The sequence below is a fragment of the Anomaloglossus baeobatrachus genome, chromosome 5 (genome assembly GCF_048569485.1).
Source record: "Anomaloglossus baeobatrachus isolate aAnoBae1 chromosome 5, aAnoBae1.hap1, whole genome shotgun sequence".
NCBI classification, from domain to species: Eukaryota; Metazoa; Chordata; class Amphibia; order Anura; family Aromobatidae; genus Anomaloglossus; species Anomaloglossus baeobatrachus.
This window is the reverse complement of record NC_134357.1, coordinates 243,463,908-243,592,846: the sequence shown is the minus strand read 5'-3', so window position 1 is coordinate 243,592,846 and position 128,939 is coordinate 243,463,908. Positions and strand designations below refer to the sequence as shown.

General features: G+C 50.1%; 1 protein-coding gene across 5 annotated transcripts; it reads left to right on the top strand.

Annotated features, from left to right (window-relative positions):
- The first annotated feature begins 27,654 nt into the window (after window positions 1-27,654).
- Window positions 27,655-98,367, top strand: LOC142311142 (uncharacterized). 5 transcript variants are annotated; one of them, XM_075349296.1, is made up of 6 exons: window positions 43,067-43,191; window positions 43,839-43,912; window positions 43,990-44,146; window positions 70,727-70,909; window positions 72,634-72,733; window positions 96,470-98,367. In XM_075349296.1, exons 3-6 carry the CDS (start codon window positions 44,069-44,071, stop codon window positions 97,459-97,461), a joined length of 1,353 nt encoding a protein of 450 aa, XP_075205411.1. In that variant the 5' UTR covers window positions 43,067-43,191; window positions 43,839-43,912; window positions 43,990-44,068; the 3' UTR covers window positions 97,462-98,367. The 5 variants fall into 5 exon arrangements, with proteins under 5 accessions (XP_075205410.1, XP_075205409.1, XP_075205411.1 ...); XM_075349295.1 differs by lacking the exon at window positions 43,067-43,191 and adding an exon at window positions 27,655-27,811 and having other exon boundaries at window positions 43,839-44,146; XM_075349294.1 differs by lacking the exon at window positions 43,067-43,191 and adding an exon at window positions 27,824-28,113 and having other exon boundaries at window positions 43,839-44,146.
- Window positions 98,368-128,939: the final 30,572 nt, after the last annotated feature.

Genomic DNA, 128,939 nt, shown 5'->3' with positions numbered 1-128,939 from the left:
TATGCAGGAGGGGACTGCAGGGAGAGGAGAGATGTGCCCTTACATGGGACTGTATGCAGGAGGGGACTGCAGGGAGAGGAGTGATGTGCCCTTACATGGGACTGTATGCAGGAGGGGACTGTATGCAGGAGGGGACTGATGTGCACTTACATGAGACTGTATGCAGGAGGGGACTGCAGGGAGAGGAGTAATGTGCTCTTACATGGGACTGTATGCAGGAGGGGACTGCAGGGAGAGGAGTGATGTGCCCTTACATGGGACTGTATGCAGGAGGGGACTGCAGGGACAGGAGTGATGTGCACTTACATGGGACTGTATGCAGGAGGGGACTGCAGGGAAAGGAGTGATGTGCTCTTACATGGGACTGTATGCAGGAGGGGACTGCAGGGAGAGCAGTGATGTGCCCTTACATGGGACTGTATGCAGGAGGGGACTGCAGGGAGAGCAGTGATGTGCCCTTACATGGGACTTTATGCAGGAGGGGACCGCAGGGAGAGCAGTGATGTGCCCTTACATAGGACTGTATGCAGGAGGGGACTGCAGGGAGAGCAGTGATGTGCCCTTACATGGGACTTTATGCAGGAGGGGACTGCAGGGAGGGGAGTGATGTGCTCTTACATGGGACTGTGTGCACATGTGTTGCTTGACGCCTGTGACTGACACGTTGTACAACGGATGACAAGAATTGGAATTCATTGTCATGATGAAGCGGATTCTATTGTAAAACGAGAGAGAACGATCAGCTGATTGTTCTCAAAAGCCGGTGGCCGGGAGATCAGCTGATCGCTCACAGAAGCCGGTCGCTGGGTGACCACCTGATCGCTCACAGAAGACGGCCGCCAGGAGATCAGCTGATCGCTCACAGAAGCCGGCGGCCAGGAGATCAGCTGATTGCTCACAGAAGGCGGCCGCCGGGTAATCAGCTGATCGCTCACAGAAGGCGGCCGCCAGGAGATCAGCTGATCACTCACAGAAGCAGGCCGCTGGGTAATCAGCTGATCGCTCACAGGAGCCGGACGCCGAGAGATCAGCTGATCGCTCACAGGAGCCGGCCGCCGGGAGATCAGCTGATCGCTCACAGAAGCCGGTTGCCGGGAGATCAGCTGATCGCTCACAGAAGCCGGTTGCCGGGAGATCAGCTGATTGCTCACAGAAGCCGGTTGCCGGGAGATCAGCTGATCGCTCACAGAAGCCGGTTGCCGGGAGATCAGCTGATTGCTTACAGAAGCCGGTTGCCGGGAGATCAGCTGATCGCTCACAGAAGCCGGTTGCCGGGAGATCAGCTGATCGCTCACAGAAGCCGGTTGCCGGGAGATCAGCTGATTGCTCACAGAAGCCGGTTGCCGGGAGATCAGCTGATCGCTCACAGAAGCCGGTTGCCGGGAGATCAGCTGATTGCTCACAGAAGCCGGTTGCCGGGAGATCAGCTGATCGCTCACAGAAGCCGGTTGCCGGGAGATCAGCTGACCGTTCGGCTGCAAAGAAAGAGACATTCATTTGAATGATTCAACACAAGATTTGAGCCTGCACAGTGAAAACATAAGGATTCCGTTGCTCAAAAAATGTTACATGCTGCGTTCCTGCCGCCTGGCGGTCAGTCGTTTCATGACTGATCAGTCGGGAGGCGGATGCAACGCAAGGGCATCAGTCGCAATCCGCTGCTCATACAAGTCTATGGGAACAACGGAATCAGCCAAACGGATTGCGTTGTTTATCAGAGCGGCGGATTGTGACTGATCATAAACAACGGAAATGTGAGCCTTAGGTGAATATGCTCCCAGGAAAAAATAAGAGTAAAGCCCCCAATATATGGGCTTGCAGAATGTCCCGCGCTCCTCCACCTGAGTCATCACTTCCTCCACCAACGCAGGCCATTCTGCAGACTTATCAGCAAGTAGTCTAGAAAGACATTCATTACTTCTCTTGGTACATAAAAAAATTGTTCCTAGTTCACATAAACCTATGTCCTTGAAGAAGACCCACTAGGGTCGAAAACGTTGGACTATTCACAAATATTCAATACATTTTTTTGAAGCACCATATTGGACTCTTTCATCATTCTGTTTTAGTGTGCTGGAGTTTTTTTCTCATTTGGACTTTATTCCTCCAGAGCACCTATAGTTCTGATAGTCGAGGCAGGTTTATCCTATTACTAGTATGTAGGAGGTGACTACAGGGAGAGGAGTAACGTGCACTTACATGGGACTGTATGCAGGAGGGGACTGCAGGGAGAGGAGTGATGTGCTCTTACATGGGACTGTATGCAGGAGGGGACTGCAGGGAGAGGAGTGATGTGCACTTACATGGGACTGTATGCAGGAGGGAACTGCAGGGAGAAGAGTGATGTGCTCTTACATGGGACTGTATGCAGGAGGGGGCTGCAGGGAGGGGAGTGATGTGGAAACAAATGACTATTTTACTCCCTGTGATAGGTGGGGAATGAACATGGAATATATGTAGATAATAGGGAAATATACACATATCTCATATAACCAGGTGTATATTATATTCCCTGTACTTCTTAGATGGAGAATGAACATTGAATATACAGTGTGTCCACCCATATCCTGTCCACCGCCATTAACTTGAGAACGGCGGCAGCTATAGGCATTGAAGTGATGTCTAGGTATAGCAAAGTAGCCACGTGCTACGCAATGAAACCACCTATAGCGCGCCACCTGGTGGAAAACAACGGAGTTAACATTTTTATCTCGAAAACGGAACGAGATAGAGAAAAAAAAATGAATTACAAAGTTGTAGGGCATCATCAATTCAATATGAATCGACACCTTGCATACAGAAATGCTATGATTAGGACGTGTAAAACTCACAAGGCTGCAGACGTGAAGCGATACCTCAGGAGACCTTCCTACAAGTCATTGGGTATGGTGGCTGTATAGAGTGGCCTCCACGCTCACCTGACCTGACCCCATTGGACTTCTTTCTGTGAGGTCACATCAAACAGCAGGTATATGCGACCCCTCCACCATCATTGCAGGACCTACGACGACGTATCACAGATGCTTGTGCAAACGTGTCATCTACCATATTGCACAACGTGCAGCAAGATACAGTATGCTGTACAGAGTCCAATTGTGAAGTTGAACGAAATTTATTGCTTATTTTAAACTTTTATTAAAAATAATAAACTGAAAATTGGGGCTTGCAATATCAGCCATCCCTAGTCTGTTAATACTTTGTAGTACCACCTTTTGCTGCGATTACAGCTGCAAGTCTCTTGGGGTATGTGTCTATCAGTTTTGCACATCGAGAGACTGAAATTCTCGCCCATTTTTCCTTTGTAAACAGCTGGAGCTGAGTGAGGTTGGATGGAGAGTGTTTCTGAACAGCAATTTTCAGCTCTTTCCACAGATTCTCGATTGGATTCAGGTCTGGACTTTGACTTGGCAATTCTTACACCCAGATACATTTATTTGTGAACCATTCCATTGTAGATTTGGCTTTATGTTTTGGATCATTGTTTTATTGAAAGACAAATCTCCGTCCCAGTCTCAGATCTTTTACAGACTCCAACAGTTTTTCTTGAAGAATGGTCCTGTATTTGGCTCCATCCATCTTCCCATCAATTTTAACCATCTTCCCTGTCCTGCTGAAGAAAAGCAGGCCCAAGCCCAAGCCATGATGCTGCCACCACCATGTTTGACAGTGGGGATGGTGTGTTCAGAGTGATGAGCTGTGTTGCTTTTACGCCAAACATATCGTTTGGCATTGTGCCCAAAAAGTTTGATTTTGGTTTCATCTGACCAGAGCACCTTCTTTCACATGTTTGGTGTGTCTCCCAGGTGGCTTGTGGCAAACTTTAAACAGCACTTTTTATGGATATCTTTGAGAAATGGCTTTCTCCTTGCCACTCTTCCATAAAGGCCAGATTTGTGCAGTGTGCGACTGATTGTTGTCCTATGGATAGACTCTCCCACCTCAGCTGTAGATCAGTCTTCTCCTTGTTTGAGATGATAGTTTGGATGGATGGCCGGGTCTTGGTAGATTTGCAGTGGTATGATACTCCTTCCATTTCAATATGATCACTTGCACAGTGCTTCCTGGGGTGTTTAAAGCTGTGGAAATCTTTTTGTAACCAAAGCCGCCTTTAAATTTCTCCACAACAGTATCACGGACCTGCCTGTTGTGTTCCTTGGTCTTCATGATCTTATCTGTGCTTTAAACAGAACCCTGAGACTATCACAGAGCAGGGGCATTTATACAGAGACTAGATTACACACAGGTGGCTTATATTTATCATCACCAGTCATTTAGGACAACATTGGATCATTCAGAGATCCTCAATGAACTTCTGGAGTGAGTTTGCTGCACTGACAGTAAAGGGGATGAATAATATTGCACGCCCCAATTTTCAGTTTATTTTTTTTTACAAAAGTTTAAAATAAGCAATAAATTTCGTTCAACTTCACAATTGTGTCCACTTGTTGATTCTTCACCATAAAATTTATGTATAATCTTTGTTTATTAAGAAATATACAATACAAATGACAAGAACAAAAGCATAGGATCAAATATTGCATACAAATTTGACTTACAAATCAATTCCTTAGTAATACAAAAAAGAGTCATGTAGACATATATCCTTCTTGAAAGTAGCAAAAGGCAATAGCAGAGGGAAGGGAAGAAAGGAAGGGGACATGCATATCTCGAGATCTTTAAATTACGAATGTTATCTGCCCCTCTCCCCCCCTCCACATTTGTTTGACTCTGCTCCCTCTGTTTACTTTGGATAGGGTATTATTTCAAAACCAAAGTAAGATGAGAGGGAGTCTACATACCCACTTGACTCGTATACCAGAACATTAGGCACTAAGAATGCAACTTAAGGTCAGGAAACAGGGTGGTAAGAAAGGAAAAAAAAAAAGGGAAGAAATGAGCTAGCAGTGAGAATAGTAAAGACATAGAGAGGGAAAGAAGGTGATGGGGGAGGGTGGGTAAGTCCGAGGGGAAGGGATGTCCATGTTCTCCTAGGTGCGGCTGTTGAAGCAACCAGGCCCGGCCAGTATTCCCCTTCTATTCAAGGACCAAACAGTTCTCTATACGCATTTGTCCCTTTGAAAAGGATCCATGGTTGCCAAATCTTTAAGAATTTCCCGCTGTCCTCTGTCACCTCCGCGGAAAGCTCCTCCATATAACATATGGAGGAGAGTTCCTACTGCCATTCTTGCATAGAAGGAGACGTTGTCTTCCGCCAGTGTCTAGGTACCACCGAACGGGCAGCCGAAAGGCAGAATCTAAGTAAGTCTCCTTTTTGTGTCTTAATTGAGCCGGGCAACATGGACAGCAGAGAGATCTGTGGGGAGGGCAGCACCTTCTCTCCAGAGATATTGGTATATGTCCGAAACACCTCTAGCCAGAAGGGTTTAATTAGCGGGCAGTCCCACCATATATGCAGCATTGTCCCCGGGGAACCTCCACACCGCCAACACAGCCCAGACACAGAGGGGAAAATCCTATGCAGCTTCACTGGGTATAGGTACCATCTTGATAAAATTTTGTAATTCTTTTCTTTCGCATAGCCTGCCGTGGCCAGCTTATGGGTAAACAGATATGCTTTCCGTTTTTCTTCTTCAGAAAAGGTGGTGCCCAATTCTATCTCCCATTGTGACATGAAGTGGGGATCCGTATCTGCCTCAGGAGCTGCCTGACTCAACAATTTATAAATTAATGATATTAAGTGAGAAGGTGGGGACTTCTGCATGAACAACCCTTCAAATGGGGTCAAGGAAGGGTTGGGTAGATGTTTCCATTTTCTCAATCTATTGCTTACAAATGAGTACAACTGTCTGTACTCTATCCATGATAATGAACAAGGGGGATCCAGACCCTGCAGATCCCCAAAGGACATGATGTCATGTCCTTTTAATACATGATGAATCCTAACATCATCATCTTTTCCCCAGCGCAAGAAAGTGGAACGGTCAGCTCCCGGAGCAAATTCCGGATTAGAAAGGATCTGTTACGGTTGCTGCGAGCGCTGGAGACTAAGTCCAGATTTCTTGCTACTGCACATGTGCGAGCGCTGGAGACTAAGTCCAGATTTCTTGCTACTGCACATGTGCAAGCGCTGGAGACTAAGTCCAGATTTCTTGCTACTGCACATGTGCGAGCGCCGGAGACTAAGTCCAATCTTGGAGCCATTGCACATGTGCGGGTGACATCATCGCTGACACGAGGTCACATGTCTCTGACACCTTCTATGCCGATTGGTCGCTGGTCATGTGCTTGTGACGTCTTGCTCGGTGATAGGCCAGCATGACGTCACTCCTGTCGTTCTGGACGCGGATTGGCTCTGGTGTCCTCCATCTTGGATGAGGCACAGAGTCTATATAAGACCCTGACACACGCCGCATGGTGCTCAGTCCTCTTGGTTCATGCATATGAGTAGACGCTCTGTGCGCGTTCCTCTAGGCATTCCTCTGTCTATGCTAGGTGAGCGCTACCGGCAGGGTAGCGTTCTTATACCTTACCGCTTCGGCTGCTGTCCGTATCCTTACCTCTTAGGGGAGCGGACATAGGCAGGTGCCTGAGGCACATGGTCTGGCTGGGCCTTGTGATTGTACTCGTAGGTGGACGTTGCCGCTAGGGTAACGTTCCTTATACTGCGTCTGGCAGTTGTTCGTATCCTCGCACACTAGGGGAGCGAACAGAGGTAGGAGCTTTGTGCGGCTTACGCTGCTGTTCGTCTCTTTTGCACCACTAGAAGAGCGGACCTAGGCAGGTGCCATATCTAGTGGTTCGTGTCCTCGCACACTAGTGGAGCGAACGCAGGTAGGAGCTTTGTGCGGCTTACGCTGCTGTTCGTCTCTTTTGCACCACTAGAAGAGCGGACCTAGGTAGGTGCCATTTCGCACACATTGCCTTTGTCTCTGTGATTATTAACAGAGATCATTCCACACACCCTCTAAGTAAGGGAGGAATTGCTTTACTTTCTTATTATATCCTTCTGTGAGTTAACAGAGGTATTGCACTCTGCCATAGTCTACAGCAAAGTCTTTGCACGGTGGACCCTGACTGTCTGATACTCCTTTCGGTTATTATCAGACAGCCCCCCGTAACATTAGGACTGAGCCAAGGGTCTGGCAGTTATGGCAGAATATCAGCAGTTACACCGTTACATACAAGTACTTGAGTCACGGCTCAAGAGTATAGAGGATAAACCTCAGACCATGGTGACATCTGCACATGATCCTCGACTTGCTCTACCAAACAGATATTCTGGCGATGCCAGATCATGTCGTGGTTTCATTAGTCAGTGTCAGATACACCTAGAGGTTAACTCTTCTCGCTTCTCTACGGAGAGGTCCAGAGTAGGCTTTATCATCTCCTTACTTCAGGACAAAGCCTTAGAATGGGCGACTCCCCTATGGGAGCGCTCTGATGTGGTTACTCTGAGACATCAAGACTTTCTTGATGCTCTTAAGGCGGTATTCATGGGTCCGCAGGTTACCCATGATGCGGCCCTGAGACTGTTAGATCTATCTCAGGGTTCGTTATCCACTAGTTCTTATGCCATTGCTTTTAGAACTCTGGTGGCAGAACTAGATTGGCCAGAGAAGGTGTTGATTCCTATCTTCTGGAGAGGGTTGGCTGGCTATGTCAAGGATGCCCTTGCTACTCGTGAAGTCCCTGCTTCTCTGGAGGACTTGATCACAGTAGCAACGAGGATCGATGTACGCCATAAGGAACGTAGACTCGAGGTCTCTTCCTCACGCCCTAAGCATCGGGCTATTCCAGTTGTTGAGGGTCCACTACCATCTTCCTCAGCATCTGAAACATCTCCCACTCCTATGGAGTTAGGTCATACGTTCTCCAGACTACGCAAGTCTGGTCCTCCTATATGTTACGTATGTCGTCAGGCTGGGCACTATGCCAACAAGTGTCCTAGTCGTCAGGGAAACTCCCTGGCCTAGTAACCATTAGAGGGGGGTTACTAGAGACGTCTTCTGCACCCTCTAAGTGTTGTATCCCAGGTCAGCTCTCGTTATCTGAGAATACATGGCCTATTATGGCTTTTGTGGATTCCGGAGCTGACGGGATTTTTGTGTCCTCAGGATTTGTAAAGGGACACAATATTCCCTCTATCATGTTAGAGGCGCCTATTCCTGTCCGTGTTGTTAATGGAACTATGTTGTCTGACTCCATTACATTGAGGACAGTTCCCTTGCGCCTTTCCCTGTCTCAGGGTCACATAGAGGAGATTTCTTTTCTTGTTTTGCCTGAGGGTATAGACGACGTCCTTCTGGGTCTTCCATGGCTTCGGACTCATGCTCCTCACATTGACTGGGAGTCTGACAGCATTATTAGTTGGGGTTCGAAATGTCAGTCCCGATGTCTTCCCTTACCACCTAAGGTCGTTGCAGTTGCATCAACTGATCTCTCTCCCATACCTACACCCTATTTGGATTTCGCTGACGTGTTCTCCAAACAGGGTGCTGAGGTTCTTCCACCCCATAGGCCGTATGACTGTGCCATAGACCTTATCCCAGGTTCGGTTCCACCTAAAGGCAGGGTTTACCCCCTGTCGATACCTGAGTCGGAGGCCATGTCGACCTATATAAGAGAGAGCTTAGAGAAGGGGTTCATTCGTAAGTCTGTCTCTCCCGCGGGAGCTGGGTTTTTCTTTGTTCGGAAGAAAGAGGGTGATTTGCGTCCCTGCATAGATTACAGGGGTCTCAACGCAATCACAATAAAGAACAAATACCCATTACCTTTAATTTCGGAGCTCTTTGACAGACTGAGAGGAGCTCAAGTTTTTACGAAGTTGGATCTGCGGGGTGCGTATAACTTGGTACGAATTCGAAAGGGTGACGAATGGAAGACCGCTTTTAACACCCGAGACGGTCACTATGAATACCTCGTCATGCCTTTTGGGTTATGTAATGCACCCGCAGTATTTCAGGACTTCGTAAATGATGTGTTCAGGGATTTACTGTTATCCTCAGTAGTGGTGTATCTGGACGACATCCTGATTTTTTCTCCTGATCTGGAAACTCATCGTCAGGATGTCGTTCGTGTCCTTTCCCGTTTAAGGGAGCACTCATTGTTTGCTAAACTCGAGAAATGTGTATTCGAGCAGTCCTCATTGCCTTTTTTGGGTTACATTATCTCACAAGAGGGTCTGGCTATGGATCCTGCGAAGCTCTCTGCTGTCCTGCAATGGTCCGAACCTCATTCCTTGAAGGCGGTGCAACGCTTCTTAGGATTTATAAATTATTACAGGCAGTTCATACCCCATTTTTCTACTTTGGTGGCCCCTTTGGTGGCCTTGACTAAGAAAGGTGCTAATCCCAAAGCCTGGTCTACTGAGACATCTCAGGCTTTTGAGGCAGTAAAAAGACACTTTTCAACTGCTCCCGTTCTTCAAAGACCCGATGAGAGTAAGCCCTTCCTCTTAGAGGTTGATGCCTCTTCAGTGGGTGCTGGTGCGGTCTTGTATCAAAAGAACGGTGCAGGTAGAAAAAGGCCGTGTTTCTTCTTTGCTAAAACCTTTTCACCGGCAGAGAAAACTATACCATTGGGGATAGGGAACTGCTCGCCTTGAGATTAGCCTTGGAGGAGTGGCGTCACTTGCTGGAAGGAGCGAAACATCCTTTCCAGGTCTATACAGACCATAAGAATCTGACGTACTTACAAACCGCTCAGCGTCTGAATCCTCGCCAAGCCCGCTGGTCCTTGTTTTTCTCCCGCTTTCACTTCTCCATCAACTATTTGTCTGGGAGTAAGAATAACAAGGCAGACGCCCTGTCTCGCTCTATGCTTTCTACCCAGGAAGAGATTGACGAACCTCGTCTTATCCTTCCCTCCAGGGTTTTTCATACGCTCTCTCCTGTGACGTTAGACCAAATCCCACCGGGCAAGACATTTGTTCCGCCTGATCGACAGAATGATATACTGTCATGGGCCCACACCTCAAAGGTGGGTGGGCATTTTGGTATTAGGCGGACACGAGAGTTACTGGAGAGGTGGTATTGGTGGCCACACTTAGCCAGCCACGTCAAGAGATATGTCGGTTCCTGCTACTCGTGTGCTCGCAACCGTCCATTACGGCAGAGACCGGCTGGGCTCTTGCATCCTTTACCAGTGCCAGATAGACCATGGGAGGTGGTAGGCATGGACTTTGTGGGTGATCTTCCATGTTCACAGGGACATAGATTTGTATGGGTCATTACGGACCATTTCTCCCGGATGGTTCATCTCGTACCGTTATCGAGAATCCCATCTTCCAGGGTACTAGCCAAACTATTCCTCAAGCATGTCTTTAGGCTTCACGGGATGCCAGATCGTATCATTTGTGATAGAGGCCCGCAATTTACTTCCCGTTTCTGGCGAGATCTTTGTAGCCTTCTGCAAATTGAGTTGAATCTCTCTTCGGCATACCATCCGGAGACTAATGGTTTGGTTGAACGTACCAATCAATCTATGATTATATACCTTCGACACTTTGTTGCTGAGAACCACGATAACTGGTCCTCCCTCCTACCCTGGGCAGAATTTGCCCTTAACAATTCGCTGGCTGAGGCCACTGGGCAGACACCGTTCGTACTCAATAATGGGCAACACCCTAGGGTACCGGTACCGTTTCCCGCTGCTGCACCTCCTCCTCTTGTGGCCGACTGGGCAACTAATGCCAGAGAGGTTTGGGATCGGACTCAAGAGTCGATCCAAGCAGCTAAGGACCGTATGAAGACGGTGTCCGATCGGTTTCGTCGCCCGGCTCCTGTCTTTTCTCCAGGGGACTTTGTGTGGCTCTCTGCAAAACACGTGAGACTTAGAGTGAGCTCTGTCAAATTTGCTCCTCGCTTCCTGGGTCCTTATGAGGTTCTTCGACAGGTAAATCCTGTAGTCTATCAATTGAAGTTACCTGTCCATCTTAGGATTCATGACAAATTCCATGTCTCACTGCTAAAGCCGGCTATTTTACCTCACGCTCGTGAAGTGCACTCTCCTGCCTCTGATTCCTCTCGCTCTAGCTATGAGGTACGAGCCATAGTTGGTTCTAAGATGGTTAGAGGGCGCAGGTTCTTCTTGATAGATTGGGAGGGCTATGGCCCGGAACATCGCTCTTGGGAGCCTGAGGAGGCTGTCCATGCTCCCGACTTAGTTGCCGATTATCTGCGTCGCCGGGAGGGGGGCCCTTGAGGGGGAGGTACTGTTACGGTTGCTGCGAGCGCTGGAGACTAAGTCCAGATTTCTTGCTACTGCACATGTGCGAGCGCTGGAGACTAAGTCCAGATTTCTTGCTACTGCACATGTGCAAGCGCTGGAGACTAAGTCCAGATTTCTTGCTACTGCACATGTGCGAGCGCCGGAGACTAAGTCCAATCTTGGAGCCATTGCACATGTGCGGGTGACATCATCGCTGACACGAGGTCACATGTCTCTGACACCTTCTATGCCGATTGGTCGCTGGTCATGTGCTTGTGACGTCTTGCTCGGTGATAGGCCAGCATGACGTCACTCCTGTCGTTCTGGAAGCGGATTGGCTCTGGTGTCCTCCATCTTGGATGAGGCACAGAGTCTATATAAGACCCTGACACACGCCGCATGGTGCTCAGTCCTCTTGGTTCATGCATATGAGTAGACGCTCTGTGCGCGTTCCTCTAGGCATTCCTCTGTCTATGCTAGGTGAGCGCTACCGGCAGGGTAGCGTTCTTATACCTTACAGCTTCGGCTGCTGTCCGTATCCTTACCTCTTAGGGGAGCGGACATAGGCAGGTGCCTGAGGCACATGGTCTGGCTGGGCCTTGTGATTGTACTCGTAGGTGGACGTTGCCGCTAGGGTAACGTTCCTTATACTGCGTCTGGCAGTTGTTCGTATCCTCGCACACTAGGGGAGCGAACAGAGGTAGGAGCTTTGTGCGGCTTACGCTGCTGTTCGTCTCTTTTGCACCACTAGAAGAGCGGACCTAGGCAGGTGCCATATCTAGTGGTTCGTGTCCTCGCACACTAGTGGAGCGAACGCAGGTAGGAGCTTTGTGCGGCTTACGCTGCTGTTCGTCTCTTTTGCACCACTAGAAGAGCGGACCTAGGTAGGTGCCATTTCGCACACATTGCCTTTGTCTCTGTGATTATTAACAGAGATCATTCCACACACCCTCCAAGTAAGGGAGGAATTGCTTTACTTTCTTATTATATCCTTCTGTGAGTTAACAGAGGTATTGCACTCTGCCATAGTCTGCAGCAAAGTCTTTGCACGGTGGACCCTGACTGTCTGATACTCCTTTCGGTTATTATCAGACAGCCCCCCGTAACAGGATCGGTGTGAGCAGGAGTGGAGGACCAGACAACGAACTTTTTTGTCGGGTCCGATCCCATTCTTTTAGTGTGGCCTTTGCCAAGAAGTCAGCCGTAGGCAACTTTACTCCCTCTCGTGACTCCAACCAAGGTAGATACCGCAAGGGTACATGCGCTCCCCCTTGCTCTAATGCTACCCATTTCTTATGTTCCGCAAAAAAGTGCCAGTCAAACATGCGCATTAATAGAGTAGCCTGGTGGTATCTACGGAGGTCTGGCAGTCCAGCCCCTCCCCTGTCCGTCGGTCTGGTTAAAGTATGATATTTTATTCTCGCCCTCGAGTGTCCCCATACAAACTTGATCAACGCCGATTTGAGTGTGCGGAAAAAGCTAGCGGGTGGAGATATGGGGACCGCTTGAAAAACATATAGAAACCGTGGGAGTACGTCCATTTTGAAAGAATTGATACGTCCAAACCACGAAATAGGTTTTTTGTGATATGATAGGAGATCTTTGAGTGTGCGTGTCAATAGGGTTTGATAATTTAACGCGTAGAGGAGAGAGAGGTCAGCCGGGATCTGTATGGCCAAATATTTAATTGCTTTAGTTTGCCACCTGAATGGGAAATTCTGTTTAGCCAATGCCACTTCGTAGGATCTTAGGGTGACATTCAGTGCTTCCGTTTTTGAGTAGTTTACTTTGAAATTGATTACCTCTCCGAATCTCTCAAACTCCTTCATCAAAGAGGGTAGTGTAATATGGGGTTGAGAAACATAAATCAATAGGTCATCAGCATACAGGGAAGTCTTATAAGTCTCCTCATCCACCCGTAGACCATGTACACTGGGGTTCCTCCTTATAGCGTTAGCGAGGTGCTCCATCACTACCACATACAGCAATGGCGAGAGAGGGCACCCCTGCCTCGTGCCATTCCTTATCGCAATGGGTCGAGACAATGCTCCATTGACCTTGATCCGTGCCGAGGGACACGTATACAACGCCAATATTTTTTGTAAAAAGAGCGGGCCCAAGCCAATCTTTTGTAACGCAGTTCGGAGGAAATCCCAATGCACTCGGTCGAATGCCTTCTCCGCATCCACAGACAAAAGGCCAACCGGTGAAGAAGAAGAGATCGCATTAGCCATGAGTAATAATGTCTTATTCACATTATCGCGGGCCTCCCTACCTTGAACAAATCCGACCTGATCTGAGTTAACAATTGAGGGGAGGAGAGGGGCCAGTCTATTGGCCAGTGTTTTAGAAAACAGTTTCACATCCACATTTAATAAAGATATCGGCCTATAATTGGTAACCAGAGATGGGTCCTTCCCGGGCTTCGGCAAGACTGTAATGAACGCCTCCAGGGACTGCGCCGCAAATGGAGTCGTGTCTGAGACCGAATTGAAAACCCTTGTGAGGAATGGGACTATCAATTCTCTAAATGTCTTGTAAAATGCCGGGGAGAACCCATCCGGGCCCGGGCTCTTTCCTGCAGGAGAGCTTTTAATCACCAGCCCCACCTCCTCCTCCGTAAACTGTTCTTCTAATTGAGACCTCCTCCTCCCTCAACGGTGTGGATGCCGTGTCTGTGATGTACTCATTGATCCGCTCCATCAGTTTACTCTGCTCCATATCCGCCAGGCGTCCCCTAATGTTATATAGGTCAGAGTAAAATGTCCTCATTTCCTCCATGATCTCTGCAGGGTTACTCGTGTCAGCGCCGCCACGCCGCTGTATTCTCGATATGAATGATGTGTTGTTGCGGGGGTGAAGAAGGCGTGACAGGGGCCTACCACATTTGTCCGAGTGTTGATATAGGAAACGTTGGTAATGAGAGCGGTATTTAAGGTATTTTTCATTAAGAAGCGTCTTCAGGTCCTCTCTATTTTTAACGAGGTCTGCTAAAACCCCAGCTGATCTGTTTCTTTTATGTGTGGTTTCCAGCCTGTGTATCGCATCAAGTAGTGTGCTAATTTGCAAAGTCTTCAACTTCTTAATACGTGCCCCATGTTTTATTAAAACTCCCCGAATTACGCACTTAAATGCTTCCCACTGAAAAGGTAGGGAGGTGGAGTCCCCGGCGTGTGTTGCCAAAAAGACCTCTATTGATTCCTTGACATCATTTGCGCACAGTGTATCCTTCAATAGATTGTCGTTAAGTTTCCATGTCCACTCACGCGTCTGACCCCCCGGGGGCGAAACTGTTAGGAAAATAGGTGCATGATCGGACCAAACAACGCTTCCGATCTCAGCCACTGGGTGCCATGTGAGGACGTGCTGACTTACTAAAAAAAAATCAATACGGCTATATGAGCCGTGTGGGTTTGAGTAAAAGGTATAATCCCTTCCCGAGGGGTTTAAGACCCGCCACACATCCGTCAATTGAACCTGATGCACCTCCCGTTTAAAGGACCGTAAGTGGGATAAGGGGATCGCGCTTCGGCCAGTTGAAGTATCCACCTGTGGGTCTAGGGGCATATTAAAGTCTCCCCCCAAGATGACCACTCCCTCTGAGAATTCTGTAAGGGTTCTGAGAAATCCCCGTCCCGCTCTTGACTGATCTACATTGGGCGAATACCAACCCGCAACCGTGAACACATTACCTGAGATTCTCAATTTAACCATAACGTATCTGCCTTCTGGGTCCAACTTCATGTCTATCAAGGAGTGACTCAATGATTTATGCAAGGCAACAGACACCCCCCTGGATCTAGAGTCTGCGTTAGTGCCATGGTACCAGGTCGGGTAGTAACGATTTTTCATGTTGGGGACACAACCAGTTTTATAATGAGTTTCTTGGAGAAGAAGAATGTGCACCCTCTGCTTGTGCATATCATAAAGAATTTGGGTCCTTTTTTGGGGAGTATTAAGTCCCTTCACATTCAATGAGCCAAATTTTAGTTCCGCCATGGTTCCGCACCTAGGGTCCAATCAATCACCTGTAGTTGGAGAAAGGATAAGAGGGAAATTGGGGAAGGAGGTAGGAAAAAACAGAGAAAAAAGAAAAAAGGTAGAGAAGAAAAAAAAAAAAAAAAAAAGGGGGGGGGAAGGGTGAAGAGGAGAAAGAAAAAGAGGAAGAAGAAGAGTTAGAAGAAAAAGAATTAAAAGAAGAGGGAAAAGAAGAGGAAGTAGAATAAGAAGAGTTAGAAGGAGAATTAGAACAATTAGAACAGAAAATACTTCAGCACCAAGAAAGGGCTAAAGTGTACCGTCAAGCCTAACGGATTTAATGGGGTAGAACTATATAAAGCTGCACCTAGGCCAGCCAAGTGCAACAACCCCAATAGAGAAGCGGACTGCACACGGAAGGCAGCTCCGCCTGACCCAGAGCATTATTTTAACAACTTATATCAGCAACCTTAATTTTAAAGTTACGCCGCCCTTCAGCCTTTAACTTTAGCACCGAGTGTGTTCCTCGCGGGGGCTTGGCGGCCAACTAAGATGGTCTCACCGTCCCCACGACGACGCAGACTCAGGCCCCAACCTTTAGGCAAAAGGCAAAAGGAGGCCCCTCCAGCACATCCTTGGTAATGCAATACAACATTAACTATCAGTAGCGTGTTAACCTGTAATGAGAAAAATCAAACCACATCTCTGCAGTAATATGACTTATACGCCTTATAAACCTTCATAAATCTTCGCCTCCTTGTAAATGTCCAACCTCAGCCACGATCTTCGGGCGCTTCTTCCTGGTTTCTCCTCCTCTCCCGAACCGCCGCAGGGTGGACGCCCCCTGGTCCCCCGGGGGGCAAACACGGCCAGTCCGTGATGGTCACCTCCGGAATCCGTAAGGCCGCTGCAAACGCTGGAACCCCCACGGGGTGGCTCAATACGTGCACCCTGCCCGCTTGCCGTACCCGCAGGCGAAAAGGGAACCCCCACGTGTATGGGATATTCCGTTGGCGCAGCGAGTCCAGGAGCGGGCGTAATGCCCTCCTTTTCTGGAGTGTCCATCTGGAGAGATCAGGCAAAAGTTGTATCCTCCGTCCCTGGTGTCTTAGATTCTCTGCCGAGCGAGCCCGCCCCATTATGGCGTCTTTGAGTTGGTATCTGTGTACCTTGCAAATGACATCCCTAGGACGGTCCGGGTCCTGATTACGGGGACCCAAAGCTCTATGTGATCGGTCCAGCTCCAGGGGAGAGTCTAGTGGGACTTGTAACAGAGCATTAAAAATGTGGCGTAGGGTTTTGTCCAAATCCACAGATTCAATCGATTCCGGCAAGCCACGGACCCTTATATTGTTCCGTCGGTTACGATTTTCAATGTCGTCAATGAGGTCAGTCAGATACTGAAAGTGAGCATTGTGGGAAGAAAGGCGGGAATCCTGCTCTGTTGTTTTAAGTGATAGGGATTGTGCTGCAGCTTCAACAGCCCCCACTCTTTCCCCCATCTGCTGTACTTCGTCTCTCAGGCCTGATAGCTCTGCGCGATAGGAGCTTTCCAGTCTAGTTACATATGAGTCCATATCAGCTTTTGTAGGGATATTTTTGATGTGACTACTGAGGCCCTCCAACACCTTCCACATCTGGAGCAAAGGCTGATGATCTGTGTGGCCTATTCCCCCGCTGGTGCCAGGGTGCCCGGCCTCTTGAGCAGCACTATTAAATGTAGCAGCTGAGAAACACAGGCTTGCAGGGGGGCTCCCTCCAAAGAACACAGTCCCAGCGGTTCCCATCTGCACAGGGAAGACGCACAGCTCCGTGCCAGCGGCAGCACAGTGGTCGGGTGAGGCAGCCCTCCTTCCCTCCCCCCTCCGATTCTCCAGGCCCAGAGTAGCTGGCAATCCTCCGGTGGAAGTGGGGCCAGATGAAGCCTCCACCATCAGGGACCCCCCCGCACCACTGCCCTCCTCTCCCGCTCCAGTCATGGTAAGTGCCGCCTGGGTGCAGACTGAGTTTTCCGTCACTGTCCCGCCGGCGTTCTGGGCCTCGGCGCCATTTTGCCTTCCCGCCTGAGGAGCCGCTCGAGGTGCCGCTCCGGCCTGTGCCTCACTGACCTGTGCCCGCTCTTCATTGCCGCCTGTGTCCGCAGCCGGAGCCCGGGCGTCAGCTGCATCCTTCGGGTCCTCAGCCGCCACTGCCGCCGCCGCGGTTGCGCCCAGTGAGCGGCCGCTTCTCGTATGTCTCGCTGCGTTCGCCATCTTGTGCTCAGGGGCTGCCCGCTCCGGATCCCTCAGATAGCTCCTGATATCCTGCGTTGTGGTGGCCGGTGTTTTAAAAGTATGTCGGGGGCCTCCTCCCCTCCTCCTGTTGCCCATTCGCTGCTCAAATCTCCGTTTTTTTGTTGCCCTGATGCTATAAATGCCCGGGTCAGGGCAGGAGCAAAGACACTTCACGACTCTATCCCTCCATGTCCAGGCCACGCCCCCCACCATAAAATTTAAATTTTTTATCTTTATGTTTGCAGCCTGAAATGTGGGGAAAGGTTGAAAAATTCAAAGGGGCCAAATACTTTCGCAAGGCACTGTATTCTAAGAAAATCTCTGCTCCACAAATCAAATGGCGCTCCTGCCATCCCGAGCCCTTTGGTGCGGCCAAACAGTACTGTACAGTCACATATGGGGTATTGCCATGTTCAGGAGAAATTGTGTAACACATTATGGGGCCTGTTTTTTACCTATTCCCCTTGATCTGTGGTAAAAACGTTAGTGATAAAAATATAATTACCGTATTTTTTGTTCACCGCCCAATGGTATAAAATTTTGTGACACCCCTGTAGAGTCAATATGCTCACTGCACCTCTAAATGAACTAATTGATGGGTGCAGTTTGTAAAATAGGGTCACTTGTAGTGGGGACGTTCTGCTGTTATGGCACCTCAGGGGTCTGCTAATGTGACATGGAACTCGCAAACCATTCCAACTAAATTTGCACACTAATATGGCGCCCCTTCCCTTCTTCACTTTGTACTGTGCCTCAAAAGTAGTTTTCGACCACACATGGAGTATTTGCATACTCTGGAGAAAATGCAGCATAAAATTTGTTGTGCGATTTCTTCTGTTATCCTATTGTCTCTTCAGGGAGGAAGGAGACGAACTCTAGCGCCACCTATTGAAAGTAGAAATCCTAAAAGTCAAAAGTGGCCCTTTAACGAGCCTTTTCTTATGACCTAGGATTTATACAAGATCAGAACCTCAATTTGCAGACACAGTGTTTTGAGATGATTGTCCCTCGTGCAAAGTATGAGGTCTGATCTGGCTGTATGAGAAGCTCAACTGGGGTCTAAGGGGAAAACGTTTCTCCTTGCGGAGACTGACAAACCCATCTGGCTGTCAGGGGCGAGGAGTCTTATAGCTGCAATGCTCCTCTGGGTAATATTCAAATACTGTAGTTTCTTCAGGAAAGAAAAGTTAAAGCAACATTTTTGAGGTTAAAAATGTATTTTGTTCATTTTCACGGCTCAGCGTTATAAAATTCCATGAAACACCTGGGGGTTAAAGCTGCTCACCAAACATCTAGATAAATTCCTAGAGGGATCTAGTTTCCAAAATGGGCTCACTTGTGGGGAGCTTCACTGTTAAGGCTCCTCAGGGGCTCTGCCAACGTGACATGGCATTGTTAACGATTCCAGCTAATTCTGCGTTTTAAAATTCAAATGGCGCTACTTTCCTTCCGAGCCCTGCCGTGTGCCCAAACAGTAGACTTCAAACACATATGAGGTATCAGCGTACTCAGGAGAAACGTCACAATAAATTGTATGGTGCATTTTTTCCTGTTACTTTTGTGAAAAAAAAGCTATCTGATTGAATTAACAATTTTGGGGTAAAAATTTATTTTTTTATTTTCACGGCTCAACATTATAAAATTCTGTGAAGCACCTGGGCGTTCAGTGTTCTCACCAAACATCTAGATAAATTCCTTGAGGGGTCTAGTTTCCAAAATGGGGTCACTTGAGGGGGTGTTCCACTGTTTAGGCATCAAAGGAACTCAATGCTAACAGGTACAAAGCTGTTCGCATGCGCGACTTTGTGTCGCGTTGCCATGACGCTGGGCATTGTAAAGCATGTTAGCATGCCCATAGGGGTGTGTTAACATGCTAAGTGGGCCGACTAGCCAGAGAACTAATGTCCCTGTGACTAGCTGTAACCCTCATTAGCATATCATAAATGATGTTTAGAAATACTTTTTCTAAAGATCTGTTTATGTATACTAGTAAATGTTGGAACAATTAGGCAGGAATTCTAGATATGCCCCCAGAACTGCTTGTGGTTCTGGGTTCCATTTAACACGAGTGCTCTATACAGAAAAGCTGTTTCACTTAATTCATTTTTTTCCAGGAGATATTCCACATTATGTACTTAACCTTTACACGACATTGGATGTACTGGGTGCGTCATGAAAGTCAGTGCCAATGTGAACAATGACATACCCAGTACATCATGGTGATTGCGGGGGTTCCTGCATTGTACCCCAGCGATCGCTGCTGGGTCTCCAGATTATCTTGTAGCCGGGATCCAGCTCTCACTGCCAGGAGCGGTCCCTGTGCTGCTCCCGGCACTGTAACTCCCTAAATACTGAGGTCAATGTGATCGCAGCATTCAGGAGGCAGGGTCGGCCAGCTGGCTGCCTCACTGTGCGGATGCTCTGGCTTCAAATGATGGCAATGATTGTACTTTTTAACACCCACTCCACCATCATAGTATAACCTATTTACGCATTATTGTGAAGCCCCGCCGGTGTTGTGTCGGTGCACCACCTTCAGGGACTCCACTCGGCTGGATCTGGTCACAGGTAGGGAATCTTCGGTTTTGATCGTGACGCCACTCTCAGTATTGCGGTCAGTGGGGACCGCCACTGCAGGTTAGGGGACGCCTGGGGCTGATGGTGGGTGCAGTCGGATGTAGTAGCCTCCTGAGAGTGAGGCAAGCCCCAGGGCCCTGTGTAGGTTTGTAGTACCACAAGTCGCAGAATGACTCACACAGGCAGAACTGTCTTTCAAGGGCTTTACTCACATTTGATGGCAGGGTGAGTAGCCCGGGCGTAGCTGGGATGAACCAGATGGGAACCGGGTATCCTTCAGGCTGACTTTATGAGGGTGACTACTGACTCGCCTTCCTTAGCCCTTGGTGGTTTGGGGTGACCCCGACTTTGAGTCCCTATGGGGGTCACCCAGGGAAGATGCTGCAGCCTCTCTCCCCCTTTTGTTTGCCGTTTGCTTGTTCCCCGGACCAGGCCACTCCAGCTGCTTGCCTCCTGTGACCTATGGGCCCTCACTGCGGTTACGTGGCTGCGGCTTTTGTGGTGTTGTGGTGTGGGCTTTGAGAGCCCCACACCGGCAGGTTTAGCAGAAGAAAGCTGGATCTATCTTCGCTTCGGGATCTGCCGCCCGGTTGGGCCTGGTGCTCTCTAGCAGTCTCCTTACTTCCCACTCCGTGCTTTCTCTCTAGCTGAAGCTGGCTTTCAGGTAGCACTCCTAGTTGACCGTTCTCCCCCGTCAGTAGCCACTACGCGGGCGCTGTTAGACAGCATCAACCCCACAGGTCTGCTCCTCACTGAGCCCTCTGGAGTTCTCTGCTCTAACTGACTCACTGCCCCTCCTATCCTGTTCGTGACGCCAGATGTGAAGCCCCACAGGTGTAGTGTCGGTGCATTACCTTCAGGGACTCCACTCGGCTGGATCCTGTCACAGGTAGGAGATCTTCTATTTGTCGTGACGCCACTCTCAGTATTGCGGTCAGTGGGGACCGCCACTGCAGGTTGAGGGACGCCTGGGGCTGATGGTGAGTGCAGTTAGTTGGAATAGCCTCCTGAGAGTGAGGCAAGCCCCAGGGCCCTGTGTAGGTGCGTAGTACCACAAGGCGCAGAATGACTCAACACAGGCAGGATGTCTTTCAGGGTTTTTACTCACAGTTGATAGGGTGAGTAACCCGGGCGTAGCTGGGATGAACCAAGTGGGAACCAGGTGTCCTTCAGGCTGACTTGTGAGGGTGACTACTAACTCGCCTTCCTTAGCCCTTGGTGGTTTGGGGTAACCCCGACTTTGAGTCCCTATGGGGGTCACCCAGGGAAGATGCTGAAGCCTCTCTCCCCTTCGTTTGCCGTGTGCTTGTCGCCTGGGCCAGGCCACTCCAGCTGCTTGCCTCCTGTGACCTATGGGCCCTAACTGTGGCTACGTGGCTGCGGCTTTTGTGGTGTTGTGGCGTGGGCTTTGAGAGCCCCACACCGGCAGGTTTAGCAAAAGAAAGCTGGATCTATCTCCGCTTCGGGATCTGCCGCCCGTTTGGGCCTGGTTCTCCCTAGCAGTCTCCTTACTTCCCACTCTGTGCTTTCTCTCTAGCTGGAGATGGGTTTCGGGTAGCACTCCTAGGTGACCGTTCTCCCCCGTCGGTAGCCACTGCGCGGACGCTGTCAGACTACAGCAGCCCCACAGGTCTGCTCCTCACTGAGCCCTATGGAGTTCTGCTCTAACTGACTCACTGCCCCTCCTCTCCTGTTCTTGCCTACGCCACCTAGCAACCAGACTCTCTTACCACACCCCTTGAGAGGAGATGGAGGCTTTTGGCCCCCTCCACTATTCCAGTGAAGGTCAAGGCTTTTCCCCCTCCTGGGATCCCCAGGGGTCCTCTCATGGGTACATGTGTGAGAGCTGATTACTATGCGCCTGTGTTCCACACCCCGGTCAGCCTTCTGGATTACCTGTATTGTACTGTCCCCAGCATGGGTGCAGTACTCAGTGGTGCCTGACCAGGTCAGGGGCGCCACATTATCATAATATAATTGGTGTGTGGTACATAGGGACCGTGGATAAATCGCACAACGTGCAACACAACAAGGAAAAGAGGCGATCAAACATCCAATGCAAAAAAATATGTATTTATTAATTAGCAAGTGCAAGGTATGGAGACAAGCATACACAGAGGGGCATACAACCGGTGGTGTCCACCAATACACAGTAATAATGATAATAATGGAGAGTGTATGGAGACACCAATCAGACAATAGTTTCAATCACTATGTTAATTCTCCTACCATAAGGTATGATCCACATATCACTGTCTGAAAGGAATCCACAGAGGCCCTCCACCATCGAGGCGGCCTACCAGATCATAGTGCCAGTGGCACAATATATGCAGCTCACCATGGAACACCTCACCACACTCACCGGAGCCCCCCCACCCGACGGACGTCAGTTTCGGCGGATGCCTGCGTCAGGGTGGTGCCATACAAAGGAAATGTCGTAGTATAAAAAGAAGCCCGGAGCCAATCAATCCAGAGTAACCAGTGATGACGCGTGAGCGTCCCCAGCAACAGATCCTCCCACTCCCTGCCGCGCCAGGAGCCCGACACCGCCCACCCGATCACGCGGACATCACATGACCAGGAGGACGCCGCCGCCCCCAAGACACAGCAAGGAAAGCCAGGGAAACGTCACTGCCGACGCGCACGCGTACAACGCTGCCACTGACACTTAGGACAATTCCATCTCTTGTATCATACGCATATATGTATGGTAATGTTGCTGCAGGATATTTCCACATGAAACATATTAACGCACAGTACAGATGTCAATCGTGTTGAACATAAAATATCATGCACTGTGAGAATATAGGGATCGGACTATATCAATAAGCTGATGATAACTAACTGTGACGCGTAAGCGTCCCGGGCAACAGACACCCACACTCCCCCCCCGCGCCCGGAGCCCGACACCGCCCACACGACCATGCGGACACCACATGACCGGGAGGACGATGCCGCCCCCAGGACACAGCCAAGGGAAGCAAGGGGGGCGTCACCGCCGACGCACACGCGCACAGCACTGTTTTTGATACTTCAACACAAATCCATCCCCTGCATCACCCACAATACATATAATACAGCAACAAGATATCATTTTCATCATCATGAAACACATGTGCACATACCATAGATGCCTACCCATGATTGATTAGTTAACACCATAAAGTACCACATACCATAAAAGGATGATAGATAGACATCTAACTGTGCCAATAAATCAAATGGTGACAATTAACGACGCATGAGCGTCCACAGCGACGGACCCCCCATCCCCCACCGCGTCAGGAGCCCGACCCCGTCCACCCGAACATGGTAGGAGAATTAACATAGTGATTGAAACTATTGTCTGATTGGTGTCTCCATACACTCTCCATTATTATCATTATTACTGTGTATTGGTGGACACCACCGGTTGTATGCCCCTCTGTGTATGCTTGTCTCCATAGGAATAGATCCCTGTGTGTAATGACTCTATATAATATATAGGAATAGATCACTGTGTGTAATGACGGTATATAATATATAGGAATAGATCCCTCTGTGTGTAATGACTCTATAGAATATATAGGAATAGATCCCTCTGTGTGTAATGACTCTATAGAATACAGTCATATGAAAAAGTTTGGGCACCCCTTTTAATGTTAACCTTTTTTCTTCATAACAATTTGGGTTTTTTGCAACAGCTATTTCAGTTTCATATATCTAATAAGTGATGTACTGAGTAATATTTCTGGATTGGAATGTTTATTGTACTAACAGAAAATGTGCAATCCGCATTTAAACAAAATTTGACCGGTGCAAAAGTATGGGCACCTCAACATAAAAGTGACATTAATATTTTGTAGATCCTCCTTTTGCAAAAATCACAGCCTCTAGTCGCTTCCTGTAGCTTTTAATGAGTTCCTGGATCCTGGATGAAGGTATATTTGACCATTCCTGTATACAAAACAATTCCAGTTCAGTTAAGTTTGATGGTCGCCGAGCATGGACAGCACGCTTCAAATCATCCCACAGATTTTCAATGATATTCAGGTCTGGGGACTGGGATGGCCATTCCAGAACATTGTAATCGTTCCTCTGCATGAATGCTTGAGTAGATTTGGAGCGGTGTTTTGGATCATTGTCTTGCTGAAATATCCATCCCCTGCGTAACTTCAACTTCCTCACTGATTCTTGCACATTATTGTCAAGAATCTGCTGATACTGAGTTGAATCCATGCGACCCTCAACTTTAACAGGATTCCTGGTGCTGGCATTGGCCACACAGCCCCAAAGCATGATGGAACCTCCACCAAAGTTTACTGTGGGTAGCAAGTGCTTTTCTTGGAAAGCCGTGTTTTTTTGCCTCCATATATAACGCCTTTTTGTATGACCAAACAACTGAATCTTTGTTTCATCAGTCCACAGGATCTTCTTCCAAAATGTACCTGGCTTGTCCAAATGTGCTTTTGCATACCTCAGGCGACTCTGTTTGTGGCGTGCTTGCAGAAACGGCTTCTTTCGCATCACTCTCCCATACAGCTTCTCCTTGTGCAATGTGCGCTGTATTGTTGACCGATGCACATTGACACCATCTGCAGCAAGATGATGCTGCAGGTCTTTGGAGGTGGTCTGTGGATTGTCCTTGACTGTTCTCACCATTCTTCTTCTCTGCCTTTCTGATATTTTTCTTGGTCTGCCACTTCTGGGCTTAACAAGAACTGTACCTGTGTTCTTCCATTTCCTTACTATATTCCTCACAGTGGAAACTGACAGTTTAAATCTCTGAGACAACTTTTTGTACCTTCCCCTGAACAACTATGTTGAATAATCTTTGTTTTCAGATCATTTGAGAGTTGTTTTGAGGAGCCCATGATGCCACTCTGCATAGGAGATTCAAATAGTAGAACAACTTGCAAGTGGCCATCGTAAATACCTTTTCTCGTGATTGGATACACCTGCCTATGAAGTTCAAAGCTCAATGAGGTTACAAAACCAATTTAGTGGTTTAGTAAGTCAGTAAAAAGTAGTTAGGAGTGTTCAAATCAAGAAATTGATACGGGTGCCCATACTTTTGCACCGGTCAAATTTTGTTTAAATGCGGATTGCACATTTTCTGTTAGTACAATAAACCTCATTTCAATCCAGAAATATTACTCAGTCCATCATTTATTAGATATATGAAATGAAATAGCTGTTGCAAAAACCCAAATTGTTATAAAGAAAAAAAGGTTAACATTAATAGGAGTGCCCAAACTTTTTCATATGACTGTATATGCGTTTCCCTTTTTGTATTGAATTACTTAAGTAAATTAACTTTTTGATGATATTCTAATTTGAGAAGCACGTGTACATCTGACTGCTGATGCACTGTGATCACTTAGCTTTGTGAATACCACACATGGTGAGCGAGTGTATATTGGCGCATGCGCAGTACATTTGTTTGACTGCTGTACTCCAGCCGCTTTAGTGTGTGGTGCATACTTGTAGGCGACATGGGGATCACACACTTGCTGCACACAGGTACTATGTTCATTCATTACTTTATTTTGTATATATGTTTAGTGTGTTTTGTGTATAAACACTTTTACACCCCTGAAGCTCCAGTAGCAACATGCGTCGGGTTGGGTGATTGCTCCATCATGCTTATTGTCTATGTATTCTGTCAGGGGTACTTCTCACATAAGGCCTAAGCCACACGGCGAGAAAAACAGTGCGAGTGGAGTGCTATAAAACATCGCATTCCCCTCGGACCAATTCTAGCCTGTGTGTCAGCACACATGAGCGATTATTTTCTCGGCCCTAATCGGACTGAGAAAACCAATCGCAGCATGCTGCAACTGTAATGCGAGACTCTTTCTCTCGCACTCCATTCAAGTGAATGGGGCGAGAGAAAAATCGCACTGCACTCACGGTACACCGGTGTACCGCTAGTGCAGTGCGAGAATGGCAATAGCCGACTACGCAGGAGAGAGGGAGATAAATCCCTCCCTCCCCTCCTGAGTGCCGGCCCGCCCCCTGCAGCTGAGGTCTGCTCACATGATCGGACCTCAGTTGCAAGGACACCACGCATGACACTCGGCTCTGCTGTACTGCCAGCACGAGCCGAGTGTCATGCAAGGGGATCGCAGTAGTCCCCGTGTGGCCCCAGCCTAACGAGATCGCTAGTGAGATCGCTGCTGAGTCACGGTTTTTGTGATGCAGCAGTGACCTCATTAGCGATCTCGCGGTGTGTGACACTGAGCAGCGATCTGGCCCCTGCTGTGAGATCGCTGCTCGTTACACACAGTGCTGGTTCATTTTTTGCTCGTTGCTCTCCCGCTGTGAAGCGCACATTGCTGTGTTTGACAGCGAGAGAGCAACGATCTGAATGTGCAGGCAGCAGGGAGTCTGCAGATGCTGGTAACCAAGGTACACATTGGGTAACCAAGCTCTCAGGCTGCCAGTGCTGGCTCCCTGCACATGTAGCCAGAGTACACATCGAGTAACTATGCTTTGCTTAGTAACCTGATGTGTACCCTGGCTACGAGTTACAAGTGCAGGGAGCCAGCGCTAAGCAGTGTGCGCTGGTAACCAGGATAAATATTGGGTAACCAAGCAAAGCATTTTGCTTAGTTACCCGATATTTAGCTTGGTTACCAAGCGCAGCATTGTTTCCACGAGTTGCTGCTGGCTGGTCACTGGTGAAATCTACCTGATTTGACAGCTCACCAGTGACCATGTAGCGACGCAACCAGCGATCCTGACCAGGCCATATCGTGGTTGGAATCGCTGGTACGTCGTTTAGTGGGACGGTACCCTTAGGATGGATATATATTATGACTGATACTCTTTCTGCTGGGGTCACATTAGTGTACAGCACCCGATGTGGGAGAATCGGATGTGATTTGCTACTGACACTTGGCTCAGGCTCCGCTGAGAGCACGACGGAGTGTCAGTCACTGCGCTCAGATCCTCTCACATCTGGGAATTGGGGCCCAGCTGCCTGTGCTTCTCCGTGGCCGGTGCTTCTCCGTGGCCGGTGCTTTCTCCGTGGCCGGTGCTTCTCCGTGGCCGGTGCTTCTCCGTGGCCTGTGCTTCTCCGTGGCCTGTGCTTCTCCGTGGCCTGTGCTTCTCCGTGGCCTGTGCTTCTCCGTGGCCGGTGCTTCTCCGTGACCGGGGCTTCTCCGTGGCCGGGGCTTCTCCGTGGCCTGTGCTTCTCCGTGGCCGGTGCTTCTCCGTGGCCGGTGCTTCTCCGTGGCCGGTGCTTCTCCGTGGCCTGTGCTTCTCCGTGGCCTGTGCTTCTCCGTGGCCTGTGCTTCTCCGTGGCCTGTGCTTCTCGTGCCGGGGCTTCTCCGTGGCCGGGGCTTCTCCGTGGCCGGGGCTTCTCCGTGGCCGGGGCTTCTCCGTGGCCTATGCTTCTCCGTGGCCTATGCTTCTCCGTGGCCGGTGCTGGGGCACTTTATTCTTCCGTATTTACTGGTCACATATAGTGATGGTTCTTCCATGTTGGTGTTAGGCGATGTTAATGTTACACAATAAAGTGTGTATTTTCTGTGCCTATGCTATCCCGTGTTGTTCAGAATACAGAGGCCCTGCCGGCACCATGGAGAGGAGCACACGGCTCAGTGCACGGCCGTTCCCTTCTGTAGATGAGTGACAGCTCGGACTTTAGCAGCGCTAGTGCGGGCCGCGGGCTGAGCCGGTGTGGTCCTCTACATGGGTCACAGACTATGCCTGGCCGCCATACCTGGGACAGGAGTTTCTGCAGTAGGCACTCCCTACTCGCTCCCTATCACTGGCAGTCCGGCAGTGAAGCCGATGGCGGGGCCACCTCATTACCAGAGGCCGCTCAGGTTTCCCTGAGGTTTGGCTCTACCCCTAATGCGGCGGGGATGGTTACTGTGCGGCTCTGTGATCGCTCCCCCAGCTTCTCGCCACTCTCCTAGGACACATCATCCCGCGTGTTCACCCCCGGCCTCCATGATACACACGCCCCATGCCTGACAGACGCAGAACACCCGGCCCGGCATACTCTGCCTCTGCCGTAGATGGCTGTGCTGCATCTGAGAAGCGCCACAAGCAGGAAGTAGTGTAAAGTTTCCGGGTGGGGAGGAGGCAGGAGGGCGGCTGTCATAGTCTGCTCTACACAGCTCCAGTAAGTGCTGTAGGCTTCATTCAATCTATGGAGGTGCAGATGGTAGTGGCGGCCATATGGGGAAAGAATGCTCCTCTCCCCTCTGCGGGGGGCAGTATGTCAGGGAGTGGGCTCCTCTCCCCTCTGCGGGGGGCAGTATGTCAGGAGTGGGCTCCTCTCCCCTCTGCGGGGGGCAGTATGTCAGGGAGTGGGCTCCTCTCCCCTCTGCGGGGGGGCAGTATGTCAGGAGTGGGCTCCTCTCCCCTCTGCGGGGGGCAGTATGTCAGGGAGTGGGATCCTCTCCCCTCTGCGGGCGGGGCAGTATGTCAGGAGTGGGCTCCTCTCCCCTCTGCGGGGGGCAGTATGTCAGGAGTAGGCTCCTCTCTCCCTCTGCGGGGGGCAGTATGTCAGGAGTAGGCTCCTCTCCCCTCTGCGGGGGGCAGTATGTCAGGAGTGGGCTCCTCTCCCCTCAGCGGGGGGGCAGTATGTCAGGAGTGGGCTCCTCTCCCCTCTGCGGGGGGCAGTATGTCAGGAGCGGGCTCCTCTCCCCTCTGCGGGGGGCAGTATGTCAGGAGCGGGCTTCTCTCCCCTCAGCGGGGGCAGTATGTCAGGAGTGGGCTCCTCTCCCCTCTGCGGGGGGCAGTATGTCAGGAGTGGGCTCCTCTCCCCTCTGCGGGGGGCAGTATGTCAGGGAGTGGGATCCTCTCCCCTCTGCGGGGGGCAGTATGTCAGGAGTGGGCTCCTCTCCCCTCTGCGGGGGGCAGTATGTCAGGAGTAGGCTCCTCTCCCCTCTGCGGGGGGCAGTATGTCAGGAGTAGGCTCCTCTCCCCTCTGCGGGGGGCAGTATGTCAGGAGTGGGCTCCTCTCCCCTCAGCGGGGGGCAGTATGTCAGGAGTGGGCTCCTCTCCCCTCTGCGGGGGGCAGTATGTCAGGAGCGGGCTCCTCTCCCCTCTGCGGGGGGCAGTATGTCAGGAGCGGGCTTCTCTCCCCTCTGCGGGGGGCAGTATGTCAGGAGTGGGCTCCTCTCCCCTCAGCGGGGGGGCAGTATGTCAGGAGTGGGCTCCTCTCCCCTCTGCGGGGGGCAGTATGTCAGGAGCGGGCTCCTCTCCCCTCTGCGGGGGGGCAGTATGTCAGGAGCGGGCTTCTCTCCCCTCTGCGGGGGGGCAGTATGTCAGGAGCGGGCTCCTCTCCCCTCTGCGGGGGGCAGTATGTCAGGAGCGGGCTTCTCTCCCCTCTGCGGGGGGCAGTATGTCAGGGAGTGGGCTCCTCTCCCCTCTGCGGGGGGCAGTATGTCAGGAGCGGGCTCCTCTCCCCTCTGCGGGGGGGCAGTATGTCAGGAGCGGGCTCCTCTCCCCTCTGCGGGGGGCAGTATGTCAGGGAGTGGGCTCCTCTCCCTTCTGCGGGGGGCAGTATGTCAGGAGCGGGCTCCTCTCCCCTCTGCGGGGGGCAGTATGTCAGGAGCGGGCTCCTCTCCCCTCTGCGGGGGGCAGTATGTCAGGGAGTGGGCTCCTCTCCCCTCTGCGGGGGGCAGTATGTCAGGAGTGGGCTCCTCTCCCCTCTGCGGGGGGGCAGTATGTCAGGAGTGGGCTCCTCTCCCCTCTGCGGGGGGCAGTATGTCAGGAGTGGGCTCCTCTCCCCTCTGCGGGGGGCAGTATGTCAGGAGCGGGCTCCTCTCCCCTCTGCGGGGGGCAGTATGTCAGGAGCGGGCTCCTCTCCCCTCTGCGGGGGGCAGTATGTCAGGAGCGGGCTCCTCTCCCCTCTGCGGGGGGCAGTATGTCAGGAGCGGGCTCCTCTCCCCTCTGCGGGGGGCAGTATGTCAGGAGCGGGCTCCTCTCCCCTCTGCGGGGGGCAGTATGTCAGGAGCGGGCTCCTCTCCCCTCTGCGGGGGGCAGTATGTCAGGAGCGGGCCTCCTCTCCCCTCTGCGGGGGGCAGTATGTCAGGAGCGGGCTCCTCTCCCCTCTGCGGGGGGCAGTATGTCAGGAGCGGGCTCCTCTCCCCTCTGCGGGGGGCAGTATGTCAGGGAGTGGGCTCCTCTCCCCTCTGCGGGGGGCAGTATGTCAGGAGCGGGCTCCTCTCCCCTCTGCGGGGGGCAGTATGTCAGGAGCGGGCTCCTCTCCCCTCTGCGGGGGGCAGTATGTCAGGGAGTGGGCTCCTCTCCCCTCTGCGGGGGGGCAGTATGTCAGGAGTGGGCTCCTCTCCCCTCTGCGGGGGGCAGTATGTCAGGGAGTGGGATCCTCTCCCCTCTGCGGGGGGCAGTATGTCAGGAGTGGGCTCCTCTCCCCTCTGCGGGGGGGCAGTATGTCAGGAGTAGGCTCCTCTCCCCTCTGCGGGGGGCAGTATGTCAGGAGTAGGCTCCTCTCCCCTCTGCGGGGGGCAGTATGTCAGGAGTGGGCTCCTCTCCCCTCAGCGGGGGGCAGTATGTCAGGAGTGGGCTCCTCTCCCCTCTGCGGGGGGCAGTATGTCAGGAGCGGGCTCCTCTCCCCTCTGCGGGGGGCAGTATGTCAGGAGCGGGGCTTCTCTCCCCTCAGCGGGGGGCAGTATGTCAGGAGTGGGCTCCTCTCCCCTCTGCGGGGGGCAGTATGTCAGGAGTGGGCTCCTCTCCCCTCTGCGGGGGGCAGTATGTCAGGGAGTGGGATCCTCTCCCCTCTGCGGGGGGCAGTATGTCAGAGTGGGCTCCTCTCCCCTCTGCGGGGGGGCAGTATGTCAGGAGTAGGCTCCTCTCCCCTCTGCGGGGGGCAGTATGTCAGGAGTAGGCTCCTCTCCCCTCTGCGGGGGGGCAGTATGTCAGGAGTGGGCTCCTCTCCCCTCAGCGGGGGCAGTATGTCAGGAGTGGGGCTCCTCTCCCCTCTGCGGGGGGCAGTATGTCAGGAGCGGGCTCCTCTCCCCTCTGCGGGGGGCAGTATGTCAGGAGCGGGCTTCTCTCCCCTCTGCGGGGGGCAGTATGTCAGGAGTGGGCTCCTCTCCCCTCAGCGGGGGGCAGTATGTCAGGAGTGGGCTCCTCTCCCCTCTGCGGGGGGCAGTATGTCAGGAGCGGGCTCCTCTCCCCTCTGCGGGGGGCAGTATGTCAGGAGCGGGCTTCTCTCCCCCTCTGCGGGGGGCAGTATGTCAGGAGTGGCTCCTCTCCCCTCTGCGGGGGCAGTATGTCAGGAGCGGGCTCCTCTCCCCTCTGCGGGGGGCAGTATGTCAGGAGCGGGCTCCTCTCCCCTCTGCGGGGGGCAGTATGTCAGGGAGTGGGCTCCTCTCCCTTCTGCGGGGGGCAGTATGTCAGGAGCGGGCTCCTCTCCCCCTCTGCGGGGGGCAGTATGTCAGGAGCGGGCTCCTCTCCCCTCTGCGGGGGGCAGTATGTCAGGAGCGGGCTCCTCTCCCCTCTGCGGGGGGCAGTATGTCAGGAGCGGGCTCCTCTCCCCTCTGCGGGGGGCAGTATGTCAGGAGCGGGCTCCTCTCCCCCTCTGCGGGGGGCAGTATGTCAGGAGCGGGCTCCTCTCCCCTCTGCGGGGGGCAGTATGTCAGGAGCGGGCTCCTCTCCCCTCTGCGGGGGGGCAGTATGTCAGGAGCGGGCTCCTCTCCCCTCTGCGGGGGGCAGTATGTCAGGAGCGGGCTCCTCTCCCCTCTGCGAGGGGTAGTGTGTCAGGAGTGGGCTCCTCTCCCCTCTGCGGGGGGTAGTGTGTCAGGAGTGGGCTCCTCTCCCCTCTGCGGGGGGCAGTATGTCAGGAGTGTGCTCCTCTCCCCTCTGCGGGGGGGCAGTATGTCAGGAGCGGGCTCCTCTCCCCTCTGCGAGGGGTAGTGTGTCAGGAGTGGGCTCCTCTCCCCTCTGCGGGGGGCAGTATGTCAGGAGTGGGCTCCTCTCCCCTCTGCAGGGGGCAGTATGTCAGGGAGTGGGCTCCTCTCCCTCTGCGGGGGCAGTATGTCAGGAGCGGGCTTCTCTCCCCTCTGCGGGGGGTAGTGTGTCAGGGAGTGGGCTCCCTCTCCCCTCTGCGGGGGGGCAGTATGTCAGGAGTGTGCTCCTCTCCCCTCTGCGGGGGGGCAGTATGTCAGGAGCGGGCTCCTCTCCCCTCTGCGGGGGGCAGTATGTCAGGAGTGGGCTCCTCTCCCCTCTGCAGGGGGCAGTATGTCAGGGAGTGGGCTCCTCTCCCCTCTGCGGGGGGCAGTATGTCAGGAGCGGGCTCCTCTCCCCTCTGCGGGGGGCAGTATGTCAGGAGCGGGCTTTTCTCCCCTCTGCGGGTGGTAGTGTGTCATGAGTGGGCTCCTCTCCCCTCTGCGGGGGGCAGTATGTCAGGGAGCCGGCTCCTCTCCCCTCTGCGGGGGGCAGTATGTCAGGGAGTGGGCTCCTCTCCCCTCTGCGGGGGGCAGTATGTCAGGAGTGGCTCCTCTCCCCTCTGCGGGGGCAGTATGTCAGGAGTAGGGCTCCTCTCCCCTCTGCGGGGGGCAGTATGTCAGGAGTAGGCTCCTCTCCCCTCTGCGGGGGGCAGTATGTCAGGAGTGGGCTCCTCTCCCCTCAGCGGGGGGCAGTATGTCAGGAGCGGGCTCCTCTCCCCTCTGCGGGGGGCAGTATGTCAGGAGCGGGCTCCTCTCCCCTCTGCGGGGGGCAGTATGTCAGGGAGTGGGCTCCTCTCCCCTCTGCGGGGGGCAGTATGTCAGGAGCGGGCTCCTCTCCCCTCTGCGGGGGGCAGTATGTCAGGAGCGGGCTTCTCTCCCCTCTGCGGGGGGCAGTATGTCAGGGAGTGGGCTCCTCTCCCCTCTGCGGGGGGCAGTATGTCAGGAGCGGGCTCCTCTCCCCTCTGCGGGGGGCAGTATGTCAGGAGCGGGCTCCTCTCCCCTCTGCGGGGGGCAGTATGTCAGGAGCGGGCTCCTCTCCCCTCTGCGGGGGGCAGTATGTCAGGGAGTGGGCTCCTCTCCCCTCTGCGGGGGGGCAGTATGCCGGGAGTGGGCTCCTCTCCCTCTGCGGGGGGCAGTATGTCAGGAGTGGGCTCCTCTCCCCTCTGCGGGGGGCAGTATGTCAGGAGTGGGCTCCTCTCCCCTCTGCGGGGGGCAGTATGTCAGGAGCGGGCTCCTCTCCCCTCTGCGGGGGGCAGTATGTCAGGAGCGGGCTCCTCTCCCCTCTGCGGGGGGCAGTATGTCAGGAGCGGGCTCCTCTCCCCTCTGCGGGGGGCAGTATGTCAGGAGCGGGCTCCTCTCCCCTCTGCGGGGGGCAGTATGTCAGGAGCGGGCTCCTCTCCCCTCTGCGGGGGGCAGTATGTCAGGAGCGGGCTCCTCTCCCCTCTGCGGGGGGCAGTATGTCAGGAGCGGGCTCCTCTCCCCTCTGCGGGGGGCAGTATGTCAGGAGCGGGCTCCTCTCCCCTCTGCGGGGGGCAGTATGTCAGGAGCGGGCTCCTCTCCCCTCTGCGGGGGGCAGTATGTCAGGAGTGGGCTCCTCTCCCCTCTGCGGGGGGCAGTATGTCAGGAGCGGGCTCCTCTCCCCTCTGCGGGGGGCAGTATGTCAGGAGCGGGCTCCTCTCCCCTCTGCGGGGAGCGGGCTCCTCTCCCCTCTGCGGGGGGCAGTATGTCAGGGAGTGGGCTCCTCTCCCCTCTGCGGGGGGCAGTATGTCAGGAGTGGGCTCCTCTCCCCTCTGCGGGGGGCAGTATGTCAGGAGCGGGCTCCTCTCCCCTCTGCGGGGGGCAGTATGTCAGGAGCGGGCTCCTCTCCCCTCTGCGGGGGGGCAGTATGTCAGGAGCGGGCTCCCCTCCCCTCTGCGGGGGGTAGTGTGTCAGGAGCGGGCTCCTCTCCCCTCTGCGGGGGGCAGTATGTCAGGGAGTGGGCTCCTCTCCCCTCTGCGGGGGGCAGTATGTCAGGAGTGGGCTCCTCTCCCCTCTGCGGGGGGCAGTATGTCAGGAGCGGGCTCCTCTCCCCTCTGCGGGGGGCAGTATGTCAGGAGCGGGCTCCTCTCCCCTCTGCGGGGGGCAGTATGTCAGGGAGCCGGCTCCTCTCCCCTCTGCGGGGGGCAGTATGTCAGGGAGTGGGCTCCTCTCCCCTCTGCGGGGTGCAGTATGTCAGGAGCGGGCTCCTCTCCCCTCTGCGGGGGGCAGTATGTCAGGGAGTGGGCTCCTCTCCCCTCTGCGGGGGGCAGTATGTCAGGAGTGGGCTCCTCTCCCCTCTGCGGGGGGCAGTATGTCAGGAGCGGGCTCCTCTCCCCTCTGCGGGGGGCAGTATGTCAGGAGCGGGCTCCTCTCCCCTCTGCGGGGGGCAGTATGTCAGGGAGCCGGCTCCTCTCCCCTCTGCGGGGGGCAGTATGTCAGGGAGTGGGCTCCTCTCCCCTCTGCGGGGGGCAGTATGTCAGGAGCGGGCTCCTCTCCCCTCTGCGGGGGGCAGTATGTCAGGAGCGGGCTCCTCTCCCCTCTGCGGGGGGCAGTATGTCAGGGAGCCGGCTCCTCTCCCCTCTGCGGGGGGCAGTATGTCAGGGAGTGGGCTCCTCTCCCCTCTGCGGGGTGCAGTATGTCAGGAGCGGGCTCCTCTCCCCTCTGCGGGGGGCAGTATGTCAGGGAGTGGGCTCCTCTCCCCTCTGCGGGGGGCAGTATGTCAGGAGTGGGCTCCTCTCCCCTCTGCGGGGGGCAGTATGTCAGGAGCGGGCTCCTCTCCCCTCTGCGGGGGGCAGTATGTCAGGAGCGGGCTCCTCTCCCCTCTGCGGGGGGCAGTATGTCAGGGAGCCGGCTCCTCTCCCCTCTGCGGGGGGCAGTATGTCAGGGAGTGGGCTCCTCTCCCCTCTGCGGGGGGCAGTATGTCAGGAGTAGGCTCCTCTCCCCTCTGCGGGGGGCAGTATGTCAGGAGTAGGCTCCTCTCCCCTCTGCGGGGGGCAGTATGTCAGGAGTGGGCTCCTCTCCCCTCAGCGGGGGGCAGTATGTCAGGAGTGGGCTCCTCTCCCCTCTGCGGGGGGCAGTATGTCAGGAGCGGGCTCCTCTCCCCTCTGCGGGGGGCAGTATGTCAGGAGTGGGCTCCTCTCCCCTCTGCGGGGGAACAGTATGTCAGGGAGTGGGCTCCTCTCCCCTCTGCGGGGTGCAGTATGTCAGGAGCGGGCTCCTCTCCCCTCTGCGGGGGGCAGTATGTCAGGGAGTGGGCTCATCTCCCCTCTGCGGGGGGCAGTATGTCAGGAGCGGGCTCCTCTCCCCTCTGCGGGGGGCAGTATGTCAGGAGCGGGCTCCTCTCCCCTCTGCGGGGGGCAGTATGTCAGGGAGCGGGCTCCTCTCCCCTCTGCGGGGGGGCAGTATGTCAGGAGCGGGCTCCTCTCCCCTCTGCGGGGGGTAGTGTGTCAGGAGTGGGCTCCTCTCCCCTCTGCGGGGGGCAGTATGTCAGGGAGTGGGCTCCTCTCCCCTCTGCGGGGGGCAGTATGTCAGGAGTGTGCTCCTCTCCCCTCTGCGGGGGGGCAGTATGTCAGGAGCGGGCTCCTCTCCCCTCTGCGGGGGGTAGTGTGTCAGGAGTGGGCTCCTCTCCCCTCTGCGGGGGGCAGTATGTCAGGAGTGGGCTCCTCTCCCCTCTGCGGGGGGCAGTATGTCAGGAGTGGGCTCCTCTCCCCTCTGCGGGGGGCAGTATGTCAGGGAGTGGGCTCCTCTCCCCTCTGCGGGGGGCAGTATGTCAGGAGCGGGCTCCTCTCCCCTCTGCGGGGGGCAGTATGTCAGGAGCGGGCTTTTCTCCCCTCTGCGGGTGGTAGTGTGTCATGAGTGGGCTCCTCTCCCCTCTGCGGGGGGCAGTATGTCAGGGAGCCGGCTCCTCTCCCCTCTGCGGGGGGCAGTATGTCAGGGAGTGGGCTCCTCTCCCCTCTGCGGGGGGCAGTATGTCAGGAGTGGGCTCCTCTCCCCTCTGCGGGGGGCAGTATGTCAGGAGTAGGCTCCTTTCCCCTCTGCGGGGGGCAGTATGTCAGGAGTAGGCTCCTCTCCCCTCTGCGGGGGGCAGTATGTCAGGAGTGGGCTCCTCTCCCCTCAGCGGGGGGCAGTATGTCAGGAGTGGGCTCCTCTCCCCTCTGCGGGGGGCAGTATGTCAGGAGCGGGCTCCTCTCCCCTCTGCGGGGGGCAGTATGTCAGGAGTGGGCTCCTCTCCCCTCTGCGGGGAACAGTATGTCAGGGAGTGGGCTCCTCTCCCCTCTGCGGGGGGCAGTATGTCAGGAGCGGGCTCCTCTCCCCTCTGCGGGGGGCAGTATGTCAGGGAGTGGGCTCCTCTCCCCTCTGCGGGGGGCAGTATGTCAGGGAGTGGGCTCCTCTCCCCTCTGCGGGGGGCAGTATGTCAGGAGCGGGCTCCTCTCCCCTCTGCGGGGGGCAGTATGTCAGGAGCGGGCTCCTCTCCCCTCTGCGGGGGGCAGTATGTCAGGGAGTGGGCTCCTCTCCCCTCTGCGGGGGGCAGTATGTCAGGAGTGGGCTCCTCTCCCCTCTGCGGGGGGCAGTATGTCAGGAGCGGGCTCCTCTCCCCTCTGCGGGGGGCAGTATGTCAGGAGCGGGCTCCTCTCCCCTCTGCGGGGGGGCAGTATGTCAGGAGCGGGCTCCTCTCCCCTCTGCGGGGGGTAGTGTGTCAGGAGCGGGCTCCTCTCCCCTCTGCGGGGGGCAGTATGTCAGGGAGTGGGCTCATCTCCCCTCTGCGGGGGGCAGTATGTCAGGAGCGGGCTCCTCTCCCCTCTGCGGGGGGCAGTATGTCAGGAGCGGGCTCCTCTCCCCTCTGCGGGGGGCAGTATGTCAGGGAGCGGGCTCCTCTCCCCTCTGCGGGGGGGCAGTATGTCAGGAGCGGGCTCCTCTCCCCTCTGCGGGGGGCAGTATGTCAGGAGTGGGCTCCTCTCCCCTCTGCGGGGGGCAGTATGTCAGGAGCGGGCTCCTCTCCCCTCTGCGGGGGGCAGTATGTCAGGAGCGGGCTCCTCTCCCCTCTGCGGGGGGCAGTATGTCAGGAGCGGGCTCCTCTCCCCTCTGCGGGGGGCAGTATGTCAGGGAGCCGGCTCCTCTCCCCTCTGCGGGGGGCAGTATGTCAGGGAGTGGGCTCCTCTCCCCTCTGCGGGGGGCAGTATGTCAGGAGTAGGCTCCTCTCCCCTCTGCGGGGGGCAGTATGTCAGGAGTAGGCTCCTCTCCCCTCTGCGGGGGGCAGTATGTCAGGAGTGGGCTCCTCTCCCCTCAGCGGGGGGCAGTATGTCAGGAGTGGGCTCCTCTCCCCTCTGCGGGGGGCAGTATGTCAGGAGCGGGCTCCTCTCCCCTCTGCGGGGGGCAGTATGTCAGGAGTGGGCTCCTCTCCCCTCTGCGGGGAACAGTATGTCAGGGAGTGGGCTCCTCTCCCCTCTGCGGGGTGCAGTATGTCAGGAGCGGGCTCCTCTCCCCTCTGCGGGGGGCAGTATGTCAGGGAGTGGGCTCATCTCCCCTCTGCGGGGGGCAGTATGTCAGGAGCGGGCTCCTCTCCCCTCTGCGGGGGGCAGTATGTCAGGAGCGGGCTCCTCTCCCCTCTGCGGGGGGCAGTATGTCAGGGAGCGGGCTCCTCTCCCCTCTGCGGGGGGGCAGTATGTCAGGAGCGGGCTCCTCTCCCCTCTGCGGGGGGCAGTATGTCAGGAGTGGGCTCCTCTCCCCTCTGCGGGGAACAGTATGTCAGGGAGTGGGCTCCTCTCCCCTCTGCGGGGTGCAGTATGTCAGGAGCGGGCTCCTCTCCCCTCTGCGGGGGGCAGTATGTCAGGGAGTGGGCTCATCTCCCCTCTGCGGGGGGCAGTATGTCAGGAGCGGGCTCCTCTCCCCTCTGCGGGGGGCAGTATGTCAGGAGCGGGCTCCTCTCCCCTCTGCGGGGGGCAGTATGTCAGGGAGCGGGCTCCTCTCCCCTCTGCGGGGGGGCAGTATGTCAGGAGCGGGCTCCTCTCCCCTCTGCGGGGGGTAGTGTGTCAGGAGTGGGCTCCTCTCCCCTCTGCGGGGGGCAGTATGTCAGGGAGTGGGCTCCTCTCCCCTCTGCGGGGGGCAGTATGTCAGGAGTGTGCTCCTCTCCCCTCTGCGGGGGGGCAGTATGTCAGGAGCGGGCTCCTCTCCCCTCTGCGGGGGGTAGTGTGTCAGGAGTGGGCTCCTCTCCCCTCTGCGGGGGGCAGTATGTCAGGAGTGGGCTCCTCTCCCCTCTGCGGGGGGCAGTATGTCAGGGAGTGGGCTCCTCTCCCCTCTGCGGGGGGCAGTATGTCAGGGAGTGGGCTCCTCTCCCCTCTGCGGGGGGCAGTATGTCAGGAGCGGGCTCCTCTCCCCTCTGCGGGGGGCAGTATGTCAGGAGCGGGCTTTTCTCCCCTCTGCGGGTGGTAGTGTGTCATGAGTGGGCTCCTCTCCCCTCTGCGGGGGGCAGTATGTCAGGGAGCCGGCTCCTCTCCCCTCTGCGGGGGGCAGTATGTCAGGGAGTGGGCTCCTCTCCCCTCTGCGGGGGGCAGTATGTCAGGAGTGGGCTCCTCTCCCCTCTGCGGGGGGCAGTATGTCAGGAGTAGGCTCCTCTCCCCTCTGCGGGGGGCAGTATGTCAGGAGTAGGCTCCTCTCCCCTCAGCGGGGGGCAGTATGTCAGGAGTGGGCTCCTCTCCCCTCTGCGGGGGGCAGTATGTCAGGAGCGGGCTCCTCTCCCCTCTGCGGGGGGCAGTATGTCAGGAGTAGGCTCCTCTCCCCTCTGCGGGGGGCAGTATGTCAGGAGTGGGCTCCTCTCCCCTCAGCGGGGGGCAGTATGTCAGGAGTGGGCTCCTCTCCCCTCTGCGGGGGGCAGTATGTCAGGAGCGGGCTCCTCTCCCCTCTGCGGGGGGCAGTATGTCAGGAGTGGGCTCCTCTCCCCTCTGCGGGGAACAGTATGTCAGGGAGTGGGCTCCTCTCCCCTCTGCGGGGGGCAGTATGTCAGGAGCGGGCTCCTCTCCCCTCTGCGGGGGGCAGTATGTCAGGGAGTGGGCTCCTCTCCCCTCTGCGGGGGGCAGTATGTCAGGGAGTGGGCTCCTCTCCCCTCTGCGGGGGGCAGTATGTCAGGAGCGGGCTCCTCTCCCCTCTGCGGGGGGCAGTATGTCAGGAGCGGGCTCCTCTCCCCTCTGCGGGGGGCAGTATGTCAGGGAGTGGGCTCCTCTCCCCTCTGCGGGGGGCAGTATGTCAGGAGTGGGCTCCTCTCCCCTCTGCGGGGGGCAGTATGTCAGGAGTGGGCTCCTCTCCCCTCTGCGGGGGGCAGTATGTCAGGGAGTGGGCTCCTCTCCCCTCTGCGGGGGGCAGTATGTCAGGAGTGGGCTCCTCTCCCCTCTGCGGGGGGCAGTATGTCAGGAGTGGGCTCCTCTCCCCTCTGCGGGGAACAGTATGTCAGGGAGTGGGCTCCTCTCCCCTCTGCGGGGGGCAGTATGTCAGGAGTGGGCTCCTCTCCCCTCTGCGGGGGGCAGTATGTCAGGAGCGGGCTCCTCTCCCCTCTGCGGGGGGCAGTATGTCAGGAGTGGGCTCCTCTCCCCTCTGCGGGGAACAGTATGTCAGGGAGTGGGCTCCTCTCCCCTCTGCGGGGGGCAGTATGTCAGGAGTGGGCTCCTCTCCCCTCTGCGGGGGGCAGTATGTCAGGAGCGGGCTCCTCTCCCCTCTGCGGGGGGCAGTATGTCAGGAGCGGGCTCCTCTCCCCTCTGCGGGGGGCAGTATGTCAGGGAGTGGGCTCCTCTCCCCTCTGCGGGGGGCAGTATGTCAGGAGCGGGCTCCTCTCCCCTCTGCGGGGGGCAGTATGTCAGGAGCGGGCTTCTCTCCCCTCTGCGGGGGGCAGTATGTCAGGGAGTGGGCTCCTCTCCCCTCTGCGGGGGGCAGTATGTCAGGAGCGGGCTCCTCTCCCCTCTGCGGGGGGCAGTATGTCAGGAGCGGGCTCCTCTCCCCTCTGCGGGGGGCAGTATGTCAGGAGCGGGCTCCTCTCCCCTCTGCGGGGGGCAGTATGTCAGGAGCGGGCTCCTCTCCCCTCTGCGGGGGGCAGTATGTCAGGGAGTGGGCTCCTCTCCCTTCTGCGGGGGGCAGTATGTCAGGAGCGGGCTCCTCTCCCCTCTGCGGGGGGCAGTATGTCAGGAGCGGGCTCCTCTCCCCTCTGCGGGGGGCAGTATGTCAGGGAGTGGGCTCCTCTCCCCTCTGCGGGGGGCAGTATGTCAGGAGTGGGCTCCTCTCCCCTCTGCGGGGGGCAGTATGTCAGGAGCGGGCTCCTCTCCCCTCTGCGGGGGGCAGTATGTCAGGAGCGGGCTCCTCTCCCCTCTGCGGGGGGCAGTATGTCAGGAGCGGGCTCCTCTCCCCTCTGCGGGGGGGCAGTATGTCAGGAGCGGGCTCCTCTCCCCTCTGCGGGGGGTAGTGTGTCAGGAGTGGGCTCCTCTCCCCTCTGCGGGGGGCAGTATGTCAGGGAGTGGGCTCCTCTCCCCTCTGCGGGGGGCAGTATGTCAGGAGTGTGCTCCTCTCCCCTCTGCGGGGGGGCAGTATGTCAGGAGCGGGCTCCTCTCCCCTCTGCGGGGGGTAGTGTGTCAGGAGTGGGCTCCTCTCCCCTCTGCGGGGGGCAGTATGTCAGGAGTGGGCTCCTCTCCCCTCTGCGGGGGGCAGTATGTCAGGGAGTGGGCTCCTCTCCCCTCTGCGGGGGGCAGTATGTCATGAGTGGGCTCCTCTCTCCTCTGCGGGGGGCAGTATGTCAGGGAGCCGGCTCCTCTCCCCTCTGCGGGGGGCAGTATGTCAGGGAGTGGGCTCCTCTCCCCTCTGCGGGGGGCAGTATGTCAGGGAGTGGGCTCCTCTCCCCTCTGCGGGGGGCAGTATGTCAGGAGTGGGCTCCTCTCCCCTCTGCGGGGGGCAGTATGTCAGGAGTGGGCTCCTCTCCCCTCTGCGGGGGGCAGTATGTCAGGAGTGGGCTCCTCTCCCCTCTGCGGGGGGCAGTATGTCAGGAGTGGGCTCCTCTCCCCTCTGCGGGGGGCAGTATGTCAGGAGTGGGCTCCTCTCCCCTCTGCGGGGGGCAGTATGTCAGGAGCGGGCTCCTCTCCCCTTTTATTGATTAAAAGAAGCAGGGAGAAACACACACACACACAAACTAACTATACACACACACGCTAACTATACACACACACGCTAACTATACACACACACGCTAACTATACACACACACGCTAACTATACACACACACGCTAACTATACACACACACACACGCTAACTATACACACACACGCTAACTATACACACACACGCTAACTATACACACACACGCTAACTATACACACACACGCTAACTATACACACACACGCTAACTATACACACACACGCTAACTATACACACACACGCTAACTATACACACACACGCTAACTATACACACACACACACACACGCTAACTATACACACACACACACACGCTAACTATACACACACACACGCTAACTATACACACACACACGCTAACTATACACACACGCTAACTATACACACACGCTAACTATACACACACGCTAACTATACACACACACACGCTAACTATACACACACACACGCTAACTATACACACACACACGCTAACTATACACACACACACCCCATGTGGGCACATGGGATATTTTATTTTGTTTTTTTTGTGGGATGAGTTGAAATTTTTCTTAGTACCATATTGTGGGAAAAAAAATGTCATTGCCATATTTTAAGTGCATAACTGCTTTATTGTTCCAGCTACTATCATATGAGGACTTGATTTTTGTGAGATAAAATTATATTTCGATACCATTTTTCTTTACTTTTAAATTGCATTTTATTCAAGTTTTTATAGGTGGTGTGATTTAAAAAAGGTACAGCTACTGTAAGAAGGGGAAGGAAAATGGCTTGGTCCTGAAGGGGTTAAAGGGAATGTCATCACATTTGTGCTGTCCTGAGGACTGCATAAGATGGGAACAAACCGTTATTTGAAGGCTAAGCACACACGGCAAGTAAAACGGAGTGAGTGGAATGTGATAAAAAAAAACACATTCCACTCGGACCCATGTTACTCTATGTGCCCGCTCCCATGAGCGATTATTTTTATTTTTTTCTCAGTCCTAATTGGATCGAGAAAATAATTGCAGCATGCTGCAGGTAGAATCCGATTAATTTTCTCTCACACCCATACAAGTCTATGGGTGCGAGAGAATCATCGCACTGCACTTGCATGACACCAGAGTGCAGTGCGATATACGCATCAGCTGATAATAGAGGAGATAGGGAGATTAGTCCCTCCCTCTCCTCCACAGCATGCGCCCCCTCCTCCCCGGCTGTGGTGTGTTCGCAGGATCATATCACAGTGGCATGACACTCGGCTTACACTTGCAGCACAGTGGGAGCCGAGTGTCATGGAATGCACTTGCAGTGATGTTCGTGTGTTCTTAGCCTAAAGGCCCTGTCACACGCTACTATATATCTAACGATATGTCGTCGGGGTCACGGAATTTGTGACGCACATCCGGCATCGTTAGAGATGTCGTAGCGTGTGACAGATACGAACAACTGTGAACGAGCAAAAATACTCACCTTATCGTTGCTCGTTGACACGTCGTTCATTTCCATAATGTCGTTCCTCCTTCTGCGCGCCGGTTGTTCGTCATTCCCGTGGCAGCACACATCGCTACATGTGACACCCCGGGAACAACGAACACAGCTTACCTGCGGCCACTGACACTGCTGAAGGAAGGAGGTGGGCGGGATGTTACGTCCCACTCATCTTTGCCCCTCCACTTCTATTGGCTGGCCGCTGTGTGACGACGCTGTGACGCCGAACGAACCACCCCCTTCAGGAAGAGGATGTTCACCGCCCACAGCGACATCGTCCGGGAGGTAAGTACGTGTGACGGGGGGTTACAACATTGTGGGACACGGGCAACAAATTGGCTGTGACGCACAAACAACGGGGGCGGGTGCAATCGCTTATGCGATCACATGATATATCGTCGCGTGTGACGGGGCCTTAATGCTACTTATGAAGTGTCTTGCTGTAGTTTTGATAACTACGGTGCTAAGTGCTATCTTTCTTTTTATACACTATATAGACAGAAAGCTGTCAATCAACAGTGAGGGGCGCTCATGAATGTACAGTACTGCAAAGCATTTGAGCATCAGTTCATCATCCAGAGGAATAGTAGTGTGGCAAACTGTAACAAACTACAGCAAGAAGCCCAGTAAGTGTAAACTAGGACAATCTGGGTCTCTGGTGACTTTATGTTGCCATCAGATGACGCAGCAAAAACCTGGAGACAGATGCCCTTTAATTGTGAGACAACCTCTCGCATTATGTAGCGCAGTGGTCCCTACATGTCAGTCTGAGAGAGGGTCACAAGCCACCTGCAGAGATCCCCCACTCAGATGGACATTCAGCTCCTGCTTCCCCCGTAGTTGTGACACCATTATGATCAGAGACAAAGCTGCCCTATAGAAATCACACTGAAGTAGTATACCTGATTCCAGGGCCTCCCACCTTACCCCATTAGGTATTTTGGCATCCAGCACAGTACATGTGCCTCCAGATCTGCTCTTCTCTGCAGGGCTGCTGGTAAGTCATCACTTAGAGCTGCTCCTCATAGCTGTGTGGTGATGGTGCACCTAACCGGCAGTCATCCGTGAGCCACACATCATAGACCCGCCAGCTACAGGTTTGGAATCCCTGATGTACAGTATTATTTTCCCTATGACCACATCTGGGCTGCAAAAGGCTAAAATAAATGTATCAAATTAAAAGTAAAGCCAATATTTTGCATACTTACTTTGCTTTTATTAAGTATGTGAAATGTCTTTTTATATGCATAAAGAACCTGCTTCTTTCTTCCAGAAACACTACGACACCTGCCGATGGTTTGTGTCTGGCGTTAAGAATCAGCAGTGTAGAACGACACGGAGAGTAAGGTATAACGATCGCTTCTGGGGCTTGGGCATGTCTGCTCCTGGACTTGTGTCCCTATATTGGCTTTCATCGCTTTTAGCTGCAGAGTGGTGTATCGGGCCATGTGATATTATTCTGGCGTTTGGGAAGAATCCTGTATAGATCACAATTCCTTGCTAATGGCAGCAGACAAGAATCCCATGACTGAAATTCTATTAAACCTCACCTTGGACATCATCCACCTGCTAACTGGGGAGGTAAGAGGCCTCTGGGTAAGACTGAGTTCACACTGGCACCCGGAGATGTTTTGCATTCCGTTATCAGATTTTAAGAGGTTACAAATAGTGATGACCGAGCACTGAAATGCTTGAGTGCTCAGACGTTGAAATGAGCAGTTGCTTGGACCGGCTCGAGTACAGAGTATAATGGAAGACCCTTACAGCAGAGTTGTGGAAGCAGGAAAGTCACTGATATAAATGGAATCCAATCTCAAATGGAATGGGGAAGACGCCTGGATGCGTCCCTGACTTCCAGGTCGCTGCTGGGAACAAGGTTTTCAGAATATTAGGCCATGTTTTCACTTGCGTTTTTGGACACAAATGAATCTTTAGATATTAGAGATCGATATTATAGATGGAGACAGACATGTAAACATATAATTGCACCCTTTGTAGCTTATTGGACAGCTTTTGATGATTAAATAAATGAATACAAAAAAAAAAGCTATGGGGGTCCCCTATATTTTTGATTACCAGAAAAGGTAAAGGTGATAGCTGTGGACTGATATTATTAGGCTGGGAAGGTCCATAGTTATTGGGGCCTTCCCAGCCTAAAGGCTGCTTCACATGCTGCAATTTCTCGTGCGATCGCATTTGCAATCGCACCCGCCCCCATCGTTTGTGCGGCACGGGCAATGTCTTGACCGTGTCGCACAATGCTGTAACCCCCCTTCACATGTACTTACCCTCCAAACGACTTCGCTGTGTGCGGCGAACATCCACTTCCTGAAGGGGGAGGGACGTTCGGCGTCACAGCGACATCACACAGCGGCCGCCCAATAGAAGCGGAGGGGCGGAGATGAGCGGGATGTAACATCCTGCCCACCTCCTTCCTTCTGCAGGTAAGCTGCAGTTCATAGTTTCCAAGGTGTCACACGGAGCGGTGTGTGCTGCCTCAGGAACAATGAACAACCGGACATTCGATTTTTAGAAAATGAGCGACGTGTCAGCGATGAACGAGAAGGTGAGTATTTCTGCTCGTTCATAGCTGTCACACGCTAAGATATCACTAACGATGCCGGATGTGCGTCACTTACAACGTGACCCCGCCAACATCTCGTTAGATATATCGTAGCATGTAAAGCCCGATTAAGAATACTAGTCTGAAGCTGTCCCAGAAGTGGGGCATCCTATGAGATGTACCAGTTGTAGTGCTTCACCTGCACTGTTCCTAATTGCCGTGGTGCGATGGTAATCGGGGTAATGGTTTTTGCGTTTGATGTTAGCTGGCATCAAGTCCTGGTGTTAGTAGTTGAGGAGTCTATCAGGCACCCCCGTTACTAGGCCAGTAAGTTAAACGAAAGACACACAAATATTTTTATTTTAAAAAAACACCCCCTGACTCTGTTCACCAATTTATTAAAACAAAACACGAAGACCTGAAGTAGTACACTGAATCCGACTTAGGCCGGTTTCACACATCCGGCTTTTTGCCGTTTTGCTGGATGCGGCGCTCTCCTGTACAGTTAATACAGTACAATGACAGCGCTGTAACTTCCGGGTCACATGCGCCGGTCACATGACAGCATGTGACCGGCGCTTGTTGCACTGTCACTGTACTGTATTAACTGTACGGGAGAGCGCCGCATCCGGCAAAACGGCAAAAAGCCGGATGTGTGAAACCGGCCTTAGTCCACAAATGGAAACCTGAAAGACATAAAAACAAGACTGTCCCTCGTTCACCAATTTCATTTATTTTTTTTTTTTATTAAAAAAAAAAAAAAATCCCCGCAGCTCCGACATAGTACTTGGCATTCCCACGATATCCACAGATTCTGTAGTACAACCTTTACAGCCTTGTTCCGGGAACGACTCTTCATAGGTTAAACTCCCGGTCAGGCGGCGCTCTGCATTACCCGGCGACTGTGACAAGCGGTGGTGACGTCACTAATCTTACCACTCATCACCGCTCTCGCCGGGTCACACACAGCAGCACGAGATCCGGAATGTCTGATCAGGGTGATGTCAGTATCTTAGTCACGTCACCACTCATCAGACATTCCAGGTCTCGCGCTGTCCTGAATCTGACTTGGCGAGAGCGGTGATGAGCTGTAACATTACTGACGTCATCACAGATTCAGGGGAACTCTTTGTAATGCCATGGACTACGTCAGAGTTGCAGGGATTTTTTTAATGGTGACCGAAGGACAGTGGTTTTTTATTCTTTACTTGTCCTTTTTGTCTTTCAGGTTCCCATTTGTGGACTACATCGGATTTCGTGGACTACTTCGGACCTTCATAGGGTTTCATTTATTTATTTAAATAAATTGATGAACCAGGGCAATAATCAAGGAGTTGTTTTGTTTTTTTTTTCTTACTTACTGCGTTAGCAATGGAAGTGATAGACACTTCTCCATTACTAACACTAGGGCTTTAAACCATTCTCCTGATTTGCCACTGCACCAGAGCAATCAGGCAGGGCTTAGTTATTATAGCAAAAGAATTGGCGCATCTAATGTGATGTACCATGTCTGGGTTGGTTGCAGGCTAGTATTTTTAGGCTGGAAAGGGTCCAATAACCATGGACCTTCCTAGCCTGATATTATTAGCTGTCTGCTTTACCTTGGCTGATTATCAAAAATTGGTGGGACACTTTGGTGCCACAAGAAAGGGTGCAGTGTACAAAGTCTGCTCTAATCTAAGATCTCTCTTCTAGATCAACTGTCCCTGAACTGCCTCCAGAGGAGAGTGTGCCGAGCATTGCGGCACCAGGTCCTATAAAAGACTGGATGACTCCATCATAGTAATACCAGTAGCCACATGTTGATTGGCCGTCTAACAGGTGCATAACTTGTGAGGCTGGGACTCTAGCATGGCACTCGAGCACCCGCAATACTCGATCGAGTAATGAGTTTATCCGAGCACCCTGATGCTCATCACTAGTTAGTAACAGTGGATAGTGTCCCATGCCCAATATGACACGATCATAGCATGCCAATAGATTTCCATGGCAGCCAGGGACCTACCAAAGCTCCTTCCCACATATGTCTGCCATGCTAGGACATCTAAGAAGTCCAGCCTGTATCAGGCTGTAATAGGAAACCGATGTGTTACATAGGTTTAACAAGGACCCTGGTCCATCTAGCTCAATTTATCCTCCACCGATTATACATTTTGTCACTAAAACATTTATAACTGACAATGTTGTGTGTACTGAGGAAATCATCCAGCCTTTTAAAAGCCGTTCTAGTATCTGCCATTACTACCTCTTGTGGTAGGGCATTCCACTATCTGACTGCTCTAACTGTAAAGAACCCTTTCCTATTTAGCTGCCGGAATCACTTTTCTTTCACTCGCAGTGAGTGCCCCCTGGTCCTTCGTATTGTCTTTGGAAGGAATAAGTCATATGCCAGTCCTTTATATTGACCACACATGTATTTGCTGGCTGTTTCCAGCCAGCTAATGCTCGGCATGCCCATTACGATCAGGTCCTCAGTGTATGCTGGACTCCTGGACTCTGCTGTGGGTATACAACTTTCCCCCAAGGGTATACAACTTCCCCTCTCCACCCCAAGGGTATACAGCCCCCCCACCCCCAAGGGTATACAGCTATTCTCCCCCCCAAGGGTATACAGCCCCCCACCCCCAAGGGTATACAGCTTTTCTCCCCCCCAAGGGTATACAGCCCCCCCCAAGGGTATACAGCTCTCCTTCACCCCCCCCCAAAGGGTACACAGCTCTCCTTCACCCCCCCCCAAAGGGTACACAGCCCCCCGATCTGTATACAGCTAGCTATATACAGCTGGGGGTGTAAGGCATAATCACTGTGGCACTCCACTGCAGCCTTGAATATTGGCGGCTTTCCCAGCAGGCTAGCAGTGTAAGGGTTAATCATTTTGACAGGTTAATCACTGACACCACACTGCACATGGAGGGGAGGAGTCAGGGGTCACATGATCAGTTCCTCAGGTATGGAGGACTCTGCTGTGCTGGTTGTCATGGTGCTGGATGAGGTGAAGTTTATCTGGGGTGAGGAGGGATTTAGAGTGTGGATGTAGCAGTGCTGTGTGTGTAATGTGCGAGTGTGTAATGGACGGGGGGCGGGATTAGCGAGTAATCACAATGGCTCTTATATATATAGATGATAATATTGATTCATTTATATAGCGCTATTAATTCCACAGCGCTTTACATACATTGGCAATGCTGTCCCCATTGGGGCTCACAATCTATAGTCCCTGTCTGTATGTCTTCGTAGTGTGGGGGAAACCAGAGAAACTCGGAGGAAACCCACGCAAACACGGGGAGAACACACAAACTCCTTGCAGATAGTGTCCTTGGTGGGATTTGAACCCAGGACCTCAGCGCTGCAAGTCTGAGTGCTAACCACTGAGCCACCACAAGACTGAAGTGCTAACCACTGAGCCACCACAAGACTGCAGTGCTAACCACTGAGCCACCACAAGACTGCAGTGCTAACCACTGAGCCACCGTGCAGCCCATAAATGAGATCTTCTCTGAGACATCTTATTTTCTAAGCTAAATAAACTCTCTTTTCCAATCTCTCATCATATGGGAGGCCTTCCATTCCTTGCTAAAATTTAGTAAAGATTTTTGAATCTATAAAGACCAAGATGGGTAGTAATGTAAAAAAATATAGAAAAAAAGTTTCACTAAACATAAATCGCAAAATTTAGAATATAATTTTTTTTTTTTTTTTTTTGCATCGTTAACCCTTTAATGCATAGTGCTATATAGCTACTCTGGGGTGCGGTTATGTCCAGGGGGCTTAGATGTGCTCCGTTCACCTGCCGTGCATGTTGGCTAGACCAGTATTTAAGTATCTCTGGTAAACCATAAAAATAGTGAAGTGATTCTTGTATTCTTGCTTTATTATGCCTTCATTTTGTGACCCTTATACATTGGTGTTGAATTCCTTAAATGTTTCAGCTGTAATCCGCTTTTTTGAAGGTATCTCTACACAGAAGAAATATCATAAGGAGAACATACAAAAAATGGGTATGAAAATGTGTGTATATATTGCATTATTGAGCACGTATACAATAATCATGACTTTTATGGTGTGCCAGAAATACTTAAATACTGGAGTACATTTTTTTTTTTTTTTGTACCGAGCACCAGGGCCGCCACTAGGAATTTCAGGGCACTATACTGGCAAAATTTTCGGGCCCCCTTGAGACTCCGCCCAACCTCCACCCCCAACCCCATGTCTGCCCATCTCCGCCTCCAACCCTCAAACCTTCCAGAGTCCCACTGTCCACTCTGGAAAAACTCCAATCTGCACCCCCCCCTCCCCCCCTCCCACGGCCTGAGTAGACATCATGTGACCATTTTCATACTTAGAGTTATGTGATACCGAGCTGCTTTTCCTAATTCTTTCAATTTTCAGTGAAAAAGAGAGCGGTAAGAAGAAAAGCTAATTATCAGATGACTGTAAGTATGAAAATCACATATGAGTGGAGTGGCCATGTGATGACTGCTGGAACCAAACGCAGAGCTGAATCCTGACAGTGAGTATATTACCCGCTGTTAGGATGGGGCATGCTACAGGGCTTAATTTTATAATTGAAGGGCTTGTGCAGGTTTGAGATGAGGTGACTGCAGGCTTCTGCATTCTCACAGCACTTGCAATGCACACTTTTAGGCCAGAATCACACTTGCTAGTGCCTCGCGTGTAACTCATGCGAGTCTCTCATTGAATCACCCGGCATGGCCGCACACTCCCCTGACAGGAGCGGGTCGGTTGCATGTATCTCTATGCAGGTCAGACGCTCCTGTATGCATAGTGTGCGGCCATGCCGTGTGATTGAATGAGAGACTCGCGCGAGTTACATGCGAGGCACTAGCAAGTGTGATTCTGGCCTTAGGTTTCTCCCTTGCTAGTGGCAAGAGTGGACGGTCATATGAGCACAAGTATGCGATTTGTTTACTTCTGGCCTTATTCTGACTAGATATGCCCGGCCTCACGCAATTCAGTTTCAGTGATCAAGGCCACGCATGTCTAGTCAGCACGTGATCACATCTCTGTAAATCGCATACTTGTGGTTTTGTGACCTCCCACTGTCACCAACAGAGAATACTGCCAGCGTGCAGTGTGCGCACTGTGAGAACTCAGAAGTCTGTAGTCCCATAGAGTGACAGAGTAAGTGCAGACACATGATAAATGTGGGACAACCCCATTAATGCTCCTAACATTAAAAAAAAAACATAATAACCCTTAAATTGTCAGATGGCACAAAACTATATTAACACAGCCCTGTATAATGTAATCTTCCAAGTTCTGAACTGTTACATTTGTACAGGATCAGGATTTATAACTGCACAGGAATACATCAACCAAGATCCACCAGAGGTACAGAAATACATCACCAGAACCACCATAGGTACAGAAACAAAGAATTAAAATGCCCATCAGTACAGAAATACATCACCAGAACCACTATAGGTACAGAAATACATCACCAGAACCACCATAGGTACAGAAACAAAGAATTAAAATGCCCATCAGTACAGAAATACATCACCAGAACCACTATAGGTGCAGAAACAAAGCATCAAAATTCTTATCATTAAAGAAATTCATCATCAGAACTACCAGCAATACAGAAATACATCCATATAACCCCTATCAGTACAGAAACTGCATCAAAACCCTCATCAGTACAGGAATACATCACAAGAATCGGTACACAGTTCATCAATTGTAATGTCAGGTCAGCCCAGTATATATATTTATTGCATCATCCTAGAACTTCCAGTACGTTCTTAATAATGGTAAGAAGATACTGGGAGTTGAAGTTATCACTCCTTATCAGACCATACAGGAACCACAGTACTGATGAGAATTGGTCAGTATCGCAAATAAACATTTACAGTGGGTATGGAAAGTATTCAGACCACTTTACATTTTTCACTCTGTTTCATTGCAGCCATTTGGTAAATTCAAAAAAGTTAATTTTTTTCCTCCGTAATGTACACTCTGCACCCCATCCCCCATCTTGACAGAAAAAAACAGAAATGTAGAATTTTTTTCAAATGTATTAAACAAGAAAAACTGAAATATCATATGGTCATAAGTATTCAGACCCTTTCCTCAGTATTGAGTAGAAACACCCTCCCTTTTGAGCTAGTACAGCCATGAGTCTTCTTGGGATCCTGGATTTGGGGATTCTTCCTTGCAGAGCCTCTCCAGTTCCGTCAGGTTGGATGGTGAACATTGGTGGACAGCCATTTTCAGGTCTCTCCAGGGATACTCAATTGGGTTTAGGTCAGGTCTCTGGCTGGGCCGGTCAAGAATGGTCAGAGAGTTGTTCTGAAGCCACTACTTTGTTATTTTAGCTGTGTGCTTAGGGTCATTGTCTTGTTGGAAGGCAGTAGCCCCAAGGGTGTGCTTCCCTTGCTAGTCACCTCTATTAGCATGTTAGTACGTCCCTGTGGGCGTGCTAACATGCTAATGAATGGTAGCGTCAAAGGATGGTTGCACTCACCTCTCTGCCGCCATCGTTTCTTATGGGGATTTCGCCTCAGTGCGCATGACCCCAGAGTTTGGGTCATGCGCATTATGAAGCCAGGCGTACACGTCCCGGCTTCAAACTGAAGTAGTGCGCATGACAGAAACTCCGGGGTCATGCGCACTGAGCCAAAATCGAGCATCAAGCGGCAATGGCAGTGGAGAGGTGAGTGAGATCATCCTCTGACACTACCATTCATTATGTACGTACTAGGGACGTACTAATCTGCTAATAGGGGCGACTAGCAAGGGAAGAAACACCCTTGGGGCTACTGCCCTCGCTCATTAGCATGCGATATAAGAGCTTTAGAAATACTTTTTCTAAGGATCTCTTTATGTGTTCTAGCGTATACAGGGACTGTTAGGCAGGGATTAGCAATATACACCCAGAGGTGCTCGTGGTTTTGGGTGCATATTGCACCTGACAGGTTCCCTTTAAGGATTATGGAGGCCACTGTGCTCCTAGGAACCTTGAGTACTGCAGAAATTCTTTTGTAACCTTGGCCAGATCTGTGCCTTGCCACAATTCTGTCTGAGCTCCTTGGGCAGTTCCTTTGACCTCATGATTCTCATTTGGTCTGACATGCCCTGTGAGCTCTTATATAGACAGGTGTGTACCTTTCCAAATCAAGTCCTATCAGTTTAACTAAACACAGCTGGACTCCAATGAAGGAGTAGAACCATCTCAAGGAGGATCACAAGGAAATGGACAGCATGTGACTTAAATATGAGTGTCTGAGCAAAGGGTCTGAATACTTATGACCATGTGATATTTCAGTTTTTCTTGTTTTAATAAATTTGAAAAAAATTCTACATTTTATTTTTCTGCCAAGATGGGTCAGAGTGTACAATAATGAGAAAAAAATGAACTTTTTTGAATTTAGCAAATGGCTGCATTGAAACAGAGTGAAAAATTTAAAGGGGTCTGAATACTTGCTGTACCCACTGTACATCCAGGTACCTTTTATAGATGACCTTGTCTCTGAAAAGTCGTTCTTTTTCTTTTCTTTATCTTGTCCAAATGCTATGATGAATTTTCATGGTCACAGCTCGTCTCTGCAGACTTCCGTCTTCTCTACTTTTCTGCAGCACATCCCAACACGATGCCTGAAAAATAAGTGTCATTATAATGTACCTGAATAAAAATAACTGCGCTCCTGAATAAATAATTAACCCTCACTGTGTTCCCTACACAAAACATGACGCACACAGTCCCTCTTATGGTACGTGCCCTCCACACTGCCCTCTCCTTTCCATATTGGACCCTCTCGTCACACTACTCTCCACCCTACCCAGTCTTTTTATTATGTGCAATTTTTCTCATCCCATACGGTCATATAACAACCTCCATAGTCATCACCTCCTTGCTTCCTATACTATGACAGCACCATTCCCCTCCTCATACTGTGTCCGCACCCATCCCCCCTCAATTCCCATACTGTCTGCACCCATCCTCCCTCTCTGCATACTTTGGCTGCACCCATCCCCTCTCTCACCCATCCCCCCCTCACTTTTCATACTGTGTTCACACTCATCCTCCCTCACTTTTCATACTGTGTCTGCACCCATCCCCCCCCCCTCACATTTTATACTGTCTGCACCCATCCTCCCCTCACATTTTATAATGTGTTCACACTCATCCCCCCTCACTTTTCATACTGTCTGCACCCATCCCCCTCACTTCCCATACGGTTTTTGCACCAATCCTCCACTTTTTTATACTGTAACCGCACCCATCCTACCATCATGCTCCCAGTACTGTCTTTAAATTTAACCCATGGATCCCCATACTCCTCCTCCATTCGGATCCCATACTGTGTGTGCACTTATAACTCCCTTGCTCCCCATTCTGGGTTCTCAAATGGCCCTGTTTGCTCCACATTCACACCTTCTCCCCCCGTCCCCTAATTACAATCAATCTTGGTGTCTTCAGCTCCATTGGAGCACTTTCCACCAGCTCTGTTCGCGGTGCCAAGTGACGTTAGCAGCGTGATTAGCTGAACGGCTCACAATGCTGACGTCACCCGGTCAGGGATTGTACTGGCGTACGGTGACTTCTGGGACCCAGAGCTGCAGATTCTGTGAGCTGTGGTCAGCTTGACAGCGGCTCAGAGAGCATTCGACTCCCAGGCAGCTGCTGGTAGACACCGTTGACCCCCGCATCAGACACTCTCCCGCCAGCTGCGCCCGCCTGCCTCCTCTACATAGGGCACTGGAGCCCGGTGAGTAGAAGAATGAAAGAGGAGGGGCCTGGGCTGCCAGCGTGTCCGGGCCCCCCTGTGTGCTTCTGCTCACCGGGTCCGACCTCTGACGCACATCTCCCCTACCCAAGCCCCCCTCCTCCACGACCCGATCTCCAGTTCGTCCAACATATGGCTAATTTGGATGCTCTGCCCCATCGCATGCAAATTATCGATCTATAGTAGCCGAAGCCACACTGCTGGGCGCCTCTGCTGCGGCTGTGACTGGAGCCCGGTGAAGTGGGGGGCCTTGTCGGCCTTGGGTTTAATACAGCTAAATAATTACCCCAAGCTTGGCCGGGCCCCCTCCCTCTTTACAGGGCTCAGTACACCAGTCACAGTAGTAATGTCCTGATGGCGGCCCTGCTGAGTACCCACAGACCTAAGGCAGTTGAACAAATCTATCCTCCAGAGCTTTAATAATAATAATAATATTAATAATAATATTATTATTATTATTATTATTATTATTTTTGTTATTTATATAGTGCCAATATAGTGCTCTGAAATTCAGAGGGGACATGTACAGACAATATCAGACATTATAGGGTAACAAAATTCAGTTACCAGGAGGAGTGAGGGCCCTGCTCATAAGTTTACAGTCTATGAGGAAATAAGGGAGGCACAAAAGGTGAATTGGGGGGCATCTGTGTCTTTCTTTCAGCAGTGGGTTTTCTGATTAACATTTAAATGCCACTGTCAAGCAACGTTTAAATGATTCAGCTGCTGGTGCTCATATGGGCATTGGCTCATTGACCACCTCCTCCGCCCACGTTGCGCTAATGGGTCGCATTGGTAACCAGAGGCCATTTTGGAACTCCTATGAAGCTCAGCCACAGCTTAGGTTATAGAGGAGACTACGATTTCACTGTATAGTTAAATATTTGCTAATGCAGTATGTAGTACAATCAATCAGATGATTGCAGGTTCAAGTCACTTAAGGTGAATAAAAATAAATTTAAAAAATACCATATATATATATATATATATATATATATATATATATATATATATATATATATATATATATATATATAAAATTTCATATTGCCCCGATTTTCTACCATAAAGAATGAAAAAATAAAAAAATTGGGTTTTGCCACATCTGTAAAATTCCAGTCTATCAAAACATATAGTTAATTAACCCATATGGTAAACACCATAGAAAACAAGACAGACCAAATGCCCCAAGAAATACAGAAAATCACATTTTTTTTAAATTTGTTTGCATTTTATTGCATTGAAATAAATACTTGATCACCTACCAACCACCAAGAATTCTTTCTCTCATAGACCTGTTAATGGAAAAAAATAAGAAGTCCTTCTACTGATTACCTGTATTAATTGCACCTGTTTGAACTCTTTACCTGTATAAAAGACACCTATCCACACACTCAATCACATTTCAACATCTCTACCATGGACCAAAGTGATGTCTAAAGACACCAGGGGCAAAATTGTAGACTACACAAGGCTGGGATGTGCTACAGGACAATAGGCAAGCAGCTTAGAGAGAAGGCAATAATTATTGGCACATCAGCAGGGTACAGAATCCTAGGGGGAAATGTATTTCAACTTGCATCACCAGAATCTGCAAGACAGGGCCACCGCAGTTCCCGGAGCTCAGTGCCCCATATGGTGTGGGGTCGCGTTCCAAGACAGGCCCCATTCCGGACCCACGGCACCTGCATAGGGGACGGGAAACAACAATTCAAGAACCGGGGTTCCCAAGAGCTTCAGTATAAGGGGATCCACCACAACAGGCGCAAGCGGGAAGGGCCTACTGACCACTGTATCGGGCCCGACCTCTAACGGATCCGGGATTAACTGGGACCCATCACGGCGGTGACTCGGACAGCATTGGAACAGTGAGTAAAGAACACCTGGAACCACAGAGACTGTGTGAGCCTGTTATTGCCATCGCTGTCGCCCCATGCTTTAGCGCCAATGGCCACTGCCACTACTACTCCTCTCATCAGCCACCCTGGGGCCCGCTCCAGCTGCGGGGAGCAGGACCATCGTTGCTGCTACTGCCATCCGCCCCGGAGGGCAGCGGCGGCTAATCCTCTGGCCGCATACCGCAGGTGGCGTCACAAAACCATCACCCTCTTCACCGTCATTCACTACTACCCTCATCCTCTCCATCCCATCCTGCATCCCTTCCGGGGTCACGAAATCGGGCAGGCCACCCATGACATCCCTTGACCCTTCAACGGGGCTCAGCGACGAGTATCCCCGCAGGCCCTGTGGGGTGCTCCACTTGGTGTCACGAACAGGATAACGTGTCCAGGCTAAAACGGGTACTGTGTGCCTTATAGACTGAATGCTTAAAGACTGAAAAGTTGGAACATGGTGGTCAATGCAGTACAACAAGTGGTAAAGAATGCCCGCCCTTCGTGGGTTGGTGGGGAGAGTGGCAGGAAAGTCGAGGCCCGCTCCCTCCCATGCAAGGAAAAACGTAACTAACATCAGGAGAGTCGGATCTTGGAATACAAGCAGTGCAGACGTACCGGGACAACCTGAAGAGCAGGGTGTCAGAAATGGCGAATACTGGCCGTCACGGGGCAACACCGGTGCGCCCTCTCCTCTGGAGCGCCAGGGAGATGGAAGCGGAGGTGGCTCAGATGAGTCAGATGCTGCGGAGGGTGCAATTGGACGCCATCCATGAGTGGGAGGCGTCCATGACGGGGGTGGCGGGAGCCATGCAGGCTCATGAAGAACGGGAGCCGCAAATCCTGGAGGAGGAAGAGCCTGTAGCGGAGGAAGCAGGGATCCTGGTCACCCTTGCCATCGGTAATATCCTTCAGTCCCCACCAAACCACCAACAACCCCCAGTTGGAGATCCACCTGACCCTGCTGCCGACTCCCAGGCAGCTGAAGACCCGGCTACCGACTCCCAGGCGACTGAAGACCTCATTGCCAACCCCACAGCCGACTGTGCGCAGACAGCGGAAGACCCAGCTGCCTTTATCCTGGCTACCTCTGACCCGGGGCCAGGGATTGAGACTCTGCCTGGTGAGCTGGAAGGTGCCCTCCATGGAATAACCTTGGGGGGTGCCATGCCATCTTGGAGTACCCCACCGCCATACCAGGCGATGAGGGAAACCACCTGTGGACTGTTTGCCAGGCCACCATTGCCCAGCTGGCTGCCAAGCACCGGCAGTGCCAGAACCGGATGGCGGAGACAGAGGCTCGTAACCTGGCGGCCAATAAGTGGCTCCGGAAGGCCAATCCATCGGCCTGGGGACTGCTACAGGTGGGCATTGTCACCCGGTTCAACTTGGGGCGGGGCTTCATCTTGGAGGAGGGACTGGCCAAGGAGGTCTTTGTGCCCCGCCGAGTTGTGGAATCCTGCCTCTATAAGGGTCATCCAGGCCAAAATTTGTACCCGGGAGACAAGGTGACATACACCCGGCACAGGGGAGAGTGGGGCTGGTATGTCCTGGACATGGGACTGTGTCGCCTGGAGGCTGCTGCAGCATCGGAACCCACTCCAGAAGTACATTGTGAACCAGTCCCCACTTCTCGCCAGGTGCACTTTCCACTAGGAAAGCAGGACAAGTGTACCCAGAACCTGGGGGAGAGCTTCCTGAGACTAGCTGGTCAGGAGTTCCCCTAGCCCCAGTAACTGCGTTTGATCTGATTTGCATTTTATTTTTGTTCGGTTGATTTTTGCGTTTGATGGACAACCGGGCCACAGGATTGGTCGGAACTGATTTGTATATAGTTGCTCCAGTTGTGCACCCTACCAGAATTAGGGTGAATCGTGCTCTCACAATACTGAAGAGAATGCCTATAAACTGGGAGCGGTGCACCGATGGGTGTCACAAAAGGACTCTGTCGTTTTCCATCCTTTTTTATCGTGGCATAGTAAGGACGTTTTACCTGTTTGATATGTTAACAAGTTTTATAATGCTGACAAGAACATTTTAAATGCCTGATATTTGAACCAGTTTTATAATGTTGATGATTTCTTGAACAAGTTTATTAATGCTGAAGTCATTATGCTGCTAATGACCAGTACTTGAAAAATGCTTTGATTACCATGTTGAAACATTGAACTGTACGGAGTTAACATATTTGCAACGTTAATGTGATGGTGCCTCCCATAAAGGGAAGAATGTTTACCTGTTTATTGCATACTAACATTGCGGTGTACTAAGTTTGTTTGCTGGCAGCACTCCTGAGCTGCAATGTGCTGTGGGGGAATGTGGTGCCCCTGAGGCCTCAGTCGCCACAGGGTACTGCAGCTCACTTAAGGTGTGGTACTTATCATGGATCCAGAGGAGGTTGGTACTGGTTTCACTACATACAAACCACACACACAACCAGATTGCTCTCACCAATGGGGACCGGGCTAGGGTTGAGTCTTAAGGCAGTCACTAAACTTGGGGGGGGGGGGGGGGCTGCCACCCACTAGTGACAGGGAACCGGGGGAGGAGCAGCCACCAGAGGGAGTTAGGAGCCAACACAACAGTTAGGGGTTCTCTAGCAGGAGAGGAAGAGAGTAGATGGCTTTACCAGTGACTCTGGTGGGACACAGGAGTCAATACGGTCGCAGAGGAGAGAGCTTAATTGCTCCCTTGGGACTGGTGCAGAGTAGGGTACAGAATCCTAGGGTGAAATGTACTTCAACTCGCATCACCAAAATCTACAGGACAGGGGGATTGCAGGTCCCCCTGGCCACCACAGGTACTGGAGCTCAGTGCCCCATAGGGTCTGGGGGTCACGTTCCATGACAGGCCCCATTGCGGACCCCCGGCACTTGCATATGGGACGGGAGACAACAATTGAAGAACTGGGGTCCCCAAGAGCTTCAGGACATGGGGACCCCAGTTCTTCAATTGTTGTCTCCCGTCCCATATGCAAGTGCCGGGGGTCCAATGGGCGCAAGTGGGAAGGGCCTACCGACCACTGTACCTGGTCCGACCTCTTAACAGATCTGGGATCAACCGGGGCCTATCACGGCGGTGACCGGTGCTCTGGGATAGCATTGGAACAGTGAGTAAAGCCACCTGGAACTGCAGAGACTGTGTGAGCCTATTATTGCAGTCGCCCCGCGATTCAGCATCAACGACCACTGCCACTACTACTCCTCTCATCATCCGGCCCGAGGCCCGCTCTACCTGCGGGGAGCTAAACTATCTTTGCTGCTACTACCATTCGCCCCGGAGGACAATGACAACAGCGGTGGCTAATCCCCTGGCCATGTACTGCGGTTGGTGTCACGAAACCATCACCATCCTCACCGTCATCCACTACTACCCTCATCCTTTCCATCCCATTCTGCATCCATTCTGGGCTACGAACCCGGGCAGGCCACCCGTGACATCCCCCGATCCTTCACCGGCCCGGCGACAAGTATCCCCGCAGGCCCCGGGACAGGCTCTAGATGATTCTTGGAGGTCCGGAATCAGCCCAGAACTAAACGGAAGGCCCTGTACAATGACCTCGAGAGCTGAGACTACAGTCTCAAAGATTACAGTTATTAACACACAACGCTGTCGTGGATTAATATCCTTCAGGGCATGCTCGGTCACCCTGCTCATGCCAGCACATGTTCAGGCCCTTTTGAAGTTTGCCAATGACCATCTGGATGATCCAGAGGAAGCATGTGGTCAGATGAGACCAAAATAGAACTTTTTAGCATCAACTCCACTCACCGTGTTTGGATGAAGAAGGATGAGCAAACCCCCCCCAAGACCACCATCCTAACCATGTGTGATGGTGGAAAAGTCATACTTTGGGAGTGCTTTCCTGCAAAGGGGACAGGACGACTGCACTATAAGTCATGAACGTGAAATAAACCGCTTCAAAACTAGATTAACCAACAAAAGTACTTTACTTCAATTTGTGCAAATATATAACCAGAATAGGTGAAAACACTCAAGTAAAATCCACAAACACTCAGCAAAGAGGTTGAGACCCTTGTGCTGTCCAGCGTGGCGCTCTACAATGTGTGTCAACTACAGTCATGGCCAAAAGTTTTGAGAATGCTACAAATATTAATTTTTACAAAGTCTACTGCTTAAGTTTTTCTAATGGCAATTTGCATATACTCCAGAATGTCATAAAGAGTGATCAGCTTAACAGCAATTACTTGCAAAGTCAATATTGGCTAAGAAAATGAACTTTAACCCCCAAAACACATTTCAACATCATTGCATTCCTGCCATAAAAGGAGCAGCTAACATTGTTTTAGTGATTGTTCCATTAACACAGGTGTGGGTGTTGATGAGGACAGGGCTGGCGATCAATCAGTCATGATTAAGTAAGAATGACACCTCTGAACACTTTAAAAGGAGGCTGGCGCTTGGTATCATTGTTTTCTCTTCAGTTAATCATGGTTATCTCTAAAGAAACACGTGCAGCCATCATTGCTCTGCACAAAAATGGCCTAACAGGGAGGAGTATCGCAGCTACAAAGATTGCACCTCAGTCGACAATCTATCGCATCATCAAGAACTTCAAGGAGAGAGCTTCCATTGTTGCCAAAAAGGCTCCAGGGCGCCGAAAAAGGACCAGCAAACGCCGGGACCGTATCTTAAAACTGTTTCAGCTGCGGGATCGGACTACCAGCAGTGCCGAGCTAGCTCAGCAATGGCAGAAGGCTGGTGTGAGTACTTCTGCACGCACTGTGAGGCGGAGACTCTTTGAGCAAGGCCTGGTTTCAAGGAGGGCAGCAAAGAAGCCACTTCTCTCCAGAAAAAACATCAGGGACCGACTGATATTCTGCAAAAGGTACAGGGAGTGGACTGCTGAGGACTGGGGTAAAGTCATTTTCTCAGATGAATCCCCTTTCGATTGTTTGGGACATCTGGAAAACAGCTTATTAGGAGAAGAAGAGGTGAGCGCTACCACAAGTCTTGTCTCATGCCAACTGTTAAGCATCCTGAAACGATTCATGTGTGGGGTTGCTTCTCAGCCAAGGGAATTGGCTCACTCACAGTCTTGCCTAAAAACACAGCCATGAATAAAGAATGGTACCAGAATGTCCTCCAAGAGCAACTTCTCCCAACTGTCCAAGAGCAGTTTGGCGTCCAACAATGCCTTTTCCAGCATGATGGAGCACCTTGCCATAAAGCAAAGGTGATCACTAAATGGCTCATGGAACAAAACATAGAGATTTTGGGTCCATGGCCTGGAAACTCCCCAGATCTTAATCCCATTGAGAACTTGTGGGCAATCATCAAGAGACGGGTGGACAAACAAAAACCAACAAATTCTGGCAAAATGCAAGCATTGCTTATGCAAGAATGGACAGCTATCAGTCAGGATTTGGTCCAGAAGTTGATTGAGAGCATGCCAGGGAGAATTGCAGAGGTCCTGAAGAAGAAGCGTCAACACTGCAAATATTGACTTGCTGCATTAACTCATTCTGTCAATATAACCTTTTTGTACTAATAATATAATTGCAATTATATTTCTGTATGTGATGTAAACATCAGACAAACACAATTAAAAACCAGAGGGTAACAGATCATGTAAAAATATAATTTTGGTGTCATTCTCAAAACTTTTGGCCATGACTGTACAGTATATTCACTATACATTACCTATAGACGTGACTGGATAATAACCTTTAACCTGAAACATTTGAATGGATGTATTATATGAGCCACCACACACACAGCACAACACTTTACAAACTTACAATAAATTCACTCTAATCCTCAACTAAATATTTCCCTGCCCCAATATAACTACAGTGAACATTAATGGAAGACCTTTCGTCAGATTCTCTTAGAATGACTAAACGAATTATTATATGCAACATCTGCTTAGCTGTAAACTGAGTATAACAATGGGAACAAATAGCACTGAACAAATAGCAATGTACTTGTATTGTTATTTACAAGTCTCTCCTGGATGAGCTCAGATTTGGCGTAAAATCCGTGAGAGGCCTTGGCAACACCTAGGTGTAAGATCAACACAGAATCCTCTATGGCAAGGAGATAGGTGATGTAGCACTGCGAACGGTGGTCCCAAACAGTGATTGTTGCAGTAACTGTTGCCTGACCTAGTAACTATGCCTACCTAAAATAACTACAGGTCCTGCCTCAGTGTCAAGTATTTTGGTGCCAAACTGCTGTGAAGTGCCTACGGAAAGTATTCAGACCCCTTTAAGGTGTACATTAATAAGCAAAAAAAGAATTTTTTGTATTTACCAAATGGCTGCAATGAAGCAGAGTGAGAAATTTAAAGGGGTCTGAATACTTTCCATACCCACTGTACATCTAAACCATGCTGGTGAGCTGGTACAGGGGCTTGTCATCTGCATATTTAACCAGGTACATATTTCTAGCCATGAACAATGGGGGCTGTTTCACAATGTCACATCACGTATGGTGAGATTTTGGCTAACAACCTCCTTCCCACAGTAAGAGCATTGAAGAGGAGTCATGCCTGCGATTTCCAGCATAACAGTGACCTCAGAGCAGCCCCAAAGAAAAGTCAAAAGCCCCCAACATATAATGATGGTGATGTAAGAAAAAAAACAACACACAGATGGATATAGAGTTTAAGCAAAGTGAGGCCCTGCTAGCTAGATACAAAAGTATAGGATAGATTGCTGGTTGCAGTCAGTAAAAACCCTGAAAAACACCAACACCTAATAATCCAAAATTCCCTTAAACATCACACGATCTTCAATGCACTATATCAGGAACTCGTGTGCAAGTACATTTAATAGAAAATGCAAAAATAGAAAAGATCTTAACTACAAGAAAACACATGAGATACAAAATTACAAAAGCTCCTGATCAGACATAAAGTAAAACTCCCTTTCTTGCATGAAATAAATTGTCCTCCAAAAATAGTACAGGGAGAGCACTCATTCACCAGCAAGAAACAAAAATGGAATATTCTCAAACTCTGATTTAAGGATATCAAAGTGTAGACTGGAGGAAAAACGGGTTTAAAAACCGCGCTAGGAAACCACGAGCAAGGATGTAAATGAATATTTTTCTTTTATTTAGATAATTCCAACGCGTTTCGGAGACCCATCTGTCTCCTTCCTCAGGGAAAAAGAATCTTACAGTCAATGACTGTAAGATTCTTTTTCCCTGAGGAAGGAGACAGTTGGGTCTCCGAAACGCGTTGGAATTATCTAAATAAAAGAAAAATATTCATTTACATCCTTGCTCGTGGTTTCCTAGCGCGGTTTTTAAACCCGTTTTTCCTCCAGTCTACACTTTGATATCCTTTGCTCAGACACGGGGCCGCTGCTGAACCACTAAAGCACTCATCCACGTTCTCTAAGGGGTTGTGACTGGCACAACCCAGCCAGGTGAGTGTGTTTTAACCCTTTCCCTCTGCCCTGTAAATCGGGTAAGACCCTATTGCGCCTTTTCTCTCCTACTATAGCTTCTCTCAAACTCTGATTTAGAAAGAGACATAGATTAAGCAGAAACTCCCTCTGAGATTGCACCGTTCCCATTAACTGCAAACAAAAGGACAAAAATACAGTTAGGTCCAGAAATATTTGGACAGTGACACAAGTTTTGTTATTTTAGCTGTTTACAAAAACATGTTCAGAAATACAATTATATATATAATATGGGCTGAAAGTGCACACTCCCAGCTGCAATGAGAGTTTTCACATCCAAATCGGAGAAAGGGTTTATTAATCATAGCTCTGTAATGCATAGCCTCCTCTTTTTCAAGGGACCAAAAGTAATTGGACAAGGGACTCTAAGAGCTGCAATTAACTCTGAAGGCGTCTCCCTCGTTAACCTGTAATCAATGAAGTAGTTAAAAGGTCTGGGGTTGATAACAGGTGTGTGGTTTTGCATTTGGAAGCTGTTGCTGTGACCAGACAACATGCGGTCTAAGGAACTCTCAATTGAGGTGAAGCAGAACATCCTGAGGCTGAAAAAAAAGAAAAAATCCATCAGAGAGATAGCAAACATGCTTGGAGTAGCAAAATCAACAGTCGGGTACATTCTGAGAAAAAAGGAATTGACTGGTGAGCTTGGGAACTCAAAAAGGCCTGGGCGTCCACGGATGACAACAGTGGTGGATGATCGCCGCATACTTTCTTTGGTGAAGAAGAACCCGTTCACAACATCAACTGAAGTCCAGAACACACTCAGTGAAGTAGGTGTATCTGTCTCTAAGTCAACAGTAAAGAGAAGACTCCATGAAAGTAAATACAAAGGGTTCACATCTAGATGCAAACCATTCATCAATTCCAAAAATAGACAGGCCAGAGTTAAATTTGCTGAAAAACACCTCATGAAGCCAGCTCAGTTCTGGAAAAGTATTCTATGGACAGATGAGACAAAGACCAACCTGTACCAGAATTATGGGAAGAAAAAAGTTTGGAGAAGAAAGGGAACGGCACATGATCCAAGGCACACCACATCCTCCATAAAACATGGTATAGGCAATGTGATGGCATGGGCATGCATGGCTTTCAATGGCACTGGGTCACTTGTGTTTATTGATGACATAACAGCAGACAAGAGTAGCCGGATGAATTCTGAAGTACCGGGATATACTTTCAGCCCAGATTCAGTCAAATGCCGCAAAGTTGATCGGACGGCGCTTCATAGTACAGATGGACAATGACCCCAAGCATACAGCCAAAGCTACCCAGGAGTTCATGAGTGCAAAAAAGTGGAACATTCTGCAATGGCCAAGTCAATCACCAGATCTTAACCCAATTGAGCATGCATTTCACTTGCTCAAATCCAGACTTAAGACGGAAAGACCCACAAACAAGCAAGACCTGAAGGCTGCGGCTGTAAAGGCCTGGCAAAGCATTAAGAAGGAGGAAACCCAGCGTTTGGTGATGTCCATGGGTTCCAGACTTAAGGCAGTGATTGCCTCCAAAGGATTCGCAACAAAATATTGAAAATAAAAATATTTTGTTTGGGTTTGGTTTATTTGTCCAATTACTTTTGACCTCCTAAAATGTGGAGTGTTTGTAAAGAAATGTGTACAATTCCTACAATTTCTATCAGATATTTTTGTTCAAACCTTCAAATTAAACGTTACAATCTGCACTTGAATTCTGTTGTAGACGTTTCATTTCAAATCCAATGTGGTGGCATGCAGAGCCCAACTCGCGAAAATTGTGTCACTGTCCAAATATTTCTGGACCTAACTGTATGCATGAGAACAAAACAAATCTCAGGAAAAAAAACAACAAAATACTTATCAGGCATAGCTGCAGACTCAGGATGACATGGGAACAAAAACCGATGCAAAGGAATGGAAAAAACGCTGTAGAAATCATTCCTGGAGAATCCAAAAAGGAGCAGAAAAAAGCAAAAACAGAAATTACAGGGAAAGGCAAAAAGCCAAAAGGCTGGTGGACACACTTCAGGACATCTTCATATGGAGCAGAAACAATTATCACCAGCAAAGGTTAGACAGAGACTGCCCTCCTATATCCCCCCAGGCTGGACTCCATAGGCTTACTAAAACAGCAATCATCTTCAGCACCTGTCTGAGCAGAATCAGATTGACTACCAGCACTAGCCACTAGAGGGAGCCCATAAACACTCCCGGGAACAGCACCTTCTTTGATGTTATTCACAACACTTATTACATGCAATAAAATGCATGAATACCTTCTCTAATTCGCAATACTTCATGGGTTCTGGAACATTATTCCAAAGACAGGCACCCTCCCCCACCTGGTAATAAAAGGTGCAATTTCTCTTTCAACCAACTGGGTGTACAACACAGAATTTTTTTTGTGGACATGGCTTTGTGGTATACGCCTAGATGAATGAAGGGAAAAATTGCAACTTTGTCTTGGGGGAATTACTTTAGAATGGAGGGGCACAGAGAAAAAAAAAGATAAAAGATGATCTAGAATCAGTTTAGTGGCACCAGTTAAAGAATCCAGTAAAAGGTTCTCTTTCAATAAAAATTAATAAAAGTACAAACTACAAGTCTGGTGTACTTGCACTGACATGGAGAATAGTACTGTCTGGTCATTTTTACTATACAATTAATATCATGAAAACAAAACACCAAAAATATGGGCAGAAAGGAAAGTAAAAAAATTGCAAATATCAATGTAGTATTTAAATAGAGCCCATAGGAGAATTACATACCCAATTAAAGAACCATAGAGAGCTTATGAAGGTGGACTAGAGCAGTCGTACAAGTAAAATGCACGAGTGTTAATCACAAACCCATAGTATTATAGAATACCTGTAAGGAAAGAAAGTAAATGTAAACTATAAGTGATAAACAGGGTTTCAGTATACATATATTACAGCAGGGAATCATAGATCGTTTTTTGAGGTTACAATTTTTTATTTATTTTTTTAAATATGCAGGGAAATGTTTTACCTCAAAAGAAGAATAATTTGCGATCCTGGGCGGAAATGCCTGTATACTTTCCGGCCCAGAGATGTGGTATGATCAGACCATGTCCCTGTATGGTCAGACACGCCCATTACACAGTACTGTGGAGTTACTAAGCCATACCTCAGACTCCTCAATTTTCCTGACTCCACAAGTCAGACTCACTCATCATACATGGCTCATGTTTGTGATATATTTCCTGTAGTAAAATGGTGACATTCAACTTTTAATAATTATTATGACATAATAATCAAGCTATTTAGATGGAAAATAAAATAAACACTGCTCAAAAAAATAAAGAGTACATTTCGACAACCCAATGTAACTCCAATTGAATCACACTTCTATGAAATCATCCTTTCCAGTTATGAAGCAGCACTGATTGTGAATCAATTTATCTGAGTGTTGTGCAATTGGAACAGACAACAGGTAGACATGATAGGTAATTAGCAAGACACCCCCTATAAGTTCTGCAGATGGTGACCACAGACCATTTCTCTGTTCTCATCTTTTTGGCTGTTGTTTTGGTCACTTCTGCGTTTTGTCATTGCTCTCACGCCTAGAAGTAGCATAAGGTGGTGTCTACAACCCACAGAAGTTGCTCAGGTAGTACAGCTCATCCAGGATGGCACATCAATGTGAGCTGTGGCAAGAAGGTTAGCTGTGTCTGTCATCACAGTGTCCAGAGCATGGAGCAGATACCAGGAGACATGGAGGAGGCCGTAGGAGGGCAACAATACAGCAGCAGGACCACTACCACCTCCTTTGTGCAAAGAGGAACAGGAGGAGTCAATGCTAGAGAACCTGCAAAATTACTTCCAGCAGGCCACTAATATCCATGTGTCTGCTCAAACTGTCAGAAACAGTCTCCATGAGGATGGTATCAGGGCACAACATCCACAACTGGGTGTTGTGCTTACAGCCCAACACCATGCAGGGCGATTGACCCTGTGAACTTCACAGATGAGAGCATTGACACTGAACACGTGACCAATATAACAGAGTTTGAAGATGCCGTGGAGAACGTTCTGCTGCCTGAAACATCCTTCAGCATGACCAGTTTGACAGTGGGTCAGTAATGGTGTTGAGAGGCATTTCTTGGGAGGGCCGTACACCCCTCCAAGTGCTATCCAGAGGTACCCTGACTACCATTAGTTACCGGTATGAGATCCTCAGACCCTTTGTGGGACATACTGTATGCAGCTGCAGTGTGCCCTGGGCTTCTGATGCATGACAATGCTAGGCCTCATATGGCTCAAGTGTGTCAGCAGTTGCTGCATAATGGAGGCATTGATGATATAGACTGGCCTGCCTGTTCCCCAGACCTGAATCCAATCGAGCGCATCTGGGACATCATGTCTCATTCCATCCACCATCGGTTGCACCGCAGACTGTCCAGGAGTTGTTTGATACTTTAATCCAGGTCTTGGAGGAGATTCCTTTGGAGAACATTTGCTGCCTCATCAGGGGCATGCCCAGGCATTGTAGGGAGGTCATACAGGCATGTGGAGGACACACACTACAGACCCTCATTTCCTTGTCTTGAGGTATTTCCACTGAAGTTGGATCAGACTGTAATTTGACTTAGCACTTAGATTTTAAGTATCATTCTAAATCCAGACCTCCATGGGACATTCATTTTGATTTACATTGATAATTTTTATGTTTTATTGTTTTCAATGCATTCCACTATGTAGTGAATAAAGATTTGCAACGAGAATATTTCATTTATTAACATCTAGGATGTGGTATTTTAGTGTTCCCTTTATTTTATTGAACATTGTATTTATTGGAATACAAGTTTAGAACGCAAAAAACTTTAATAAATTATAAATATGCAATACACTATGCAGCAAGTGGAAAAAACAAAAACGTACCGAATAACATATGTGGTCTATGAATTTGTTCTGAGCAATGGTATTGCCTCTATCAGATCCTCCTTCATAGATGACCTCAAATCTGACCTATTTATTTTAAGGCCAGAGAACAACCTTTCTACACTAACTCGGATTGCAAAGCGGTAATCACACAGGCAACATCTGTAACTATCTCTGAGTGTAAAGAAATTAGTTCATGCACAGTGTCGATAAATGGTTGAACTCCTACTTGGAGTGCAAGTGAAAAATTTTGCTGAAATATGGTCGGTCTATTTGCTATGGGAGTGGAATCCTGTTTACTGCAGTAATGCTTTGCCTGCTCCACGTCTTACAAATACTTTTCAAAATGAGACTCCTCATCTGATGAGGCTGACGATATGGCAGCAGTACCCCTGGATGAACCAACTCCCCATCTGATGAGGCTGAAGATATAGCAGCAGTAGCACTGGACACAACTCCTCTTGCTCTTGGCCATTCTGTAGCCACTTATCCTAAAAGCTACCTAAGTCAGAACTTTTCCTTTAGCAAGCTGTTGATCATCCAGCAATATACTGTGACTTGGGTTCACATAAACAGCTGCCAGAAGAATTTTATTTTCTGATAGCAGGGTCTCTTTCCGTCTTCATTAAAGCAGCAATATCATCTGCAATTAAACCTACTCTTTGGGACAGGCAACACAGCAAGTTCCTTCCACTCCTTTATGAAAATGCCAGAAGTTAAATCCTCAGCTTGTAATCTTTTTAGTTACAGTAAATATTTGATAAAGCGATTCCTTCATTTCAGCCATCTGCGTCCATTAAGGTAATTGGTCATTTAGGAAAAAAAAATATTCAGCACATTGAACGTTTGTATTTATTATATATTTTAGGAGTTGGTCCATTTTACACTGACTTCGACTCATCCCAGCATAGCAAGGGCAAATTTATAAGATTATTTCAAATGTTTTATTAAAGTTTGTAAAGCCGTCATACATCTTATACATTCATAATGATTATAGAACATAAACAATATCAGTTTCAGATTGACAAAAATAACATCACATTGTCTGTTTCATTGGAACTCCATACACTATCGTTGTACTAACGCTTTATTGCAAACCGTATATTATAAATCAGAATTCTGACTAAACTTGTCTTCCTCGTAACTGACAATACCACTCCTAGTATATGTCACTCCCATCTTATATTGAAGAGTGAACATATAAAAAGAAGGAGGAGACTAAAAGATAATAGATATGATTTAAGATTAGAAAAGAAGGAATAGAATAGGGAGAGAAAAGCCAGGTAGAGAAGGGTTGGGAGGGGGGGGGGTTAGGCAAGACTTGTCACCGCTTCTCATCCCAGAGAATCCGCCAGACTGTCTATGAAACCTGGAGACTACATGAACATAATCAAATTTATAAGATTATCTCAGCACAGGAACATTTTTTTTTTATTTTTTTTACACACATCCAATTGTGGAAATTATTATTATTATTCCAAGTTCTATTGATGAAAATGAACTTTATTAATGGTGAAATGCTTTTAAGTTTAATTAGTGCCTCCAAAATAGACAACTTCCGGCTGTCAAGTATTTTTTTTCTTATGTGTTCAATAATTACAGGGTTAATATCTCCTCCATCTCCTTATGTGCTGTCTGTGATCAGAGCAAGTCTGTATTAGGGAATAGGGGAAACACTAGGAAGAAGGCATGTTGGGAAAACTAGTCAATGGAAAAATCTAATATTCTAGTGCAATTTGAGCTTCTCCAGGATCTTGTGTAAATATAAAAATCTAAATACAGTGGAACCTCGCTGTTCGCTATACGAGCAAAGCTTTCTGTAAATTTATAACTCAGTTTACGAGCCAGCTTTGCCATACGAGCAAATACTCACCGCACACACTTCCAGTTCCATACATCCACCGCGTTCTGACCCGCTCTTGCAGTCCGCATAAGCACACACAAGCATGCACGCACGCAGACATATTATGCTCACCTTACTTTCCGTTCCATCGCCGGCCTCATGGTTCTTGTGGTTTGCCGCTACAGGATGTGTATCGGGTAACCATCGCGACGAGGGAGGAACTTCCGCTGTCTGCCGCTACTCAAAGGCAGCGCGCTGGCCATTGAGAGGCAAGCGGCTCCTGCCTTTGACATCAGCGCTATGGCAGCAGAAGTTCCTCCCTCATCGCGATGGATGTGTATCGGGTAACCATCGCGACGAGGGAGGAACGTTCGCTGCCAGAGTGCTGACGTCAAAGGCAGGAGCCGCTTGCCTCTCATTGGCCAGCGCGCTGCCTTTGAGTAGTGGCAGACAGCGGAAGTTCCTCCCTAATCATGATGGTTACCCGATACACATCCTGTATCGGCAGACTGCAAGAACCATGAGGCCAGCGATGAAACAGAAGGTAAGGTAAGCATAATATGTCTGCATGCTTGCATGTTTGTACGTGTGTGGAATGGCAGAATAGGGGACCAGGATGGGACATTGAACAAGTTGTGGAAGGAATTGTCTGCATTGCAATGATTTCCTATGGGAAATCTTGCTCTGCTGAACGAGTAACTTGGTTAACAAGCACACTCCCAGAACGGATTGTTCTCGTTAACCAAGGCTCCACTGTATACATTCTCTTTAAATTTTGTTTTGCATTTTCTCATTTCATAGAACTGCACTCTGGTGAATAAGGATTATAGCAAGTGTGTTTCACTTGAGAATCATTGTTGTGTGTCTGGAGAATTGACCAAGAACCAGTGCCCCATCATGGTGTCTCCACTAATAAGCAAAGAAAAAAAGAAAGAGAAGATCTTAGAACTCGCCAACAAGATCATTGAGCTGCTGACTGGAGAGGTGAGCACTGCTGGGAATACTGGGATATTACACAGTAACAATGAGAGAGATGTCTGAGTAATGACTATCCTTGTATGTCAGGACGTCACTGTTTATTTCTCCATGGAGGAGTGGGAGTATTTAGAAGGACACAAGAATGTGTACAAGGACTTCATGATGAAGAGCTGCAAGACCCTCACTTTCTATGGTGAGAGGACACTTTCATGTACTGTAACGTACACAAGCTTTCACAGCCACCTATTTACTCTCATCATCTAACATGGAAAAACTATTCAGTCTCTGTGTCTGTGCTTCAGATGAATCCAGTAACAGAAATATAAGAGACAGATGTCCAAGTCCTTTTTATTCCCAGGATTATCCAGTGGAAAACCAGGACATTGTACAGGATTCTGGGGCAAGAGAAACCAAGGTCCAAACTACCAATAAAAAGCCTGCAACCACTATTAAAAGCAACATTAAAATTATCCTCGATTAAAAACTGTATGTGGTTACCTTTACACCACAAAACAGACTCGCAATCATGTCACTCTTTCCTCTATCACCGTCTTGCTAACATGGTAAGGGTATGTGCACACAATTTCTTTTTCAGGTGGATTTCTGTAAAAACGGCATTGCTGTGCCCATGTTCAGCTTCTTGTTACTTCTTTTAACTGCTTCAGGGTTCATAAACCATGAAGTTTTTAGAAGAATAGCTTGTTCATTATTAGGGCAGCTTCCGGTAGGAAGCCTCCCGCTACTTATAGTGTGAATTATACAGAAAAGACGCTGATGGCAAAGACACCAAAAAACATCTACTAGCGAAGCTACTTCAGGAAAAGGACTGCCAATTTCTTCCTGAATCTGCTTCAACTTGGAAGACCCTGTTGGGTCCACTGGCGTTTTATATGCATATACCCCCTAAGGCCTGTTTCAGACGTCAGTGATTCTAGTACGAATGTGCTTTTTCTTATACGTGCCAGAATTACTGACATACGCAGGCCCATTATAATCAATGGGCCTGCACACACATCAGTGATTTTTCACTGACCGTGTCAACGTGCGGTGTACACACGTGTCCGTGATTGCCGCACGGGGACATGTCCATTTTTTTCTGGCATCATTAATGTCCCACGGACCACACTAAGGTGTGATCCATGACACATGTACCAGAAAAAAACGTACATATAAAATAAAAAACATTTTCAACTCCCCTTTTCCAGCACTGCTCTGTGCAGCCTCTGCTCTCTGCAGCTTCCGGCTCATGCATATTAATGAATGCAGCCAGAGCTGACCCGGAAGTAGCTGCAGAGAGCGGTGGCCGGATGCTGCAGAACTGGAGACTTCAGCACCATGGACAGCAGGAACGGGACAGGTGAGTAATGCCCATGTGCAATCACAGATAACGGATCAAGTATCACGGATTGCACATGGACAATCCACGTGTGCCGTGAATCACGGAACACGGAGGGACATAGGCATTTTTTACACGTCAGTTAAAAACGTCAGTGAAAAACGTCAGTGTTTTTTACTGACATGTAAAACAGGCCTAAGGGGGTTACTGCAGGATCAGACCGCACAAGGTTAGTTTTTAGTCCTGAAAAATGCAGATGCACAACACTGTGAAAACTCTTCTGAATACAAAGTTGCTTCAGATTACTTTTTATTTTTTGTTTACATTTGAGATAAAGAAGAATTTGGTTGTAAAAGTGGATGTGGCGTCAGTTATTTATTTTTCTTCCGCTTAGGATAAAGACCTTGTTGAAGTTACTGTTGGAGAAAAAGAAGAAATCTTTATGAATGAGGGACAAATTAAGGAGGAAAACATTGCTATAGGTATTAACCCAAGTGAGTAGGAACAACTGTCTTGGACAATAAATAAATGGGCACTGATGCTATTGATTTCACAGCTGATATGAATTTCATCTGATATTTGTTATTATGCTATTAAAGGGGCTTACTCAGCACATAAGCATGAAATCAACAGCCCAAAAACTGAGTATATTATAGCCCAAAGTTTATTAAAGAATTCCAAACTAAGTGAATCACGTCGATTACGAATTACTCTGTATAATATAACTTAGTGGACACACATAGCCTAGTAATAAGAGGGGTTATAAACTTTACCTAAGACCATGTGCCCACGGGACTTTGTACCCGCGGAATTTCCCGCGGAAAACCTGCGGAATTATCTGGATTTTCTAGATAAATCCGCAGGTTTTAGCAAGTACAGACACTCCCCATGTTATCCTATGGGACATGGGGAGTGCTGTGTCCATGATGCGGTATGTGCGGCTGCGGAATATGCTGTGGATGTCCCGCAGCCGCACATAACTGCATGTCAATTATTCCTGCGGAATTATCTGCGAATGTCCCGCCTCTCCACTATAGAGATACAGGCCGGGACTTCCGCAGGTAAGTCACACGAATGTCCGCAGGTTTACCGCAGATATTTCTCTGGAATCCCGCAGCAATGTATAGCTGCGGATTCCGGGGAGCTGCTGCGATAAATATGCTGACGTACCTGCGGATATATCTGCGGGTGCATTATCCTCTGGGCACATAGCCTAATGCGGGCGTGTCACGAGACGATCTATCGTGCGATTGCATGAGCGATCACACCCGCCCCCGTCGTTTGTGCGTCACGGGCAATTAGTTGCCCGTGGCGCACAAAGTTGTTAACCCCCCGTTACACGCACTTACTTGCTGAGCGACGTCGTTGTGGGCAGCGAACATCCACTTCCTGAAGGGGGTGGGACGTTCGGCGTCACAGTGACGTCACACAGTGGCCGGCCAATAGAAGCGGAGGGGCGGAGATGAGCGGGACGTAACATCTCGCCCACCTCCTTCCTTCCGCATAGCCGGCGGGACGCAGGTAAGCTGTGTTCGTCGTTCCCGGGAGTCACGCGGAGCGATCTGTGCTGCCACGGGAACGATTAACAACTGGAGCACAGAAGAAGAAATTACTTTTTGAAAATGAGCGACGTGTCAACGAGCAACGAGAAGGTGAGTATTTTTGCTCGTTCACTGTCGCTCGTAGCTGTCACACGCTACGATATATCAAACGATGCCGGATGTGCGTTCACTTGCGACGTGACCCCGCCGACATATCGCACGATATATCATCTCGTGTGATGTCCGCATAAGAGTAGAATTGGCTGTCAGGCTAGAAAAAGTAATAAAGATAATGATCATGTGTGGCACTTACATATATACAGTCAGGGCCAGAAATATTTGGACAGTGACACAAGTTTTGTTATTTTAGCTGTTTACAAAAACATGTTCAGAAATACAATTATATATATAATATGGGCTGAAAGTGCACACTCCCAGCTGCAATATGAGAGTTTTCACATCCAAATCGGAGAAAGGGTTTAGGAATCATAGCTCTGTAATGCATAACCTCCTCTTTTTCAAGGGACCAAAAGTAATTGGACAAGGGACTCTAAGGGCTGCAATTAACTCTGAAGGCGTCTCCCTCGTTAACCTGTAATCAATGAAGTAGTTAAAAGGTCTGGGGTTGATTACAGGTGTGTGGTTTTGCATTTGGAAGCTGTTGCTGTGACCAGACAACATGCGGTCTAAGGAACTCTCAATTGAGGTGAAGCAGAACATCCTGAGGCTGAAAAAAAAGAAAACATCCATCAGAGAGATAGCAGACATGCTTGGAGTAGCAAAATCAACAGTCGAGTACATTCTGAGAAAAAAGGAATTGACTGGTGAGCTTGGGAACTCAAAAAGGCCTGGGCGTCCACGGATGACAACAGTGGTGGATGATCGCCGCATACTTTCTTTGGTGAAGAAGAACCCGTTCACAACATCAACTGAAGTCCAGAACACTCTCAGTGAAGTAGGTGTATCTGTCTCTAAGTCAACAGTAAAGAGAAGACTCCATGAAAGTAAATACAAAGGGTTCACATCTAGATACAAACCATTCATCAATTCCAAAAATAGACAGGCCAGAGTTAAATTTGCTAAAAAACATCTCATGAAGCCAGCTCAGTTCTGGAAAAGTATTCTATGGACAGATGAGACCAAGATCAACCTGTACCAGAATGATGAGAAGAAAAGAGTTTGGAGAAGAAAGGGAACGGCACATGATCCAAGGCACACCACATCCTCTGTAAAACATGGTGGAGGCAACGTGATGGCATGGGCATGGATGGCTTTCAATGGCACTGGGTCACTTGTGTTTATTGATGACATAACAGCAGACAAGAGTAGCCGGATGAATTCTGAAGTGTACCGGGATATACTTTCAGCCCAGATTCAGCCAAGTGCCGCAAAGTTGATCGGACGGCGCTTCATAATACAGATGGACAATGACCCCAAGCATACAGCCAAAGCTACCCAGGAGTTCATGAGTGCAAAAAAGTGGAACATTCTGCAATGGTCAAGTCAATCACCAGATCTTAACCCAATTGAGCATGCATTTCACTTGCTCAAATCCAGACTTAAGACGGAAAGACCCACAAACAAGCAAGACCTGAAGGCTGCGGCTGTAAAGGCCTGGCAAAGCATTAAGAAGGAGGAAACCCAGCATTTGGTTATGTCCATGGGTTCCAGACTTAAGGCAGTGATTGCCTCCAAAGGATTCGCAACAAAATATTGAAAATAAAAAAAAAATTGTTTGGGTTTGGTTTATTTGTCCAATTACTTTTGACCTCCTAAAATGTGGAGTGTTTGTAAAGAAATGTGTACAATTCCTACAATTTCTATCAGATATTTTTGTTCAAACCTTCAAATTAAACGTTACAATCTGCACTTGAATTCTGTTGTAGAGGTTTCATTTCAAATCCAATGTGGTGGCATTCAGAGCCCAACTCGCGAAAATTGTGTCACTGTCCAAATATTTCTGGACCTAAAGCCCACTTTACACGTTGCAATTAGTTGTACAATCGCATTTGCGATGTGACACGCCCAGGTTGCATACGGGATCTTATGAGATCCCACGTAGGTCGTTCATTTGCTGTCACACGTGCGTTAGTAGTCTATGTTAAATTGATCAATTTTGTGTGCGATCCTTTAGATCATGTGTTCTGTGACGTATGCATTGGGCACCTTTTTTTTTTTTTATTTATTGACTTGCCAAGCGTGTGTAATGTGTAGGGATGCGTTTTTACTATGTCATCTGCCATTCAGCTCTGCTACATGGCCGCTGACAGCAGACACAGACAGCCATGTAGCAGAGCTGAATGGCAGATGACAGCAGACACAGACAGAGCCGCACTGTCAGAATGAATGACAGTGTGATCCGCTGTCACTGGATCCAGGGGTGGCCGCGGGTAACCTCAGTGACAGCTCAGCTGATCGCACGACTGTCTTCATTAGCTGCGTGGAGGTGACCGGAGCGGCTGTGTCTGCTGCAGCTCCGGTCACCTCCATGCAGCAGCGCTGGAAGCGACGCTGGACCATCCTGGATTACGCCGGACATGGAGGGCTTTTTGGGGCTGATTAAAGTGGTTAACCAGCGTATATGTTTGTGTTTTTTATTTCTAATAAAGGATTTTTCAGGTGTGTGTGTTTATTTACTGTAATTTACAGGTTAATCATGGAAGGTGTCTCATAGACGCCTGACATGATTAATCTAGGACTTATTGGCAGCTATGGGCTGCCAATAACTCCTTATTACCCCGATTTGCCAACGCACCAGGGCAAATCGGGAAGAGCCGGGTACAGTCCCAGAACTGTCGCATATAATGTATGCGACAATTCTGGGCGGCTGTTGGGTGATATTGTTAGGCTGGGGGGCTCCCCATAACGTGGAGCTCCCCATCCTGAGAATACCAGCCTTCAGCCGTATGGCTTTATCTGGCTGGTTTTAAAATTGGGGGGGACCGCACGCCGGTTTTTTTAATTATTTAATTATTTATTTCACTACACAGTATAGACACGCCCACCGGCTGCTGTGATTGGGTGCAGTGTGACATCTGTCACTCAGCGTGGGGGCGTGTCTCACTGTAACCAATCATAGGCGCCGGTGGGCGGGGAAAGCAGGGAATACGAGATTGTTTAATGGGCGGCCGGCTTTTTCAAAACAGTAAAAGCCGCCGGAGCAGTGTGAACGCCGTGCAGCGCCGGGGATCGGGGATCGGTGAGTATATGAGAGAGGGGGATAGACTGACATGGACAGAGAGTGAGGGACAGAGATAGTGACCGACTGACAGAGATTAGTGAATGACAGACATTGTGAGGCGCTTCAGAACGCAGCTTTTCAGCTGCGCTCTGAAGCGGACCTTTTTTAAGCTGCGGTGCAGAGCGCACACCTGCGCACATAACATCAGACACCAAAATCGTATGAGGGATGTCACACGTTACAATTGACTAGGTTCCTGCAACAAAACGCTCAATTCTAGAGAAAGATACGATGTGTTTGCGATCAACGGTTTTGCGTTCAATCCTGATCGCACGTAGATGTCACACGCAGATACCTCACAAACGATGCCGGATGTGCGTCACTTACAACTTGACCCCAATGACGGATTGTGAGATACGGTATATTGAAGCGTGTGTAGCGGGCTTTACTGTAGATAGTTGGTGAAGGGTAGCGTCTCAGCCACCCAAACGCATGGTTTGTTTATTTTCCTCATGAGGCGTGTTAGAATTCCACCACTCACGTACAAGGAATAGAGGGTGTATAGATCACAAGGTAAGGCTAGTTTCACACTACGTTTTTTTGACATATGTAAAAAAAACGCAAACAGCATGTGACTGGATCCTGTTGATAACGCATGTAAATGCAAGTGTTATTTCTTTATCGCTTCATTGGGGGACACAGAGACCATGGGTTGTATGCTGCTGCCACTAGGAGGCGACACTAAACAAAAAAAGGTAAACTCCTCCTATGCAGTATACACCCACCAACTGGCAATCATTCCTCAGTTTAAGCTTAGTGTCCATAGGAGGTGGACACACTTGGGGCTGCTCTCAGCCCCCCAGGTTTGTATTTTTAATATTTTGCTTTTTCTTTCAGACACAGCTCGTCGGGCGACAGGGTGTAATCGCTCACCCTGCTCTCCCCCCTAGAGACCGGTCGCACAGAAGTGGGGTCCGCCCGCCACTTCCGTTGTCCTCCGTGTCTGTCTGGCAGGACCCTACCCCCCCTAACACTCTCAAGACTGTTTGGGGGGCATCCGCACAGAGGGACAGGCGGATGGTCCTTGCCCCCCTCCCCCTGCACGCTCGCCTTCCACAGCCGGCCTGATCAGGGAGGGGAGACGAAAAATCATACAGGACGAGATACCCGTCTCCCTATATCTTTCCCAGGAGGCCAGGATCAAGGAGGACTATCAGCCGTCGGGTCATGGGGGGCTCCGTTTAAAAAAAAAAAAAAAAAAAAGATCCATTGGATTAGCTTACCCCGGGTCAGCTCCCCTCTAGGCAGGAAGTGCGCTCGCCCTCCCTCGCGTCCTCGGCACTGTCCACCGGCTTCCCCTGCGGCCTCACCTCTGATTTAGCCCCCGGCTTCTCTCTGGCCTAGCTCCCGTCCAGCCACGCCCCCTCCCGGCCAGCCTATCGCACGAGTCCTTGCTCCCCAGCAGGCCCGCCCGCTCCAGCAGCCAGTCACAGCAGGCCTCTGCGCGCCCTTTTTCAGCCATTCACGGGCCCTCTCTCTCCCAGCCAATCCCTGCAGTTTTTCTTCTGCTGCACGCCGGTTTTGCGCGCTCTTTTCCTGCTCCTCCCCCGGCCCGGACACTCTCAGCAGCGCCATCACAGCCCTGCGGTCTCTCTGTGCGGCGGCAGCGTTCCACGTGCAGCCACCGGCCTCATATCCCTGCAGCTCCTCGGAGCCCCCACCTCTGCTCCCTCAGCCTGCAGTCTGAAACAGGACACAGCGCCAGCACACACAGGACGCCAGAATCTGGGTAAGCCCTGCCACTGGGAGGCAGCTCCTTCCCCAGTACCCCATCCACTGGCATCCTCCGGTCTGTTTCCTTCTCTTTCTCTCCTCTCTCTCCCTTCTGTCCCATGTCCAGCACAAGAGCGTCCCGCTCTCAGCCACAGGCCATAGTCATACACTTCGCCTGCACCTCTTGTTTAAAGAAGTTTCCCTCAGGGCAGTCCTCCCCCATCTGCCAAGCCTGCAGCACCCCTAGCATGACTACTACGGAGCCCCCCACCACCCGTAACGAGGACTCGGCCCCCACACCTGAGTGGGCTGCAGCTCTCTCACAGTCCGTGGACAACCTAACTAAGGTATCTCAAACCTTGGTTTCAGCCATAGAGCGCCTGCCCGCCTCCACCTCTGGAGCCCCCCCGGTGACCCAGAGCGAGTCTGAGCCCGCAGCGCTACTAGCCCGGCAGGGCCGGACGCACAAGAGGTCTAGGAAGCGGTCCTTCTCGGGATCGTCCTCCAGCTCTCTTAACCCCTCTACGGCTTCCAGAGCAATACGCTCTCTATCTCCTACCTTATCTGCGGCAGCCCCGGATTCGGACCAGGACCCTGATTCTGACTCCGATCTGGACTCTGAACATATCTCCAAGCTGACCAGTATGATGGACAGTCTGGTTGTTGCCGTCAACCAGACCCTAGAGGTGAAGGATGTAGATCCGACTCCTACCAGTCAGTCGGTCCCTTTCAAAAGAGCCAAGAAACTGCCAAGAAGCTTTGGCAACCATAGGGAATTTGAGGACATTTTCTCTAGACAGTGGGAACATCCTGACAAGCGTTTCCAGAAGCGCAAGCGGGCACAGGTCCTTTACCCCTTTGCACCGGAACTTCTTCAGAAGTGGTCAGCGTCTCCTTCAGTGGATCTCCCGACTTTCATCTAGTACCACTTTGCCGCTCTCTGATGGCGCCTCCCTTAAAGACCCCTCGGACAGGACCATAGAATCCCTTGCCAAGTCGGCCTTCGAAGCCTCCGGTTCCGCCATCACTCCAGCCTTTGCATCCACCTGGGTCTCCAAAGCTGTTTCCGCCTGGGCAAAGCTTCTTCGGTGCGGTATCCTGGCTGAAGCTCCCGGCCCCGAGCTGGCAGATCTGGCAGATCAGATCGCCCATGCCGGAAAGTATCTAGTTGCTGCATCCCTCGACTCCGCTGCTTCTGCAGCCCTGGCAGCCGGCAACATTGCTGCAATCCGCAGAGCCTTGTGGCTTAAGGCGTGGAACGCGGACTCAGCATCCAAAAAGTCTCTCACCAGTCTTCCCTTTTTTGGTGCCAGACTCTTCGGAGAAAAGCTGGACAGGATCATCTCTGAGGCAACAGGGGGCAAAAGTACCTTCCTTCCCCAACGAAGGGTTCCCCGTGCCCCCCCCAAACGACGGGTTTTTCCCTTTCGTCCCTTTCGTCAATTTTCTGCCAACAGTAACACCCGTCGGGAGCGGTCGCCAGCACGTCAAGAGAGACGGAAGCCCTCCTTTAAGGCAACACCCCACTGGCGATCCCATGGCCAGCAGTCCAAGACCTCCAGCTCCAGATCCAACAGATTCTCCTCCGCATGACTGGGCTCCCATTCCCGGATCCTCATCCACCGTCGGAGGTCGCCTCCGGCTGTTCAGAAGCGTGTGGCTTTCCGTGATAGACGACGCCTGGGTCCGAGACGTCGTCTCTTACGGCTACAAGATAGAGTTTTCTTCTCTCCCACATTCACACTTCGTCAAGTCCAAACCCCCCAAGGACCCCTCCCTCACCAAGGGTTTCTTCGCAGCCATCCAGTCCATGCGAGATTCTGGGGTCATCACCCCCGTCCCCCCTCAAGACCGATTTCGGGGTTTTTATTCAAACCTTTTCGTTGTTCCGAAGAAGAATGGCACCGTCCGTCCCATTCTGGACCTGAAGCGGCTCAACAAGCGGGTCCGTCTCCGTCGCTTCCGCATGGAGTCTCTGCGCTCAGTGATTGCATCCATGGAACCCGGGGAGTTCCTTTGTTCGGTGGACATCCAGGACGCCTATCTTCACATCCCGATCTTCCCAGCTCATCAGAGATTCTTACGTTTCGTGGTTCAGGATCAACACTTTCAGTTCACAGCTCTCCCATTCGGGCTCTCAACGGCTCCCAGAGTCTTCACCAAGGTGATGGCAACCGTCATGGCTATTCTTCGGACCCGGGGAATTCTAGCCATCCTGTACCTGGACGACATCTTAATCAAGGCTCCCTCGGCGTCGGAGTGCCGCGAAAGCCTCAACATCACTCTGGATACTCTAGCCCAGGGGTCTCAAACACGCGGCCCGCGGACCGCATTCGGCCCCTGAGGCTGTTTGTTGCGGCCCGCAGACCCCCGTGACAAATCGCGGCTCTATGCTGAGGGTCGGCGCCGGCAGGAACTTTACTGCATTTGAATCCATCTGCGGTGCCGCGCAAGGAGCTGTCAGTTCTATCCCAGTTGCTGCTGCTGTCTGCCAATCAGATGCAAGGAGGTGACGTCATACAGCGACGTCACTTCCTTGCATCTGATTGGCAGGCAGCAGCCATTGGTCCAGACACAGCTCCTCTGCGCTGCACCGCAAATGGATTCAAATGCAGTGAAGTTCCTGCCGGCGCCGACCCTCAGCACAGAGCCGCGATCATCACGGGCCGCGACAAGCAGGTAAGGTACGTGCTCAAGTTCAGGACCCGCTGCGTGCTGGACACAGCGCGTCCTGATCGGCGGGGCCGCAAGTCTACTCCTTAGGAGACCGCAGCTGCCCGTGCCTGCGATCAGGGGTTCGGGCCGCTGCGGTCTCCTCGCTGTGCTCTGCCTAGGGAGGACGCTTCAGACGCCGCAGCATAAATTCACATGCTGCGCCCTCTGAAGCCACACCGCAGTTCCGTTTTCACTGCGGGCCGTACACGCACAGTGGGCATGGGATTTTTAGAAATCCCATGCCCACTGTGCTTTTACCATACATAGCAGGGTTTTGGATGCAGCTGAAGCATGCTGCATCCAAAACTCTGCAAGTACTGATCGTGGGCACACAGGGAACGGAGGAAAGGTGAGGAGATTTTTTTTTTTTGTTTGCGTACTACTAAAGGATGGGCAGAATACTACAGGGATGGCCACAATACTACAAGGGTGGGCAGAATACTACAGGGATGGGCAGAATACTACAGGGATGGGCAGAATACTACAGGGATGGGCAAAATACTACAGGGATGGCCACAATACTACAAGGGTGGGCAGAATACTACAGGGATGGCCACAATACGACAGGGATGGGCAGAATACTACAGGGATGGCCACAATACTACAGCGATGGCCACAATACTACAAGAGTGGGCAGAATACTACAGGGATGGCCACAATACTACAGGGATGGGCAGAATACTACAGGGATGGGCAGAATACTACAGGGATGGCCACAATACTACAGGGATGGCCACAATACTACAGGGATGGGCAGAATACTACAAGGATGGCCACAATACTACAGGGATGGGCAGAATACTACAAGGATGGGCAGAATACTACAAGGATGGGCAGAATACTACAGGGATGGGCAGAATACTACAATGATGGCCACAATACTACAGGGATGGCCACAATACTACAAGGATGGGCAGAATATTACAGGGATGGCCACAATACTACAAGGGTGGGCAGAATACTACAGGGATGGCCACAATACTACAGGGATGGCCACAATACTACAGGGATGGGCAGAATACTACAAGGATGGCCACAATACTACAGGGATGGCCACAATACTACAAGGATGGGCAGAATATTACAGGGATGGCCACAATACTACAAGGGTGGGAAGAATACTACAGGGATGGCCACAATACTACAGGGATGGCCACAATACTACAGGGATGGGCAGAATACTACAGGGATGGGCAGAATACTACAGGGATGGGCAGAATACTACAGGGATGGCCACAATACTACAGGGATGGCCACAATACTACAGGGATGGCCACAATACTACAGGGATGGCCACAATACTACAGGGATGGGCTGAATACTACGGGAATTGGCAGAATACTACAGAGCACAATACTACAAGGATGAGCACAATACTACAAGGATTGGAACAATATTACTGGGCACAATACTACAGGGCACAAGGATGGGCACTATACTACTGGGCACAATACCACAAGGATGAGCACCTTACTACAGGGCACACGGATGGGGACATTACTGCAGCATGGGCACATTACTACAAGATTTGGGCTAAGATTACTATATGATGCTGCTAATTGTAAAACAATTACAAGAAGGTGATAAAATGTAAAAAAAAAAAAAATCCTAAAGCATGACTTTTTTTATTTACATTAAAAATGCTTTTCTGTATATAAACTTAACAAAAAAAGTGCACATTTGTTATAATAAACAAGCGAAAAATGTTTACAAAAGTGATCCAAGATGTATAGAAAAAAAAACATGGATTCATTAAAAATGTTCACTTTGTCCTGCAAATAATGCGGCCCCCCTCATTTTTTTTTTGTTCTATATGCGGCCCATACACCCAGCTGAGTTTGAGACCCCTGCTCTAGCCCGTCTCGGCTGGTTGATCAACAGACCAAAGTCATCTCTGATCCCGGCTCAACGCATCTCATTCCTCGGCATGATCTTCGACACCGCACAGGCGAAGGTTCTCCTGCCCGAGGACAAGCTCTCGGCAAGCTCCAACGCGCTCCCCGTTGCTCTCTTCGGTACTGCATAAGCATTCTCGGAAAAATGGTGGCGTCAATGGAAGCGGTGCCCTACAGTCAATTCCATACACGTCCTCTTCAGGGTCTCCTTCTATCAAGATGGGACAAGTCTCTTCACTCCCTGGATCGCCCAGTCGCGCTCCTTCCATGAGTCAGAGAGTCACTGGAATGGTGGAAACGCTCTCCCCTCATCCTCCAAGGGAGATCATTTCTTCCCCTTCGATGGAAGGTCATCACGACAGACGCCAGCCTACTAGGCTGGGGAGCCGCATTCCAAGACCTTACAGTTCAGGGTCGCTGGACCGAGCCGGAAACGAACCTGCCCATAAACATTTTAAAACTCAGGTCTGTTCGCTTGGCTCTCCTACACTGGGAGACCCTGCCCCTAGGACACCCAATTCGGGTGCAGTCCGACAATGCGACAACTGTGGCCTACATAAACCACCAAGGCGGAACACACAGCCGAGCGGCAATGAAGGAGGTGTCTCAGATCCTCGACTGGGCCAAACAGAACATCCCAGCGATCTCAGCGGTCCACATTCCGGGAGTGGACAATTGGGCCGCCGACTTCCTCAGCCGAGAAGGACTCGACGCGGGAGAGTGGTCCCTCAATCCCAGCATCTTCCAGCAGATCTGTTCCAGGTGGGGTCCCCCGACGTGGATCTCCTGGCCTCCAGGTGGAACCACAAAGTGCCCCAGTTCGTGTCCAGAGCAAGAGATCCACTGGCGCTCGCAACGGACGCCCTAGCGATCCCCTGGTTGCAGTTCTCTCTGCCGTACCTCTTTCCTCCGCTTTCGCTCATCCCCAAATTAGTCAAGAAGATCAAATCGGAAGGAGTCCCGGTGATTCTCGTGGCCCCGGATTGGCCCCGTCGTCCATGGTATGCAAAGCTCGTGCATCTTCTCTCCGACGTCCCGTGGAGACTACCAGACGTCCCAGACCTTCTCACTCAGGGACCATTCCTCCACCAGAATTCACAGTCGCTCAATTTAACGGCATGGCTGTTGAAGCCGCAGTACTAACTTCCTCGGGATTCTCAGAAAGGGTCGTCCAGACAATGATTAGAGCACGGAAGCCTTCCTCCTCCCGCATCTATCACCGTACGTGGAAGGCCTACTTCCGCTGGTGTGAAGCTAACCAGGTCACAGCCATGACCTTCTCCTTACCAGTTCTGTTGTCTTTCCTGCAGTCTGGTCTGGATGCGGGGTTGGCACTCAGCTCTCTTAAAGGGCAAGTGTCTGCTCTTTCCATTCTCTTCCAGAAGAGGATTGCCTCTCGCTCACAGGTTCGCACATTCATCCAAGGGGCCGCTCATTCGGTTCCCCCTATTCAGCCTCCAGTGGAGCCCTGGGACCTCAACTTAGTTATGTCCGTTCTTCAGCATCCCCCCTTCGAACCTATTCAGGAGGTGTCTCTAACGTTCCTTTCTTGGAAGGTCGCCTTCTTAGTTGCCATCACGTCAATCAAGCGGGTATGTGAACTAGCGGCGCTTTCCTGACGCTCTCCCTATCTCGTCTTCCACCAGGATAAGGTAGTCCTTCGGCCAGTACCGTCCTTTCTTCCCAAGGTGGTCTCCTCTTTCCATCTCAACGAGGACATTGTTCTTCCCTCCTTTTGCCCGAACTCGTCTCACCCTCGTGAGATTCTTCTCCACAAGCTGGACTTGGTCAGAGCTCTCCGCCTGTACATTTCCAGGACGTCTCATTTCAGACGGTCGGATTCTCAATTTGTGCTTCCATCCGGTCCGCGCAGGGGCCTCCCCGCTTCCAAGTCCTCTATTGCGCGATGGATCCGTTCTGCCGTACTAGAAGCCTACCGGGTAAGGGGCAGAATGCGCCCACTCAGAATTACGGCCCATTCCACCAGGGCAGTGGGAGCCTTTTGGGCGGTCCGTCACCACGCTCCAGCGTTGCAGCTTTGCAAAGGTGCGACCTGGTCTTCGCTCCACACTTTCACGAAGTTCTACAGGGTTCACACTTTCGCATCCTCTGATGCGAGCCTCGGTAGACGCGTTCTGCAGGCTGCAGTGGACCGAGGTCAGCCCTGAAAGTAACAATAGTCCCACCCGTGGGACTGCTTTAGGACGTCCCATGGTCTCTGTGTCCCCCAATGAAGCGATAAAGAAAAGTAGATTTTGGGTACTCACCGTAAAATCTCTTTCTTGGCGCCTTCATTGGGGGACACAGCACCCCTCACTAACTGAGGAATGATTGCCAGTTGGTGGGTGTATACTGCATAGGAGGAGATTACTTTTTTTGCTTAGTGTCGCCTCCTAGTGGCAGCAGCATACAACCCATGGTCTCCGTGTCCACCAATGAAGGCTCCAAGAAAGAGATTTTACGGTGAGGACCCAAAATCTACTTTTTACAGGATCCTTTCATTTGCAGTTTATGGGCGGGAGTCATGGGATCGGGAGACAGTGGAATTCGACCGCAAATCCCCTGAGTGAGCCGCACGCTCAGCTGTCCCCTCACTCAGGTTACCCGCGGCCACAGCTGAAGTCCTCCTCCTGAGAGCGGTGGCCGCGGATCACCTGAGTGAGGGCACAGCTGATCGCCGGCTCACTTCAGTTGCTGCATGGAACTGATAGAGATCGGTCGTGTTCTACAGCCGCTCCTGTTAGCTTCATGTAGCAGAGCTGGATGCGTCGTGGGACCTCTGTGGATTATGCCGGACCTGGAGGGGTATTTGGGGATTTTAATAAAGTGGTGAAAGAGGGTGATTTTTTGTCTTTTATTCCTAATAAAGGATTTTTTCTGGTGTATATGTTTATTTACTTTCATTTACAGGTTAATCATCTGGGGTGGCTCATAGACGCCTGTAATGATTAACTCCTTATTACCCCGATTGCCACTACCACCAGAGCAATGGGATGAGCCGGGTAGAGTCCCGGGACTGTCGCATCTAATGGATGCGGTAATTCTGGGCGGCTGCTAGCTGATATTTTTAGGCTGGGGGCTCCCCATAACGTGGGGCTCCCCATCCTGAGAATACCAGCCTTCAGCAGCGTGGCTTTATCTTGGCTGGTATCAAAATTGGGGGGACCGCATGCCATTTTTAAAAATTATTTATTTATTTTATTGCACTATGTAGACCCGCCCACTGGCGGCTGTGTGGGGGCTCGTCTGAAGTCAAGCAATCATAGGTGCCGGTAGGCGGGGGAAGCAGGGAATACGAGATGGAATAATGAGCGTCCGGCATTTTCAAAGCAGGAGAACCCGCCGGAGCTTTGTGACAGCCGTGCAGCACTCGTTGAGTATATAGGAGGGAGAAAGAGGGAGAGAGAGAGATATGACGCCAGGCAGGTTTCTGACCATACTCAGTAGAGCAAACAGGATCCTTCCTATCAGCATACCACCGTTCACATGCGGTTGCATGCGGTACAGGCAGGCTCCAGTTACATGCTGTATTTGGATGCTGGTCAAAAACGCTACAAGTAGCGTTTTTGAAACCTGTTAAAATAACGCAAAACAACGGATCCCGTGTCTGCCGCACGCAACCGCATGTGAACGCATATTGACGCGGGTCCATTGCAAATGCATTGAAATGAAAACGCATTTGTACTGGATCCGTTTTTGCGTTAAAAAAACGTTAAGCCTGCACGTTAAAAAAACGTAGTGTGAAACTAGCCTAAGATGTCTATATGTGGGTGTGGACTCAAGGAGTGTGTCAAATCTCAAGTATCAAGAAAAGGAAAGTCAGCTCACCCCTGAGGTGTAGTTCCAATCCAGGATAGGAGCACCGGTATGCTGCTGCTGCTGCTGCTGCTGCTGCTGCTGCACAGCAAATGGAGACTTGAGTGATAGATAGAAAGAAAGAAAGACAGAAAGAAAGAAAATAAAAAAAACATGTATTTTTCTTTGGGTTTGAATCTCAAATGAGCGATCATGTTAAAGTATTAGCCTATATGATACGTCATTGCAGTACTCAAATGACTACTATTGATATATTCTTACCCATGTTTAAATTTAGTTTTTTATTTTTATTTTTCTTGAGGAATCCTCTAATAAAATTTTCTCCAACATTTCTAAACATTTTGTGGAATATCATAATCGTGATATATCCAGCCTATGAGCTTATGTTATTGAACATGTACCTAAATATATTAGAGGTGGTGACCATACTACGGTAGTGCACCCTGTAATAATAAAAAAATCTTTTGGGGATTTTTTTTCTTTCTGAACACGTATTTTTCTTTGGGTCTAAATTTCAGATCATGTTAAAGTGTCAGCCTATATTATACATCATTGTAGTACTTGAATGACTACTATTGGCATACTCTGGATATCATGGACTCATGGAGATATATATATATATACATATATATATATATTTTTATTTCTTTACCTATTTCACATACAGTATTCGTATAACCATGTTTTTGAGATATATGTATATATATACATATATATCTATATATATATATCTATATATATATATATATATATATAATCAGTGCAATCTCTGTAGAAACAAAGTTGATTTAGGCTTTTGCAGGGTTTGTGTTGTATCTCTTGTTGCAGCTCCTGTGTAACTCTGTAATTTTGTTTTTTTTTAAATGTATATCACTATGATTCTCTCATGTGTTTTCCATCCCAACAATTACGGTAAGTAGGAGTATACCACTTAAATCTTTAGTGATGCTTCCTGCTTTGTGACCAGTTCCAGAACTTTTTTGTTCGACACGCATATGCCTCTCTTGTTACATCACACCTTACTTTGTATTTGCAATGTTGTCTGAGACGTCCTGACTATTGTTAAGTCATTGTAAAAGGAATTTTTCAAAATAAAGCTTAAAGAAATATTTATATTAACACCCTGGTGTGTGAGCTGGATCCATTTTTGTATCATTCATGTGTCAAATTTCCTGGTGGCTACTTCTATCCTGCTTACCACCAAAACACAAGTGCACTGCATCAAGGCATCAGCGACTGCACTGAGCGATGGGACCAAGCGGTGCAGGGGGTATAGACAGTAAGTATATGCCATCAGAGGCATAGACAACGGTGTGAAATCAAATAGGCTGTGTGTTATTCATACAGTGCAAGAAGCATGAAGTAGAGAAACCTATAACTTGTATGGTAACTGAAAGATTATAAGTATAAGACCTCCATCCCCTCCCCCACCTTTTTCAGTGGGTTAGGGTTTTTTTTCTACTTCATGCTTCTTGCACTGTATGAATAACATACAGCCTATTTGATTGGTTGTTGCAGCGCTAATATCACGACTACAGCGCATGTGACTGCAGCAGCCAATCACTGGGCTTAGCGGTGATGCCAATGTAGATGTAGACGGTACAAGTTACTGAGCCCAGTGATTGACTGCAGCGGTCGTTTAAACAGTAGTCATGACTGGTTATATAGCCAAATATGTTTTATCTAGAATTCATCAATCCATTTAATAAAATTACACTCTATAATATACTAATGTAAATCTTAGCTTTATCTAGCCTCATGTTCTTAGTATTCTCCAGTAGTTGTGGTCCAGGAGACTAATACAGATATTCCCGGGGCCCTCATGTTATATACAACAGCTATTAGGCTAGAAGTAATGTTCCTTGTATGTTTTTATTTTGATTATTATTTCAGTGACTTTGGAACAATGATCCTAATTAATAGGGGATACATTACGATATTGGGGAAACCCCTTTAATATCAATAAGAATAGCGTGCTATTTGACATCAGTTTCTCACATGTTCATTTTATGCACTTGATCGATACATTTTATTTTTGTTTTCCACTTTCTTAATACTCTACTGAATTTTCTCTGCCATGATACATTTGTTCTCTTGACAGTGATTTCTATATTGCTAGTACCTTTTATTATGGTATTTCAGGTTTTTATCTTCTTTTCGAGTATAACCAGTGCACTGCAGCCCATGGCCATTGTGATGCTACCAGTTGAGAGATCCAATTTCCAAATCTTGTGTTATTAGATAATGGTCACATATTCTACAGTCTTGTTACTACAGTTGTTTTCTTTCCCTGCCTAGCCGTCATTAGCTTTTGAGCCCCCTCCCTATACATAAAAGGTACTTCCTGTTGGAAGTGCCCGTACAAACCAATTTCTTTTGTCATGTAGTTTGTCTCTATATTTTAATTATAGACACCGGAACGTTGTCTGATTAAAGGAGGTAAAGGGTTTGTGCCAACCTGTGTAGTTATCCCCTATCAAAGTACTGTAATGCAGAGATGTGAGGAAAGGTTAAAGACCTCCCCTGCTTGCGCATTACAATACTTTGGTCTGTCCTGAGCAGGGCAGATCAAAGTGCGCCTGTGCAGGACCACAATACCATGTGGATGATGTAGGTCATATCATCCATACAGTGCTGGGTAGAAGGAAGATAGTGATTGCCACAGAGAGGAGGCGCCAGACTGGAGAGAAGCAACGCCCATCGGAATCGGACGGCCCCCTAGGTGAGTATTATAAAGGTGGTTTTTACGTTCTACAAAGCGGCCTGGGCACTTTTATACAGTATTCTGGAATGCTATACGGTATATAAGGGCTCACTGTTAGTGGCCGCAGGTTATAGGGAACAAACCTGGTGACAGGTTCCCTTTAACCTCTTCACGGCACATGACATGCTGGGTATGTCATGGATCGTGTCAGGTTAACCCCTCCCTGCTGCCGCCGGCAGCGATCGTTGCACATGTCAGCTGATTTGAACAGCTGATAGGCACACATATCAGCACGAGTGGATTCACTACCCACTCACCCCTGTTTACCCCTTAGATCGCAATGTGAAAATGTCACAGTGTGATTTAACAGCGAGCCGCAGTAAGCATTCACTTACCCAGCTCCATCGGATGTCACATAATGTGATCACGTAGAACTGATGATTGCCATGGTAGCACAGGGTCATGTGATGACTCCTGTAGCTATCATGAGTCAGTTCCTCTTACGGCTGCCAGAGGGCAGTCTGTGAGAGGAGAGCAGCTTTTGTGCAGATCAGAGCAATGCTGCTCTGAGCTACAAAAAAGAATGAGCTATCAGACTGCTGATCGTTCTAGTCACCCATGGGGCCTAGTAAAGTAAAATAAAAAAAGTTTAAACAAAGTTTTACAAAATTAAAAATAAAAAAACCTAAAAGTTCAAATCACCCCCCATTCGCCACACAAAATTAAAGGGTTAAAAAATTTAAAAATATACATAGATTTGGTTTTGCTGTGTTCAGAAATGTTCAATCTATGAAAACATAAAATCCAATTAATCTGATCGGTAAACGGCGTAGATGCAAAAAAAATTCCAAATGCCAAAATTACGTTTTTTGGTCGCCGCAAATTTTGCGCAAAATGCAATAACAGGCGGTCAAAACGAAGCATCTGCGCAAAAACAGTACTATTAAAAATGCCAGCTCGAGATGCAAAAAATAAGCCGCCACGGAGCCATAGATCCAGAAAAATGAGAACACTACGGATCACGGAAAATGGCGCAAAAAGTGTGCCATTTTTTGGGGACAAACCTCAATTTTTCTTAACCCCTTAGATAAAAGGGAAAAAGGAGCCAGCACGATCTGAAATTGGCATGCATCATATAAAAAGTGCAAATTCATAGATTTATTGCAACTGTACTATAATAAAAAAAAATGAGATTTTTAGCAAATAATTGATCAATTCTTTGAGCCACCCCTGCCAACGTCACGGCAAATCTCAATAGGGGGGTCCTACTCTATATTCTGTATTTCATGTGCCATGCGGCCTCCTAGATAAAGTTAAAAGCAGAACCATAATGGAGCACACATACCTGTAACCTGTATATAACCGCTTCTATGTTGCAAAAGAGGCAATTATGCTTCATTATGGTTCTGCTTTTAACTTTATCTAGGAGGCCGCATGGCACATGAAATACAGAATATATTGTAGGACCCCCCCTATTGAGATTTGCCGTGACGTTGGCAGGGGTGGCTCAAAGAATTGATCAATTATTTGCTAAAAATCTCATTTATATTACAGTACAGTTGGAATAAATCTGTGAATTTGCACTTTTTATATGATGCATGCCATTTTCAGATCGTGCTGGCTCCCCTCTCCCTTAGATAAAAGTAAACCTATACATGTTTGGTATCTATGAACTCGTACCGACCTGAGGCATCACACCGCCACATCAGTTTTACCATATAGTGAACATGGTGAATAAAATATCTCAAAAACAATCATGCAATCGCACTTTTTTTTTTGCAATTTTTTTTGCACTTGGTATTTTTTTGGCTTTTTTCCAGTACACTATAGCAGTACAGCAGTAATAGTACACTATTTAAAAGTAGAACTCGTCCCGCAAAAATCAAGCCCTCATATTGTAAGGTTGACTTAAAAAATAAAAACTTTACTTTCTCTCAGAAGAAGGGAAGCGAAAAAAAACAGACAAAAAAAATCGCCTGGGGGTGAAGGGGTTAAAGCTCTTGTAAGTGTAATGTCTGGTTGTCACAACTGCACTTAGTGTATTACTTATTAAAATATATGTATGTAAATTAGTCCACTGATCTATATTTGTGGGTCAGCAAAAATATAAACTTTATTATTATAAAATTACGAGCATCCCAAAAATAAAGTTTACCTATAAACAAACCATATACTATAGTGTGTGATTTTCAAAATGTCCTTGTCAGGCTGCCACTAGGGGGAGCTGGAGTCTTGCAGGTAAGACACTACACGGAGCTGAATAAGCAAGGGGGAGAACGCACAGTGTGTGCTGATGCAGTGAATGGCAGCATCAGCCGGAAAGCAGAAGCGGGGGATGGTCGGGCAGGCCGGGTCATACACAGTACGAGGAAAAGGAAGACCGGAGGAACGAGCAGAGACAGTTTCGAGGTCAGGCCAAGGTCAGTACCAGAGGAAGCAACCAAGTGGGGAGGTAGGAGAGGGGGTACAACCGGGGCTATTTGGGAAGGAAGGCGGTGGGACAGAGGAATGGCAGAACGACTAGGGGACGGAACACAGACAGAGAACGAGGGCACAAAGAGGGGACGGATCAGGATCACACTTACAGGGGCCAGCACTCACAGGCAAAGCAGCGCTAAGCTTATAGCCGGCGCTGGTTCACCGGAGATGACAGTATTTAAAGCATCCAAGCTCTGGAAGTGAGGCTCGGGAGAAGGCTCTGCCCCCTAGCCACGTGGACAGGGGGGCGAAACCGTGACAGTCCTTATATCAGTGAACTTTTAGCTTCCATAGGTTCATCCCTTGAGAGAAATGTATCTACAAAGTTATTTTGTAAACAATATTATATAATTAGATTTATGAGGACAAAGAGAAACAGAGTCTTTAAATTCGCTATAGTAATGAGCCCATACAAGCAAAGTGATGTGAATATTAAATATTTTATTATATTGAGGTGCCGTTTGGTACAAAAATACATAAATACATAAAGACCAAGGGAGCGGTGCAGAAGGGGAAAGAACCCCACGTGTCCCAGAGAGGAAAGAGGAAAGTTCCTCAGCAGAAATCTTTAATCTTTAAAAGGTTACTGAGGGGTGGCTGATAACAGAGAGTAAGGCTGCAGCACAATGGTGGGAATGAGTATACAGAATGTCCAGTTATTACCCCAAATGCAAGCAGCACCACTCACCTCCTCAAATCAATACAGATCACTGCACCGCCGGGATAACCACGTGGGGACCAACGTCTCAACACGTGTTTCGCGTGTAGCTTCGTCGGGAGAAGTAATAACTGGACATTCTGTATACTCATTCCCACCATTGTGCTGCAGCCTTACTCTCTGTTATCAGCCACCCCTCAGTAACCTTTTAAAGATTAAAGATTTCTGCTGAGGAACTTTCCTCTTTCCTCTCTGGGACACGTGGGGTTCTTTCCCCCTCAGCACCGCTCCCTTGGTCTTTATGTATTTATGTATTTTTGTACCCAACGGCACCTCAATATAATAAAATATTTAATATTCACATCACTTTGCTTGTATGGGCTCATTACTATAGCGAATTTAAAGACTCTGTTTCTCTTTGTCCTCATTGTATATGAGTTGTTGCTAAGGATTGATTTGGTGATTTTCCAAGCGCCTGCATGTTTCAATAATTAGATTTATGTACAATTCTAAATCAACACCTGTAATTAATAGAAGTATTCTTTGCACGTGATAGCAATGTTTTATAGGTTCAGAGTGGAGGCTGCATAACTAACAACTTTATTTGAGTTACTCAATACTACTTGGATAAAGAGCGTACCCTAGACCTAAAAAGAGGATTGCACAGTTCACATTTTAGTAAAGTGCTACCGTATGCTGTTGGTAATTGAATATTGTGCTAGATTGTACCTTTAGAAGGACTTGCAGCTGTGTAACCTGCAATTCTGTAGCACATGTCCAGGGGTTTGGCTAGAGTTTCTGCTTCTGATTTCCAGTGCAAAAATATTGGATGTTTAATAGCATTTCAAAATGATAAGATCTCTACCAGAGAACCAAACTTTCAAGTAAGCAAATTAAAGAGGTTATCCGGGACCATTTTATGTTTTTACTTTGGGCCAAGACCTAACCAGCAGATAGATGCTAACTAAGGCTGCTTTCACACTACATTTTTTTAACATGCGTCCTGAACGTTTTTTTAACGCAAAAACGGATCCAGTGCAAATGCGTTTTAATTTCAATACATTTGCAATGGACTTGCGTTTCAGTCAGGATCCAGCGACTTGCAGTATCTTAACATTATTTGAAAAACGTTACTTGTAGCGTTTTTGAGCTGCGTCTAAATACTGCATGTTGCTGGAACGCATGTAACAGCAGGTGCACGGTGGTATGCTGATAGACAAGATCCTGTTTGCTCTAATGAGCATGGTCAGAAGCCTGCCCGGCGTCATACCTCTCTCTCTCTCCCTCTCTCACTCTCTCTCTGTCTCTCTCTCCCTCTCTCTCTTTCTCCCTCCTTCATACTCACCGAGCACTGCACGGCTGTCACACTGCGGCGGCTTCTCCTGCTTTTGAAAATGCCGGCCGCTCATTATTCCATCTGGTATTCCCTGCTTCCCCCGCCCACCGGAGCCTATGATTGGTTGCCTTCAGACCCGCCCCCACACTGAGTGACAGCTGTCTCACTGCAACCAATCACAGCCGCCGGTGGGCGGGTCTATTTAGTGCAGTAACAAATAAATAATTAAAAAAAAAAACAGCATGCGGTCCCCCCAAATTTTGATACCAGCCAAGATAAAGCCACATGGCTTAAGGCTGGTATTCTCAGGACGGGGAGCCCCATGTTATGGGGAGCCCCCCAGCCTAAATTATCAGCCAGCAGCCGCCCGGAATTGCGGCATCCATTAGATGCAACAGTCCCGGGACTACACGGCTCATCCCGAATTGCCCTGGTGGCGATGGCAATCGGGGTAATAAGGAGTTAATGGCAGCCTATAGCTGCCACTAAGTCCTAGGTTGATCATGGCAGGCGCCTATGAGACACCCGCATGATTAACATGTAAGTGAAAGTAAATAAACACAAACACCCGAAAAAATCCTTTATTTGGAATAAAAGACAAAAAAACCCCTCTTTCACCACTTTATTAACCCCAAATACCCCTCCAGGTCCGGTGTAATCCACACGATGTCCCACGACGCATCCTGCTCTGCTACATGAAGCTGACAGTAGAACATGACCACTCTCTATCAGCTCCATGCAGCAACTGAACTGAGCCGGCGATCAGCTGTGCCCTCACTCAGGTTACCAGCGGGCACCGCTCTCAGGAGGAGGACTCCAGCTGTGGTTGCGGGTAACCTGAGTGAAGGGACAGCTGATCGCGCAACACTTCACTCAGGGGATTTGCGGTCACCAGTGAGTGTCTCTCTCTTCCCCTCTCTATCCTCTCTTTTCCAAGCTGTCAGGTTGTGTTCCACTGTCTCCTGATCACATGACACCCGCCCATAAACTGCAAGTGAAAGGATCATGTAAATAACACTTGGTTTGTATGCGTTATCAAGAAGATCCAGTCACATGCGGTTTGCGTTTTTTTGACATTCGTCAAAAAAAGTAGTGTGAAAGCAGCCTAACTCAAGAAGAAGCTGCAAGTTCAGTGGTGATTGCCCTACGTACAGAGCAGGATGTCTCAAGGTACAAGTGGGAGGTTATCTAGATTTTGTATGCTGCCATTTGTTCATTGTCGCATGGATATATTAACTTTTAATCCTACTGTAATACATGGACATCCCCTTTGTTTTTCTTTGTGCATTTATAGCTGTTGCAGCTTAATAGCATAAGACGTGTGTGGATCATCTGAAACTTTATTGATCCTGATATATATTTTACCGTTGTGTATTTATTTGCCTTTGTGCACTCTAATACTTCTGTGGCTTCATATGTGGGCATCTGTCTACTGTGCTAAGGAGTTTTTTGCCCTTTTTTCTTTTTTTTTTTACATAATATTTATTGGAATATTACACAACGTTTTTACATGTAGTCAATGGTTTGCATGTTCTTTATGTACATCGTTTGTTGAGTTTGTAGATTGGATATTAGTTATGAGGTTCTATCGGGTTTTCTGCTTGCCTGTTCTGTCCAGATCTGATGTCTCCTAGCACAGAGCAGTCAGAGACGGCTCCTGCTTGTAATTCTGTTGCTTCCAGTGACATCACATTGACAGAGCATCTCCGTCTCTTCGCTCTGTTGATGGGGTGTGGCTGTTGATGTCATGTCGATTGACAGCTGGCTCCCAACTGCTTAACTGTGGGGAGCTTGCTGTCAATCAGCATGATGTTATCAGTCCTGCCCTGTCGACAAAGTATTCCAGAAGAGCTGCTCGGTTGACGTGAAGCAATAGAATCGCCAGCAGGAATTGTCTGTGACTACTTTGAGCCCGCACTGGGAAGAACAGGCACTTAATTAGCAATTATTTGCCTGCTAGTTCTTAGGCCCATAGTTAAAAAAAAAAAAAGTAATGGCAATAGTACTAGATAACCCACTGTAGTTTCAAGAGCACTTGCAGGAGAATGTCTGTGTCTGCCTCTGATAAAGTTACCAATCTTCATTTGTACTATTGATTAAAAAAAATGACAACTACTCTCTAATTTACCACAGGTTGTGGAGATGATGCCACATTTGGAACTGAAGATTCTCTGAGAAAAGCTACCACTACCACAAATCTGCAATTAGTCCTTCACAGCAGAGATCTTTCACTTGAATCCTCTATCCCTGGAGTTGAGACTCAGAGCGCAGATCACGTAGAGTGTGAAACCTATCCATGCCCAGAATGCGGGAAATGTTTTACCATGAGATCTAGTCTTTTACGTCACCTGAAAAACCACTCCATGGAAAAGCCATTTGCATGCATCGACTGTGGTAAATGTTTTGTGCGCAAATCAACTCTTGTTAAACATTTAAGAAGCCACACGGGGGAAAAGCCTTTCTCATGTAAGGAGTGTGGCAAATGTTTCATGCAGAAGTCTAATCTTACAGAACATCATAGAATTCACACCGGAGAGCGGCCATTTTCCTGTTCTGTGTGCGAGAAATGCTTTACATACAAATCTGATTTTATAAAACATCAGAGAATCCACACAGAGGAGAAGCCATTTTCATGTTCTGATTGTGGAAAATGCTTTACACAAAAGTTGGGGCTAATCCGTCATGAAAGAATTCATGTGGGAGAGAAGCCAATCTTGTGTTTGGCTTGTGGAAAACGTTTTGCCAGAAAATCTGAACTTGTTAAGCATGAAAGAATTCACACAGGGGAGAAGCCGTTTCTCTGTTCAATGTGTGGGAAGGGTTTTATTCAGAAATCAGACCTTATGAGACATCAAAAAATTCACACAGGAGAAAAACCATTTCCTTGCTCTGAGTGTGAAAAACGTTTTATACTGAAATCTGAACTTGTTAAGCACATGCGAAATCACACAGGGGAGAAGCCATTTTCTTGCTTCCATTGTGGAAAATTGTTTGTCTGGAAGTCCGAGCTTATGAAACATCAGAAATTCCACACAGGGGAAAAGCCGTTTCAGTGTTCAGAGTGTGGTAAATGCTTTACACAGAAATCAGATCTTATGAGACACCAGATTGTTCACCTGAGATAGCAGCTGTCCTTATACTTAGGCATGAGTTATATCACACGTACTACAAAAACGGAGTGAGTTTAGTGATTCTCTGCAGAGTTCATGACAATTTAATTTTTTTTTATGTGTGGTCCTATTTTCCAGTTTATATCTATATATATAATTGCCTTATTCTGTCTGTCTGTCTTGCTCCAAAATGACGTCATAACAGTGACAACCGTCGCCACAGCGCGTGCGCTACAGAGCCTGCGACCAACGGTTCAGCTAAGTGAACAGCACGAACTATGGCGCGACAGGACGACGCCCGACACCTTTCCCCGCACCTACACGGAGCCCCGACTCTCAGATAACTGCTGCACCCCCGGGAGCCCACACCGGGAACCCAGCCGAGACATACCCTTGCGTTGCTGGGATCGTGCCGGGAGCCGGCGTACGCTGGTAACCGTGGTACACATCGGGTAACTAAGCAAAGCGCTTTACTTAGTTACTCGATGTGTACCATGGTCCAGCTTACCCCGGCAATTGGAACCATCGTGATGTTGTTGCGGAATCTAAATACTAAACAAGGACTATGTAATGGAACGTGCCTTATTGTGACTGGAATGTATTCACACCTCATTCAAGCAAGAGTCATCACTGGATCAGCTAAAGACAAGGAAGTGGTAATTCCACGGATTGATATATGTCCTTCAGACACCCGCCTTCCGTTTAGGCTTCGCCGTCGTTAGTTTCCCCTAAAACTCGCATTTGCCATGACAATAAACAAGTCACAAGGGCAAACTCTACACCGTATTGATTAATAGTTGTCCTAGGACAATAGTAAGCGCTTGACCCAGTAATTGCTTATGATTCTGCAGCTGGTTACACAGGCAAAAAACCCCCCAAAAAAATGCCCAGATAGAGTTTATAAAGAATACATTAGAGATTTTTGCCGTAATAGAAAAAATCTCATGAACCAGCGCTGAAGGATAAGACGCTAATAATCAACAACTATTTTAATACAGAAAATCTAATACATGCTACTGAACAACATTTAACCATAATAAAACTCAGTACACAATAGGGCTACACGGTCGTGAGGCCCCGGCCGGTGGCGGTCACGATATATAGCGGATCAAAAAAATCCTACTAAAGACTTGATCCAATAAGTGTTCAAAAATAAAAATAACATATATACTTTTTTTAAAAAATGATTGTAAAGGCTGAGAAGCCAGTAGGTAGAAAAACCGGTAGGTGGAAAGCAATCCTCCTATTTCAGGATACCTATGTCAAGACAAGAACAATGTTCTGTGCTTAGTTGGATTCTCACACGCTGCACTCACGATCCCTGATTGGGGCTGGGTAAACCACGCTCCTAGTATGGATTATAACGGTAAATGTGCCAGCACACTGGGGGCCCCAGGATTGCTTTCCACCTACCGGTTTTTCTACCTACTGGCTTCTCAGCCTTTACAATCATTTTTTAAAAAAAGTATATATGTTATTTTTATTTTTGAACACTTATTGGATCAAGTCTTTAGTAGGATTTTTTTGATCCGCTATATATCGTGACCGCCACCGGCCGGGGCCTCACGACCGTGTAGCCCTATTGTGTACTGAGTTTTATTGTGGTTAAATGTTGTTCAGTAGCATGTATTAGATTTTCTGTATTAAAATAGTTGTTGATTATTAGCGTCTTATCCTTCAGCGCTGGTTCATGAGATTTTTTCTATTACGGCAAAAATCTCTAATGTATTCTTTCTACACCGTATTGGCATATATCTACCTGAACCAGTTTTTGGCCATGGACAACTGTACGTTGCGTTTTCAAGAGTGACAATGAGATCCAACGTCAAAGTGCAAGTTGTTGACACCCCATTACAAGGAAAGTTACTTACAGATAGTGAAAAGGTCTTCACACAAAATGTGGTGTACAAAAATATTTTTACTTAACTTTACACTGTTCATGGCCTTTTTTCATTACAAGCCATGGACATCAATAAACATTAGACTCATCTATTAAAACTGTTCCTTCTGTTGTTTGTCATTTTAAAACCAATAAACAATTATAAGAATACTAAATTAAACCTAACCCATCCAGTCCATTCATTACCTTATTATTTAATCTGCTAACCTACATACACATTCTAAACTACCCGATACGTTAGAATCGGGCCACCTTCTAGTATATATATATATATATATATATATATACATATATATATATATATATATATGTATATATATATATATATATATATATATATATATATATATATATATATACAGTGCATACAAGTAGTATTCAACCCCCTGCAGATTTAGCAGGTTTGATAACATGCAAATAAGTTAGAGCCTGCAAACTTCAAACAAGAGCAGGATTTATTAACAGATGCATAAATCTTACAAACCAACAAGTTATGTTGCTCAGTTAAATTTTAATAAATTTTCAACATAAAAGTGTGGGTCAATTATTATTCAACCCCTAGGTTTAATATTTTGTGGAATAACCCTTGTTTGCAATTACAGCTGATAATCGTCTTTTATAAGACCTGATCAGGCCGGCACATGTCTCTGGAGTTATCTTGGCCCACTCCTCCATGCAGATCTTCTCCAAGTTATCTAGGTTCTTTGGGTGTCTCATGTGGACTTTAATCTTGAGCTCCTTCCACAAGTTTTCAATTGGGTTAAGGTCAGGAGAATGACTAGGCCACTGCAACACCTTGATTTTTTCCCTCTTGAACCAGGCCTTGGTTTTCTTGGCTGTGTGCTTTGGGTCGTTGTCTTGTTGGAAGATGAAATGACGACCCATCTTAAGATCCTTGATGGAGGAGCGGAGGTTCTTGGCCAAAATCTCCAGGTAGGCCGTGCTATCCATCTTCCCATGGATGCGGACCAGATGGCCAGGCCCCTTGGTTCAGAAACAGCCCCACAGCATGATGCTGCCACCACCATGCTTGACTGTAGGGATGGTATTCTTGGGGTCGTATGCAGTGCCATCCACAGTCTCCAAACGTCACGTGTGTGGTTGGCACCAAAGATCTCGATCTTGGTCTCATCAGACCAGAGAACCTTGAACCAGTCTGTCTCAGAGTCCTCCAAGTGATCATGAGCAAACTGTAGACGAGCCTTGACATGACGCTTTGAAAGTAAAGGTACCTTACGGGCTCGTCTGGAACGGAGACCATTGCGGTGGAGTACGTGAGTATGACTGCGGGGTCTTCTATCTTCTTTCTTCTCTCCTTTAAGGGGTGTCCTCTGTCTATAATGAAGTGTCCTGATGGTGTCCGTCAGGTGAGTATGACTGCGGGGTCTTCTATCTTCTTTCTTCTCTCCTTTAAGGGGTGTCCTCTGTCTATAATGAAGTGTCCTGCAGTGTCTTTAACTTTATTACCGCTGAATGGACACTTCATTATTGACCGCGACTAGGTCTTATTTTTGGGGGATGTCTTATATTTAGACCTCCCTGAAAATTCCTGCTAGGTCTTATTTTCGGGGGAGGTCTTATTTTCAGGGAAACACGGTAATAAACAGATTGGTGCCAATACTTGGTTACCCACTACCGGCTCATACAAATGCGGCAGCAAGGCATGTGGATTATGTGCCCACATGTATAATACACAGACCAGGACTGCATGTTCTACTGGGCAGTGCTACAAAATTAATTCATTCATGAATTGTAGCAGTGAATACTACATATATGCTATTAAATGCACTGTTCTGCCTTCTTTCATGTAACGCTGTGAATCTCTGGCATATAGCTAAACCCTCGTACACATTTCCAATAAACAGACTGTATGAGTTCAGTAGTCTTGATTTATTAGCTGGCAACATGAACTTGATTGCAGGATATACGGAGAATACGGTGCATACAGAATATCCAGGATACAAGGTGAATAAGGGTAAAAACTATAACAAGAAGGTGTACAGTCATTACGTAGTTAAATAAGGTGTTAACAGCATTACATTAACATAAGATGCAGTTGTATTGAGAATCTAGGGCAAAGGTCACCTGGAGCTTCCTCATACAGACAGAATCTTATCTATACTGTATAAGCTGGGCAAGGATGGCACTAAGGGGTACTTCTCACATAGCGAGATCACTAGCAAGATCGCTGCTGAGTCACAGGTTTTGTGACGCACCAGTGACCTCACCAGCGATCTCGCTGTATGTGACACGACACTGAGCAGCGACCTGGCCCCTGCTGTGAAATCGCTGCTCGCTACACACGGCTCTGGTTCATTTTTTGCTCGTTGCTCTCCCGTTGTGAACACACATCGCTGTGTGTGACAGCGAGAGAGCAACGATCTGAATGAGCAGGGAGCCGGCTTCTGTGGACGCTGGTAACCAAGGTACACATCGGGTATCCAAGCAAAGGCTTTGCTTGGTTACCCGATATTTACCTTGGTTACCAGCATCCGCAGCTGCTAGAAGCCGGCTGCCTGCTCCCTGCACACGTAGCCAAGGTACACATCGGGTAACTAAGCGAAGAGCTCTGCTTAGTAACCCGATCTGTACCCTGGCTATGAGTGTAGGGAGCCAGCGCTAAGTGGTGTGCGTAACCAGTGTAAATATCGGGTAACCAAGCAAAGCATTTTGCTTAGTTACCGGATATTTACCTTGGTTACCAAGCGCAGCATCGTTTCCACGAGTCGCTGGTGGCTGGTCACTGGTCACTGGTGAGATCTGCCTGATTGACAGCTCACCAGCAACCATGCAGCTATGCACCAGCGATCCTGACCAGGTCATATCGTGATCAGAATCGCTGGTACGTCATTTAGTGAGACGGTATCCTAAGATGTAGAATAATGCATTGAATACACAGTCTTCTATCTAAGATTCTAACACAATAACAGAAGTAATTTGCCTCTGACTCACTGGATTACACCAGGCAGGGGTGAATATAGAAATAAGAGAACAATGCAGCAGGTCTTCTCCTAACAAACCCAAGAAGAAAAATGGCTGCAAGCCTCTCCTCAGAGTACAAAGGAGACATTTCTTTACCCAGAATACACTTAGCTTAAAGAAAAACTCAACAATACAAAGGGTAACAACGACCTCTATGGGTTGTAACAGAAATTGCAATGCATGAGATTATCAGGTTGCCAAAAATGGCAGAACATGCACTAAGGGGTACTTTGCACGCTGCGACATCGCTAGCCGATGCTAGCGATGCCGAGCGCGATAGTACCCGCCCCCGTCGCACATGCGATATCTTGTGATAGCTTCCATAGCGAACATTATCGCTACGGCAGCTTCACACGCACTTGCCTGCCCTGCGACGTCGCTCTGGCCGGCAACCCGCCTCCTTCCTAAGGGGGCGGGTTATGCGGCGTCACAGCGACGCCATACGGCAGGCGGCCAATAGAAGTGGAGGGGTGGAGATGAGCGGGACGTAAACATCACGCCCACCTCCTTCCTTCCGCATAGCCGGTGGAGGCAGGTAGGAGATGTTCCTCGCTCCTGCGGCTTCACACACAGCGATGTGTGCTGCCGCAGGAACGGGGAACAACATCGTATCTCCTATTGGTGCGACATTATGGAAATGTCCGACACTACACAGATCACCGATTTTCTACGCTTTTGCGATCGTTTATCGGTGCATCTAGGCTTTACACGTTGCAACGTCGTTACTGGCGCCGGATGTGCGTCACTTTCGATTTGACCCCGACGATATCGCAGTAGCGATGTCGCAACGTGCAAAGTAACCCTTAGTGTATGAAACAATATATAGGTTGCACTGGTCGTACTTTACGTATACGTATTGCTGAGTACTTGTACGATGTGTCTAATTCCTCCCACCCGCAGTCTCTCTGGTGCTTCCCGTCATTTTTTTTTATCAGCATTCGGATACCAACATGTTAAAGGGAATGTGTCGCTTTTTTTATTTTGTATTAATAATAGTGATTAGAAATCAAGTATTTTTAATACAAAATAAAACTCAATTTATATTAAGTTTTTATTTAATTCTATTTTTACTGAAGCCCTGGGCGCTGCCATCTTGGATTGCTGTGAGTAACGACAGTTACTCACCTGCTTTATGGCAGCGCCCAGGGTATAGAAGTCCGTGGTCAGACTCCGACTTATAGGGATTCATAGGGATTCATAGGGAAAGGCGTCTGCTGTGACCTGGACGCGCCCCCTGGGCTGCCCAGATCACAGCAGAGGGAGGAGATCAGCTCCATCACTGTGGAGCACACAGCTGTATGCTGTCTGCTCCACATTACCCCTGTCAACCACCGGGATGTGTGAGTGCGGGGCACCGGGCCACCTCCCCTCCCCCTGCCGTTACCATCTGTAATGACACCCCCTCCCCCCACCACCGCTGCTGGCGTGCATTCAGCAGAGCTGTGTGTGTTTCTGTGCGATTGTGCAGAGCATGTGAGTACCGGCAAAACTCTTCCCCCCGCTGTGTATCTAATCCTCTCCTGTGTGATACTGTGACGCTCTGGCCTATCAGGTCATCAGAGTATCGTGCAATCTGCCCTTCTGCACGGTATCCACCTCCTTGCTTATGGGTCCCTGACTTTTGGTGTTGCTAAGACTTAAGCTAATCAAAACTCAAGAATACTCTGCACCTCACCCCCAGACACACTAATGGGTAGCCTGAAGGGAATAGGGCCGCCCACTTAGGGGGTTGGTTGGGAGAGTCAGGAGTGTGAAGAGCAGTGAGTTGCGAGGTGACTCTCGAGTGGAGAGGTCAGGGAGCTGGGCTCCTCAGTTACTAGGTGGGAGACGTTGATCTGGACCTGGTAGGAGCTGGAACCCAGGTCACAGGGGATCGTGACAAGGGGCACGGTACTGCCGAAGAGGGCAGCCAGCGGCCTTGTGCCATCTCTGCGTACTCCCTCCCTGCTGCAGCGGTGCTCAGAACTTTGGTTTACAAGTTGTCGGTGTCAGCGTTATTGGACTGAGTGAGTACACCTGGCTGCCATCCCATCGCCACCGTGTGCTCCCAGTGGCAGTGGTGGCACTCCACTTTACCAAACACCATGGGTGGTGTCACAGACTTTATACACACCACTCCCCTGTAAATATCCCCCTTTTTGTTTTGAGTGGCCGCATGACCCCCGGGTCCGGAGACTCCTCGAGCCACCGCGGATCCGGATGCGAGCAGCAGCCCGGCTGCTGACACGGGGGCGGTACAATACTGTCTGCTGAGCTGTGTATCTAATCCTCTCCTATGTGATACTGTCTGCTGAGCTGTGTATCTAATCCTCTCCTGTGTGATACTGTCTGCTGAGCTGTGTATCTAATCCTTTCCTGTGTGATACTGTCTGCTGAGCTGTGTATCTAATCCTCTCCTGTGTGATACTGTCTGCTGAGCTGTGTATCTAATCCTCTCCTGTGTGATACTGTCTGCTGAGCTGTGTATCTAATCCTCTCCTGTGTGATATTGTCTGCAGAGCTGTGTATCTAATCCTCTCCTTTGTGATACTGTCTACTGAGTTGTGTATCTAATCCTATCCTGTGTAAATACTGTCTCCTGAGCCGTGTATCTAATCCTATGCTGTGTGATACTCTTGCTGTCCTTAGCGACACTCTAGACATTTCTGGTCATCAACAAAATGGCTCTGCACTGTCCCTACATTTCATTCTCTATTTTCCTTTGGAAACACCCAGATTGGGAGGGGGAGCTGTGACATCACACACAGGAGAGCAGACTCTGCCCACTTTACTGCAGCTGTAATCCAGGCTATTTCTACAGTGGGATTTCTGTAGGATTTGAGCAGCTGCTCCCCCTAGTGTTTAAGAATGGAAAATATCAAACTTTTTATTTTTTTATATTTTGCTCCATTAAAAACAAATATTAATATTTAAACAAAACATTAAATCATTAATACTTTACATTTTTTCAATTATTGAATTTTTTTTTTTGGACGACACCTTCCCTTTAAAGGACTTTGGGATGGTGGGTTGGAGACAATGGGAGATGCAACGTTTTACAGTTTAAGTAATGTGCCTCCCTTGCGAGGGATGGATGTGTTGCCTTAAATTAAATTATTTTTCCATTCCAGTTAATAAACCTCTGGGTGTCCTGAAGCTCGGGGACGAGCTTGTTTAACCAAGGGGGAATGTGATGCCCCTGGCTATACTAGTGTGTCACAGGGAACTGCACTGCTCTTTCTTCTTAAGTGCAGGGCCCACCCTCCTTGTTTCTGGGGATCCTCAACTTCAGGTACTGTTCCCAACCGCACATGAAACCCTAGCCACACCTCACACCACACCCTGTCAGGCACACCAGTGGGTGGGTCCAGCTGGGAACGGGTCCACCCACCTAGGGGTCAGACAGGCTGGTGGGAGGGAAGTAGTGAGTGCAGTGAGTGTAGTACTTTCAAAGGGAGAGGAAGTGGGGGTGGTAGCTCCCAAGGAAAGTGGTAGCCCCAGTGAAAGAGGGGTGAGGGGAGTTGTAGCTCCTGGGAGAAAGTGACGACTAGATTGCAGATGGTGGTCTAAAACCAGAGAAGTCGGAGACCCAGTCACAGGGTAGTGGACAGAAGAAGGTCCAGTTACCGGTCCAGGACTGAGCACGGCGGGGTACAGGACCCTAGATCAGGGAGTTGCTTCAGGCAACCCAGTAATTCACCAGTGGAGGATAGTGACTTCATGTGCCATCCCCAAGAGCTCAGAGATTGACGGCTCCAGCACACCGCTTCCCAAGCCAGCAGCCTACAGAAATCCCAAGTGCCTGCTGTCAAGAGCATTTCTTCCCCACATACAGGGAGCAGGACCCAGATGGCTCCAGGCCCAGGGGTCAACAAAAACACATTAAATTTGTGCACGGAGGTGGGCTCCAGACCTTTAAAACAGTACAAAAAGGGAGAGGATCACCAGACAAGCTGTACTAAGAGGGCAGCGGTACCCAGACACTTAGTTTACTACGTTGTCTGTGATTACTCATCGCCTGCTCGTCGCTACAGTGACCTCAGTGAATACCCTGTGCCCCGACCTCCAGCCTGCCCTGCGGCCCACACAGCACTCCCCAGCATCATCCTCCCAAGTTGCAGGGCCCCTCTACCTGCGGAGGGAACTGTCACCAGGCTTCCCCCACACCATCTTCCCCGGTACTCCTACTGGCAGCAGCGGTATTCCACTTTATCGCCACCCGCAGTTGGCGTCACGAATTCTCCCCTGTACATAATCCTCTTCTCCTTTAGAGTGACCGCAGAGCCCCAGGTCCGGGGACCCTCGAGCCACAGCAAACCCCGGATCTGAGCAGTCCAGCTGCTTGGGGGCGGTACAGATAGATAGAGGGATAGATAGAGGAATACAGTTAGGTCCAGAAATATTTGGACAGTGACACAATTTTCGCGAGTTGGGCTCTGCATGCCACCACATTGGATTTGAAATGAAACCTCTACAACAGAATTCAAGTGCAGATTGTAACGTTTAATTTGAAGGTTTGAACAAAAATATCTGATAGAAATTGTAGGAATTGTACACATTTCTTTACAAACACTCCACATTTTAGGAGGTCAAAAGTAATTGGACAAATAAACCAAACCCAAACAAAATATTTTTATTTTCAATATTTTGTTGCGAATCCTTTGGAGGCAATCACTGCCTTAAGTCTGTAACCCATGGACATCACCAAACGCTGGGTTTCCTCCTTCTTAATGCTTTGCCAGGCCTTTACAGCCGCAGCCTTCAGGTCTTGCTTGTTTGTGGGTCTTTCCGTCTTAAGTCTGGATTTGAGCAAGTGAAATGCATGCTCAATTGGGTTAAGATCTGGTGATTGACTTGGACATTGCAGAATGTTCCACTTTTTTGCACTCATGAACTCCTGGGTAGCTTTGGCTGTATGCTTGGGGTCATTGTCCATCTGTACTATGAAGCGCTGTCTGATCAACTTTGCGGCATTTGGCTGAATCTGGGCTGAAAGTATATCCCGGTACACTTCAGAATTCATCCCGTTACTCTTGTCTGCTGTTATGTCATCAATAAACACAAGTGACCCAGTGCCATTGAAAGCCATGCATGCCCATGCCATCACGTTGCCTCCACCATGTTTTACAGAGGATGTGGTGTGCCTTGGATCATGTGCCGTTCCCTTTCTTCTCCAAACTTTTTTCTTCCCATCATTCTGGTACAGGTTGATCTTTGTCTCATCTGTCCATAGAATACTTTTCCAGAACTGAGCTGGCTTCATGAGGTGTTTTTCAGCAAATTTAACTCTGGCCTGTCTATTTTTGGAATTGATGAATGGTTTGCATCTAGATGTGAACCCTTTGTATTTACTTTCATGGAGTCTTCTCTTTACTGTTGACTTAGAGACAGATACACCTACTTCACTGAGAGTGTTCTGGACTTCAGTTGATGTTGTGAACGAGTTCTTCTTCACCAAAGAAAGTATGCGGCGATCATCCACCACTGTTGTCATTCGTGGACGCCCAGGCCTTTTTGAGTTCCCAAGCTCACCAGTCAATTCCTTTTTTCTCAGAATGTACCCGACTGTTGATTTTGCTACTCCAAGCATGTCTGCTATCTCTCTGATGGATTTTTTCTTTTTTTTCAGCCTCAGGATGTTCTGTTTCACCTCAATTGAGAGTTCCTTAGACCGCATGTTGTCTGGTCACAGCAACAGCTTCCAAATGCAAAACCACACACCTGTAATCAACCCCAGACCTTTTAACTACTTCATTGATTACAGGTTAATGAGGGAGACACCTTCAGAGTTAATTGCAGCCCTTAGAGTCCCTTGTCCAATTACTTTTGGTCCCTTGAAAAAGAGGAGGCTATGCATTACAGAGCTATTATTCCTAAACCCTTTCTCCGATTTGGATGTGAAAACTCTCATATTGCAGCTGGGAGTGTGCACTTTCAGCCCATATTATATATATAATTGTATTTCTGAACATGTTTTTGTAAACAGCTAAAATAACGAAACTTGTGTCACTGTCCAAATATTTCTGGACCTAACTGTAGATAGAGGGATATATAGATAGAGGGATAGATAGAGGGATAGCTACAGTAGATAGAAAAATAGAATCATAGATATATAGAATCATAGATAGAGGGATAGATAGGAGATAAATAGATAGAATCATAGATAGATCGATAGATAGAGGGATACAGGGATTGATAGATAGATAGATAAATAGATAGATAATAGAGGCTCACACCAGTTGGGGACTCACAGTAGGTGGAGGCTCACAGCAGATGGAGGAAGGTGACAGGTGGGGGAGGGGACAGCAGATGAAGAGGATGGGAGGGAGCGGGCAGCAGATGAGGGAGGGGGACAGCGGTTGATGGGGAGAGCGGTGGCGGATGGAGGGGAGGCAGCAGATGGGGTCAGTGGCGGTGGATCGGGGGGAATGACTGCTGCAGTGCCGGCCGCTGCGGATCGGATGCAGTGACTGCTGCGGCTGAAGTGTGGGGGCTGGGGCGGCGGCGGCTGAAAGGAGGCAGTAGCTGTAACTTACAGATTGCTCTCCTCGGCTTCCACGGACGGAGTGAAGCTGAGGGGAGTGGTCAATGGCCCCAGATCCACAGTGATTGGAGAGATCGATCCCAAGGCCGGTCTCTCCAATCAGAGCTGGGGGCGGGTGAAACAGAGGTCACCCAGCTCCAGCCAATGATCACCGCTATAGCTGCACTGATCATGGTTGGATTTCAATGTTTTAGCCATTTTCAATGGCTGAAACATTACAGTGGCTGTGATTGGCTGAGTGGCGTTCCTCAGCCAATCACAGCCCCTGAAGGTCTGGGGAGGAGACACCACCCCTCCTGAGGTCAGGCAGAGGTTTCCTCCTCCCCGAATCTAAGGAATTTGCAAAGCGATCGCAGCCACCGGAGCTCCGGGGTCGCGATTTTGCCATGATGTACTGGGTATGTCATGGGTCCTTAAGTACCAGGGAGCCATGACGTACCCAGTACGTCATAGGTCCCTAAGGGATTAACACATGTTTTTAGGCTCTAGGGGCCCCCTCCCGCTTGGAGCCCATGTGCGACTGCAGGTGCTGTACCGTGATATGTCTGCCAGTGCAACGTCCCCGCCCCCTGCCCATGGGGCCCGGTGAGCAGAGGAATGAAAGGGAAGGAGCCCGGGCTGTCAGCCGGGCCCCCCTCTTTTCACCGGGCCCAACACAGGAGTCACACTAGTAATGCCCTGATGGCGGCCCTGAAAATATCATATGAATCTGTACATGCCTGTATAGTGTACATGCCTATATAGACACATCTGACGTTTTAATACTTGGACTAAATAAAATATTTTTTTTGGATTGCTGAATTGCAGCATTGGAACTTTTTTTGGGAAATCATTGGACACACCTAACCGGCAGGTGACTGCACACTTGGAACAAGAGGGATCGCTGCAGCAATTCATGGTGAGCGGAAATTTATAAACGGTGCACCAAAGCGCCCTCATCTACATATTATATAAAAGGTAGATTTTTCTGCAAATATTACAGAAGCACTCCAGTCATATTTTTCCCCTAAACCTGTGTAAATGTTAGTGTAGTGTAAGGTCTGTGATAATTCACTCATCGATCGCTGTTTTCTCATGTCCCTGACTCCATAATGATGTCACATCCACAGCTCGTCTCTCCAGACTTCCCTCTTCTCCTGTCTTCTGCAACACATGCCAACATGGTGCCCTCCATACTATCCTTTTCTATAAAATATTCCCACTACACTGTCCGCCCTTGTATACTATGAAAGCCACACTGTCCGCCCTTGTGTACTATGAATGTCACACTGCCCACTAATAAGCAAAAACACCACATAGTCCCCTTTATGAATTATACCCACCACACCTTCTTCAATTATGATTCATGATCTGCACACTGTCCTCACAATGTTTCATGCATGCTGCCCCTCTCAATACCGAACCTCCCATTCTGCCCCTTCTCCATAATAAGCTCCCAATGCTGACTGCCTTTTTTCCATGATGAGACCTCGACACTGCCCCACTTATCATACTGAGACCATCAAGCTACTTCATGCTATCACACTATCCTATTTTTCATACTGAGTCCCCTTCATTGCTCCACTCCATAACGAGCCCACCCATGCTACCCCCTTTCTATACTGAGTCTTCACACTGCCCCTCCCCATATTGAATCATCATGCTGTCCCTTCTCAATAATGAGCTCCCCATGTTGCCCCCCCCCTCTCGATACTGAGTCCTTACTTTTCCCCATCGATTTTGTCCCTTGCACTTTCTCACTCTGTAAACCCTAAACCCCCCTCTACAGCAATAGGCTCCCTAACCCCCTCTACAGCAATAGGCCCCCTAACCCCACCTACAACAATAGGCCCCCTAACCCCCCCTCTACAACAACATGTCTGTGTGCCCCCCCCTTAGTGATGTCTGTGTGCCCCCCCATTAGTGATGCCTGTGCCTCCCTAGTGATGCTTGTGGCCCCCTAGTGATGCTTGTGGCACCCTAGTGATACCTGTGCCCTCCTAGTGATGTCCATGCCCCCCTAGTGCTCTCTGTGTCGCCTTAGTGATGTCTGTGCCCCCCCAGTGCGTTTTGTGCCCCACCTGGCGGTTCATCTTTCCATTTCAGGGCACTGTAGTACATGCAAACCACATCCATTTTTCCTATCTGAACTTTAGGATGATCCTGATAGTTTATATCTGACTGGTAACAAAAGGCAGCATGTTTCAAATCTCCAACCATTTCCTGTGCCCTGGTGAAAGAAATAGCAATTCTCTTAATGTCAAGTCAGCCTTCTCTCTGCTGAGATGACTCATTGGCCTATGAGGAAGTGTGACCCCCTGGCAAAACCAGGAAGTCACACATAGGCCCCCGCATAACACCATTCCCACACAGGGTTACACACAGCCGACCTGAAGTTCTAGTCACCCCCTTAGGGCAGGACAGACACACCAGGGGGCAGAACTAAGCGGATGGGGACGCCCACCAAGGAGTCTAGAAAACCCGGGGGCGGGAAAACAGTCAGTTTGAGAGTGGAGTTGGGAGGTGAAAGTTGACAGGTGTCAGGGTCGGAGCCCTGACACGCTGACTAGGTGTGCAGATGGTGGTCTGCATCTGCAGGAGACGGGAAGACAGCTCGGCAGATCCGAGGTGGACCAGGGCAGGGTTGGAGCCCACCGGTATAGACACCGGAGAACCGGCCTGGAAACCGTGCACAGAGGGGGTACTTGGACCCTGATGCCAGGACCGGAACCAGCGGCCTGGCTAATTAACCAATTGAGAGCAGGATTCTAGGTCCTGTCCCAACCTAAGTCCCGTAAAGAGACAACATCTCACCGCGGGGGATAAAAGGAATCCGCAAGAGCCCGGTAGATCCCACGGGCCAGCGTCAGCGGGCACAGCTCCCAACCAAAGGACAGGGAGCGGACTCCCGTGTTTCACACCGGGAAGTCCACCACACAAAACACTAAGTGCAGAGAAAAGTGATACAGACCACCAGCCCGGGTGTGGGACCAGATACACCCGTCTGCGGCCACCAGCACCTTGGTTTACCATTGACTTGTGTGATTCATTTAATCGTGAGTAAGCAAGTACTCCCCGGCCTGACCGGGCGCGCCGGCCCCTGCAACCACCATCCTCAGCATAAGAGACACTGGGCCCCAGGGCATCCATCCCTACCCACGGAGGGGTTAACATCCAGCTGCCATAACATCGCCCCCGGGTATCCCATAACAGCAGCGGTGGTGCTACATCTCACCACACACCGTGGGTGGCGTCACAGACAGTTTACTGCAAATCCCGTACAAATACGTCCCCTTTTATTTGAAGTGTCCGCGCGACCCCCGAGTCCGGTAGAATTCCTCGAGCCACACTGAGGATCCGGATCCGAGCAGCCCGGCTGCTGGCACAGGGGCGGCACACCTCAATTACTGGCATCACGAACAGGATACATACCCATTCACTTACCTGGTGAAAGTGCGCCTTGTCCTGGACTGTCAGCGGTGCTCCGCTGCAAAATTTTGAAAAAAACGCCATTTTAGCCGCCATTTTTGGGCGCGAAAACGACAACCCAGCGTCTTCTTCCCCGAGAAAGGGCGCGAAGTTGAAGCCCAGACCCCTGGAAACACGGCCGGAAGGAAGTAAGACCCTGAGGCCGAAAACAAAACTAGAGAGCCGCGTCTAGAGACTGCTCCCGAAAAACCAGGGGGCGGGCGAAAAACTGCGGCATGTGATCCAAGGAGATAAGAGGCAGGGACACCAGGACTCTGCCATCTTCAGTTCCTGGACACCAGCCCGAGAGGATGTCTGACCGGTCCGACGGCTCGAAAATGGAGAAATCTGCTCCCGGGACTGCTGACTGGGTGGAAGCCCAGAGAGAACGGATGTGCCGTAGGATCCAGGCCAACTTTGTGCTGAAGAGATGGACGGCCGACATGAGGTACCTGGCTGCAGCCGTTCGGGCTCGCGAAGTGGAGATGGCCTCGGTGGAGCGGGTAAGCGACCCACGCCCCTATGTCCCAATGGGACCGGCCCACCAGGCTGAGGAGCTCGGTCTGCCCCCGTCTGCCATGTCGCCTCCCTCGCTGCCCGTACCTGTAGCTGGCGCCCCGCTTGGTCCGCTGCCACAAGCAACGGCAGCGGTACCCTTTCCATCTGCCTGCGAGGACCCAGCCACGGAGCTCTCGGGCCATGAGCACACCACCACTCCGGCACCCGTACCAGCCCCACGCCAGACTAAAGCCCGGAAGACATCCCCTCCGGCTCCGAGCCCGGCCGCACCAAAGATGACATCACGCCCGCCACAACAGAGGCGACGCCCGACCGTAAGTTGGCACCAGCAGAGACGCTGACCGCTCCCCAGTACCCGATCCCGGCTGAGGCGCAGCCGGGATGCACCTGCAGGGCGGCAGAGCAGGCCGCGGATCAGCGGAGCCCACTACTTCATGTGAGGCCGGTCATAGCCGGCAGTGAGGGCGTCCGGATGATCCAAGCCCCCGAGCAGGAGGAGACAGAGCACGGATCCAGTGCCCTGTATTGGGAGCGGCAGCAGCTGAAGTCCGAGATCGCTGCCCGAGAGAAGCGGAAGGCAGAGGTGCTCACCCGTACCTACCGGGAGAAGGACAACCTCTGGCAGGCAACTTTCCAGGTGCAGGGCCCGACTTACCAAGGACAGGTCCGGCATTTTAACCCCCAAAAAGGGATGGGGTATCCCATAACAGCAGCGGTGGTGCTACATCTCACCACACACCGTGGGTGGCGTCACAGACAGTTTACCGAAAATCCCATACAAACATGTCCCCTTTTATTTGAAGTGTCCGCGCGACCCCTGGGTCCGGTAGAATCCCTTGAGCCACACTGCGGATCCGGATCCGAGCAGCCCGGCTGCTGGCACGGGGCGGCACAGAAGCAGCTCTTCTTCTCTTAACTGCAAGCCTTGCTTCCCTCTCCTCAGAAAGTTTATTGGCTCTTGAAGAAGCAGTTCTTGTTTTCATATCTGCAGCTTCGCTTTCCTCTCCTCAGAAAGTTCATTGGCCCTTGAGGAAGCAGCTTTTGTTCTCTTGTCTGCAAGCCTTGATTCCCTCTCCTCAGAAAGTTCATTGGCTCTTGAGGAAACAGCTGCTGTTCTCATGTGTGTCAGCCTTGTTTCTCAGTCTTCATATTTTTCATTGGCCCGTAATGCAGCTTTTCTTTTCGCATCAGCTGACATTCGTGCCAACGAATTCCTTTTCTTATAAGGCATTATTGTGGTAAAAATAGTCTGTAACTGACAGTTTCTATGTCCTCTCATATAGAGGTAATGTGACTGACATCAGCCTTTCCACCAACACACCCTAACTGACATCCTATTAACTCACACAAGCTTTTTAATATTGAGAATGTCCTTTGTTGCCTATATTAACCAATGAGAGCTCAGATTAATTAACTGTAGCAAAATAGAAGCTGAGCTGTGATTGGTTGCTATTGGCAGCCTGATAAATCTCCAGGCAACAGAAAGCCCTCCCCCCTGACAGTATATATTAGCTCACACATACACATAATAGACAGGTCATGTGACTGACAGCTGCCGTATTTCCTAAATGGTACATTTGTTGTTCTTGTAGTTTGGCTGCTTATTAATCAGATTTTTATTTTTGAAGGATAATATCAGACTTGTGTGTGTTTTAGGGGGATTATGTGGCGAGGTTGGTGTATGTGTGGTGAGATGTGTGCTGAGGGTGGTATATGTGTTCAAGTGCGTGGTAGTGTGTGGCGCAATTTGTGTGTGTTCATATCCCCGAGTGTGGTAAGTATCCCATGTCGGGGCCCCACCTTAGCAACTGTATTGTATATACTGTTTGGCGCCATCGCTCTCATTCTTTAAGTCCCCCTTGATCACACCTGGCAGCTGTCAATTTGCCCCCAACACTTTTCGTTTCACTTTTTCCCCATTATGTAGATAGGGGCAAAATTGATTGGTAAATTGGAGCACGAGGGGTTAATATTTCACCTCACAACATAGCCTATGACGCTCTCGGGGTCCAGACGTGTGAGTGTGCAATATTTTGTGGCTGTAGCTGCGACGGTGCAGATGCCAATCCCGGACATACACACATACATACAGTACAAACCAAATGTTTGGACACACCTTCTCATTCAAAGAGTTTTCTTTATTTTCATGACTGAAATTTGTAGATTCACATTGAAGGCATCAAAACTATGAATTAACACATGTGGAATGAAATACTTAAAGTGTGAAACAACTGAAAATATGTCTTATATTCTAGGTTCTTCAAAGCAGCCACCTTTTGCTTTGATTACTGCTTTGCACACTCTTGGAAGACCATTTCGGGTGACTACCTCTTAAGCCCATCAAGAGAATGCCAACAGTCTTGAAGGAGTTCCAGAGATGCTTAGCACTTGTAGGCCCTTTTGCCTTCATCTTGATTGGGTTCAGGTCTGGTGACTGTGGAGGCTAGCACCCCATCACTCTCCTCCTTAGTCAAATAGCCCTTACACACCCTGGAGGTGTGTTTGGGGTCATTGTTCTGTCCAATCTACAATTTTCAGTGTCATGAAAATAAAGAAAACACTTTGAATGAGAAAGTGTGTCCAAACTTTTGGACTGTACTGTACATACATACATACATACATACACACACACAACACACACACACACATTCATCTTTATATATTAGATTTAGATTTTTCAGACAAAATAAACATATTTTACTTTTATGACTCTTAATCACCATGCTCCTCACAGGCTGGACCCTAACCAATATGTTCTCCTATATAGTTGTCGCGGACGGAGGGGCCGTGCTCACTACGCTCGGATCCGGGGCTGCTGCTGCTCGGTGGCTCGAGTGGTGGGCCGGACCCGGGGATTTGAGCAGCGCTCCTCGCCCCCGAGTGAAAAGGGGATGTTGGGTGGTTTTTGGGAGATAGTTCGTGACGCCACCCACGGGTCGTGGTGATAATGGGCACCACCGCTGCTCGTGACGGAATTCCCGGGAACGATGGCGGGGAGCAGCTAGGTGTTGGTTCCCCCTCCGTGGGTAGGGGTTGGTGATCCCGAGGCCCGGTAGTGGTACGGGGAGGCAGTAGGGTCGGGGTGCAGGGTTGAAGGGCAGCACGGCGCAGTGCCGGATGGCACTGTTGTACTCACTCAGGCACAAATTCACAGAGTCTCCAGTAAACCAAACGGCTGGATGGACAGGTCCCGCAGCCGGCTGCAGTGTCTTTGCTCTCCCCGGACAGGTTGATGGTGGCTGTCTTTCCCTGCACCGCTGTGTAAGAATTGACTCCGATGGTTTCCCACTGGTAGTCCGCTCCCCGGCGTATATGTACTGAAGGAGCCCGTTTTGCCCGCAGGCGCTGGCCCTTGGATCTCTAGCCTCTGGCGGTGGCTTTTTATCCTCACTGTGTGGACTGTTGCCTTTTGTCGGGTCTTGGGTGTCAGGGAACCCCTGGGGTCCCGGTCACTATCAGATTTGACCATTTTCGGCAGCTCCTAGCCTGGTCGGGGTCTGATGGCCCTGCCTTTGTGCTGGATACAGATCTGCTCCCTGGCTCGGTACCGGCGGGCCACCGACTGTCCCCGGTCCTACGGTTCCGCTGACCTGCACCCACTCCTGCAGACGGCCACCACCATCTGCCGACCTTGCTGTATGTGCCTGGGCTCCTACCCAGACACCAACAGTTTCTCTCCTGTCACTTTCAACTCCAAAACTCAACTAACTACTTTTCCCGCCTCCAGGCCTGTGAACTCCTCGGTGGGTGGGGCCAACCGCCTGGCTCCGCCCCACCTGGTGTGGACATCAAGCTTGGAGGACAGCAACAAGGATTTTGTTTGACTGTTGTTGCCTAACCAGGGGAGGGTGTGTGTGTGATGTTGTGTTTGTGACTACCTGGCTAGTCTAGGGCGTCACATTCCCCCTTTGTGAAATGCAGACCGTCCGCGGGCTGCCCGTCCATCACCGGTTTTATTTCTGAAAGATATAAATTAACATGGGAAAAACATATAACATTAGGCATACTTTTAATTCTTCCCTTACGGGAGGCTTTTCTCTTAAACGTTACTAACGGTATAAAACATTTTTATTAATAACGGACGGGTCCATGTTCCTCCGCTCCCCCACCCAAGCAACGTACACCTTGATGCTGCCCCTAAGAAACAGGCAGCACCCCTCTTCCCCAGTCCGGAAGCAGGAACTCGGTTCCAGGTCAGCCAAGCGGGAACTGGTACGGTGTCTCGCACCCGGCTGTCATTTCAGGGGACCCCACATCTAGGGGGACCCCTGACCCCTGGAGGATGGTCACCGGTCCTGGTGGTGACCGAACCCCAGCCTACTCTGCTGTGGGTCCCTCCTCCAATCTGCCTCTCCGAAGGCGGCAACGGAACATGGCCCAACAAATTATTTTGCATGCTGGGGCAGTACAATACAGGTAATCCAGAAGGCTGACCAAGGTGTGACTACACAGGCGCATAGTAATCAGGTCTCACACATGTACCTTTGGGAGGACTCCTGAGAACTTCCAGGAGGGGGCGTGGCCTCCATGTCCACTCAAGAGGTGTGGTAGAGAGCCTGGTTGCTAGGTGGCAGGCACGAGTGGGGAAAGGAAGAAAAGAGGAGGAGGAGTTAGGCAGTTAGTGAGAGGACAGCAGAGAGAGCAGACGTGCAGAACCCACAAGTGAGCCAGTTTAGTGTGGAGCTCAGGGAGAGCAGATGGAGGGCCCTGGAGCTGCTGCAATCTAACAGCGTCCGCGCAGTGACTACTGACGGGGGAGATCAGTCACCCAGTAGTGCCACCCGAAATCCACCCAAGGCTAAAGAGAGAGCAAACGGATGGCAGAGTAAGGAGACTGCTGGGGAGGTACCAGGGCCGCAACGGGTAACAGGTCCCAGTGCAGAGATAGATCCACCTTTCTTCTGCCAAACCTGACTGAGGGGGCACTTCAAACCCCCAAGACAACACCACAGAGTCCGCAGCCACGTAGCAAAGTGAGGGCCCATAGCTCACAGGAGGCAAGCAGCCGGAGTGACCTGGTCCAGGCTACAAGCAAACGGGCCGAAATGAGGGGAGCAGCAACTTCCCTGGGTGACCCCCGTAGGGACTGCAAGTCGGGGTCATCACAAACAACAGAAGGGTAAAGGAAGGCGAGTCAGTATCCACCGTCACAAGTCAGCCTGAAGGACGCCTGGTTCCAGCCTGGTTCATCCTAGCTATGCCCGGGTTACTCACCCTGCCATTAACAGTGAGTAAAACCCCTGAAAGACATTCTGCTTGTGTTTGAGTCATTCTGCGCCTTGTGGTTACACACACTTACCCAGGGCCCTGGGGCTTGCCTCACTCTCGGGAGGCGACTACATCTGACTGCACCCACCATCAGCCCCAGGCACCCTTTAACCTGCAGTGGCGGTCCCCACTGACCGCAATTCCGAGAGTGGCGTCACGACAATCCTAAAAGAAGACATATTACTTGTGACCAGAACCGTCCCACCACGTGGAGTCCCTGAAGGTAATGCACCGCTACACCGCACCTGTGGGGCTTCACACATGCACTTTTTTGTTTAATTTACACATCGCAACCATAGGAAAAATGACAGTACAGCTACAGAGGTGACCGTCTGATAGCACAGCTCGACTACCCATCTCTACTGAAGACCCTTTCAGTTTTTTGAGAGTTGGGTGGAGGACATCATCTCTGAAAATAGGGTCCCATAGCTGCACCCCATCAGTGTGAGCAGGACTCTTAGAAGAGTCAATGCCCTGAGACCATGGGGGGCGCTTAGCCCCCTCTCTTCGTCACTGAGGATGATTTCATTTTTCAGGGATTAGAAAGGGTGGTCTTTGTGGTGGACTGCAGTTCTGGACAGCTGTTGTCATCCTATTAGATAGATACGAATGAATGTATGTATTGTAGAAATGTCTCCTATCATGTTCTCTAATTTTTTATTATATCCACATCCTGGTCCCCATCTTGGACATCATAACAAACAGTATTCAAACAACAGGCCTAAACACATCCTATACTGCAACCGTCCTAATACCAGTTCTTCTGTTGCCCAGTTTATCAATGGCACATAAGGCTTCTGATATAATATCACTGTGCTATAGTTCTTTAAGTTAGTTGTAGTATAGCCTTGGTCCAGGGTTCTTGAACTGATTGCCTTTTCTCAGGGTCAAGAAGGAATGTTTTCCCTGTCGTGTCCAGGTTTTTTGCCTTCTTCTGGATCAATGGCTTTAGGTATAGGTAGAGACTGTATTTAATGAAGTGTTCAAAAATGAATGATCTGTCTTCTCATTTCTTTATATTATATAACAGTTATTTGTATTCATTAATTCTCAATTTTAAGACTTATGCCTTCTGGAATAAATGAAACTGAAATACAAGGGTAGTAATTATGTGCGATGGATAGGTGGCCATGTATGTACAGGTGGTTCAGCTTCTTCCGTACCTTACATAGCAGCAAATAGAGAGTAAATTGGACAAGTATAGCCACCTATTTTATACCTGATGGGTTTGGTGGTAGTCTGAAATATGGGAACTTCCATTACTTAGACATTAATTTCATACTAGTAGATAGCCCATGCCAGTACTGTGACTGTAGTGTAAAATGCATCCACTTGAGGGCAGAGTTCTTGTCCCAGGACATCAACCGCAATCTATATATAAAAATCCATGTCCATGAATATTACTTAGTGGAATTAGGAATGCAAAGCTGTCAAGGGGGTATCTTGCCGGAGAGTGATCTCCTGTTTTTCAAGTGTCAGTAGATTACAGCACATGGCTGAATGGTGCCTCGGGGAGGTAGCCATGGGCGAGCGTGGAAAGTTCAGCACCCCAATACACTGATTTGAAATGAGAGTTCTGGGTCTGTGTGTGCTGATAGTGTTACTTAGAGGACCTTCAGGTCGTCACAGGTAACACACACACACACCCCCACCCCCCCCAGACAGTTGCATTAGCCAAACACAAAACCCTTGTTGCCTCCCTCCAGGGTCTGATGTCCACACCAGGTGGGGCGGAGCCAAGCGGTTGTCCCCACCCACCGAGGAGCACAGGACTGGAGGCGAGAAAAGTTGTAGTTTAGTTCAGGAGGTTGAAGTAAGAGGAGTAAAATGGAGAGTGTCTGGGTTCATGGCCCAGGCACTGACAGCAAGGTTGGCAGACGGTGGTGGCCATCTGCAGGAGTAGTGGATCAACGCGGAACCGTAGGACCGGGGTCGGGTGGTGACCCGCCGGTACCGACCGGGGAGCGAAGTGAAGCTAGCACACACAGGCAGGGCCATCGGACCCCGACTAGGATTGGACTCGCCATCAACAGTCAAATCCGAGTGTGACAGGAACCCCAGGGGCTTCCTAACAACCAAAGACCCGTTAGAAGGCAACCGTCCGCACCGTGAGGGTATACAGCCTCCGCCAATGGCTAGAGACCCAAGGGCCAGCGGCTGCGGGCAAAACGGGCTCCTCCGGGACCCATACACCGAGGAGTGGACTACCGTTGGGAACCCATCGTAGTCAAGACAGTACACAAAGGTGCAGGGAAAGACAGCCGCCATCACCTGTCCGGGGAGAGACACAGCAGCCGGCTGCGGGACCCGTCCATCCAGCCGTTTGGTTTACCGGAGACTTTGTGCCTCTTTTGCTGAGTGAGTACACCCGTGCCATCCGGCACCGCGCCGCGCTGTCCCTGCAACCCTGCACCTCACCGACCCTGCCTCCCAGTCACACCACCGGGCCCCGGGAACACCAACCCCTACCCACGGAGGGGGAAAACAACATCCCAGCTGCTCCCTACCATCGCTCCCGGGATCCCCGTCACCAGCAGCGGTGGTGCCCATCTTCACCACAACCCGTGGGTGGCGTCACGGACTAAATCCCCAAAACAAACCAACCCCCTTTTCACTCACGGGCGAGGAGCGCCGCTCGAGTCCCCGGATCCGGCCCACCACTCGAGCCACTGAGCAGCAGCAGCGCCAGACCCGAGCGTTAGCGAGCGCAGCGCCCCGCCGCCTGCGACAACTTGGCGTCACAAACAGGATTGAACCCATCTACTTACCAGTAGAAGTGCGCCTTGTGATTCCCGCCAGCAGCGTCCGGCCGCAAAATTTGAAGCGCCGCCATCTTTGGCGCGAAGATTTCCCGCTCGAGCGTCTTCTCCAAGCAGGGAAGGCGCGAAAGTGAAGCCCCGCCCCCAACAAGCGGAAGTGCTGAAGAGAACCGTCCCCGTTGGGATTGGAGTTGTCCTTGTTCAGTTGACACCCCCCATACCCACATGAGAAACTCCTCATGAACATGGCCGAGAACTTGCAGGCCACCCACGAACTGGTGGGTTTGTAAATAGTGTTGTGGGATGGATACCGCTGCCGCCTCCAGAGAGGCACATTGGAGGAAGGGCCCGCAGCAGAGCAGGCTGGGGCCCGGCCACCACCAGGACCGCTGGCCATCCTCCGGGGGTCAGGGGTCCCCCTGGACGTGGGGTCCCCTGAAGTGACAGCCGGGTGCGAGTTACCGTACCCGTTCCCGCTCGGGCAGCCTGAACCTGGACTGGGGTAAAGGGGTGCTGCCCACTTCTTAGGGGCAGCATCAGGGCTAGGTTGCTTGGGTGGGAGAGCGGAAGACATCCGTGTGTCGCCCTGGGCAAGCCAGGGGACACAGGTCACAACACCACCACACCCCACACTCCAGGTAGGCACATCACAGCTAACCACAAATCCTTGTTGCCTTCCTCCAGAGGTTGATGATGCACACCAGGGGGTGGGCCAGGCGGTTGGCTCCGCCCACCAAGGAGCTCACAACACTGGAGGCAGGAAGTAACCAGGCAGTTTAGCCCAGGGCGAGGTTGTGTCAACAAGTGAAGCCCAGGCAGGGCTAGAGTAAACAACAAAGAAGTGAAAGTGAAGGAAAGCAAAGTGGAAAAGGAGGAAAGCAAGAAGTGGTGACAGAGCAGAGAGTGTGCAAGCCTGAGAGCCCAGCTTTGTGAGGGCCAGAACAGCAAGGTCAGCAACGGCGGTGACTGTCTGGAGGGGGACCGTTTGGAAGTTCCTGGAAGGACCCCGTTGGCTGTGTGCCCGGTGGTCTGGAGCAGTGTTCCGAAGGACAGTCAGCACCAGGGCAGGGGCCTCTCGGACCCCGGCAAGGCTAGGAGTCGCCAGATTTGCCAAATCCGTCAGTGACGGGGACGCAGCTCCCCCAACAACCAAGTCCCGAGTGAAGGCAACAGCCCGACCATTACCGGGGAGACACCGCCACCGCCAGGGCACCAGTTTCCCCAGGGCCAGCGCCTGCGGGCAAAGTGTAGAGCTCCTCCGGCCCAGATTGCAGCCGGGGAGCGGGTAACCGGAGGGAATCCACCGCTACCATCAGTCAACACAGGTGCAAGGAAGAGAGACATCACCGTCACCTACCGGGAGTGCAGGTGCAGCCGTCTGTGGGACCGTCCTACCAGCCGTTGGTTTACCGTACAGACTGTGTCCGTGTGTCAGGCTGAGTGAGTACCATAGTGCCGCAAGGCACAGCGCTGCCCCCGCGTCCCTGCGCCCTCCAGGCCCTACACTTCACATCTCATCACCGGGCCCCGGGATCACCAACCCCTACCCACGGAGGGGCAACACAACACCTGGCTGCTCCGCAACACCATCCCCGGGACCCCCACACTGAGCAGCGGTGGTGCAATCACCACAACCGTGGGTGGCGTCACGAACTATAACAATCCCCACACCCAACAAACACCCCCTTTCACTCACGGGCGAGGAGTGTCGCTTGAGAAACCCCGGGATCCGGCCCACGGCTCGAGCCACCAGGAGCAGCTGCCGGACCCGAGCAGAAGGGGTGAGCGCGGTGTGCTGACACCCTCCTCCCCGCCCGCGACAACTTGGCGTCACGAACAGGATCTTACCGCTCTGCCGTCAGGTAGAGGTGCGCCTTGTTACCGCCGGAGGCATCCGGCAGAAAAATTTCAGAAGCCGCCATCTTTGGCGCGAAAAGTTCCCGCTCGAGCGTCTTCTCGAGCAGTAGAGGCGCGAAGGCCAAAACCCCGCCCCGAGAGAGGAGGGGCCGGAAAGAGCTAAGGGGGACGGAAACAAGATGTCTGCGCCCGACGGAGCCGCTGGAGGAGCGGTGGTCGCAGCCGCAGCGGCACCCACGGATGGGAATGGGCCTGCCCAGGTCCCGGTCGTACCGGCGGGAGGTGCCGCGGCCCCCGCGCTTGCTCCGGTCATGCCGTTCTCCTTGCCCTATGCGCCCGGAGCTGCCTGGCTACCGCAGTATGACGGGAAACCGGATGCCCTACAGGCCTTCCGGAAAAAGCTTAACCCGTTGCTAGAGCTGTACCCCCTGACCGATAAGCAACGAGCAGCGATAGTGCTAGGCCAGCTAACCGGCGCGGCGGAGCAGGAAGCGGAGACCTGGACCGAGGGGGACCGGCTCTCTGTAGCCACCATCTTCGAGAAGCTACAGACTGCCTTTGAGACCCGGACTGAAGCTGAGCTGAGGATGCAGTTTTACCAGTGCCGGCAACGAGCTGGAGATAGCATTCGGGATTATGCTCTACGTCTGCAGACCGCCCTCAGCACGCTGAAGCGGGTGAACTCTATTAATGAGGCGGATAGCAACAAGATGTTAGTGGAGCAATTTGCGCAGGGGATGAGGTCCCCTGAGGATCGTAAACAACTCCGGCTGTGGGCCCTGGAACACCCTGATGTGGACTTTGCTGTGTTAAAGGAGCGGGCTATCAAGGCACTACAGCCCCCAGCTGCTGAAGTCCTGGAACCCGTCCCGTGGCCCGTCGAGACAGCTCCCGTTGCGGCGGCCTCCGCCAAACCAACCTCCTTAATACCTGCAGCCCCGAGCAGCACCGTGGAAGAACTGGCAGCCCAGGTCCGTCGCCTGGACGGAGACCTTGCCAAGATCCTTGCTGCGCTACAACCTCTGACCAGATCTCAGCCTCCAGCGCAGATACAGCTTGCTGACAGTCCCGAAGATGTTCCCTGGATGCAGCGGAGAAGCGCTAACAACCCGCGGAGCAGACCCCCAATCTGCTACAAGTGCCGTAAGCCGGGCCATATTTACCGACAGTGCCCGTTAAACGAGCAACCCCTGGGGCCCCGGGCCAATCCTCAGGAGTAGAACACCGTGGCCCCCCGGACTGGCGAGACCGATATGTCGGGGCCCGCCCTATCATCCCCGTGGCTGTGGACGGCATACCGGTGATGGCTCTCTTGGACACTGGATCACAGGTAACCACCATACCGTACACGTTGTATCGGCAGTATTGGGCCACAGACGAGCTGGCGCCTCCAGACAATAGTATAAATTTGATTGCCGCTAATGGACTTCCATTGACCCAGGTGGGGTATAAACAAGTGGCTATGACAGTGGGGCAAGCTGAACTGCAACACCAGGGTATGATTGTGATCATGAATGAACCCAGTGATCATAACCCGAAAATAGTGCTGGGAACCAATGTGATGGAACACTGCATGGCTGATGTGTTGAACCTATTGCAACAGCTAGCCGCCACAGCGGCGGGGAGCCGGCAGAGGGCTGTGCAGCGTGAGATCCGCGCCCTGATGTACCGCCAGCATGTAAGCTCAACAGGAGGGGAGATTGGTGGAGTGAGAGTGATGGATGTTGCTCCGTTGACTGTGCCCCCTAGGAGTGAGATGATGATCTGGTGTAGGGCAGCAGTAGGGCCTCAGGGGCGTGACTACCCTGCGATGATGGAGCCCATGCCCTCCGAACACTGGCCCACTGTAGTGGCCGCCCGAGGGGTGGTAGATGTGAAGAAAGGGAGAGTGCCCGTGAGAGTGTTGAATTGTGGGGAGGAAGAAGTCAGGCTCCCCCGGTATGCCACCATTGCCAAGCTGCTCACCCTGGACCCTCACACTATCCATGAAGCCAGTCCATCCACACTCCCACCTACCCCCAGCACTTCCCCACCCCAGGGGGACACAAAGGAGTGGCACCAACAGCTACATGTAGGCACTGATGATACCCCTACACATCACAGGGCCGGGGTACACAGGGTGGTGCAAGAGTACGAACAGGTTTTCAGTAAGCACCCCCTAGACTTTGGGCGGATCAAGGGGGTCCAACACCACATTCCCACAGGTGAACATCCCCCTATCAAAGAGAGGTATAGACCTATTCCCCCTGCACATTACCAGTGTGCCAAGGATATGTTGAGGAATATGAAGGAGGCAGGGGTTATTCGGGACAGCTGTAGTCCCTGGGCCGCTCCGTTGGTACTGGTCAAGAAGAAGGATGGTACCATGCGGATGTGTGTGGACTACCGGAAGATCAACCAGATAACCCATAAAGATGCCTATCCCTTACCTCGAATTGAAGAGTCTTTGGCTGCACTGAGAACCGCAAACTACTTCTCGACCCTTGACCTCACCAGCGGATACTGGCAAGTGGCCGTGGCCCCAGTTGACCGGGAGAAGACCGCCTTCACCACCCCGATGGGACTCTGCAAATTCAATAGCATGCCGTTTGGGCTGTGCAATGCCCCTGGGACCTTCCAACGGTTGATGGAGTGCTGTCTGGGACATTTAAACTTCGAGACCGTCCTGCTGTATTTGGATGATGTGATTGTTTATTCCCAGACGTATGAAGCCCATCTGGAGCACCTGGCCGAGGTGTTCGCGTCCCTTGCCCAGTACGGGATGAAGTTGAAGCCTTCAAAATGCCACCTGCTGAAACCCAGAGTGCAGTATCTAGGGCATGTGGTGAGTGCGGATGGTGTCGCCCCCGACCCTGAGAAGATTACTGCCATCCAGAGCTGGCCGAGACCAACTACAGTGAGGGAAGTAAGGCAGTTCCTGGGTCTGGTGGGGTACTATCGGCGCTTTATAAAGGGATACACGAAGATGGCTGCCCCCATGCAAGATCTCCTCGTGGGACAGACCAAAGGTGGTAGACCCATTGGAGCCCCACTGTCGTGGGAGGACAAGCATGAGGAGTCCTTTTGCCAGTTGAAGGCGGCCTTGACCGGAGAAGAGGTCCTGGCGTACCCTGACTATGGGAGCCCGTTCATCCTCCACACGGACGCCAGTAATGTGGGGCTAGGAGCGGTCCTATCCCAGGTCCAGGATGGAAAGGAGAAGGTGATTGCCTACGCTAGCCGAAAACTCCGGCCGACCGAAAGGAACCCTGAGAACTATAGCTCCTTCAAGCTTGAGCTATTGGCATTGGTGTGGGCTATCACGGAGCGGTTCCGCCACTACTTGGCAGCAGCCAAATTCACCGCGTTTACGGACAACAACCCGCTGACTCACCTGAACACGGCCAAGTTGAACGCGCTGGAGCAGCGGTGGGTAGCCCGGCTAGCCAACTATGATTTCACCATAAAGTACCGAGCTGGTCGTGTCAACATAAATGCCGATGCACTCTCCCGGATGCCCCATTTGTCAGAAGAGGGGTGCGAGGATGACGACCTCGAGGAGATTGAGTTGCCTGCGTTTCACCAGCTGCCTACTGAGAGGGTACAAGTCTGTCAGCAAAGGGTGGATCTGGACCCGCGGCCCAGTCAAGAGTGGCAGGACGCCCAGGACCAAGCACCGGCTGTCCGCCTTGTCAAGACTCTGGTGGAACAAGGTGCTATGGGAATAGACCCTGCCGCTCCAGCAGAAGCTCAACGCTTGTGGAAAGAACGAAAACGACTTTACCTACACCAGGGGAGGCTGTACCGTGAGCTGATCAACCCGAAGACCCATGAGAAGATATGCCAGTTGATCGTTCCTCAAGCTGAGGTCGCTACTGTCTTGCGGGCATACCATGATGGTGCCGGCCACTTCGGGTGGAAGAAGCTGGAGATGCTGCTGAGGGAGCGGTTCTATTGGAGTGGGATGCGTGAATCGGTGGAGGCCTGGTGTCGAGAGTGTGGTCCTTGTACACTGAGGAGAAAGGACGAGACTAGCCAGAGGGCACCGTTACATCCCATAGTCACCCATCAGCCGCTGGAGCTGGTCGCCCTGGACCATGTCAAGCTCACCCCTAGCCGAAGTGGGTACACCTACGCATTGACCATGGTAGACCACTACTCAAGATTCATGGTGGTAGTCCCCGTTAAGGACCTAACTGGTCGAACCGCTGCTCGAGCGTTCCAGGCTTATTTCTGCCGACCCCATGGGTACCCCGAGAAGGTGCTGACTGACCAAGGCCCGGCTTTTGAAGCAGAGGTGTTTCACGAATTCTGCCAGTTGTACGGCTGCAAGAAGATCCGGACCACTCCGTACCACGCCCAAACCAACGGCATGTGCGAGAAAATGAATCACTTGGTCCTGGGGCTCCTCAAGACGCTACCGCTGGAAGAACGGAACATGTGGCCGGAAAAGCTACCTGACTTGGTCGACATGTATAATAATATCCCGTCCAGCTCGACGAAGTGCACCCCAGCATATCTGATGAGGGCTCGGCCTGGCCGCCTGCCAGTGGATCTGGAGATGGGGTTGGAAGCCCCGGAAGCACTCCCCTCAACGGCAGAGTGGGAAAGTCGGAGGAGGGCACAGTACCGGCAAATCCAGGAGTATGTGGAGAAAAACCTCAGTCGAAGTCGAGAGCAGCAAGAGCACCGGTTCAACCAGAAGGCGCCTGCAGGTCCTTTCCAGCCAGGAGATGTGGTGCTGAAACGGAAGAGAAAAACCCACAAGTTGGATGATCAGTGGGAGCAAGTCCCTTATGTCATACAGCCCACAGAATGGGGAGATGGGAAGACCTACCAGATCAGTCGTGACCAAGGGGACACCCTAGCCACAGTTTCCCGGGACCATCTAAAGAAATGCCCCCCAGCGCTGAAGGCAGAGGCTGAAGTACCGGTTCCTCCACCAGTGGAGAAGGCAGCAGAGGTAATCCACACTGTAATGGGTGACTTCCCGGCAGACTGGCCTACACAGAACGGCGCGGTGATTCTTCCAGTGATACTGTTCCCACAACCCGTGGATGAAGAAGTAGTGGAAGCGGTTAACCGTGAGCCAGAACCAGTGCCAGTGCCCAGGGATGAACCTGTACCCAGCCCCCCTGCACCTCCACCTGCTCCACACTATAGCAGGGAGGAGGAACCTATTGTTCCCTCTACCCCGCTGTCTAGCACCACTGACACCGGGCCCCGAAGGTCCACCCGTTCCAACCTAGGTAGACCCCCACTTAGGTACAGGGAGACCGTTCTATGAGTGAAAGGGGTCCGCAAATGTAAAAGAGTGTTGTTGTTGTTTGAAAAAGTTTAGAAAGTTTTGAAAAATGATGATAAATGATTATACCGAGTTTGTCACCTGATTGTCTGCAGTGATTAGAACCGGCAGGAGCCGGCACCCTTGTCCCCGAGGGGACCGTTTAAAGTTTAATTGGCATGGGAACTATCCATGGACAAGCCCGTGAACTTGCAGGGCACCACAAACGTTAAGTGGCTTGTAAATATGTTGGTTACCGTTACCGTTTCCGCAATACCGTCTCCGGAGAGGCAGGTTGGAGGGAGGGCCCTCAGCAGAGCAGGCTAGGGCCCAGCCACCAAAGGAACCGGTGGCCACCCTCTGGAGGGGAAGGACAGATCCCGCTCGGGTAACTTGTGCTGGACTGTGGGTCAAGGGGTGCTGCCTGGGTTTTAGGGGCAGCATCAGGGCCAGGTTGCTTGGGTGGGAGAGAGCGGAAACCGTGACCGTATACCGTTGTAACGTTAAAAGTAAATGTGCCTCCCGTCTTGGGAAGAGTTTTTGATTAAAAATGTATTTATGTTTGCTTAACCCTGTTATCCCCTTTTTACAGAAAAATAAAACCGGTGTAGGACGGCAGCCCGCGGACGGTCTGCATTTTGCTAAGGGGGAATGTGTCGCCCTGGGCAAGCCAGGGGACACAGGTCACAACACCACCACACCCCACACTCCAGGTAGGCACATCACAGCTAACCACAAATCCTTGTTGCCTTCCTCCAGAGGTTGATGATGCACACCAGGGGGTGGGCCAGGCGGTTGGCTCCGCCCACCAAGGAGCTCACAACACTGGAGGCAGGAAGTAACCAGGCAGTTTAGCCCAGGGCGAGGTTGTGTCAACAAGTGAAGCCCAGGCAGGGCTAGAGTAAACAACAAAGAAGTGAAAGTGAAGGAAAGCAAAGTGGAAAAGGAGGAAAGCAAGAAGTGGTGACAGAGCAG

Excerpts from the sequence above, each read along its gene's own strand:
- LOC142311142 (XM_075349295.1), top strand. The coding sequence starts at position 44,069 with ATGGCAGCAGACAAGAATCCCATGACTGAAATTCTATTAAACCTCACC. Across the intron at positions 44,147-70,726 it reads TCCACCTGCTAACTGGGGAG|AACTGCACTCTGGTGAATAA; the intron begins GTAAGAGGCCTC and ends CTCATTTCATAG. Across the intron at positions 72,734-96,469 it reads TGCTATAGGTATTAACCCAA|GTTGTGGAGATGATGCCACA; the intron begins GTGAGTAGGAAC and ends AATTTACCACAG.